This window comes from Zootoca vivipara, chromosome 1, assembly GCF_963506605.1.
Source record: "Zootoca vivipara chromosome 1, rZooViv1.1, whole genome shotgun sequence".
Lineage (NCBI taxonomy): Eukaryota > Metazoa > Chordata > Lepidosauria > Squamata > Lacertidae > Zootoca > Zootoca vivipara.
Window position 1 is genome coordinate 23256886 of NC_083276.1, and position 105566 is coordinate 23362451.

The 105566-nt window shown below is 40.7% G+C and overlaps 1 protein-coding gene across 1 annotated transcript; it reads left to right on the plus strand.

Annotated features, from left to right (window-relative positions):
• The first annotated feature begins 7514 nt into the window (after nt 1-7514).
• On the plus strand, nt 7515-99996 carry EML5 (EMAP like 5). Its single transcript, XM_035107512.2, has 43 exons — nt 7515-8205; nt 26770-26929; nt 32611-32709; nt 34641-34709; nt 39721-39906; nt 43177-43312; nt 44781-44982; nt 45677-45814; nt 46312-46568; nt 47003-47215; nt 47931-48098; nt 48655-48761; nt 50491-50609; nt 51896-52082; nt 53300-53405; nt 54144-54237; nt 55610-55710; nt 56676-56878; nt 57833-57944; nt 58560-58687; nt 59845-59986; nt 60363-60515; nt 62576-62707; nt 62911-62999; nt 64730-64906; nt 69246-69447; nt 70333-70459; nt 71824-71838; nt 79280-79358; nt 79793-79922; nt 80050-80148; nt 82225-82245; nt 84348-84521; nt 84638-84846; nt 85848-86005; nt 86915-87029; nt 93240-93428; nt 93657-93829; nt 94670-94832; nt 95755-95858; nt 96119-96272; nt 97214-97314; nt 97936-99996. Exons 1-43 carry the CDS (start codon nt 8009-8011, stop codon nt 97970-97972), a joined length of 5925 nt encoding a protein of 1974 aa, XP_034963403.1. The 5' UTR covers nt 7515-8008; the 3' UTR covers nt 97973-99996.
• Nucleotides 99997-105566: the final 5570 nt, after the last annotated feature.

Genomic DNA, 105566 nt, shown 5'->3' on the forward strand with positions numbered 1-105566 from the left:
AAAAGCTCAAGAGCTCTGTCCGGGGAGCGAGAGGGCAATCCTGTATTTAGCCGTGATTGAAGAAGAAGGGACGTCCTTTTCACTTCTCAATTCTGGTGTGGTGGTTCGCCAGAGTCCAGCAGTGAGAAACTTGTGGCCCTCCAGATGTTCGCAGCATCGTGAAATTGTAGAGTTAGAAGCATAAGAGCCAACTCCTAGGGGCCAACCCCCTTCCCCCAAAGTCCTACTGGTTTCTCTGTCTTGTGATTCCTGATGACAGATTTATGTCTATTTGGTGTAGGGTTTGGCCTGTTTGTCCGATATAGAGAGCTGAAGGGCACTGTTGGCATTTGATGGCATACAAAATGTTTGAAGATGAGCAATTAAATAGTCCTGAGGCAGAGAAACCAGTAGGAGAACACTTCAATCAATCTCCCAGGACATTCATACAAGATCTCAAAGTAGCTGTCTTATTACAAAAGAATTTCATACCAATGACAAGCTCATACCAATGACAAACTTAGTTGGTCTCTAAGGTGCTACTGGAAGGGAATTTTTATATTTTATGTTTTGTTTCAACTACAGCAGACCAACACGGCTACCTATCTGTAACTTGAACTATGGAAGGTGTCATTCAAATGGTGTGTGCGCATCATATCATGTGATCAGTTGTGTGGGGTGGGGCTTACCTGGGCCCCCAATATTTTATTCAGGTTGGCACCCCAGGTCTGAAAAGACCCTGAGGCCCATCTAGTCCAACTCCTTGTAATGCAGGAATCTCAACTAAAGCATCCCTGACAGATGGCCATCCAACCTCTGCCTAAAAATGGCAAATGAAGTCTACCAGCGAGTCCACCAGCTTCTGAGGTAGTTTGTTCTACTGTCAAACAGCTCTTACCGTCAGAAAAGTTCTTCCTGATCTTTAGTTGGAATCTCCTTTCTTGTAACTTGAATCCATTGGTTCAGGTCCTGACCTCAGGAGCAGGAGAAAACACCCAAGAGGCAAGGTGAGGGAAACACCTTGGGCATGCAGTATCCACCAAGGCAGCAGATCCAGTGTCCAAGGAGTGCATTGCCTGCTGCTGCTTCCGCAGTGGCAGTAACAGCTGGATCTACCGCCACCTTGGCAGCCTCCTCCCAGTGCCACTACTACAGCAGCCTCTTGGCAAATAGGAGTTGCTGCTCGTCTGCTGCTCTTGTTCCCAATGTAGATCTTTATTCTCCCACTTGTTCCTGATGTAGATCTTCACTCACTCCTTTTTTCCCTGGTGGGCAGGGGTGCCAATTTGAATAAAATATTGAGGGGGAGGTAAGCACCACCCCATAATATCAATCACCAATGCTATTTTTCTATATAAATAGGTGCTGGAACTCACCATAAACGCTTCCCTTGTTCTCTTATAACAGCTATGCCATCCACCTGAGAGGTGCCGGAACTGAGTTCCAGTGAGTTACGGATGAAAAAAAGCACTGTTGATCACAATACATGGCGCGTGCACACTATTTGAATGACAATGCCTATCAACGAGGTGGGCTGCCCTCCTCAGATATTTTATTGGGGAGGGCTGAAGGGGCTTTGGCTTCTAGGAGTTGGTTCTTCTGGGACACAATTTTGTGGTTTGCCACAGGTTTCTTGGACCAGCCCTCTAACCAATCAATCAATCAATAAACTTTATTTGCATAGCTGACAGCCATTGCAACAGAATAGCGGCCCTCTAACCAACAATCAGCGGTAATGGGAGTTGTAGTCCCAGAAGTATCTGAATCATTTATTTGTTTACTTCCTGTCCTTCACCCTGAAGGCCCACAAGTTCCTCTTGCCTGGTATAAGTTGGACTAGGACTGAGGAGACCCAGGTTCAATTTCTCATTTGCTCATGAAGTTCACTGGATGATCTTGAGCCAGTTACTACCTTTCAGCCTAAGCTACCTCACAGTGCTGTTGTGATGATAAAAAGGGGCTCCAAGTACAGCGGGAGAAAACTCCTCTCTGAAACCCAAATGAACCATTGGCCTGATTCCATACAGAGCTCTCCATGGTCTTAGATATGCTGCCTTGAGCTCCTTTGATTAAAGGTGGGGTATAAATACAAGAAGCAAATAATAAGAAACTGTATGAGGTCTCATTATTACAGTATTATTATTATTTGCTACCACTGCTATTGCAAGGTTTAAATAGTAAAAGCAGGGTGGTGCTGTGTATAAAGTCCTTAGGAGTTAAAGAAAATCCATTTTGTGCTATAAAATACATTCATCATAATCCACTTCCTTTGCAAAGCCTTTCCTATAAAGTCAGTCTGACCTCTGCTTTGCTAACTACCAGTAAATCCCCATCTCTGCTACTCCATTAGCAAGCCCAGCCCCCCTCCCTCTCTCTTCTGTCTTATGTGGGACGTGATCCTGTGAATTAAATTCAGTGGGACTTACTCATACAGTAGCTGTCAAGTTTTCCCTTTTTTCACGAGGAAGCCTATTCAGCATAAGGGAATTTGCCTTAAAAAAAGGGAGAACTTGACAGCTATGGACTTACTCCTTGGTAATTGTATATACGATTGCAGCTTGTAGTCACAAGAGTAAGGTTACCAGATGTCCCTGTTTCCTGGGGACAGTCCCCAGATTTACAAATCAGTCCTCTGACAAAATTTATCTATTTAGTAGGAGGTTGAAAAGTGTCCCCGGATTCATTGAAAAAAACTGGTAACCTTACACAAGAGTCCTAATTATGCTATTTACAGGGCAATCAGAGAGTTGATAGCACATGAAATAAAAAATGACAGGAGGAAGCAACAGCTATTTATTATGTTAAACATGCTCATCTTCAGTATATACTATCTGTGATAAACTATGAAAAACATGTTCTGTCTCACATCTGTGCTGTGTCTTTCCCCCCAAAATGACCTATTTGTTCCATTGTATTATTCTTAAGGAAATCAGCCCTGAGTGCTCACTGGAAGGACAGATCGTGAAGCTGAGGCTCCAATACTTTGGCCACCTCATGAGAAGAATCCTTGGAAAAGACCCTGATGTTGGGAAAGATTGATGGCACTAGGAGAAGGGGACGACAGAGGAGGAAATGGTTGGACAGTGTTCTCGAAGCTACGAACATGAGTTTGACCAAACTGCGGGAGGCAGTGCAAGACAGGAGTGCCTGGCGTGCTATGGTCCATGGGGTCACGAAGAGTCGGACACGACTAAACGACTAAACAACAACAACAATTATTCTTAGTTCCATCTGTATGCTACTGTGCAACACTCCATCTACAGCTTAAAGATGTGGGAGAACAGGAGAGCAAATCTTAAAAAATGCTCAGCTGCTATATTCAGTCATCAGCCAGCCACAGCCAATACAGTGAAACAATCTGCATTTCCTGTTCACATTACTGTAACTCTCTTGAGAACATGCTGTAGCACTATGGAGGAAAGCTTTAATTTATTTATTTATTTATTTATTTATTGAAATACTATGCACAATTGGTTAGGTTATTTTTTATTATATACATGCACATTAATTTTTTTATTAGACTTGTTTTATATTCCTTTTGAAAATTGTTATTCAAAATGTTGCACTATACATATAGAACTGCAGGTGAACAAACCCTGTTTTGGGTTTTTTTTTTACTTCTTGTTGCAATGATTTTTGCCCAGGACATAGACCCAGAAGATTGTGCCCTCTGTCTATAATCCTTTAGTATTACACATTGCGTTCGCTCCATAGTATTTCTTGATAGATTTGCATCTCAAGTTGGTTGTCCAGTAAAGCTGTTTTACAGTCATGTTCTATAAAGTATAAGATACTGGTATAGCACATATACTGTATATGCATCAATCAAACATTTAAAAATGAAAATATTAGCCTGCACTAATTATACAAAAATATATTAAAAACATACTGGAAAACATCGCAAATGGTGTTTAAATGCATATAAAGTATTGCTTTATGTCATCTTAGATCACATCATAAGATAACCAGTTCTGCAATTGCAGTTGCAGAACTAGAATTTTAAAGAGTTCTATATTTAGTTCTGTTGTCAGTTCAAAATCAAATCAAGCTGAGAGATGGAAATCAGATTTTCAGTGTAAGAACATTTGTAGGAAAATGAAGCAATTTAATCAGCCTATTTTTTGTGTTTCATTTATGCTGTTGAGGCTTTCATATACACTGTGTTCAGTATACATTAGTGGTGCTCAATACAGCATATATATTTCAGCTACATGGATTATATCCATTTTTAAAAAAGCATACTGTGCAATATGAAAAGGATGATACATGTATATGGCAAAATTCTTTTTGCATTTAGTGCACCTAGTGATTTGAAGTGTGCTAAATGGGTAGATGTGAAAAGTGCTGGGTGATTCTTGTCATTGCTAGATATTAGTAGCAGGTGTTATAAATATATATTTAGGCAAAGGATACTGTAATCATGTTTATAATTTAGAACTTAATTTTCAGTGAACTGTGAAGATACAAAGTTTATATATCTTTCATAACAACTGTATTAATAGGTTGCCTTTAGGGGTATGACCCACACAAGATGGCTTGCTTTATAAAAATATATATATTATTATATGCATTACAACTTTTCTGTATTAATTGGTAATATTAATAGCTATTAATGGTACTCCATTCCAGTGGCACCATAGAGAAGTGGATATGCGACTTCACAAATTAATCCCTCAGCTAATAGAGCAGTGCCTCGACACAACACAATACAATCGGAGCCTCTGTTTCTATGTAAGCATAGAACATTAGATCAAATATATGCTTCATCACATATGTTGTCTCAATGCACTTCTTTACTCTGGTTTTTGACATTTGAGGTGCATATTTTTAGGATCCACTTTATTTTTGTGATTGTAAGTTGTTTTAAACTCTTTATAATATTGTATTTTAATGTAGTAACCTATGCTGAGATCTTAGGGAGAAGGTCAGGTAATAATCATTATCACCATCATATTCTGATTACTATCATAGATACCAAAATTCTAAACCCTGTTGTAAATCTTCAAATTTAAGAGTTCAGAACTGATTTTATCGACCAATGTAAATTATAACATTCCTATTGACTTTGTCAGGGACCCAGGTGGCGCTGTGGGTTAAACCACAGAGTCTAGGGCTTGCTGATCAAAGTGCACATCAAGTGCAAGTAGATAAATAGGGACCGCTCCGGCAGGAAGGTAAACGGTGTTTCCGTGCGCTGCTCTGGTTCGCCAGAAGCAGCTTTGTCATGCTGGCCACATGACCCGGAAGCTGTCTGCGGACTAACGCCCGCTCCCTCGGCCTATAGAGCGAGATGAGCACCGCAACCCCAGAGTCGGACACGACTGGACCTGATGGTCAGGGCCCCATTTACCTTTACCTTTATTGACTTTGTCAGGATCTTAAGTTCAGTTTCAATTCATTCAATTTTAGCCTATTTTTCTCAGTTTAAAGGAATCCAGCAATGTTCTTGAAACAAATATAGTTTTTTATAATGATTTTGGAAAATGTATATGCAAATTGCCAACATAACTCAATTAGGGAAGAGTTTTAAAAGGCAAAATCTTCACCAGCTGCTGCTTGAGAAAGTGTGCTCTGCAACATACAACAAGCAAAACTAGTAGCGTACACAGTAGCTGTTAGAAGTAAATATACAGTGAATCACTAAATAAGAATCACGCCAAGATAATTTGTGCCAATGTTTTTGATGGAGGTAAAACATAGGCAAGTATTCTGTCATGTCACTTCTAAGGAGCAAGCTGACCAATGAGGTTTGCTCTTGGAGTGCTCCTGAATCTATTGTTAAGGTTGGAGTTTTGATGGCATCCTGCAAAGTAGTACCGTAAATTGCAAAGTTTTTTGGACTTGGACTTTGCAACAGTTGCATCTCTATAACCATGAGGTGAGACACAAGGTGCTTCTTTGTGGCTATTTGGTAGCTAAGCTGGTGCAGAATGTGGTAGTCTGCTTTCTGAGAGTGGACCACTGAGAGCAGGTAATACTAGCATCCCAGTTTGCTCACTAACTCAGCATTGGCTTTCCAATCAGCACAGGCTGATTTCTGGCCTATAAAGCTCTTCATGTTCAGACCCTAGACTGCTGCTTCTCCCATCTCCATACTCAAACCAATTGTAATAATATCAACACCAAGTTTTCCAGTGATCCTGCTTATGCTGCCAAAACATGCACAAGACAGAAGTATTAGCAGACTGAGTAGCACCATGTTATGCATAATAATGAAAGACCAGGGAAGGCAGGGGCCTGGTAATTGGGTGAGGAGTAGCTGTGGCGGGAGGACAGAGGCAAATTGATAAAGGGTAGAAGTAACTAATCCTTGCCTGGAAATGTCATTTCCTAGTTTATACTGAGAATCTACTTTTAAACGTCCCCAGAGACAGAATTGAAGGTCACCCATATCAATCAATGGAGAAAACCAACATTTTAATGTTGCTTGGAATGTGCTCCAGTACCTCATGCCTCCCCCAAATTGCCAAAAGGGCACCTGAACAGAATCTAAGGCTCTGAGTAGGTACTTTACTTACTTATTTATTTAACTGCAACACACCATCATTCTGGCCCTTTTAAAACGTTACAAAACGAAGCCAATGGCTACTTGTCAGGCTAACAACGGTTTGTGGATAAATTCAGCACCATGGAGAGTTATACAGAATCGCGCCGCGTTCATGTGAATTGCACAGCAACGAATGCTGTGAAGAGAAATAGTTGAACGGAATTAATGCTGTTCGCTCCAGATCTCTCTCTGTGTGTTTGACATGTTTGAGTTTCGATGTGTCGATTTTAAAAAAAACCCACAACCCATGCTTTGAAAAGGTATACTAATGAACGTCCACATGCACTCGGTTTATTACAGTACAGCAGGCGAAATGAAGTTTGGGGCATGTTTTCATCTGAATCTGGCTCTGAGGTGAAACGGAGCAGATGGTTTTCGAACCACACCAGCCGGCAACTGAATTAAACGACAAGAGACGGTTTTATAAGGTCTCGAGTAAGATAACTAAGCAAGGAAGACTATTCGGTCAGGGAAGGAGGGACAGCTGCATTCCTCATGCGGTGAAGGTCGTGTTTGAAGTCTTGAAGCGAAGCTTTTAAACGTCCGATGTTTTATTGTGTTTTTCTATTTTTTTGTGGCAGCAGCCCAGAGTGGCTGTGGCAGCCCAGTCAGATGGGGGTATTTCACTAATAATAATAATAATAATAATAATAATAATAATAATAAAGCATCGTTTCGTCTCTCTGACTTAATATTTTGACCCTTTCCCCTCAGGTAGCCTCCTCCTGGCTGCTTCCCCTCCCCCACGCCGCCTCCCCGCCCTTTTCTCCTCAGGTGGCGCGAGGAAGCCGCGCGGACAAGGACGGCCATTACGCCTTGAAAGTCCACTTTCAAGGGCGGGGGAAGCTGCGGGGGGGGGGGTTAAAGGGAAAGGGACAGCTCATGTAAAGGGCGCCATGAGGAGAGGACGACGACGGCAAGAAGAAGGGTGACAGACTGCGCAGCCGCAGAGTACAGGGAAAGTGTGTGTGGCGGCGGAGGAGGAGGATTGACGTCGCGCGAGGCGGATCTCGAACCGGCGGAGGCAGAAGTCGGAGCGCCGAGCGCCCGGGCAGCTGAGGCGCGGAAGGGGCTAGGGGTCCGTCGCGGGGCTCGGTCTGGAGTTTTCAGCTGCTGCAAGGGGGTGACCTCCAGGCCCAGCAGGTGGATGGTAGTCGAGGAGCCGCGGCCGAGCCGCCGCGCAGCCATGTCTAGCAGGAACGGCGGCGGTGGCGGCGGCAGCAGCAGCAGCAGCGCTGCCAGGCTGAGGCGAGCCCAGCGCGTCCCGCGACGCCTTCTGTGAGGAGGACGGGCGGACTGGCGGCTGTTCGGGAAGGCTCCATGCCGGCGGCCAGGGACTGAGCGAGGGGAAGACACCGATCCCTGGGATTGAGGGGACCCTTTCTTTCCCCCTCCACCCTCACCCCCACCTACCCACCCACCCCGCTCCGGGGCTCCGGCAGGAAGGACCCCGACCTCCAGGCGGGAAGGGGAAGGCAGGCCATGGCTGACCGGAGCCCCCCGAACTGCCACCTGAGGCTGGAGTGGGTTTACGGCTACCGGGGCCACCAGTGCCGCAACAACCTTTACTACACGGCCGCCAAGGAGATCGTCTATTTCGTGGCGGGGGTCGGGGTGGTCTACAGCCCCCGGGAGCACCGGCAGAAATTTTACCTGGGGCATCAGGACGACATCATCAGGTAGGGGGGGGGGACACCATCCAACCCCGCCGGGAAGCCCTTTCCTTCTTTCCTTCTCTCTCTCCCTCTCCCTCCCTCGTTTCCATTCCCAGGTCTCCTTTAAGCGCCGTCTCTGCAGGAAGACTTGTCAGAGGAGGAGAACGCGCTCGATCGACACAGACAAGCGCTGCCTTTCCTCCCGCCTTGCGAAAAACAGCAGCGACAGGCAGGCGCCCTCCTTAGGGCATCAGGGTCCTCGTTTGATCCCAGTCTACAGAAGCGCCGTATTAATCTGGGATTTCCCCACCCCCCACTCCCCTCCCCGTGCAATATTATCTCTCCCCCCTCTTCCCTATTCGAGGAGGGGTGTGTGTGTCTGTTTATTATTATTATTATTTATTTACTATCCTAGGGGCCGTCCAGCTCTTCTTCCGCGTTCACTGCAGTTTCACTCTCTTTCGTGATCTGGCGAACAGTACATACCCGGGAAACAATCTTCTCTCTAGTTGTCAAGGGCAGTTGTTAATAGGCGGTTATCTCCTTCTGCTCTCGGGAGTAACGAAAAGTTTGTTAGGCTGATGCCTGAGGATCGCTCTTCCTTCTTTCCTTCTCTTTCTTGCTTCGAGAAAACCCCAGAAATCAACATTTTTACCTTATAAATACAGATTGGATTTCCTGTATTCATATCCCAGCCCCCACTCTGTCTTTCTCATAAACACATCTGTTATCGGAAATCTGTACTGTTGCGATTGCTGAGATCAGCTAAGGGTGCCCTCTTAACAACACTAACCTCCTGCCTGTTTCATTCAGCCAAAGGCACATAGGGAGGTGTTCTCAGGCTGCTGCTTGCAGCTTTCATTATGAAACTACTTCTCCTTGGGAGTTTACAATAGTCCAAGCTTAAAATCTTTCTGGAGCATTGTAATGTCTTCAAGTATCTTTTCTGACCGGCTTATGTGGGTGAGGAGTAGTGTGTACTCTGTCCCTAAAACACAGGCTTGAATTCTGACACGTATACATTTTTCTCCAGTTCCATAAAGTACACTGTGTAAATTCAGTTTATATTTGTCCAGTTTTCCAAAAGCAAAAATAAAACCTAGTACTGCAATACAATATACCCACATCTCACCTCAGGTAGCTGATTTTCTTGAATTTCTCTTATTTATTAAAGTCAATAAATTCATAAATATTCACTGTTGGTAAATTATATAACTGTGACCCATTTCTGCAGCTTTAAATATTTCTTTGTTTGTGTTCGGCTGTTAGCAATCACAGTTTTACACATTTGGTATTGGTGCTTATAGTTGGTAGAATTGCCAAACAATTATTAGAAGCATCAATTTTGGAATCTGTTTAGTCTTATGGGTGGCAATTGATGAGACTGAATCTATATGTTGAAGCAGTTTTGCTTTGGTTTGCTTATGCATTTTATTTATTTTAGACTGGTGACAATGGATTTTCCCACAGTAATTTGTTATTTTTCTCTTGAAATTGTATATTATAAACACAACAAATGGTAGTTGTGGATTCCTACTACAAAAAGGCATTGCTTCCTGTTTAATTCTGAACTTCTGGTGGTCTCATATTTTTTCATTGAATGTTAAATTTCTGAACAGTTCTTAAACAGTTCTTAAACTAAAATACCAACTGGGTTGGTATTTTAATCATGGAAGAGTGTGCTGACTTGGCATTCATTACTGAGACCTTGTTGGGGGAGATGGGTGTGCCAGATTTTTCATGGCTGTGCCCCACTGAGTACTCAATGCAGCACCAAGCTTCATTAGAGAGCCAGGAAGGTGGAGTTACCAGAGTTCATTCTCCCTTACCAGGAAACCTCTCTACCTTGGCGTGGTTCTAGAGCAGGCATAGGCAAACTCTGCCCTCTAGATGTTTTGGGACTACAACTCCCATCTTCCTTAGCTAACAGGACCAGTGGTCAGGGATGATGGGAACTGTAGTCTCAAAACATCTGGAGGGCTGAGTTTGCCTGTGCCTGGTCTAGAGGGTCTGTATCACACACTGAGTCTTAGATTAGGGATGCTATTGTTGTATTGTGTTGCCCAATAGCCTCCCTGACAGAGCTGGCTGAGGTAGTCTCAAGCATGGTGTTAGAGGAATCTCAAACCATAATGTTGTTGTTTAGTCATTTAGTCGTGTCCAACTCTTCGTGACCCCATGGACCGGAGCACACCAGGCTTCCACTGCCTCCCGCAGTTTGTTCACACTCATGTTGGTGGCTTCGAGAACACTGTCCAACCATTTCATCCTCTGTCGTCCCCTTCTCCTTGTGCCCTCAATCTTTCCCAACATCAGGATCTTTTCCAGGGAGTCTTCTCTTCTCATGAGGTGGCCAAAGTATTGGAGCCTCAACTTCAGGATCTGTCCTTCCAGTGAGCACTCACTCAGGGCTGATTTCCTTCAGAATGGATAGGTTTGATCTTCTTGCAGTCCATGGGACTCTCAAGAGTCTCCTCCAGCGCCATAATTCAAAAGCATCAATTCTTCGGCGATCAGCCTTCTTTATGGTCCAGCTCTCACTTACATACATCACTACGGGGGACTCTCAAGAGTCTCCTCCAGCGCCATAATTCAAAAGCATCAATTCTTCGGCGATCAGCCTTCTTTATGGTCCAGCTCTCACTTACATACATCACTACGGGGAAAACCATAATACTGGGTGACTAATAATAATATATTATTTGTACCCCGCCCATCTGGCTGGGTTTCCGCAGCCACTTTGGGCGGCTTCCAACAAAGATTAAAAATACATTAAAATGTCACACATGGGTCTGTCTTAGGTTGTTATAGGACCCATGTACAAAGCAGGTCATTACTCCAGGTGGTGACAGGTGTGACGAGTCAGGAATTGGGGGTAGCATTTCTGTGACTCCTTTATCATGGATAGACATCTATCCCATGATGAAGTTTGGACTCAAGGCAGCTATCCCACTCTGCAGTGATGGGACCAGTTATGATGGCCTGCCTCCAGAGACTTGTGGATCCTGATGGATTCCTGAATACTTGTGGGGACTTGGGGAGAGGCTCTTGTTTCATTGTTGAATGGTGAGATGCAGAGGGCTATTGACACAATTGCTCCTGAGCATTCTGTACTGATATTCTAGGACACTGGGTGATGAAATAGGCTGGATGATGGCTAGAGTTCCAGTGGTTTAGATCTCACTCTGAAGCTGACTGAGCACTGATTAGAGAGCATAATTGCACCTACTTTGTAATTTAGATACTACAGTTATGGTTCCAGTTCCAGAGGTGTCAAATGCTTTGTCTTTTCCAATTTATGGGATCAATTTCAGTTTATGATGACATCAACGGAGTGCTAGCAAGAATGTGCCAAACTTTGTGCCCTCCTGACCCCTAGTAAAATCAAGCTGGGGGAATGATTAGGTGGATCCAGAGCGTGGTGAACACATCTTCACATAGGTAGGAGGGCTGCAACTTTAAAGGAGGCAGTGGTGCAGTAACTACTGAAAAAGCCAGCCCTGAACCTGGTTGCCTCCTTTCTGGTGATTGAGAAGGTTGTGCAGGATCAAGTTTAAATTAATTTTTAACTTATAAAGAGTTTTTTTATGTTTGTGAAGAGCTCTTTGCACTGTAAGAAAATGGTAGCTATGCTGGTGGAGTGAAAAAATTTTTTTACACAATGAGACATTATTAGTACGGTATTTGTTTCGGATATGAAGTACCACCCCATATCATGCCTACTGTGAAAGTCTAGAAGGCATTGTGGGCTCTTTTCTTTCTTTGTCTTTCTGCTTATAGCACTGCATGGGCTTGAAAAGTTGTAGCTTTTTGGATGTTTGAAATGTCATGCTCTAGAAACAATACATGTTGGAAATGAGACTTAGTAAAAGTATTGGCTTATGGCTGAGTCTTCATATACAACAATAGGCTACAATATCTGTAATATGTGTGATTCTATGCACAGTTATGTAGAAATCACCAGAGCTTACTCCTGAGAGAAGATGGATAGAATTACATTGTAATAACACTGATAGTCACAGTGCTGAAGGGCACAAACCTGTAGATACTTTTTGTGTAACTGACTTGTTTGAAACTCTGAACCTACATTTAAAATCTCAAATTTGCTGCAATATTGCGTACAATTTTTTAAAAATTTTTTAAAGGATGATATCTATTGTCAGGTGCAATGTTTTGTAGTTGAGAGAATATATTTTAGCTACCATTCCTTTGATGGTGAGAGCTACAAAAAAGGCACTGGTAAGCATTTAGGTGGGAAGGGTCAAGGAAGAGTTTATTTGTCATGACTTTCAACCTGAGGAACTTGCAGTGTGCAGCAGAGGACTCAGATAAGGACAAGGTTCAGGCTGTTCCCCTGACAGAAGAACCATCAGAACCACCACAACTCATATGATGAGTCTCCTGCAGTACTTCTATCATCCCAAGCCTCACAAAATCAAAGTCTACAAAATAGGACAAATGTCATTTAACCACCTTGCCAACCAATTGCACTTCAGATCTTATAAGCCTATAGAAGACTTCAGGTGGCTAGCTCCAGCAAAAACAACATCATCCTATATATGCCTTAGTAGCAGGACACTTCAACCAGCAGGGCCCCTGTGGAGCTCTCTAAGTTCTTGTTTGTGACTGCTTTGGCCTGACTTGATTTGCCTCCAGCAGCCACTGTGTGCTTCCCTTGCTAGCCTTGCTACTTCTCTTTCAACTTTCCATACCCACTTTAAGAGGACCAACTCACACTTTGAGGATGATTTAGAGCAGGGATGGCTAATCTGTGGCCCTCCCATTAGCCTCAGCCAATAGTCTAATAGATGACCAATAGTCAGGGATTATGGGAGTTACTGTCCAGCAATGTCTGGAGGGCCATTAATTAACCACCCTCTGATCTAGATTCAGATGTAAAGTGCAGGTTTAACCACCCCCCAATAGAAGCAAGTGTATAATCCTTTATTTTCTTCCATAAAAGTGTGTGACTACCAATGCATAAGGAAAAAAGTGAGGCACTGAAATTGAAGGAAGTAGAAATCTTGATTTGTTGGACCATTATACAGTATCATGCTGCTATGCTAAAGGTTTTGTGTTTAAGTTATAAGGAACTGGAGGAGTACACTGTTATTTATTTCTCTTTCCCTCCAAAGAGCAGCATAAGAAGCTGGTAGATGGAGGTAGGTACTATCCACCTTAATTTCATCCTCTTGTTGACACATCATGCATGCCCTAGTACATGTTTTTATGTTGGCCAGTGAAGTGCAGTTGACAATTACTGTTATTGGCCATGTTTACAAATAAGACATGGATTGTTTAGCTCAAATGTAGTTTGTTTGCCTGGCAAGTTAATGATAATTAACCCAACAAATCTCTGTATGAAGCCATGATTTGAAGTTGGAATATGAATGGTAACCATGGTTTATTGTTACATCTGAACCAGCAGTGTTGGGTTAATCATGGTTAGTTTAGTGTTCAAAACTGCTCATCCAACTACAGATTCATGAGGCAAGAGTGGCTGGAAACAAAACCGTGCCCAATGCTAAGTGACTCTTGCTGATGCTTTTCCAGTCCTTGTACTCTTTTCTCACTCATCCTGGTAACAGGCTCCTTTCATGGCTCACCTCCTCCCTGGCAAATCCTTGGTCTCCAGTTTGTATGCTTACCTTTACCAAGAGAAAATTTAGAGAGGCACTGACTATTTTGTTAGCATTGGTTTAGGTCTAGTTGTTGAAAGCACAGCCCTACACTTTGCTGGTTACCCTAATTGTTACACACACGAGGAGGAATTCAGTGCAGTATAGCACTAAGGAGATTGCTCTGTTGCAGTAGCTGAAGAAGTCCTTGTGTGGGCTTCAGCTAGTGGGAGCAGTTTAATAAATCTGACTCAAGGGAATTAAAATAAAAACATCACATGGGGGAAACAGCAAAATAAGGGGTTTCAATTTAGGATTCTAGTCCTATAGCCACACATGGTATTAAGTCAATGGGGATTACTTCTGAGCAGACATGCATAAATCTGCACAAGATGACAGGTCCCTGCCCTGAGGAACTTTTCATCTAAAATTCAACACAGAGAAAACAGCAAAGGAAGGGTATTCAGTTCAGAAGTCTAGATCTAAACCCATTTATGTGGGAGCAACTCTCACTTTCTGTTATAAACTATTATTGCATTGTGTCCTATTATTTATTTTAAAAAATGAGACCTTTTTTGTAAGCTCAGAGTAGTAAAATGTAACATCAGCAGCAACACAGTGGTTGTCTTCCACTCTTGCTTGCCCCTTGGGCTGTTTAACTAAATTCTTTTAGTATTTGTTGAAATCTTGGGGTTCCTACTGATGCCTCCCACTTGTGCATGGATGGTGCCATTTTGGCTACACAAGCAATGACACTCACACCCTTAAATAGATGTTGAAATCATAAGACAAGTCCCTGTCATGAGGAGCTTACAATCTAAAATTCAAAACAGAGGAAACAAGAAAAGGAGAATCAAATATTGCATCCTGTTCATAAGTGTAAGTACCAGGCAGGCCCATGCAGAGCCTGTCTGAGGCCTGTGGCAGGAGTCTTGTTAGAATAAAGTTATAAACTAAAACAAAAAAGCAGCCAGTCCCTGGAGATCCTTCTTGCCAGGTTAGCCCTCTGAGGCTTGGGGCTGCCCATCCCGTTTGCACGGGACTGGTATCACTGATGTCAGTGAGGATTACTTCTGAATAGACATGTATTGAGTTGCGCAGGAAGACAGCTCTCTTCTTTGAGAAGTTCACAATCTAATATTCACACAGAGGAAACAAAGCGGAAAGTTGAAGGAAGGTTTTGTCAAACCAATCAGTTAACCATCAACCATTCTAAATCCAAAATAATGATTTTCTCCAGAAGCCGAAAACAATACAAGTGGAAGCTCAATGGAGCAACAGTGGAACAAGTTTCCAAATTCCAATATTTAGGCACATTTTTTCAACAAAACTTGAGATGGAAAGCACAAATTCAATATCTCCTCAATAAGGCTAAAACTGTGTCCCACGCACTTCTCCAGTTTTATTTCACAGATGGGGCTCTGCATGTGCCTTCGGGGTTGAAGGTGTTTAATGGGAGAATAGCTGCCATACTCACTTATGCTGCACCACTTTGGGTTGCCTTGGCAAATTTTCCCCCTCTTGAGACCCTCCAAAATCAATTTTTACGCCGCCTATTGAAACTTCCCTCATGTGTGAGCAATGCGGCTATATGTCTGGAACTGAAGATCCCCTTGCTAGAGACACTTCTGTGGAAACGGGTTTTCAACTACTGGCTAACACTCTGGCACAGATTACCTGATTATTATCTAGCCCAATGTTTATGGCATAACGAATTCACCAGTCCCTGGGCCAGCAAGATCCATGTCAAGCTTTTGCTTTTTGGAATCTCCCCCCTAGAAGCTTTAAATTTTGATCTTACCACAGCTAAAAAATTTATCAATCAGAGATTGGATGATACAGAGTTGCAACGTAATCTTATGTTGGGCGGGGGGGGGCATGTTCGCCTCGGGCGTTACTCCCGCACATCATGTTCCAGCTTATTTATCATCCCTTTCTATTGCCAGCCATCGCTTTGCGTTTATTAAAGCACGGTTCAATGTTTCCCCCTCCAACGTCCTTCTTCACAGATTCTCTAAGGGCCGAATCTCGGTTTTATGTTCGTGTGATAACCAGTCGACGGAATTCCTTCAGCACATAGTGTTTACATGCCCTCTGTATAGTGCTGTCCGGAAAAACCTAGAGTCCGTTAGTCCAAAAATTATCTGGGCTTCCAGTAGAGACTCATCTCGCCCTATTATTGCAAGATACTGATTCGTTCGTAACCTTGCAAGTGGCAAGATTTTTAACTTCTGTTCTGTCCTATAAAAGGCGGAATGGATTGTTACATGAATCCTGAAAGCTTTTACCATATCATTTTTCCTAATTTTATATTATCTGTAATTATTATATTTTTAGTTCTATATTTATTTTATTAATTGTAAAGCAAGTATGTCTCACTTTGTCTATTTTTATGTGTATATGAACTTAAAGCTGAAATAAATCATTCATTCATTCAAGGTTGAAGGAAGGCAGAGACAAATAGAAGCAATACAGTTAACAAGATGGAGGGGTTGGTTTGGCTAGTACGCTTGCCTTCTCTCTCATGGAGCAGGCTACAACCTGTGCCATCAAGCTGGACTTCATGGTCATTGTATCTTTCACAATATGTCTGCCAGTGGCTTCATGTACAAATTTAACAGGATACAATGACAAGATTGCACTTTGTGCGACTCTTTGGGGAAGCAAATTGTGAGGAATTACAGAGGGGTGCTGTCCAGGATCTCTTTACCATAGGGTTGTCACATTTGGAATACAGTACTGTGTATAGTTATATTTGTTCAGTTGCATCTCTAAGAAATACCGGTACCATAGAACTTGAAAATGTGCAAGTAATAAGAAACACCAAGTATATAAAGCTATATCTTCTGATGGCTGTGCAAGAATGTTGAGACAACTTGCTACTTAAAACCCATCAATGAAGAAGACAGACAAATCCAACTTGGGAGTTCTGTAATCTCTTCATTCCTGCTGAAAACCCCCAGTTCTGTATAAATTGTCCACTATACCTCAGATAATGAAAGGAAAAGAAGCAGGGCCTCTGAATATTCTCTGAGTTGAATGAGTAGGTTCATCACTAGTTCATTCTGCATAGTAACTAAGGCTGTAGTCCTCCATGGCTAGTCATATTGAATTAAATTGGACTTTTTTCTGAGTAGTATACATAGAGTAGTAGTATAGGATTGCACTATAAACTTTGGTACTCATGCTCATTTTAGACATCAGAAAAAATGTGACCAAGTTTATAATTTATAAAAAAAAGTAGCTACCACTCAGAGTGCCCATCTTTAATATTTAAAGATTATAGTAATAGACCAGAACAAGAACCATATGATAAAAGAAACAAGTATTTTTAAATCTGAGCCACACTAATTAAAATTTGCCCTTCTTGATTAAAATTGAGTTACACTTATTAATCTACTAATCAAGCTGATTAACAATTGAATCCTATACACTTTTCCCTGAAGTAAGCACCATTTAACTCAGTGGGACTTACTTCTGAGTATACTCTACTTAGGGCTGCAGTGTCAGTCCTATTGGACGCACTGCAACTTCTGTGTAAATGCAGGCTAGAACTACACAGCTCGGAGCACTAGTTTTTCTGGGGGGAACACCTAAATTAATTTAAAAATAAATTATATTTTTGTGTGCATTTTGTTTCTGTTAAAAATGCTATGAACCTTCATCAGTATTAATTAATTGGAAATGTGTTACCTTCTGCATGAAATGGGCAATGATATGGTAGATATAAATGAATGGCTAAGAAAAACCTGAGTATAATGTACTGAAATTCATTAATTTGTTTTAGGTGTTTTATGAAACAGTGGCATAGACAACCTGTGAAAAAATCGGGGAATCTTCCTCATATATTTTTACTATGTGAAAGGGCATACACTGGAACCTGACAATTGAGTTTTAACAAGAAATTCAAATATATGAGAGAGATTGTAATTTCTTACTTATATTAGAGTGGTATCTCGGGTTAAGAACTTAATTAGTTCTGGAGGTCCGTTCTTAACCTGAAACTGTTCTTAACGTGAGGTACCACTTTAGCTAATGGGGCCTCCCACTGGGGCCTCCCACTGCTGCCATGCCGCCGCCGTGCGATTTCTGTTGTCATCCTGAAGCAAAGTTCTTAACCCGAGGTACTATTTCTGGGTTAGCGGAGTCTGTAACCTGAAGCATCTGTAACCTGAAGCGTCTGTAACCCCAGGTACCACTGTATATAAAAAAAGTTAAAGAAAACCTTGTAGTGAATTTCATTATTAGACTTTAATTTGGATATATTCCTTTTATCACAACAGTATTCACACAGGATGAATGGATTAATTTTACAGTGCAGTTATCTGACAACAAAATAAATGTCCTCCTGACTTTTAGAACTATGTCAATCCTTGTTCTCAGTTTATAATCCCTCAGCAAGAACAAGCAAGGTGAATTATGCTTTATCTTTCATCAGCACAAGATTTCAGACAGTATCTGGATGATTTATGAAGATTTACTAAGATTAGTCTGTGAGTTTTTAAACTTGATTTCTTTTTAGGACTCCAGAATAGGAGAATTTGAAAACCAAAGTTTGAAATTTTGCACTTTTATATGAAACTGCAGCCATATTATTTGATCATTTATCTGGCGTTAAAATGGTCCTGAAAATAAGATTTATTGTGGCAATCTAACCTCCAGAATATCACCTTGCCTGCCTGGGTGTTCCTAAAGGCCTGTTCATGTACTACTTTGTTCCTGGGGAATCTGCCTGGCATGCTAAAACATATCACCTTGGTAAATGGACATCAGAAGGACAATATACAGTGCATTTTCAAGCCAAAACCATGCTATGCTTTCCTGCATGGTTTCACAGTATACCAACATATTCATGGCTCTTCTAGAACAATGCTTCCTCTGCTCCTATCCACAAAGGTATCTCATCTACCAGTATCTAAGATTGATGACACCATCTAGGCCACAGGTAGAAGAAGAAGAAGAAGAAGAAGAAGAAGAAGAAGAAGAAGAAGAAGAAGAAGAAGAAGAAGAAGAAGAAGAAGAAGAAGAAGAAGAAGAAGAGTAGTAGTTTGGATTTGATATCCCGCTTTATCACTACCCAAAGGAGTCTCAAAGCGGCTAACAATCTCCTTTCCCCTCCTCCCCCACAACAAACACCCTGTGAGGTGGGTGGGGCTGAGAGACTTTAGAGAAGTGTGACTAGCTCAAGGTCACCCAGCAGCTGCATGTGGAGGAGTGGAGACACGAACCCGGTTCCCCAGATTACGAGTCTACCGCTCTTAACCACTACACCACACTGGCTCTCAGTGTGGTAGGACTTTCTTGAGAAAGTCTCCCAGGACTTCCAGCAATATTCAGCCCAGCATCACTCTGAGCTTGGACCAGTCCATGCAGCAGATTCACATTCTGCATACTACTGTGCAACCACACAATTGTTATTGGTAACTAGGGATAGAGGAGAAACTGATTCAGTTTGCATTTAAAAGTGAGCCTACCTAATTTGTACTTTCTGAAACAACACAAGAACCGAAACATCAATCAAAATTCACGCTGAATTTTGCAATGTTGTTCTCCAGCCAGGTAATGTGCTCATATATGAGTGAAAACAACGCAACAAAAAAGCATTATATTACAGGAATTTGTTTTCGGGGGGAAAAGTATATTAGGAAGAGGCAAGGTAAGGGTAAAAGACCCCTGGATGGTTGAGTCCAGTCAAACTTGACTATGGGATGCAGCGTTCATCTTGCTTCAGGCTGAGAGAGCTGGCATTTGTCTGCAGAATTTCATACAAACATATTGTGTTTGGAGAAATTTGCACTAAATTGCTTGTTGTTGTTATTATTATAATATTTATTTATATCCCACCTTTCCCCTTCAAGTTAAGATTTAAAAAAATTGAAATTGAGCGGAACCAAAATTAACCGATTCACCCATCCCTACTGCGTTCAACACATTAAAAAATAACTATCTTGCAACAAGGCAAGCAGCTCACACAGCCTTTCCTTGATTCTTACATGTCCACAAGCAAAGCTAGAAGAAATTGGAGCCACAACAAGTGGGATTAGACCACACCCAGAGCCATCTCATCAATAACTTTGGGTGAGACAGCTGCCTTAAGTGGTGCCTGAGAGAACTTGAACTGAGGAGGAAGAGGAAGCTCCTGCTGCTGCTGTGCTACTGCTTTACATGGCAGGGTTGCCATAATTGTAAAACTGTAAAACATAAACTGTAAAACTGGGAAACACTGGCCTGTGAGCACCCCAGTTGGAGAACAGCCTTTACCAAAGGTGTCATGGGCTTTGAAGAAACTCTATCTCAGGACGCAAGGGAGAAGAAGAAGAAGAGTTTGGATTTGATATCCCACTTTATCACTACCCAAAGGAGTCTCAAAGTGGCTAACAATCTCCTTTCCCCTCCTCCCCCACAACAGACACCCTGCATGTGGAGGAGCGGAGACGCGAACCTGGTTCCCCAGATTGCAAGTCTACCGCTCTTAGCCACTACACCACACTGCTAAGTCCTAAGAGGAAGGCACGCTTGGCAAATCCACACCGTGATAAACTTCCGCCTGGAAACCAATGTCCCCACTGTGGAAGGACGTGTGGATCCAGAATTGGCCTCCACAGTCACTTATGGACCCATTGTTAAAATTGTGTTTATGGAAGACAATCTTACTCGGCTATGAGTGATCGCCAAAGAAGAAGAAGCCATAACTGTGTAAAGTGATGGCAGCAAAGCAATGACTTCTCTTCCTCTTCCTTCTCCTCCAGATGCCACACCTCTATGGGTGGCCTCACAGCCTATTATGAGAGCCTATTTACTGAGTGTCTAAAAAGCAGCAAGCCTATAGGGAAGCAGAAAACTACTGCCCCCTGCTGCTGCCACTTTACACAGTGACTACAGCGACTATGCCATGTGAAGCAGCAGAAATGGGGCAGCATCTTCCTCTTCCACCTTGTCATCACCTTCTCCTCCCTTGGCCATGCATTCCCTCAAGGTGGTGTACATGGATCCCCGCCCATTTAATCCCCACAACATTCCTGTGAAGTAGGCTTAGGCAGAGAGAGAAAGCTTCATGGCTGAGTGGGAATATGAATTCTGGCTTCCCAGGCCCAAATCTGTCATGTTAACTACTACACCATACTGGCTCTTCAGTGGCCTGTCATCCTTGACCATTGGTCATGCTGGCTGGGGGGGGGAGTGAGTGCTTGGTGCTGTACGACCATGTAAATGTTTTTTTGTTCTGTATTATAATTGCTACCAAGTGCTCAGTGCTGTAGAAATTCAAAAATATTATTATCATCATCATTATTGCTGGTGAGTGTTTGGTGTGGTATGAACATGCAAAATGTGCTAGTAGCGTAGCATAGCAGGGAGGGCGCATTCTGTGGTTTGCCTCAGGTGCCAAAATATATTGGGCTTGCCTTAATCATACCAGACAAGTATCAGAGGAAAATGGACCCCTTAAAGGCACATTTGATATACCACAAGTATCCACCAAATAAACTGAACACGTTGATCGACAGGCCCAGACTGGTACCCAGGAACTATCTACTGCAACAGGGGTTCTTAACCTGTGGTCATGGACCTCTAGGGTCATAAAATTTATACACCATTTGATTGTAGAAAACCTCAAAGTGGTTTACAAAAAAGGTAAATCTATAAAATAAGGAAATTTTTACTATACAAGAAGTTAAAATACCAAAGCAGTTTAGGCTTGACTAAACAAATTACAGGACCTAATAACATCATACACTGGCTTATCTTCCAATGTAACATATGCCCTCATCTGAAAACAGTACCATTCTGCTTTCTACATAGAACAAAGTGGTCAATCTTTATGCTAAAAATACCAGTTCAAAGCAAAGTTCAAAGAGGATAGAAGTGAAAAGAGCTGTGAAGAAGAAACCCCAGGAAATTAGTATATAAAAAAAATCGTTTGAGAGGCACAGGGGAAGAGGAAAGTATCCATTATATAGCCACTGGATTTCTGATGGGCAGTTTCCAAAGGCATGGGGGAGCCTGTAGAAGAAAAGGGGGAAAGGAGATTTAGAGGGATTGTGTGTATTTTATCTGCTGAATTGCCTCTTTTTCTGTTGCAGCCTTTAAAGCTAGGCTTGCCCATTGACCTGAACTCCCACAGGCACTCCTCTATGCCTGGTCTCAATTCTATATAATTTTAGACAATTGGTTAAAATGCACCTGTTTTGGCAGGTTTCGGGAGAAGAGACATGATTAGATAAATTGATTGTCACTGTTGTTATTGATAAATTGTTATGTGTTGCTATATTTGGTGGTGGTGTTTTCATGGGGTTTACTTTTTGTTTTTAACTTGTCTGATTTTGTTGTAAGCCACCCTGTAAAGGGAGGGGTGCTGGTGCTGGTGCTGGTGCTGGAGGAGACTCTTGAGAGTCCCATGGACTGCAAGAAGATCAAACCTATTCATTCTGAAGGAAATCAGCCCTGAGTGCTCACTGGAAGGACAGATCGTGAAGCTGAGGCTCCAATACTTTGGCCACCTCATGAGAAGAGAAGAATCCTTGGAAAAGACCCTGATGTTGGGAAAGATTGAGGAGAAGGGGACGACAGAAGACGAGATGGTTGGACAGTGGTAGAAATGTTTTTTGTCCTCTGTTGACAATGGAAAATATAATTTTGGACTGCACTGCTCTACAAGATTCACCTAGTAATACACAGTACCTTTAGGTTTTTGAGAGATCAGCGGGATGTAATGTCATGTGCCTAATTTAGGACTGCTGCCATAAACATTAAAGCAATTATGTCAAGAAATTAGGATGTATAAACTGTGTTCTGCTGCTGTTATCTGAAGGTGAGAAATTCCAACACTCATTCCTATAAAAATATAAACGTAAACAGTTGTTCATCTACAGTCATACCTCGGTTTAAGTATGCTTCAGTTTGAGTACTTTCAGTTTAAGTACTCTGCGGACCCGTCTGGAATGGATTAATCTACTTTCCATTACTTTCAATGGGAAAGTTCGCTTCAGGTTAAGTACGCTTCAGGTTAAGTACAGACTTCTGGAACCAATTGTGTACTTAAACTGAGGTACCACTGTATTTAATTTGGCTTAGGTAACTTCAATATATAGTTTGTTGTGGATGTAAGATCCTGCAGATGTAATAAAATGACTGAGAGTTGCTGTTCTTTCTACTTAATGACACTATTAACTTTCCTTGTTAATCAGTTTTAGCACAACAAATGGATAGCCATTTCTCATTTGTAGTGTGCAGTTCCAAATTTCTTCCCTTGAGTATGATTTTTGTTGTGGGAATATTTTTTTGTACCAGAGAATAGCCTGTTACTGGATGTTATTGTTTTTATCTGCTGTAAGCTTCCCTAAGTGAAGCAAATTGATTGGAAGGGTAGGAGTGTAATAATAATAAAGGTGCTTCTGTCACTTCGTGTGTTTCCCTCTCCTGTTTTCCTAATAATAATGTGTAGTTTAATACAACATGCTATGGGTGGGATTCTACTTGCACAACGAGGCTTAGCCACCCCTCTGCACCCCTGAAATTGGCTCTAGGGAGGTCAGGAGAGCCCACAGAACAAGTGGGGGGATCGGGGATGGTTCCAACCTGCAAGCTGAAGACTATGATGTTGAATTACACCCTATATGCTTCTGTACCTTGAATATCAACAGCTGGTGATATGATGTGGGCATGGTGAAAAACACAGCAAGATGTACGTGGTGCTACAGTAGACGAGATGTTAGACAGGAAAGAGAAATATAGTAGCGGCAGTTCCATGGCTCTCTAAATGTAATTTTGAGTTCCACCCTGTGTTATATATTCTCTAGTGTCCCATGGTCTGGGTTTCTATAGAGAATATCAGCCCTTACCAGCAGTGTCTTCCACAAAGTGACAATGGGATCAGAAATTAAAATGTTTTCCTTACTGCACTGATTCTTATGACAGTGCTCCCCCGCCCCATTCAGACTTATTTTCTAAAAAAAAAAAAAAGATTCTTATTGATTGTAGAAATAGAGCAAGAAAATGAATGTGTGTTTATGAGTCAAAGACAATGACTGTGTGCAATGACATGTTCCCTATTACCATCATTGTGTACCAAGAAATAGTTAATAAGCTGGAAGATCACCAGGCTGTCACCAGGCAGCTAAACTAGATGAATCTTGCCCTTTAATGAAGACTCTAAAAGTGTTTCTTTCTTGAGGATATTTCAGATAGGGGTGCAAGATTACAACCTGCAGAATGATGCAGTAGAAAATTGTGCAGCTCATATACCTCTCATCTGATTTTTCACCTGACTCCTCTTCCCTTGCCTGCCATTGAACAATATTAAAGTTCCATTTTCTATGTAGGTGAAGGACAGGGGGAGGTATGTAAGAGGACTGGAGAAGGAAAGGCAAGAAGGGATGGTGGCTGCACAATCTCCCACAGCCTTGTTTGTTTGCTTGCTTGCTTTAATCATCTTGCTTTAATTTGCATTTTATTAGATTCTTTGTCCTTCCTCACTTTTGGGGCATCAGGGGCTGTCACAGCTGCAGTAAAGAAATTGAGATGGGAGAATATCTTTTCCAATAAAACATGGCAAACATGAGTTTACAAGCTTGTGTTTTCTGCGGTATTGTGAATGTGATAGCAGATGAGGTTTTTATAGGGAAGAATTAGCTGTTGGGCTGGCATCAGGGGTTGGTATAACAGAGTACTGTATGTACAAAAGCTCACACCCCAGTAGAGAGCCCACTACCAATCCGTGGTGTCTGGTGGTCATGCTGTTTCTCCTTGATGCTTTCCTGTCCTCAGCAAATAAGCCGTCTGTGAGAATAATGAGAAGAAGAAGCACACTGTATCTGCTTTATTCCCTCTTCCTTCTGGAAGTGGTGCTGATTTGAGTCCAGAGGGAGAGGCAGTAGCAACAGCAGGGAGGAGGTAGACCAATTGAGACCATTGTGCCCAAATGGGGAACCAGCCCTGGCAGAAGGAAGTAGTGTTGTTAAAGGAAGACTGAGTGGGTGGGTATTACTTTACACCCAAGGTCTAATGGGGATTTGAGTAGTCACAGAACAATTCCTCTCATGTCACTTTGGTTAGTGACCCTGGGTATTTTTTTATTCAGAAATGTGCAATGGTTGACTTGCTTGACTCATTCTATCTTATTTTTTCTTCAAACACCACTAGTATATTGCATCTTGTTCACTGAACTTCTCTCCTGCTATTTGCTTGTGGCAAATTGTGGTTTATCATGCATTTAATCTGTAGGGAATTATGTCCAGGGGATCTTGCCTTAGAGGAACTGGACAAGAGGACTTTTCTTTGCCGCTATGATTCTAATCACTTACCCTATTGCCTTTTGTAGCTACAGTCAAATATTTAACTAAAATGTAAGAAAGCTGCAATGTTAAAAATAACATTTTAAACTGAGGGAGAGAGAAATGGGCCCTTTTTGTGTAATAGTATATAAGCCATCTCCTTGATAATATATTACCAGTGCTTATTTCTTTGCCACCTTTCTCTGACTGCTTGACCTTTTTTGTCTTATGTATAATATACAGCTTTTCTTCAAATAATTAATCTTGCCCAAAGGCTATAAACAGACCATCTGCCTAAGTACTTAAAACTAGGTCATATATTCTGATTATATTTTAATTATAGGGGTTAGTTCATTTCTGTTGGTCTTTTTTGTTTTATTCTTAGCTGAGCCACACAGATTGTTATTCACCTGAGCTGAGGTTTAACTGCTCACAATTTTTCTCTCATTAGTCAGTCATCTTAGCCAGTTGCAATTAGTTTTCCATTCTATATTTAGATACTATTAGCACTGCAGGCAGGGAAAAAGAGAGAAAAGAAAATGAAAAATAAAGCTGTCGGAGCCTAATGACCTGGTTCCCTCTTCCTTCTTTTTTCCATTCTTCAAATATGTCAAATTTGCCGGGAAAATCTGAAGCCTCCCATATTAAATACCTTCTGGAGGATAGGTCAAATGATATTACACTGACTGTGGCAAAGTTTCTTTCGGAGGTCGCAAGAAACAAAGACCATCATGCTCTAGACATGACAAAATGACTACCTCGGTCTCTTTCGCCTGTTGTTTGGTTGTTTTAACTGTATCTTGTTTTGAAACTGTTTTGTGAGTCTGTGGACCGCAATAAAGATATTATATACATGTGTGTGTGTGTGTGTGTGTGTGTGTGTGTGTGTGTGTGTAATATGTCTAATTACCTGCTCTGTATGTGTGTGAGTGCATGTGTACATGCATGTGGACCATATCCACCCAAGGAGATGAACAAAACTCAACAATAAAAGCACAATAACAAAATATTAAAATTAAAACAAGTACAAACATTCAGCAATATATTAAAACATTATTCAGCAAGTTATATTCAGCTAAAATAAAAAATAACTTTTATAGCTACAGTAATGATACATAATTAAAACAACAGCATGACCAATAAAACACATCAGTTAAAATATATTTGAAAGGTGGTTTTAAAAAGTCTGTTTTAATACAGGAACTGCGGGGACTGACTAGCCACTTATCCCTTAAGAGGAAGTTGCATAAGGTAGGAGCCATTACTGAGAAGATCCTGCCCCCAGTGCTACCAAACTAACTAAATGGAAAGACAGTCAAATAATCAATACTAATCTTAAAAACAGGGCCAGCTCAAGACATTTTGGCACCTGTGGCGGACCCCAAAATGGCACCCCCTCCCCTGCCAGGGTGAGAGACAATCTACATCAGGGACAAGGGGGAAATAAAGATTGACATCAGGATTTGCTGCCCTGTGGATCATGCCGCCTCAGGTGGTTGCCTCACCTGGCCTCATGGGTGGGCCAGCCCTGTTTAAACCACAGGTATAGAAAAAGATGGTTAGACATATTAGCTGTAACACTTTTGAATGAAAAATCAGAACTGTATTTATTTTTTATAGAAAGCTTTGTTGTATTCAGAACGCTGAGCAGCTGTTTTAAATTCTAATAACAACTTTCCTCTATGTTTCTTTTTTTCAAGTCTTGCTTTGCATCCTGAACGAGTATTGGTGGCAACAGGTCAAGTTGGGAAAGAACCGTATATCTGTGTTTGGGACTCGTACACTGTGCAGACAATATCAGTAATGAAAGATGTTCATACACATGGTATAGCTTGCTTGGCATTTGACGTAGAAGGTCAGGTATGTGTATGTGTTTAGTTTTTTGGTTTAATGAGTGCATGGTATGTATCATTTTGCTATAAATCCTGCTGTACATACTGAGTTTGGGAGACAAATTAACAGAAATTTTATGGATGTTTAAAAATATGGACATGAGACAAATTAAGGCACATTTACACAGCTAAAATGGGTACTGCGCCATTCTAAAAAAACAGGCAGCAAAGTTATTGCATGTGAGTGGCCTGGTAAGCCAACCTATGGCTTACTGCAGTAGTGGTTAGTGGGGTGGTACAGGTGGTACAGCATTGCTCACCTGCTTTCTGCTGTGCTGTAGTTTGTTTTTGTTTTCAGAATGAACTTTGTAAGTATACTGATCACCCAGGGCCATGCAAATGCACCCTGAAGCTTCTGAAAGAATACACATTATGGTATGTTTTCTGCAGTCAACAAAATCTAGCTGGGAAAAAGAGAGGTTTCAATCCTCTTTTACATAAGGCTGTTTAAGTAAACAGGATTTATATATGTATAACTGATGACAGAATGGTCGCTAGGATGTCCTTGCAAACAGATTGGAATAAATGTGTGAATTCTAGTTGTTATTTTTTTCAGTCTGTTTGCCCACACAAATTCATGTTAGTCATTTGTGGCATATTGAAAGCTTGAAAGGAAACCTGTGGCAGTTTACGAAAACTTTCCTGACTGGCCACATGGAATAAATTCTTAGTCGACTTAGGCAAGCACACAAATGACTTTCTACAAACCTAATTTAAATAAATATAAATAAAAAATATAAAAAATATATTTATACCCCGCCCTCCCCAGTCAGGGCGGCTGACACCAATAAAATTACAATAAGACGTAAAAGAAAGAAAAACAATTAATTAAAATACGGGTTAAAATACAGTTTAAATTTAAATTTTTAAGGTTCACAGTATTTGGGAGCTTATGACAGTGTTATTAATTGATAGGTTTTTACTGAGGCTCTTGCTTTTATATGAAAGAAACAATAATCTTATGATGGTTAGTCGCCTATCACTGACATTCATTGGTCACTGGGAAGCACATATTCAAAGTCAATGTGCACTTGAAACCCTGCCAGGGTAGGATAGGGAGTGAAATGAATGGAATATGGTTTTGAATAAAAAATGGCAAGCAGAAGAAGGGTCAAGCACACACCCACACATTTCGCACACCATTTTTTGATTACCTCACCCCAAAGTGGCTTTTCATATTCTTTTCTTTGTGGCGCTGTTAGACATTTGTTACTGGTACAGTGCAATATTTTTCATTTGAGACACATCTCTAACCATCAAGAGCATTTTGTACAGCTTGCTTAATGTGTTTCTGGTAGGGGTGGCTGAACTTTGTTCCCCCAGATGTTGCTAGACTAAAGCTCCTAACATCTCTAACTATTGCCCTTGCTTATTGGAGCTAAGGGAGTTTGGATCTAACAAAATCTGGAGGACCACAGGTTAGCCATCCCTTAATAATAATAATAATAAGCAGATTCCAAACTTTGTTTTGAAAGGCAGTCCTTAAAGCAATCATTGAAATGTTTGTAAACAGTATTTTCCCTTTATGAACTGAGAATCTGATGCAGAAAACACAACTGCTATTTCTGTTACTCCCTTTGGGCAATAAATGGAAACAGTTTCACCAGGTACCTCCTATCTTGGAGTTTGTGACATGTAGTGTCATTTCCTGGGGCAGGAGTGTGAGATGGAGCTCTGATCAGAGGATAGAATCAGTGCATGGAGGTTGGAACAGGACCAGTATGTGCAGTCTTGTCCCTCCCCTGCCCATAGGCATGATTCTGCATAGCATCTCATCTGTTGATCTGTGTGGTGCAGGTAATGCTGCTATTTACCGTAATTGCTATAGAGAAAAAAATGCCAAGAAGAAATAAAAATCATACTGGATTAAGGGACAAAACCAAAAACTTAAGTGGGAAGGAGGAGATTCAGGAAAGGGAATGCATTTTCTCAATAGATCATTTTGAAGATATCAGTAAAGTACAGTTAAATTATACACAGGAAGTCTTGTGTATTTTCAATGTTTGTAAACCTCTGATTGAGGTGAGTGAGTACAATTCTAATTTTTATAATTTCACTTGTCCCACTAAGATCTTGCTGTTTAAGGACTCTGGTATGGATTTTCAAAGGCAAAATTTCCCTAAATTTGAGCATCAGTGAGAGGTATATAAAATTATCAACTATATAATGATAAGTTTTGCTGAAGGAGAAATAAAATGCCTTTTGCAAAGCTAAGTTGTTGAAACTCTCACAGCATGTTGAGTGCAATCCAATAGACATTGCATATTTGGACTTCTACAAACATCTCATCAAAGACTCCTGAAAAAACTTCGCAGATATGGGATAAGAGGATGGGTCCTAACAGTAACTGGCTAAAGAATAGGAAACAGAGAATAGGAATAGATAGTTCTCAGAATGAAAGGAAGTCAGATGTGATCTGTTATATATGTAGGCATTGTAGGCTGAAGCCAGGCTATATGCATGACATTGCAGGCCTAGGCCACAATGCCTCCTGGAGTTCAGGAGCTTCATCTGCATAACAAAAGACAGAGAGGATTCTAAAACCCTCCAATGACATTTGCTAGGAGCTGGCAGGCAGCTGAGATAGGGCCAGTATTATGAATCACCAGTCACAGCATAAGGTGACCTTTCACAAGAGGGGAGTGCCCCTGTTTGCCATTCTTGTTCTTGTTCCTGATGTTACAATAAATCCTTTTGAGCTGAAATCTGGTCTTGGGTCATGCCTGAACCCACCAACACTTCATGATCTGTATTGAGACAGACACTTTAAAATTTGTTCATAAATAATGAGTTAGGAATGAGCAGCAAGGTGACCAATGGCATCAAATTATTCAGGGTGGTAAAAACAAAAAGGATTGCAAAGAGTCCCAGAAGGATCTCTCCAAAATGGGTTGAGTGAAAAACCCATCTCATATGCACTGGCAGAATTGAAACTGGTGGCAACTCCCCAGAAAAAAATAAATCATGAGGTAATGGTGGCTATTGCAATAAAAAATCAATCTAGCAGCATGTGGCAGGGTGAAAAAACAAGTTCCATTGTAAGAATTCGTAGTAAAGGAATCACAAAATAAAACTCCCTTGATTTTAGTGCCAGGTGTGGGCACAGTTGGAATACTATACATAATTATGGCTTCCACATTTCTAAATGGATATAGTAGAGCAGAAAATGTGCAGAAAGGGGTACCAAAATGACCTGGCTGCTTGAGCACCTTTCCTTTCATGTGGTTGATGTTTTTGCATGGTGTGCAGAGTTAGAGAAACTTTTCCTTCCTCATAATACTAGACCTGAAGGCTATCTAGTTAAACTCATTGGCAGGAGAAGCAGGAATAACAGTGGGAAAGGACTTTTGCCTTAATGTCCACTTTGTGTGCTTTCCAGGTGCAACAAGCTGACCACTGTGGGATACAGGGAGCAGGAATCAATGTTTCATGCAAAAGGGTTCTTAAATTTCTAGATGCTTGTGTGTCATTCTCTGAGATCCTCTATGCCAGTCCAGATATTTGGCTATGGGTTAACCTAAACTGCAGAATGGATAGTACAAAATATTTTAAAGTGATGTCTGATGTCATGTACTGTACATAAAGGGCTTGCTTGCATAGTAAGCTCAGATGTTGTCATCTGTATAATAATATAGAGAAATGAAAGGGAGATGCTTGGAAATATATTAAAAGAAATAAGAATTATTGGCACAATTTTGAGTTTGAGTGCCAACATCACTGCTGATAATTTGCATATATGAATGATTGGTTGTCATTGCTTCATGTGTTTCCTAACTACTAGGAACATAAATCTTTGATAGAATTTAGGAACAGCACACTGCACAGTACTGGAAGATGCTAATCCCAGTTTAGTGGTATGGAAAGATGCTTTGGAAGGTTGCCAGTTTCTGGACTGGCCTAGAGGAACAATAAGGAAATGGGATTATTTTTTCTTTCCCTTAATTTTTATTCTTTTAGATTCTCTATGCCAGCCTCTATATAGAATCAACATAACCATTATAGAATTAATTTAAATTAATTACATATAAAATATGTGGAGATAATTCAATAATAAGATGTCATGTTTCACAAGAAATATGGGCTGTTTTCAAAATGCTGTGGGAGCTTACAGAATTGGCAAGCCCTTTGTATACTGTACAGGCAATGATATTACCAAAAAGGATTTGTGTACTGTTTCCATCTGCTTGGCAGGGAGGATCTATATACAAACATTTGGACTGGCATAGAAGCTCATGAAGAAATGAAACAATGAGGTAAGGAATTATTTTCATACCCTGAAAAGGTTTCTTCTACAAACTACCGTTGGTTCAAACTGATTTAATCACATAATTTAGGCACGAGATTAGGACAAATGAAATGCTAAGAAGCAAGGGAATGTAAAACTGAACCATCCTGTTCTCAGTTGCCAGCCAGCATGGCATCATCTAACTCTGCACTGTAATGAGAAGGTAATAAAATAAATCAAAACTATCAGCAAAAAATTACATTATGTTTATCTTTGGAGAAAACTCACCTGGTGGTGCCACAGCCTACATTAGCCCATTTTATGGCAATCCTAAAACGGACCTTTTCTGTAATGACACTGGCATTGAGGAACATACTTTCCTCTAGAACTGGGCAGACATCTCAGTGGTCTATTTTCACCACCGATTAAAAACATGCCTACATGTCAAAGCATCATATTTATTATTATTATTATTATTATTATTATTATTATTATTATTATTACTACTACTACTATTACGACTACTACTGCTGCTACTGCATTTTATACTGCCCTTCATCTGAAGATCACAGGGCAGTTTATAACATAAAACACAAAATAAAAACAAAATACATAACATAGTAAGTGGAAAAAAACCCACACAAACATTTAAAATGCCATAGATTGCTTAATTAGCCGAGGGCTTGGGAAAAGAGGAACATTTTTGACGCCTAAAAATATGTAATGAAGGTGCCAGGTGAGCCTCCCTGGGGAGAGCATTGCACAAGCAGAGAGCCGCTGCAGAAATTCATTTTCTCTCTTTTTTACTGAAAATGTTCTTTCTATGCCTTAAAATATGCACTTTCTTTCTGTCAGATAATACATTTGGGTAGGATCCAAAGACACAAGTACTTCCATTTAGATTGCCAGCTTCCTGAAAACCATGGTTTGCATCCCAGAAGCCAACCTCAGGAACTTGCAATCACCTCCTCCTTCCTTTCTTCCTCTCTAGAGCAAATTCACTATCCTGACCCTCATCTGCTTAAACTGTGGTATTGTGTTATATCTGGATCAATGCTAACACTGGTTAATGCTCATTCCATATTTTGGCTTTCAAACATTTTTCTAATCCTGTTGAACCTGGTTACTGGTTCTTTTCTTCTCAACTTCTTGTTTTCCATCAGAGGCTATTAATGAACTCTTTGTTGAGAAGAATGGCAGATGTGGAGAGGAAGCTCTGTAGCCCAGATACAACAACCCTATGGCCCTTTGGATCCTGGCCTCTGTCTTTAGGAAGTTTGTAGTTTCTGGCTGACTTTTTCAAATATGTGTGTCATTAGATTATCATTTGGTTGAGCTCTCCCACTCACAAAGTACAGAACACATTGTTATTTTAAATGTTAATATCTTCTTTTATTCTCTTCTAACATTTTGGAAACGTTCAGCGTTTACTTTCTGTTGGTTTGGATTCAAAAAATACAATCTGTGTGTGGGACTGGAGAAAAGGAAAGATGTTGTCTATGGCTCCTGGTCATACAGACAGGGTAAGTTTAATTTTAAAAATAAGAGTGTATATCAAATTTTGGGTTGTCAAAAATTTGCATGTATTTTAGGAATCTGTTTTCTGGGTGTTTCTTTATGTTGGTTAGAACATATTTTGATGACTATACAGTACTAGAACACAGAGGGTGCGTTTTTTAAAAAAAGTGAAATGGCAAATTGAGTTTGCCCCTCAAAACATATTGGTATTCTTGGAATAAAGTAAATAAGTAGCACCTTAATATTTCCTCATAGCATTTTTGTACTGTTATATACTTGTATCCCTTTGCTTCTTAACTTTTGTGTGTACACACACACACACACGCACACACACCTGCCTGGTTTGGGATGTCCCAACCTAGTGATCCCATGCGCCGACACAAATCTTATAGGCCTGGTTTGGAAGTACAACCACCAGCAGGGCCGGCTCTAGGTAGACCCCCGGTGGCGCGGTGTGTTAGGGCGCTGGGCCAGTAGGCGAGGGCGGGGACGCCGGAGCGATCTCCGCCCCTCAGCACCAGGGCGCGCAACCTGCTCGAGACTGCCCTGACCACTAGTTTGCTAAAACATAGATTAGCAACCTGCGATTGGGCACCAGGCCTGCGCAGGCACCCCATGCTCCTTTATACACGAGTGTGACAATCCTGGTTAGCTTAAACTACAGTTCCCTGTTACGTACATCCAAACCAAGGAACTTGGATTTCATGTCGGTTTTCTAACTAGGATATTAAATGACATTCAGTCTGTGATTATTTATCTCTAGCTTTGCAGATTTAAGAGCATTAGAGATTCATTTGTCAATCAGATGAAGGTCTACTCAATCCAGTGTTCTGTTTCCAATAGTAGTCAGCCAGATGCTTCTCAGCACTCGCAATTAAGTTTTGAAGGTGGTTCTAACATCAATTTGTATTAAGAAGTATACAATCCTCAGTACCTGAAATGTCATTTAGTTATAGCTAATACCTGAATTAACCGTCATAGATATACATTTTATTTTTATTGTGGCATTTAAAGTACTGGTGGCATGAAGCAAGTTTGCCTATTTACATGACAATTACAGGTATATCTCACAGATATGTTAGTCTGTGATGTTAGTTACACTGAAAGACAGTGACTTGCCCAAGATAACATAATGAATTTCATGGCAGAGTCCAAATTTAAGCCAAGACCATGCCATGTCTTACTGGGCACAGAAACCATGGGAGACAATTATTAAATATTCACATTAGTATACTTCATATTAATATATTATTAATTACCTTAAGATGATCAGTTACCACTTAAAATAATGTCAAAGCTTTAACATTGTACAGGTCATTGGAAACCTATGGTGAAATTAGATATATTCTTAAAATAATTCCATTTTGTTTCAGTGCTTAGAATAGAGAACTGTCAAAATCAAACTTCTTTGAATTAAAAGCTGAAGTGTTAAACATTATATTTATTGTACTACTTTGAGTAGTCACCATGCCTTTGCAAAGTCTACAAATATACCTGTTGAGTGGTATCCAAGAAAGTAGTTCTGTTCATGCAAGGGTTTCTGTTTGTGCAATGGAACTCCCCCTCCCTTTTGTCTCCCTCCATGCCCTCCCCAGATCTGTTCCAGGGGGTTGGGGGAACCACCAGAACAGATTTACAGGGTGCCTATGGGGAAGAGGAAAGGAGAGGGAAGCCAGAACTCCTTGCATAATAGAACAGCCTTGATAGATACTGCCTGGTTTATTTATTTATTTGATCAGTCTAGAAACATTTAACCGGGTAAAAAATATTTCAAGTTGGTAGTTATTACCATTATTTCAGTTTGGTAGTTTCTGGATTTTTCTCATTTTCATGCAAATGATCACCTTTCTCTGTTCATTGATATTTTCAGATTAAATGAAATACACTTTCAAAACCTTTGATTTTTATTTTCTTGTTCTCTCACTCCCTCCTGTAGATATTTGATATTTCTTGGGACTTGTACCAACCAAACAAACTTGTCAGCTGTGGTGTAAAACACATTAAGGTAAGACAATATGTTTTGTCTGAATGGTATTCAACTGTTTTATTCAGAGTACACCTATTAAAAATATTGGACCAAACTTAGTCATATTCCTTAATTTCAGTAGGTCTACTCTGAGTGAAACCTAGTTGACTATTGCCCTATATGTTTTATTAATTTTTTTAACAACTTTGTAAATTGAATCGCAATTTCAGTGAACAATTAGTGAACAGTTTTTAGCTCATTAACATGTCAGTCTATGATTATGTGGGTTTTCCATAAAATTTTGAACTGGAAATTTCTCATCATTGATGAATCAGGCAGTCTTGTCTTTAGGCGTCTTTAGGACTCATTGCAGTGATGAATTTCATTCTCCTAGTGGAATGATCTACGTGTATGCCAAGTTTTCAATGCAGAAAAAGTCTCAGTTGATGTAACAAGGCATAATTGGGGTGGGCGGAATACTCAAGGCCACTGCTGTCACCTGGCAGGTCCAGGAGAACTCTCAAACAGTTCTCCTGCTGTCCAGGAGAACTCTCAAACAGTAAATCTGTGGCAACTTCAGCCAGAAGAGGCTGAAACCTAATCCAAGATCATCGGAACCCCCAGGCAATATTACCCTCATCTCGTCTGGAATAAGGTTCAAATTTGGTTCATCCTGTCTAAAACTTCTACCAAGCACTGACTCTGATCTTCCACTGCCTCCCCGGGATTGGTAGACAGAAATGAGAGAGAGGGCTGGGTGCCATCTGTGCCCTGACCCTATTACAAATCTCTGGATGGGAATGGAATATATCCATTTTCTGGCATGGTTTGAATTGACAGCATGGCTCAATGTTTGCAGCAGCCAGCTGATCAATGCTGATAGCAAGCTCCTTTGATTGACAGATGGGTCGCCCCTGTCAAAATGGCCCATGGGTTTGTGGAACGTAGGGATTCAGGCTCTTGGTTGGAAAAGGTTCCCTACACCTGTCATAAAACAAATCCACAGGGCAGAGCTGCAGTCTCCCAAAATCACTTTCTGGATCTTCTCCACCCCCAGGTACGACTGGAGCCACCTCAGAACTTTTCCTCCAGTCCCATCCTGGCAAAGCAGTCCAGAAAGTTACTTCAGCTGATGTATCAAAATCTTCAGAGAGATCCAGGAGAATGAATAGGGCTGTACTTCCCCTGCCTATCCCTTGGCAAAAGTGATTAGGGGTGTTTTATTTCCCAAACCAGATTGAAAACCAAACTGAAAAGGATATTGTGGAGATGTAGTTTAAGTTTTCCAGGTGAAAAGGCTTTTATTGGGCTATGGATAATTTGCAGAAATACCAAACTTATGAGAGTCAGTAAAATGCTATGATTTTAGGAAGTTTGTCTAGGGGCCGAAACAGTAGAATATTTCAACTATTTGAGAGAATACTGTTTTGAAATAGTAATATAACTAGAAATGCTAAGGAGAATTAATCTGATAAGCACTGGAAAGTTTTTAAAAGTGTAAAATTTTCACCAAAAACCACTTTTATAGTGTATGTTCTTCTGGTACTTACAAATTAGTCAAAAATTGGTATGCTAACTAAGTTACGAAGAAACCGGAAATATGCATGGAGCTAGAAACAACAATTAGATAACATATATCCTGTCTGGAGATAACATTCTTGAAAATTGAGTACTGAAGACTAATTGAGGTCAGAAAGGATCACTGACTAACTCTGGACTGTAGTCAGCAACAAATGCATCCCCACTTAGCCTAGTTACTTCTGACCATTAACCCTCTTGTGGCTTGTCCTGATAGTAGCAGTCAAGACACAAAATGGTAATGAATGGTTAATGCTGCAGATCTAGAGTTAATAAGGATGTATTCCTGCTAAATTCTGCAGCTCAAGCTAGTCTGTTTTATAACAAAGATAAACTGTGGTAACAGTGATAAAGATTTGTCATGGCAAATAGAGTAGCAATGACAGGACATGATACTTCATAGGATCTCATATTCCACCCTGATGTCTTTGAAGAAAATAAAGTGATTATCTTGTCAGGTCCTAGGCAGTCTTGTCTTTAGGACTCATTGCAGTGATGGATTTCATTCTCCTAGTTGGGGTAATCTGCTAGTCATATGTATCCCATGCCGATTGTCATAAAATGGCCATGTTGCTGGGATAGTACAATAAGTCTTGTTCTGTCCTTTGTATCCAAGTTGCCTCCTTCATGCAATTCAGACAGGCCAAAGCAATGACAGGAGAAGCAATTACATAAATTTCGTGCACCCACTGCTGACTTTCCAAACAGGTTTTAATATGGAATTTTGGGCGGTAAGTTCAGCTTCAAATATCTATCTGTTCCATGAAATCTAATAACAATTGGGCTTTTTGGTAGTGGTAACACAGAGATGGATTTCCTTTGGATAGGACTGAATTTAAATCAGGCTATTTCTGGTTTTGCATATTTACTTTTTTTCCTTGAGGCATGCCTGAATAGCTTAGGGGAGTCTTTAATAGGTTTTTTTCCGGGTGTGTGTGTGTGTGTGTGTGTGTTAATGACAGCATAACACAGTAGCAAGGGTTTGAATTAATCCTGGAGAAATCAATCTACAGTTATCTCAATAACAAATTGTATTATTACATGCCACCCCAATCTCTGCCAGGTGGTAGCAAAATTCCAGAGTTTCCAGTCGTTCACCCAGAGTAATGCTTCCATGGGAATTCAGGTCACAGTGGAGGCTGTAGCGCTTTAAGATATATGGCTTATTTTACACTTATACGCAGTTAAAGTCTTCCATGGGGTGTGTGCAGAACATTATGCCCCAAAATGCCTCTCATTACCCTTCTCATAGCTTCAGCAAGCTTGGGGCCTAAGCAGCAGTCAGTCATAGCTCCTGGTCTCTCGGTGCACCTTCCTACAGCAAGTGCCAAGGTGGTTCTACCCTTTATTTCCCCCCACAAACTCTGATTCAAGCAACTCCTCCTCACCCCAAGTCCTCACCCCAAGTCTAGTTTTTAAGAAGCACATTTTCCTTTTGAGCGCAGCCTGCCCCCTTCCCTGTTACCTTGGCAACATCTGTCCGCCCAGGTTCAAGGATTCCCATTTGATATGGGCCATCAACACTTTTCGTTAACACCTCTATACCAGGTGATGTCCTGGCATTAGAAAGGAAGTTTAATTTGTATTTTTCCACTCGCCTGGAATCTTCCCTCCAATACTCCAAATAATGACATTCATCAATTTATTGGGTGTAGGGGGTGTCTTTTCCCACCCAAACCTTTAACAGTATTTAGCAAGACTGCCCTTTATATACTGGTCAGAGGTAACTATTCTCCATTTCTAATATAATAAAATGAAGTGTATGCATTTGCCCTATGAAGCTTGCATTTTTTTATCCCAGTCAAGTATGAAGTTCACTGGATGACCTTGGGCAAGTCAAAGTGAGAAAAAAGGGAGGTTTAAATCAACATTTTCATTGATACTGCTGCACACATTTCCTAAACAGGGGTGTAAATCTGACCAGCAAATCATGTTAAGTTTACAACTAGAGTTTGTTATTTTCAGGAAATGTGCTTCGTTAGGATTGCATCTGGAGTTATATGGTCCCTGATTTGACTGTAAATCACATTGAACTCATCCTCTAAGGCAAAATGCATCAGATCACACCATAGTAGCCAGTGGTGTGGGGACATTTACCTAAGCTCCCATCACTGCTGTTTCTGCAGCTTCCTGGAAGGGAGCGAAGGAGGGGCAAGGCACTGCAGTGTTAACATGGTGCAAATGCACCAGTAAAACCAGTCCACTCCTGCATCATACCAGCCTCACCCCTACATCACCCCTCTTCTTCCCAGTAAGCTGTAGCAATGCAGATGATGAACGGTCAGGTAAATGCCCCTGTTCTGCCAATCACTACTGGAATAAAGTTGTAAATCTCGTTTTTGTGCTCCTTATAAAACAAGGGGGGAAATGCTGCATATCAGGCACACATTGATGCTACTGTTGTTGGAAGGTACAGGGGAGTCCTATATGCCCAGAGATCTTGTCATTGTGCCGTGGAGTGGTTGAGTCAACTGAACATATTCTTCTGATCTGCCCATTCTATGCAGATCTTAGACAAAAACTTATAGCTCCACTCCTATGCCAACTGAGACCTCTAGCCAGAGAAAGACAGGTGTTGTTTCTGCTGAAAAAGTCTACTGGAACAACAGCCTCCTTGGTGGCCAAATTTCTTTTTCTGGCCCTTAAGTGTAGTAAGGTTAAAATTGACAGCATTTACATGGGTCTAAATGTATAGCCTATTTCTTATTGTCGGTTTAAGTTTTAAGTTCCCTTAGAGGTTTGATGTTTTAATTTTTGTATGGATAAATGTTTATTTCTGACTGATGGTCGAATAAAGTCTGATTGATTGATTGATGCTACTAGACCCACATAACTACTACGGTATCAATAACAGCAGCTCTGCAACTACTTTTTTCAACTTTCCTCATAATGTCTACTATATTGTGATATTATCATGCTTCAATTTGCCTTACCTCCACAAACAGCTGTCCATAAAGCGGAGTTGGAGAACAGAAGCATGAAGTGCAATGTCTGTTGGAGTAACTAGACATGTGAATGGGTTAATTTCCTTCATGAGTGTAAATCACCCCATGAACGAGCTAATCACAGATGCAAGGTCAGCCAAGCCAGCCGTTATGGTAACAGCCCAGTGCCCTGACTTTATCTGTGATTAATGAATGTCAGCTCAGTAGTTAGTCTGTGAGCAACAGAGATACTTTGTATGTATCTATAATGTCTGTATCTACATCCAGAACTGTTTTACTGAGCCTTATCTTGTGCAACAGTAAACTATTCGTACTTTAAGCTGCTTCTGTGTGGTGACTGGTACTGAGACCAACTTCCACTGCGTAGGTATCTCACCTCAAATTCCCGATAATTAGGTTGTCCATCAAGAACCTCAGCAATTTTTAAGTGGTCTGTGGTGTGGAAAATTTAGGAAAATCACAAAACTTTTAGTTGTAATAGTTTAAAATGACCTGTGTGGTTTACATTAAATCACTTTATCTTGCAGTTCTGGAGTTTATGTGGTAATTCATTGACACCAAAGCGTGGTGTTTTTGGTAAGACTGGTGATCTCCAAACTATATTGTGCCTCGCCTGTGCAAGAGATGAAGTAACGTATTCTGGTGCACTTAATGGAGATATATATGTATGGAAAGGAATCAACCTTATCCGAACCATACAAGGAGCTCATGCTGTAAGTATCATTTTCATATGAGAATTGATTGACCAGTGAAATAAATTAATATTTTGTGTGACGTACACAGATTTCTAAATGGATTGCATTGTGATTAACAAATGCAGGGGACTTTATCAGATGTTGAATGTCACAGTTTAACTTCTGGCAGACCCTTTCATAAGTTTCAGGCTGAATATACCAGAAAATGCAAAAATTATGACAAGTTTGCAGTCTCTCCTCATCTTGCAGATTAATGTTTATGAATTATTTATCTGGGATGGCTGAAGGCTAAGTGCATTGGTGTTCAGGAAGGAATCTTAAGCTGTGCCTGTATGACTTGTGTGCTACTCCCATGATGTTATTGCTTCACTCTCGGTAGGGGAAAGGCAAGACTGATGGATTTGTGTGCAAATTGAGGAGCACAGCTCCTATTCACAACTCCCAATGAGAGAGTGATTCCATATAATTTTCATCTGAACACCTGTGTGCAATTTATGGAAGCATAGTGTGGTGGCATTTAATTATGGGTTGTATTTTATATTCTGGTTTTCCTTCCAAATGGCAGAGTAGCTTGCATATGGCTGTTATGTAGTATTTCATACAAACACTGCACAGGGCCCTCTTCAGTATTTGAACTTTAGCATATGTCTTTTCTGCAAAAAGGAAAGAAGAAGATGTTCCTTTTCATCATTCTTCATTCCACCTAACCTGTAAATAGGTTCAGAACAATGGGAAGAGGGACACCACTTCATGAAACCCATTTAAAATTTTACGAGGTGCCAAAAAGTCTTAAAAACATGGGGCAACATTCAATGTTGCACAAGCAAACTTCTCACAACTGCAGCCAATGTAAAAGTAATGCCATTGCATCATCCTAAAACTACCAATAAAATGAAAGCTGAAATAAGTGGGCTTTAAAAACACACACACGGAAGGTCCAAAATCCAAGCAGTTGTGGGAAAGATAACATTGTAAGCATTCACTGCCAGACCTACTCTATACTGCTCTACGCCACGGTCTTCAAGGGCAGCTCTATTTTAGAGCAGTAATGTAACCTGAAATAAATGTAAAAATCTTGAGTGACCTTCCCAAGCTATAGAATAGTGTATTGTATATCAACATATGAAATCTTCTTTTGGATTTAGAATTTAAAAAATGGATCCATTTCAGGAATTTGATATAAAACAGGAAACAAGTAAACAATAATGATCTTGGTCTTGCATGGTTACACTGGTAGGACTTTTATATGAGGAATGTATATACTACACCTCCTTAGTGGGTGAATAATTTATTTCAGTATTCTTTCACAGAGGTGAATACTCAAGTTGTGTGGATTGAAGCCAAAGCTGAGGTCAGATAACAGGCACCCTGTATAAAACATCACCATGTTGCTTGGGCAAGTTTTAATTAAATATAAGTGGAAACAATATAGCAAACTTAAATGAGTGCTTTAACCCTCTTGTGAGCCAACACATAACATCCACTGTTTTGCTGTCTCTCTTTACAAGTGTAAACCAGAATGGAACTCATGGACTTCCAATGAAACTGAATGTTGGGAGATTCAGGACAAATAAATAAAAGTACTTCTTCATGTAGCACATAGTATAGAACTATCTCCCACAGGAGGCAGTGATGGCTAGCAACCTTGTTGTTGTTGTTTAGTTGTTTAGTCATGTCCGACTCTTCGTGCCCCCGTGGACCAGAGCACACCAGGCACTCCTGTCTTCCACTGCCTCCCGCAGTTTGGTCAGACTCATGTTGGTAACTTCGAGAACACTGTCCAACCATCTCGTCCTCTGTTGTCCCCTTCTCCTTGTGCCCTCAATCTTTCCCAACATCAGAGTCTTTTCCAGGGAGTCTTCTCTTCTCATGAGGTGGCCAAAGTATTGGAGCCTCAGCTTCAGGATCTGTCCTTCCAGTGAGCACTCAGGGCTGATTTCCTTCAGAATGGATAGGTTTGATCTTCTTGCAATCCATGGGACTCTCAAGAGTCTCCTCCAGCACCATAATTCAAAAGCATCAATTCTTTTGTGATCATACTTCTTTATGGTCCAGCTCTCACTTCCATACATCCATACATCACTACTGGGAAAACCATAGCTTTAACTATATGGACCTTTGTCGGCAAGGTGAAGTCTCTGCTTTTTAAGATGCTGTCTAGGTTTGTCATAGCTTTTCTCCCAAGAAGCAGGCGTCTTTTAATTTCGTGACTGCTGTCACCATCTGCAGTGATCATGGAACCCAAGAAAGTAAAATCTCTCACTGCCTCCTAGAAGGCTTTAAAAGAGGATTAAATAAATTCATCAAGGAGAGGGCTATCATGAACTACTAGCCATGATTGCTATCATCTGCCTCCACAGTTGGAGGCAGCAATGCTTCTTAATACCATTTGCTGAAAAACAAAGGAGGGGAAAGGGTTGGTTTCTCACAGGCATTTGGTTGGCCACTGTGAGAACAGGATGTTGGACTACATGGGCCCATTGGCTTGATCCAGTAGGGTCTTCTTATACTTATTATGTTCCTAAAGGACAGGGTTCTCTTCTCAATCCAGATAGGAAGACAAGGGGAAGAGAACAGACTGCCTGATCTCCCTGTGATGGTGATTATGTTTCTGGACTTGGTTTCAGACTCTGTAAAAGGGACTCTACAGAGGGCCTTTTTTGGCAGCACCTCTTAAGGGCAGCATTTTCATAGAGCTAAAGTGGTGAGAAAGGCTCAGGCTTGTGTACTCACAGAAGTGTGGACTCATATGCATAACATTTTAACTTCTATTGTTATATTTTTTCACTGAGTTTGCATGTAGTTCTGTTAGTGGATCTGTGATTAGCTTCTTTATCCAGTCATGGTGATTAAAGGGAATAAAATCATTTGAGGTGCATTGCCTCTATATGTATTTAATTTAATTTAAGAAGAAAATAACCTGATCATGAAGGTCATGTGTCACAATATTGGATCAGTCAGAGACCAGCATTTGGAAGGTGCAGACAATAATTTGTTCAGCTGCATGGTTACATAGCAATTAAGTGAAACTGTCAGAGATATTTCTCAGTTGTGTGGTCTAGTTGCATTCACAAGCAGGCTTTCTTAGAAAGGCAGAGTTTTGTGTAGTTGTTCTTTTCAAATTCTGATTATTGTTTTTTAAAGAAAAGAGTCTGTTATTTCTATAAACAAATAGTATATTCTAAAGGAAAATGCAGGAAAAATATTTTGTCCCATGTGATTTTTTTTAAATATCATCATTAATGCAAGTTGTGTACATACTTAAATATGCTCTTTACTCCTCTTTAGGCAGGAATTTTCAGCATGAATGCCTGTGAAGAAGGCTTTGCTACTGGTGGCAGGGATGGCTGTGTTCGCCTTTGGGATTTAAATTTTAAACCAATTACTGTGATTGATCTCAGGGAAACAGACCAGGGATATAAAGGTAAAACAAAACAAAACATATTTTAATTACATTATCAAAGGAATACATTTTTCATTGCCCATTGTTCTTCATAGCCCTATTCATAATTGAGGAGCCATAGCCCCATTCCAGAACAGCAACGCTGGTGTGGATTTTCTGAGTATTATGGATGTTGTATGACATGTGAGCAGGGGCCTATAATAATGGATGTCGGTGTATGGAGTGCAGTGTTAAAACTTCTCTTTGCACAGTAGTGGCACTGTGTGGTGGGAAGACCCATGCATTTAGTGGTCTTGCAGGGTAGGTTTTGGTTAATGTGCTCCCATAGGAATGCTTGCCTAACAAATGATTTCCAGAGAACTCATTGTGTTCAGTAAGCAGGACCTGCATGTACTGATTTTTTGGCTGCTATAAATAGCACATGTGTCAGAAAGAGGAAGAGACAGCAAGAAACAGGCAAAGAAAGAGAGAGAGAGAGAGAGAGATTCTTAATTACTGTGCATATTTACTTGAAATAAGTTCTACTGAATTCAACTGAGCTTACTCCCATATGACTGCCCATAGGATCATTACCTTCTCCCATCATACATGATCTCCATAAAAGAAAAAGGAGCAGAAGCTTCCACACCACACTCCCATAAGTCAATATAGTCCTAAATGGTTGTGGTAGAATCATAAAGAAACTTGCTTACTCCAGCATGAGCTTCCAGCATGAAGCTTCTTCTGAAATAAACAACAAATGGTTTATTTGTAAGGATTGTGACAACAGCTGAGGATAGGATAGACTGATGAAGAAGGGTTGATGCAGTTATAGTTTCTCCTCCATTCCCTTTCAACAAAGTGCAAGGTGCAGATAAAGTTAAAGTCAGTTGGACTTAACTTATGAGCAAAGTAAAAGGTAAAGGGACCCCTGACCATTAGGTCCAGTTGCGGATGACTCTGGGGTTGCGGCACTCATCTCGCATTACTGGCCGAGGGAGCCGGCGTACAGCTTCCGGGTCATGTGTCCAGCATGACTAAGCCGCTTCTCGTGAACCAGAACAGCGCACAGAAACACCGTTTACCTTCCCACCGGAGCGGTACCTATTTATCTACTTCCACTTTGACATGCTTTCGAACTACTAGGTGGGCAGGAGCAGGGACTGAGTAACAGGAGCTCACCCTGTTGCGGGAATTTGAACCGTCGACCTTCTGATTGGCAAGCCCTAGGCTCAGTGGTTTAGACCACAGCGCTACCTGCATCCCACTATGAGCAAAGTAGTGCTAGCCAAAACATTACAGCAGGCCTCTAATTTTTATTTATTGTAATGTAAAAATAAATTTTGTCATTTGGGGTAAAAGTGGGGCTTGCCTCAATGTGTACTATGTGATTTAATTAATTTTCTTCCATTTTTTCAGGAACATTATTCAGGAATATTTTATGATTTCACAGTAAATTTTTCTTTGCTAAACATATGGATAATAAAAGTTGCATATTTACTTTTCACAGGTCTGTCTGTGAGAAGTGTTTGTTGGCGAGGAGATCATATACTAGTTGGAACACAAGACAGTGAAATCTTTGAGATTGTGGTGCATGAACGCAATAAGCCTTTTCTTATTATGCAAGGGCACTGTGAAGGGGAGCTTTGGGCCCTGGCAGTTCATCCTACGAAACCTTTGGCTATGACAGGAAGTGATGATCGATCAGTCAGGTTTGTTCCCATGGATTTTCAAAAGACACATGAGCATCTACAGTAAAACATACTTTGAATTTTAAAATACAAAACCATTTTTGGTGATAAGTTATAATCTACTGCTTTGGTATAAAATATGCACCTTAAATTTTAGATATCACATTTAAGTAAATGATTATTACATGTATTTTATTCATCAAAGTATTTACATACGACCCTCACAAAACATCAGGACTGTGTGCAGAAAGATAAAAAGCTTTTAAAATCAGTACAGAAAAATAAGTAAAATGACTGGCCACTTAAGAAAATTTTAGACAACTGTCATTAAATTATGGAAACAATTGTGCTAAAGCCCCAGGAGTACCAGTGTGACTTCAGTAATGTTACTGTAGTGAGACTGACCTTGGCAATATAATAAAACAGTTGACGGTGTGCTAGATGAAAATGGTTCTGCAGCCTGACAAAATAGTTAGATTGGACCTTGCCATCCAACCAACCATATTAGGTTCTGAATGATCTGTGACACTCAGAAATGTTTTGGGTGTGTGTGAATTGGATCTGGGCCTCAATCCAGTCTTGGAGTACAAGGAGCTAATGAATATAAGCCATATGCTTTTTGGAGGGTATTTTTTTAAAGGATGAGACAACCCACTACATTTTTTTCTGCATGTATGATAATTGTATTTTGTTTACCCTGAATACTTTCTTGCAGAATATGGAGCCTTATAGATCATGCATTGATTGCACGATGCAATATGGAAGAGCCAATTCGTTGTGCAGCTGTTAGCACTGATGGAATTCATCTTGCACTTGGAATGAAAGATGGTTCCTTCACAGTACTTCGAGTTAGGTAGGTTATGCATTGGAGACATTTAAACAAAGATAAACTTTGCCATTAAGTTGCTTTTACAATGAATTGTAAATTTCTGCCACCTGCTAGCATGGCATCAGTGCCAGATAATTTTTTCCATTTGGACTTATTTGTAATGCATTTGTTTGTGAATGCACATGTGTGCCCCTGTGGATTATAAGGCTGGCACTTTTGAAGACATCTGATTTTTATGGTGTGGTTCAATAACTTGAAGAAATGTGTGCAAACAATATTTTAATGCAAGCCCATAGGGGCCTTCTGCTGTAATCTGAGTCCTCAGATGGGTAAATGTGTATTCACATGTAAATAGAGGCTTCCTTATTAATGTGTAGATGCCTCAGTAATATTATATATTGCACTGCTAAGTAGATATTCCATATGCAAGGCTTTTCTTCACTTGACAGGAGTAAAGCTGGATTTCTTTGTATAGGGATAATGTCTAAACTACATGATATTTTTCTTTTTCTGTGTTACAGAGATATGACAGAGGTTGTTCATATTAAAGATAGGAAAGAAGCTATTCATGAATTAAAATATTCACCAGATGGAAATTTCCTTGCAGTTGGTTCTAATGACAGTTCTGTTGATATTTATGGTGTTGTTCAGCGGTACAAAAAGGTTGGAGAGTGTGTTGGGTCAACAAGTTTCATCACTCATATGGATTGGTCATTGGACAGCAAACTCTTGCAGACCAATGATGGCAGTGGAAAAAGGCTTTTTTACAGGATGCCTGGTGAGAAATCTACTACTATTACAATTATTCAAGAAAATAGATAGTGAGTTCTGTGGTTAGGTTGCCTGGTGCTATTATAACATAGCACATTCCTGGTAAAGTAGTTGTAGTGACTGTAGCTAGTCATTTCTCTCCAAACAATTTTAATCAGTGGGCAGAAGGGTTGCCCAAAATTGGGCAGAGGAATCTTAGACTGCTTGCAGAAGATTACTGATTTTGACCATTTCCTTCTTCCTACTGCACTTGCATAAGACATATCCCTCCAGAGAGACTTTTATGGAGGCAGGGGTATGATGGGCTGCAATGAAGGGAGGGGGAAGAATTGGTTGCACAAGCAGCCTTCTCCTTGTGCAATATTAAATACAATCCAGTTAATATGATAATTGCCTGTATAAATCGAGTAAATGATTAAACAAGTATCTTTCTATATCTAGGTGGAAAAGAAGTGATGAATAAAGATGAGTTAAAAGGTGTCCAGTGGGCTTCATGGACTTCAGTTGCAGGCCTTGAAGTTAATGGAATATGGCCTAAATATTCAGAGATCAATGATATCAATTCTGTAGATGCAAATTTTATGGGCCAAGTTCTAGTTACAGCTGATGACTATGGAATAGTAAAATTGTTTCGGTATCCTTGTTTAAGAAAAGGTAATTATTTAGCGTGTGCTTGGAATGTAAATAACAGAATACCCAGGAAATCTCTTTTTTGGATGGAAAGTTCTCAAAAGTTGGAATTTTATTCTTAACCAAATGACTGTTAGCATTTGTGACCCTTGTTTATGTTTCAGATAAGAGATTTTGGGGTCAAATTCTGGGGTCAATGAGATGCTGCACTCAGATAAGCCCCAAAAGTCCAGATGTCACATTCTGTTTTCTACATAGCAAAAGGGTATGGGGGAAGGGTGCGGGAGGGGAATGTTACAGTCAAATATCCTTGACTGGCTGAGAAGAGTTTCATATACAAAACAGCATTGGTTGATATAGGTAGCTTGTTGCTCTTGTTTAACAAAGTAGCACAGTTGTGACTGACTGGGCTGGTATGTCAGATATTCTGCAATATACTCAGTTGGATACTCCAAACCTTGAGCAGACTTTTACTTGTGCAATGAGGCTTTCCTACCTCTTCCACCCCAGCGTATTTGCCTGGGAAACCTGAAAATTAAGGTCCCCCTCAGGGACAGTATTTGATGGAATGAAACTGCAGAGGAACCGTTAGCAGAAATTGGGACTCACCTCTTGCATAACCAAAAGCATATATCTCCTTGGACAAGGCACAACTGGTTATAAGCCATGGTGTAAAGCAACCATTTAAATTGATACATAATTTGACACATGATAAAACTGTTTGTTTGTTTTTTAATAGGGGCAAAATTTAAGAAATACCTTGGTCATTCAGCACACGTGACAAATGTCAGATGGTCACATGATTATCAGTGGGTTATTTCTATTGGTGGAGCAGACCATTCTGTTTTCCAGTGGAAATTTGTTCCTGAAAGGAAGCTGAAGGATGCTCTTCACATAGCACCACAAGGTGAGTGATGCATCATTTGATAATTTAAAATAATGTTAGTGATATGCGTTTTGCAGTGATGGTTGGGACTTCTGCTTCTTGATCTGGATGACTGTAAATACTCCAATGTTTTCTCAGTTTTGAATGGACTTTCTGCTGTTTTGGTCCTGGACCATTGAGTACAATTACTATATTTTTAAGGCATATAAATATTATTATTTATTATTATTATTTATACCCCGCCCATCTGACTGGGTTTCCCCAGCCACTCTGGGCGGCTTCCAACAGAAATATTAAAATACCATAATTTATTAAACATTAAAAGCTTCGCTAAACAGGGCTGCCTTCAGATGTCCTCTAAAAGTCTGGTAGTTGTTTTTCTCTTTGACATCTGGTGGGAGGGCGTTCCACAGGGCAGGTGCCACTACCGAGAAGGCCCTCTGCCTATATATCACAGTTGTTGTCAGTAACCATGCTTAGGACTGTGCAGTTAACTGATTCATTTTATTACCTTTACATTGTATCTGCTGTTTCAATATCTACTCTTTTTTATTTTTTATTTTTTTATCAATCAAAGAAAGCCTCGTTGACTCTAATAGTGAAGAATCTGATTCTGATCAATCTGATGTTCCAGAGCTGGACTCTGAAATTGAACAAGAGACACAAATCACATACCGTCGACAGGTATTGTCTTATGTTATAAGCATAAATATGTTAATACACCCTGCTGCAACAAACCTTGTGTATTTCTAGATTATAGAATATTGACACCACAAAACTCACAAACTGTATTAGAACTGATCAGAACTGTTATCATTGCTGATGGCCTGGAACCATAAGCTCCCAAAAGCAGATGAGGGCTGACTGCCGAACTAAACTAAAAGTAACCAAAAAGCTCCCCCACCCCTGGTGTATAGGGAGGAGAGTCTTGGCAAACGGTGCAGTGAGAAGGGTTGGCAAGGGTTTAGAAAGGGCCTGGTGGGTTGGTAAGTTAAGCAAGCAGAGGAGCCAGCTTCTGGTATGTTAAAACTTTGTACTTCATCTTATAATTTAAACTTTGTAAGGTGCTGTCAGAGGTTGTTGCGGCTACTCTAGAGTAACGACTCTGCACCTGCTTGTCTTTAAACAATCTTTATTGGTGTGCTCTATGTACAGTATAACGTGGTGTCAGGAAACATGTCTTCTCAGTCCGATGCAGAATCCGAGACTGCCCCCCCTGCGCCCCCTTTTCCAACATAAAAGGCGCGGAATGGACAGTCTCTTCCCTTTCCGTCTTTTCCTTAATTCCGGAACCGGGGGTAAAGGTCTGCGCTCCATGTTTTCCCTTTCCCCCCTGCTCATCTCTCTCCGTTCCTGGCTGTGGTGCTCAGGCTCTCCCAGGCTGTCAGAGCCCCGGTCCCCTCTTCCTATTTCCTGCTTTGCCTCTGCCGAGTCTGCGCTCTCATGACTACTAGTCTATGAGCTGCTCCTGAATGGGGGGGGGGGCTCCCTGTACTCCTTTCCTCTTACATCCGTTTTACAGAGACAACAACAACAACAACAACAACATTTATTATTTATACCCCTTCCATCTGGCTGGGTTTCCCCAGCCACTCTGGGCGGCTTCCAACAAAATATTAAAATACAATAGTCTATAAAACATTAAAAGCTTCCCTAAACAGCAATAAACAAATAATGATATTAGAAAACAACAGCGGCACCCTATGGCTTCCTGTTTCACCAGGTGTGATTATACCGTGTTTCTCCGAAAATAAGACACCGTCTTAAATTTATTTTTTCCTAAAAAACAACAACCCACAGTGGCTTATGTTCAGGGGATGTCTTATTTTTTAATTATGCGTCCAGCCTCACCTCTTCCTTGGGGTCCTCCAGAACTGCACCTATCACTATGTCTTATTTTTTGGGTATGGCTTATATTGCGCAAATGCTTAGAAATCCTGCTATGGCTTATTTTATGGGTATGTCTTATTTTAGGAGAAACAGGGTAATTGCTCTAATCAGTTGTAACCATCATTGGCAGTTGTTGTTCCACTCATATTTCATGCAGTTTGCTGGTTCCCTGTTATGTTTAGGTTTGCTGAGACATGGCTGTGTGTCCGGTCTCTGGAGTGGAATCGCTTCAGCAGAGCTGTGGGTCATCTTAATGCTGTCCAATATTACCAATGGGTTTTATGAACTGTCTCATATAAACCTCTGGAGCTAGTAGAAAGATTGTCCAAATACTCTGATTTGGTCAGAGTACCTTTACTATTATAGTAACAGAAAAAGCAAAGTTTCAGTTCTAATATTGCAACCATGTGGTGTATGGAGTTCATGTAGGAAGCTAAGAAAAGTATCTATCAACCTCTATTCCTCAGAGAGATTTGCTTTTCAGATATGCACAATTACAGAGAACTTTATATTCTCTGCTAAGGTTTACAAAGAAGATCTACCTCAGCTTAAAGAGCAATGCAAAGAAAAACGAAAAACTGCAGCTTCAAAAAGAAGAGAACGGGCTCCAATCAATAGTATAAGATTACACTTTGTTCATGGGTATGTAAATTTATCTTTTTGCCTAAAAGCAAGCAAATCAGATTATTTTGTTTTACATGGATTTAGACATTTAAGGACCAAACTAGATGTGATCTATGATTGGATATTCCACTTTTTATTTTTAGAAAAACACAAAAGCATTCATGGGGGCATTTGGATTGGGACCACAGTGCTGAAGGGAAAGTATGACTCCTTCCCTCAAACTCCATTTTTTTCTGATTTAAATCTCCTCCTTCCCAAAAAAAGTACTATTTGCTTACAGGTGAAAACACAGAAAGACCATACTAGGAAAATGCATTATACCTGATATCCCCTGAGTGCAAATAACAGTTTTTGGGAGAGGGGATTTAACTAGGGGAAATGATGCAGAGTAGAATACTTTAAACCTTTCTCTTCCAGCACCATGGGGCCATTTCAAACCATCCCCATCTGCAGTAATATATATCCTTAAAAAACACAAACCTATGCACAAGACAAAGAAATTCAATTACAGCTTTCTGAATATCATAACTAAAGAATTTGCTAGATTTGTGAGAGTTTTGTTTGTCTAATGCTTGGTTGTATTCAATGAATCACTAGGACGAATTAAGGATTTTTCTAGTAAATGGTTAATTTCTATGGGTTAAGGAAGGGTTAACTGGGCATTCTTCTAGTAAATGGTTAATCTGGAGTAAATAGTTCTATGAGAAATGGGAAAAAAGCAGAACACACCCTTGAAGTTCAATTGGCCTTCATTAGGCACTGATTCTTTAGTGGCAGCCTGGCCCTATGGTACCCCCTACCAGTATAGATTTGGCAGGAATTGCCCCTGCCTCCTTTCAGATATCTTATGAAAACTGTATTGCTCATAGAGGCCTTCACAACATCAGTTTCTTTTTACAACCAACCTGTATCTACTGGTGTTTTTTTTAATTATATTTTATTGATATTTATGAACAGCTTTTATTACATTTTGTATGTTTTAAGCTGTTTTAATATAATTTATGAAAGTGCATATTATAACAATTAAATATTTATTTAATTAAATAAATAAATAAATAAACATTTTAAAGGACCAGCTACATAATGCTTTTAGTTTATTTATGCCTCCTACAATCATCACTTGAAGAGGGAAATTGTTGATGTAACCTTGCCTGATTTACTGTACTCCCATACTAGAGATATTTTCATTCTTTTGGAGTACTTTTGATGGAACTATTAAAATCATTTTGCAGGATGTAACTATAAAAACTAAAACATTTAGTTGATTGTACTATGTAATGATGCCTAAATGTCTGTTTTATTAGTTACAGAGGCTATGACTGTCGCAGTAATTTATTTTACACTCAGACTGGAGAAATTGTATACCATGTTGCAGCAGTGGGTGTAGTATACAATCGGCAGCAAAACACACAACGTTTTTATTTGGGTCATGATGATGATATTTTGTGTCTTGCTATTCATCCCTTAAAGGACTATGTGGCAACAGGCCAGGTAGGATTCATGTTTAGGAGAACTAGAAATCCTGTGTTGTTTTAGTGAGCTTATAAATTTATATTTCATAATTCTGTGGAATATGCCTCTGTGAAAAACATCTGAAAGTTGTAGAAGACAGGTTTTAGCTTGGTTACTTGAGTAAAAACAAGTAGGCATAGATTTATTCAACTATGAAAGAGCTTATGCTGGAAGTGTGAAACAAAGTTTATTGGCACTTTAAAGACTAACAAAAATACCTTTTGTTTTTGCTGCAAGAGACTAACATGGCTACTACCACTCTGGAAAATCTTCATACCTGCATCATGCTCTACTCACTGCATACTTCTCCCTGCAGGAGTTTTCCTTCTAAAAAGAGAAATGCTCTATGCTTCTGTGGGAGCTTCCTCCTTACATGACTTACATGAAAGTATGCTGTAGCAGCTACATGTACATTAGTGCCCTCGTGTGGACACTGGAACTACTTAAGTATAGAATAGCTAGCGTTTATAGAATATCTGAAATAGGAGCATTCATATTTGTAGCTATAGAATGTGCTTGATGAAGATACTGATAAAATGTGACATTTTGCAAAAGATTAAATTCAATTGAATTAACCTCTCTATTTTTCAATTTGCATTGTATTGTTTTATGCACTGTGGCTTGCTGTTGTTTTATTGATTATTATTTTGTAATTATTGTAAATGTTAAGAGTGGGTTTCTGTTTAATTTTCATATGCTGATATTATTCTATACTATTGTAATGATTGTTGAACGTTACATTATTTGATTGCTTATTTTAAAGCTATGTTTTATTATCATATTTATGTATTGCATTAGATTGTTATAAGCTTGTTTTGTATTTCATAAGATTCTGTTTCTTCAGCTTGTAAACCGCTTTGAGTATTGTATGATAGAAAGGCGGTATACAAATTAAAAGTGATGATGATGATGATGAATTAACCTCAATTTGATTAATCAAAGGTGAAAGGGGTGCTCTTTTAGTAGCCCTGCATATTTCTGTTTCTTTATACACATAGCTAACATTCAGAATAAGAACATAGTCTGAGACCTTTGAACCATATTTTATTTCTTGTATCTAAATCTAAATCTAAATTATAACCGTGTGAAAGAAACATGAAATGGATGTTATGGACAAATAAGCATTATACCTCTTGGAGTTTTTTTAGTTGGTTAGTTTTCTTTCTGCATAATGTGTCAAATCTCTTTTGTTTAAGGTTGGTCGTGATTGCTCAATCCATATTTGGGATACAGAGACAATAAAACCACTGTCTGTGTTAAAGGGCTATCATCAATATGGTGTTTGTGCTGTTGACTTTTCAGGTATTTATGATTGATTATCTTTTGACTTGGAAACTATAGTTGTTGGAAATGTGACACAGCTTTTTAAATCCTAAGAATAGATCACTATTACATTGCTATAAGAACAACTGCAATATTTTGCTCTTAGCTTTGAGGAGATTAGCCTCATTTTCAGGCTTTCCTCTCATTATGCTGTAGAAAATCTGATTTCGGCTTGAAGAAAAATGATTGTGGTAAAAGTCACTAATAAAGGTGCCCTGTATCCTTCGAGGTTGGGGTGGGAGTCATATTACATAAATTTGTGGCCAGCACTGGATTGTCCCTGTCTTTGGTACTCATTTGCCTAACTCTAGGGGAGTACAGTCCATTCAGAACCAGTTGACTCCATTCAGATCAAAGGCCTATATATACCGGTATGTTTTAATATATATGTTAATAGTGTCCAGTGATTGCTAGTCAGTGTGTTGAAAGCCTAGAAAGGAGGAAATGGAGAATCAAATGTCCAATTATGGAGGCACTCTGGGAAAGTGGTAAGGAGTGATACTCCTAACAAACATGAAAAAGACATGTAAAGAATAAATATGGATATACAGAGTATACCCTAATCAACATAGCTGCTGCTTAGATACAAAAATGAGTGAGAATGAATATTTGAACATGCAGGAGATTTCCACAGACATTAACACTAATTCAGAAACACCTTGCTGATTACAGAATTATGATTATGCCCACCATTCTTATTATAATTTTCTTTTGTAGCGGATGGCAAACGGTTAGCTTCAGTTGGAATAGATGACAATCACACTATTGTTCTTTGGGACTGGAGAAAAGGAGAGAAGCTTTCATCAGTCAGGTAAGAGTTTAGCTTAATTATGGAAACTAATCAAGGCATAAGTGGCCTAGGATGAAAAGTACAAGTACTCTTGAGGAGGTTTGAATGACCTTCTCCTATGCACAGTGGGAAAGTGAGGTTGTGTCTTCTTGAGCCACTGGACAGCAAAGTATGGATATAGCATGCCTAGGGCATAGGTCTGAATTGCATCAATGATACCCTACATTTAATCCAGGAATTGACAGCACATTTTGACTTTATATGTACATTATACAGTCCAACCTCAATTCCTGAATGCCTCCATTATCGTACATTTCGGCTCCTGAACACCGAAAACCTGGAAGTAACTGCTCTGGTTTTTGAATGATTTTTGGAAGCCAAATGGCTTCCGGGGAGTTCCCCCCCCTTTTTCTCCATTGACTTTGCCAACCGCCCTTTGATCTTCGGTTGTCTAATGTTTTGGAAGTCAAAAGGTCTTCCGGAATGGATTATGTTCGACAACCGAGGTTTGACTGTATGTGCATTGGGCCCACTCACACAAGTCCTGCATACTCAGATGTGGGATAAGAGTACCCAGTGGGAGGGCATACTTTTGCGCCCCCTACTCCATTAAATGCAAGAAGATAACCAGATCTGCACTCTGATACATGGTGTTTCATTTAATAGCCATCTTGTGGATCTGTGCCCTGACCAAAAGTTGAAGTACACAAAGTGAGTAAATAAAGTGAATAAAAGGGCTGATACTAGAAGCCACAACGAGTCATCACTATTGTGATAGTCCGAAGTCTTATAGCCTTTATTATTAACAAAATAATATGTTATATGCATCAATTAATGCAGACATAGATAACCGTTTCTTAGCAGGCTGAGGACTGCTTCATACTGCTATTTCTCAACATGATTGTGTATTCTGATTCTTGAGTGTGTGAACCAGGCTTTTTAAAGTAAAAATATAGTGTTAATAGAGCAGAGGTATTCTTAATACTGAATATAGGCTAGTGAAAGTAGTGTTTCAGAGTATACCATACCAGAGTATACCATAACTGTATTGTAAAAATGATCCAAACCTCTTGAAAAAGTTATTGAAATATAACTCAATATAATCGTTGTGAACCACTTAATTCACATGCATACAATAAAATACAAAAATACAATACTGCATTGTGTTGGATCAATCTGCATGTTTTTAAAAGTAAAAGAATAGACAGTTCTTCCATTTTCCCCAACACAATGATTCACTATTGAGTGTGAACAATTCATAGAATGGTAGGGTTGGAAGGGACCTCGAAGCTCATCTGGTCCAACCCAAGATTTTTGTTTTCCTTAACTTTATTGCCATGGAGAAAGCTTTCCCCACAAATCAAAAGTCAAAATATTTTGTATATTGTTCTAGGGGGAGCAAAGACAAGATATTTGTTGTCAAGATTAACCCCTACATGCCTGATAAACTTCTTACAGCTGGAATGAAACACATAAAATTCTGGCGAAGAGCAGGTAAGACAAGTCAAATTAATTGCTTGCGTCTCTCTTGTAGTAGTGACCACCAACTTGGATGACTTTAAAAGAGGATTAGGGAAATTCATGGTGGAGAAGGCTATCAGTATGCTTCAATATCAGTTGCTGGGGAGCACAAGTAGAGAGAGTGCTCCTGTGCTCGTGTCCTGCTTGCAGGCTTTCCATGGGCATCTGTTTGGCCATTGTGAAAACAAGTTGCTTTGGTCTGACCCAGCAGATCTCTTATGTTCTTATCTTATCCTTAAGTGTGCATAAGACTGCAGTCATAGAATTGTAGAGTTGGGAGAGACCATGAGGGTCATCTAGTCCAACCCCTGCAATGCAGGAATCTTTTTGCCCAACATTGGGCTTGAACCCAAAACCCTGAGGCTGGATCTAGACCAGGCATAGGCAACCTTGGCTCTCCAGATTTCCAGATGTTTTGGAACTACAACTCCCATGATCCCTAGCTAACAGGTCCAGTGGTCAGGGATCATGGGAGTTGTAGTTCCAAAACATCTGGAGAGCCAAGGTTGCCTGTGCCTGATCTAGACACATCAAAGAAGTGTTTCAGTTAAACGCGTTGTAAATTTAAACAGGGAAGACAGGTAGAGAAAAACGTGGCTCCACAGTGCCATCTGTTGGCACAATGTTAGATCGCATATACAATGCATATAAATCGCCTTTTCTTTACTAAACTAGCTGAGTCCTAAGAGTCTCGTGCTTTACCAACTGAGCTGTCTAAGTCCATTTGCTGATGTACACATTTTCTCTCAATTTTGGAACAAAAGAAATTGCATGTTTAATAAATGAAAGTGACAAAAAGGAAATTAAACTTCATTAAAAATGTTCCTGTATCGTCTTTTCAAAAATTGCATCCGTACAAATACATACAGTAGTTACGTTCATAGAAATTCTGAATAATTATTTTTATTGTTAATATTTCATTTCAATTTTAATTTAAGGTGGTGGACTGATTGGGAAAAAGGGCTATGTAGGTCCAATGGGGAAGATTGATACAATGATGTGTGCAGTTTATGGCTGGACAGAAGAGATGTCATTTTCTGGAACTTCAACGGGGGATGTATGCATATGGAGAGATCTCTTCCTCATAAAAACTGTGAAAGCACATGATGGCCCTGTGTTCAGTATGCATGCACTAGAAAAAGTGAGTGACATATTGAAAATGGATCAATAATAATTTATTGTTTTTTAAAAAATGTATAGCCAATATCTAAAGAGCTACTTTAGGCATGCCTTGCCTTGGTGTTTTGTCAGGCCCCAAAAGATTTCTTCTTCTTTTAACAAGAGAACCCTCTGCCAGGGCCGGCTCATCATAGACCCCCGGTGGCGCAGGGCACCATGGCGCCGGCCCGCCAGGAAGGCGCCGCGAGCTGCGCCCGCCCGCTGGCCCGCCGGTCCGCTGCGCAGCTGCGCGCGGTGCCCACCTGCCCACCGCGCTGGGAAACGGGGCGGGAGCGCGCCAGAGAGATCGCGCTGTGTCTGCCCGCCCACCCGCCGTGCAGCAGCGCCGCGCCCACCCGCCCACCGCGTTGGGAAACGGGGCGGAAGGGCGCCGGAGAGATCCGGCGCACCATGGCAACAGGGGCGCTTAAGACGGCGCTGCCCTCTGCCATATAATGAAGTGCTTTTGAAAGCTTTCTAGTGCCCCCTAATGCTGCACAGTCTAATATGGATGATGTTTTTTACAATGAAGAAATTTAACTACTGGTAGCTTGTTTCAAAGTAATATTTAAGTGCAAATAAATTGAAAGCACACAGGTAGTCCCACTGTTCTCAGGACAATTAAAGTTAAATCTCTTTTTTGGTGATTTGAATAGAATTTCTAACACATTTTAGAATGAAGCTGGAATCATCATTGAAATATCACTCCTGCTAATCTGAGTTTAAATAATATATTAATCTTGGCTATATTCATTTTTATTTACTGTTCTAAATGACTTCAGAAGTATGGATAAAGAGGATTGCTGTAGATATGCTATCCAAGATTGTAGTACTGGGATGATTGATGAGCAGGATTAATATTTAAATACCATACTAAAGTTTACTGTACCACAGAACTTTTCTGCTGTTCACTTTCTAATATTTCTAATGTTTTCAGGGATTTGTAACTGGAGGCAAGGATGGAGTTGTGGCTCTTTGGGATGACACCTTTGAACGGTGTCTCAAAACGTATGCCATCAAAAGGGCTGCCTTGGCCCCTGGCTCCAAAGGTAACACTTATTTATTTACTTCGTTCATCATGCCTCTCTTTGAACTTTCGTTAATGCTTAGATTGCTGTTCTATATATTTATTTCTGCATATTTTCATGTGGGTCAAGGCAAAATTGGAAACAGGTTTCAGCTAAGATACCGTTTATTTTTATTTATTTTTTGTTGTATTCTACATCATGCTAAGGAGATGGTTCTATCAATGCAAGCATCTCTGCTTGACTGACAAAACAATCTTCCCTTTCCTTCCCCCATGTGCTGTTCTGGGGGTTCTACTGGACCTCCAGAGCAGATGGGGGGGCTTGGGGGGAGGAGAATATGGTCCTTTGTGCATAATTGTCAAAAGGAAGATGTTTAAAAGTAGATTGAAAAGAGAAAACCCATACATGTCCACTCCCAAATAAGTCTTACTGAATTCCACTGGACTTATTTCCAGGTAAGTGTGCACTGGATTGCCTAACAGAAGCCAAAGATAAAAGAGAGAGACTGGGAAGTCTGAACCTTCTGTTCAAGCCAGGATTATGTTAGAAATTAAACAAGCAAATAATAAGCTTTCCAATTAAAATATTGATTTCATCCAAAATTGAGCTCTTATATATATATGTATTTTTATTTAGGTCTCCTTTTAGAAGATAACCCTTCTATACGTGCCATATCATTAGGACATGGTCATATTTTAGTGGGCACAAAGAATGGTGAAATACTGGAAGTTGATAAAAGTGGGCCAATAACATTGCTTGTCCAGGTACAGTAAATATTAACCATATATTTCTCTTTTAAAAAATATTTTTGGTTTTGAAATGTTAAAGTACAGCTGCTGTAATAATGTTTCATAATTGGTGGTGTAAAATGCCAATTTAGGATCAATGTGGTAAGGCTGTGGCTGTGTACAAACAAACATTTCCAGCTTTCTCCTGCCTTCAGCATTTGGCAAACTTACTGATTGGCAACTTGGATACTGGTTCAGTCATCTCTCTTGTTTTCCCCCATGTTCATCATATTCAGAAGAAGAAAATCCATTTTAAAAGGTTGGCAAAACTGTGCAGGGAATGGGGATGAGGTGGGTTTGTTTGCTTGTCTATTTGAGGCATTTATACCCTGCTGTTTAGCCTAAAAGGCTTTCAGGGCAGCTTACAAAAATCACTACTAAAACGGTCTCTTCCCTCAAACTTACAGTTGAAAAAGACATAATGTATGAGGAAAAAGAAATGGGAGTGAGGAGAGAAAAGCAAGCTCAAGTACAAGTTCTTAAAATATAGAACACTTACATAGTAATGTCTGTGCCAGGAGTGGAGAACCTTTAGGTCTCCCAAGCTAGTGCTGTATCTACGGGGTGGGGGGTAGCCAGGGTTTTTACCCCAGGTGAAGCCTCCAGAGGGATGCCATTGAGGCTCCCAGCCTCTGTGTGTGTGTGTGTGTGTGTGTGTGTGTGTGTGTGTGTGTGTGTGTGTGTACACACGTAAATGTGTGTGTGTGAGGTGTGTGTGCCAGACTGGGTCTTTGACCTGGGTGAAATACAGTAAAGCCTAGTTTTGCCCCTGCACCAAGCCCATGAGGCTGTTTTAGTCTAGCCATGCCTAGGTGTGGGGCAGGTAAAGCTGGAACTTGCAGAAAGGGGCTTTGCAGGCTATTGGTAGTGCCTTCAAAGCACCTTGAACAGCACTTCCCATGTGCCACCAATTGGCTTGGAAAGCACTGTGAAAAAAAGTTCAGATTATTATTATTATTATTATTATTATTTTACAATCAATAAAACATAGTAATTTACAGCCCTCAAACTCATAATAATTTCTATTGTGGTTTAATAAGTTGGCTGCATCCTCTGCTGTTGTTTTTAAATAAATTCTTAATTCTTGTTTGTAATATAGCAAATTAAATTAAATTGCTTTTGTTTTGTTATAGGGTCACATGGAAGGAGAAGTTTGGGGTTTAGCTACCCATCCTCATTTACCTATTTGTGCCACTGTAAGTGATGATAAAACCTTAAGAATATGGGATCTGTCCCCCAGCCATTGCATGCTTGCTGTTCGAAAACTGAAGAAGGGTAAGATGATGGTGCTTTTCATAAAAAATTGCAAACATTTTGCTGTTCACTCATATTAGAATCTATGTGAAATTGAGTTAAATAATATTAGTATTAGAACAATAAAATGTAAAAAAGATTTAAACTTTTGAAAATGTAATGTGGAAATAGGTTATCCAAACTTTGATGCAAGTTGTTTGAGGAGGTTGTTGTTGTTGTTGTTGTTGTTACTACCACCTTTTCATACTGACTTACCTTGTAGAGATGTAAGGATTAATGAAAGTATATGTAACAGTTTGAACACTTGAAAGTGCAACATAATACATCAAAATTTCCAGCAAAATAATGCCTGCAGGCCTCCAGTAAGAACTAAAATATGCCTCTTTGTTTTTGGCAGGGGGAAGATCTTGTTGTTTTTCTCCAGACGGGAAGGCATTAGCAGTAGGTCTCAATGATGGAAGTTTCTTAATAGTAAATTCAGACACTCTGGAGGATCTTGTTTCTTTTCATCATAGGAAGGACGTTATTTCAGATATACGATTTTCTCCTGGTAAGTACAGGCAACCCCCCATTTACATAGGGGTTACATTCTGGGTCATCATGCGCATCAGCAGAGCATGTGTAAGCCCATCCTACCCCACCCTGCCCTCTTCCAGTCTCCAACACAGCGGCTGTGGTCATACATGCATCAAACACACACAAATTGAGAATTGCCTGCAATTGGCTTCAGATAAGTCACTCAGAATTGTAGAATGGCATTATGACAAGATTTTTCCCACTCAATTGCTGTCAATTTAAGGCCTTTTCTGAATTAAGATTACTATGCTGTGAGGGTGCTGGCTGGGAAAGTGTTGCAGACTGAACACATGTGCACTTATTTGAATGCTCATGTACCAGTAGCTGTATGCTTGGAGGATTTCCTGGACACAATTGGAAATCTTGAATCACATCACTTTTGGGAGAAACTGTCTTGGTTGAGTCCTCCATATGGGTTCACATATCAAAAAGAAGCTCTTTACTGAGTCAGACTATCTAGCTCAGTATAGTTTATACTAACTGACAGTGGCTGCCCAAGATTGCTGACAGGGGAGTTCCCCAGCCCTAAGTGAAGATGCCAGGAATTGAGCTTCAGACTTCTTGCATGCAAAATATGCATTCTGCCACTCACCTGTATCCTTTCCCCAACAATTGCACAGTTAAAGACATTTAAAAAACAAAAACAAAAGATTGTTAATAAAATGAACCTAAGAAAAGAATACAAAGTACTGCGGGATGCGAGGGAGACAAGGTAATTATTGTTGTTTAGTCGTTGTGACCCCATGTACCACCAGAGCACGCCAGGCACTCCTGTCTTCCACTGCTTCCCACAGTTTGGTCAAACTCATGTTGGTAGCTTCGAGAACACTGTCCATTGTCCAACCATCTCGTCCTCTGTCGTCCCATTCTCCTTGTGCCCTCAATCTTTCCCAGCATCAGGGTCTTTTCCAGGGAATCTTCTCTTCTCCTGAGGTGGCCAAAGTATTGGAACCTCAGCATCAGGATCTGTCCTTCCAGTGAGCACTCAGGCTACTTAAAATTTGAGGGGGGAAATATTGGACAATTTGAAAGCTCCTTACATTTACATTGTAATGCTGAGGGAGAGAAGAGATCATTAAGAAAGTGGATGTTGGAAAATGTTGGATCTTTTGGAAAGATCTATTGGAATATATTGGAATTAAAGGAAGCCCACATTTTACGTGCATTAGATTGTAACCCTTGCTGGATTCTGGATCCCAGTAATTACAAGGGCATCATGTAGGCATAATAATAATAATAATAATAATTATTATTATTATTATTATTATTATTATTATTTTATTTATACCCCGCCCTCCCCAGTGAGAGCTGGGCTCAGGGCGGCTGAACACCATGAAGGCTGAACATCCCCCCAAAAAAACCCCATAACATTATTTCATTAAACACTTTTCAAAGTGTATGAATTTGCCTTTTAAGATTAGCAGTAGAATGCTTTTGGCCCCATGAACCCTATTTTCCCTAAGTCTGAACTCATCATAAATTACATCTAGGTTGGGTAGTAACTGAAGATTAACTAAGGTTGTATCTGCATCTGCAGTTCATGTCACATTTTGTTCTTCATAAGATTCTTCCAGATGGATATTTATTGTGTGGTGGGTGCTCCTCTTGCATGCAATAACATTGCTGGTATCAAAATGCCAGCCTGTATTCCCTCTTCCCCATTAATCAAGATCTGCTCTTCCTGGGGAAAATCAAATACATTTAAAAATAAAATATTTCCCAATGACATATTTACAATATCTGAACAACCCATTTACAGTAATAAGGCTTATCTAGAGATACCCATTGCCTCAGTATTTATCCTCACATATTTTCCATATATAATTGCTTTTTTTGACTTGAGGGCTGCTCCCTCCTCCCCTTGGCGTAGGTTTGCAATAATTTGCAATCAAATGCTAACAAGATAGCATGAAACATAAACCATACCTCAAAACTACAAATAAGACATTTCCAAAGATTATGTGATTAACATTTATTTTTGTAGAAAATCAGGTTACTTGGAAAAGTATTCGTCTCCTTATGATTGCATTTTAGGTGCTGGAAAATACTTATCTGTAGCATCGTATGATACGTTTGTAGATATCTACAATGTAATGAGCAGTAAGCGGGTTGGAATCTGCAAGGGCTCTTCCAGTTATGTGACACACATTGATTGGGATGTTAGAGGTAAGAAATACAATTGCTGCAAAATGACTATATTTCTGTAGCATGGAAAGTGTAAACTGTGCATGATTTTTGTGCAGCATTTCCAAATGGTAGTGATGAATTTCTCACGAATTTTAATAGGAAGTGAATTAATAAATATTGTGTAAATAAACTACAAACAAAAAGTCTTCAATAAGATTTTGTATTTGGTGAACATTTTTTAGGCAAGCTTTTACAAGTGAACACTGGTGCTAAGGAACAGTTGTTTTTTGAAGCTCCTCGGGGGAAAAAACAGATAATTCCCAGTACAGAGGTAAGAAGATTTACAATTCAGTTCAAATACAATTTTGTAAATAATATCTATATTTTCTTTTTGTCATTTACATAATTTTGAAGGCACAACAGGCAGCCCCACATTTACATGGGGTTACATTCTGAGACACCACACGCATTGGTGAAATCGTGTATAATTGACACTTATTGAAAAAGCCTGCAGACACCCCATTCCGCCCCCACCCTGCCCCCATCTTTTAGTAACGTTTCAGTGATGTATTTAATAACGTTTCTGGGTCACTTCCAGGTTCGGTATGATGCGCATATACACGGTTGCACACATACTGAATGTGTGTAAAGGGGGTGCTGGTGTCTGCCTGTATGTTATTTGCTTGTGCATGTAAGATGACATCAGGTGGGACTTGAGGTCCACCTAGTGGCAGAATGCAAAAGTTGCTGTTCTAAAACTCCAAAGCTTCTGGAACGCTAATCCCTTCAATGAGCGAGATCTAAATTCTGCCTTATCAATTGTGATAGTGTTTTGAGACCTTGGCAGACTATGTGGTTCAGGTTTGTTGTTTTGTCAATATGTAAAAAAGAAATTGTGAAACTTCCTTCCTATATATATTTCTTTAGTGAAGGACAAAGACTTAGCCACGAAAGTAAATGCTGCAGTTTCTCTTTTCAAGATATCCAAAATTTAAATTGAAAATTAAATACCAGTAAATTTTTACTAGATCCCAATACCCTTCTAGGCATTTTACAAAAGTCCTATCAGATGCCATTAAGGATAGAGTCTTCAACTGCAATACCAGCTTTCCCCCCTACAAAACCTGAAAACGCTTTTTATCACCAAATAATTTTATTTCCTTGCTTAATGAAATTGTTGTCAATATCACTCCCCCATCAAAAAAGCTAGTATCTCTGCTTAATGCTGTGGTTTGTTGCATTGTTATGGGACACTGGTCAGTATTCCTCAAATGAAATGTTTTCCTAGTGGTACAGCTAGTCTTGGAATCAGACTATTAAAAACTAAGAACAAGCAATGAAATAGTTTTACAAGACCAGAATAGATTAGAATAGTGAGTATTACTGTGTTGCACTTTCAGGGAAATTAAGAAACTCACCTATATGAATTAAATTCAAATGCTACAAGTATGGTTTATACTAATCACCCGCAAGACACAGGAAGTCAAGGTACGTCAGGGAATCTTTCAGATTTCCTTAAAAAAAGAAAACCTTCCCAAATTATGTCCTACAAATAGAAGTAAAGAACACAAACACATTAAGGCTTCAGTCCTTTGCACACTTACCTGAGGGAGAAAAAAACCTCTGAACATACCGTAATTGCGCTTACTTCCTAGAAACCTTGCATAGGCTTGTGCTGTAAGTAGTGAATTCTTCTCCCCGTAGTTTTTCCTCAGGACATTAAAGCAAACCATGCAAGCAACCGTTCTTGCTGTTGAATATGGAAACAATAAACTTTCTGCATAGCTAACAATAGCAAATTGTCAGACATGTGAAGGTAAGAAGAGTAGAATGTAATTGGAATAAATTTTCTCAAATACTGGGTGATAACACATCCTCATAAAACACCCATATGATCCTCCTTCAAACTGAAAGCATTTTGACTGCAGTTGTCATAGGTAATATCTAATTATTTCAGTGGGAGATGCAAATAGTGTATACCTCTAGGATTATGGTGTTTGCTCTGAGATCAGATGTATAACTATGGATAAGTATCCTTTCTCAAACAGGCTATCTTTATAGGCAGAAAAGATTTCCTGGACATCTTGGACAAGTGTTCTAGGCTCCTGCTGTGAAGGAATTTGGCCAATAATTGGAGAAGTTACAGATGTAACTGCTTCATGCCTCACCAGTGATAGTACAGTTTTGGCAACAGGAGATGATTTTGGATTTGTAAAGCTTTTCCGATACCCTGCCAAAGTAAGTAAATATGCAGTGTTTGCATAATGAGACTTAAACGAAGTCCTACTGTTTTCATATCTACAATAATTGAAAATACACTTGTATTCTTATCTCTCATTGGTATATGTGAATCAGCTTTAATACAAATCAAGCATTCATATTGTACCACATTTTCTCAGACACAATGCATTTCAATGGAGACAATTCACATGCTCATCTATAGGGCAACATAGAGCATATTTTCTGTTAAATAATTTTTTATTGTTTTTCACAATTTAATTCCACATTAACATCAATAAAAAAGAACATTTTTACCCCCAATCCCTATGTATAGCAATATCTTTTCAAAACATTTTCTTCAAGATTCCAGGAATCTCCAGACTTCCCTCTATCTCCTCTTCTGGTTCTTTATTCTCTTACATTTCCATATCCATTTACCCAATTTTCTAATAATTACACATAGTTAATCAAAACTTACTAACACTTCAAATCATTTACCATTATTTAACACAGATGTCATTTAAGCATCTAGAATATCATTTAAAACAACTTTCTGCATTCCAAATCTGTGCTTAACTATTATTTTTTCTTCTAATTTTAGAAGAAAATCTCTACTAATTTAGAAGCCATCTCTACTAATTGCAAGCATTTAATCAAAGCCTGCTAATGTACTAATATCTACAATATTTTTTCCACATAAACAATAACCATTTCCAAGACTATTTCCCATTCTTTTTCCTAACTTAGGCGTACTTAAATTTCATCAGAAGACATCTGTCCGTTGAGGCAAATTCCAAATCCAAACTTTCCTTTCCTCCAAACTTATCTCAGTCTCAGAGGTTGTACTTTCTGCCTCATTTTCTCCACCATGACCTCCTCAAGTGTTTTCTGCCTAAACCACAAAACTTCCCAATCTACCCTGTTCTTTTGGATTTTCTTCATATCAGTCATCTTTTCCCAGTTTTTAGGCTTCCTCTCCAATTTTTGCCTAAGAACATCCCCTTCCTCAGTTCTCCTTGTCCAAGACTCTATTATTTCAATCGGTTCTGTCACCCTTTTAATGCTTTGATCCATTTGAGTTGTAAACTCATTTGTTATTTTAGCCATAATTTTCATCATCTCTTTCATAAATTCTTTTTTCAATTCAGAAAAAAGATTCATCGATTCAAATTGAGATTTATCCCCCAGGTCCTGTACTTGGGCCCTTCTGTCCAGACTCAACTCTGACCGTTTAAGCATTATCATATTTTTGTCTTTCCGTTGTTCTCAAAATATCTAGTTTTCACCACCACCTTATCAGTTTCAAGGCTATTCCATGTAAGTTCACAGTAAACAGTAACTGTTTCTGTGCTTTCCTACTATCCCTCCTCTTTCAACCCGTTTACTTTATACACATATGCAATTTAACATAAAATCCAAATTTTAAGTTGATATTCATATATAACAAATATCTACCCTAAAAAGAGGCCGAAACAATATATCCATAAGAATTACCACTTAATTGTCCAGAAGAGAGTGTACTAAATTCAGTATCCAATTTTCTGAAATGTCTCAGGGTGGAATGAGGAGTTGCAGCACTTGAAGATCCTTATAAATAGGTATATCAACCTCTCTTGCAGGCTTTTTTTCCCATCCTTAAAATTCCGATTTATATACAGGAAACCGAGTTCAGTGCTCTGTAGATCCCTCCAGCCGAGATAAGTCTTTCTTATATTTCCCTAACAGAGTACTTTAACTATCTTAATCCAAATCTCCTCTGCTGAGTTCAGTTTTAATGATGGCTGCTGTTCAAAATCCAGTTTCCACTTTTATACTCCAGTATCGATAACAAGCCAAGAAGAGTAGAATTCAATTGCCTTAAGCTTTCCTCCCCGCAACCGGGGAAAAGCTTTGGAAGGGCAGTGCAGTGTAAGGGCTCTCAGATGTTGTCAGAATCCTGGCACCACGTTCCCTTTTCCATACACAAATACTGTACCAAGTCATGGCCAGCTTTAAAATCCTGTAGCAATGTCAAGCAATAAAAAATGGGTTTCAATTACTTTCAATTCTCCCATCAGCAGGCCCACACCGTAAATATCAAATAAGATAATAGTTTTTCACTTGCACTTTTTTCCATGTACAGTTAATTACCCAGAAGCCGAAGAACAGACTTCCTTTTTAATCCTTCGTCTGGTGCTGAATTAAGCTTATTTAATTTCAATGGTAAATCTTTTTACAATCCCATCGGCTTGAATGTTGGTTACGGAAAATCTCTGCTGGTGGCTGGAGCGTTAAGGCTTCGCTCCCAGGGAGGCACTTTGCTGCCAAGACTGCACTCAAACCTGCTTCTTTTCCCCACTCTCCCGAGCCTTTTGGAGCAGGGGTCTGGGAATTGCGGGAGAGCTCTTTGCAATCTGCTGGAGCCCTTGACATCTTGAGAACCCTCTCAAGACTTTTTTTTTGGGGGGGGGTATGCCTTGCCTTGGTGTTTCCCCTGACTCTCTGTGGGGTTCAGATCTGTCGGAGCAAACAGATCTGTGCTCCGTTCACCATCTTGCAGAGATTGAAAGTCCAGCATAGGGTATATTTTCAAGTGATGTGTATGCATATGTGTAGCAGGTCTTAGTTGTCACCATTTTATTGATTTTGCTTTTGTTTAACTTCTGGCCCACAGGCCTAACTACTGGTAGGTCTAACAGATCTTTCCACTTGGTCTGCCAGGCTGTTACAGTCAAGTTGTGCCATTCCCACCTGTCCTACAGCTGATGTCATATATGATGACAGGGCTTGAATAAAAAGGGCTTTGCAGGCACTGCCAGTCAGCAAATGGTACTTGGAAAGTACTATGCACAGGTGTGTTTTTTTGCCCAGTTGGTTTGATTTCAAACTGCATGGGCAAAAATGGTTTGTTGACATCATTGTGACTCTAGGTCACAATGTCACCCCTGTTAAACTTGGTCCATGGGGTTTTATAGAGCTAAGGTTCCAGCCCACTGGTTGAATCTAGTACCCCACTCCTAGTGGCTATTTCAGGCTGAAGATATTCATTTTAGAACATGTATGTATTTATCAAATCAGAGGCTAGTGTGCTGGACTTGGACTAGAGACACCTGGGTTTAAAATCCCGGGTCTGCTGGTACCCAAAGGACTCTTTTTGAGTCTTACATACCTCACAGAGTTTTTGTGAAAATAAAATGGGAGATCCCTCATGTAAGAACTCCTTAGCTCCTGGACAAAGACGCAAATGTAAGAAGAATGTGATTGACATCCCTTCATACTACACAATCCCTCATTCACATACCAACAACTCAAATCACACAACTAACACCACATTTCCACTGCACAGCTTTTCCCACCGATAATGCTCTAGGATTTTTGTTCTAACAGGTTTTTTTTTTGGTTTTTTTGGGGGGGAGAGAATGAAAGTATGAGGTGTTCCAGTAAAATCTTTAGTCATCTTCCTCAGGCCATGCAAGCTCATAACCCAAGTAATGATATTCCTCTAGCATCACATCTCGGCTGGCATTGCAACACATAGTTGTGGAAGCAAGGCTATAGGGGAAAAAAGAGGATGACTATTTCTTCCCTTGGGTTCGCCTCCAGCATTCTTAAGGAGTCAGGGCTAGACAAAGGGAAGCAGTGTCAGACTTCAAATGTTTTCTAAAAGTTGTGTAATTCTTTATCTCCCTGACATCTGATGGGAGGGCGTTCTATAAGGGGCGACACTGTCGAGAAGGCCCTCTGCCTGGTTAATTTGTGCGGCAGACGTCCATGTATATGTTGGAATGTTCCTAAACATTCCATAACACCTCTGCAGCTGAGACAGTGGTTAAGGGTCATTCATTGGAGTTCGGAGTAACTCTGGTACTGAAAAAAGGGTATTAATGTTTCAAATACTGTAGCCTGTAACTACCTTGTGGTTGTTTCCTTTTGTTGAGTTTATCTGATTTGGAGATAATTTGGCAAACCATTCCTTTTCTGAGAAATTGTCTGTTCTATACTTTAATTTAAACACTCCCTTTGTCTTTGTATGGCCATAATAGTAGCTATGTAGATATGTAGGATCACAGTAGTGGATAGTGAGGAAGGGCTGTGCTCTCAGCTGACCTCCCTTCAGCTGCACTGCTGTTGCATAGCAGGATTGTTTTCAAACAGTGCCAACAGGAATGCTGGACTGTCTTTTTCCCATTCTGATATGCAGCAGCATTGCAGCCAATAGGAGATCAAGTAAATGACACAGACGCACCAGGCCCTCCACTACTGCCCAGCATATTGTTCAGTGTTAATTTGACTCATATATAATGTAGATGTTTTGTAGCCTTGCTTAAAAATGCTAATGAATGAAATGTTCTACATTTTTTGTATATTTCATATTCAGGGAAAATATGGGAAGTTTAAGAGGTATGTGGCTCATAGTACACATGTAACAAATGTTCGTTGGACTCATGATGACAGTTTATTAGTCAGTGTTGGAGGTGGAGACACCTCTTTAATGCTGTGGACCCATGAGATGGAGGGCCATCGAGAAACCAGGCAGTGTGACAGTGAAGAATCTGATCTAGATTCTGAGGAAGATGGGGGTAAGTAACCATTTTAAGATAACTTCAATCTTATAAAGCAGTTTTAATTCTTCCCACTAAATGCATTTTCCATAATCTGAATGTCAGTTTGAAAGGTCCAGGGTTTTTTCTTTTGTGTGTGTGTATGTGTGCAAATTAATTATTTAGCAAAACCATTTTACTGTTTTAAATGCCTTTAAAAATCCTAAGTAAATTATATTTATTGTAATTTTGTTTTATGTTGGCTGGGATCCAAAGATCCATTAACAGAGCTGTGCGCATGGAAGTGGGGGAGGTGATTTTCTGATTTCTTGTGCCCACTAGAAATCTACACTCCTACACCCCAATACTGTGGGAGATTGTACAGGTGCTGCATGCAGTAAAGGAACTGGCAAAAAATATCACTTCCACCAGCAGGAACTTTCACAGTATTGCAGCTACTTCTGCAAACACTCAGTGCCTGGTGGCATCCTGTTTTGCCACCTGAGGTGAAATGGGAATGTACCATTCCCTTCCACTGTTGCCAGATGGCCCCCCTTGCCAAACTTGGCAAGAACCAGAGCACTCCTCAAGGTGTTGCTGCTTGTCTTCTGTACCCTGGGTGGGTGGAGCAGATGAGTGGCAATGTTGTGCACTGGAATGCCTACCTCCAGTGACGGGGGACATTCTGCTGGCGGAGGAAGTAGTGGCAGGTGGGTGCTTCACCCTGCCTCATCAATGGGCAGGCTCTGCAAAGTGTTCTCCCATGAACTGAAGAACTCCTTCAACATACAGAAGGGCTGGTCTTGATCCTATCTATTGTTGTTTGTTGTCTCTGGTGCACTTATATGCAAATAGAATAAATTAATAAACAATTAACCTAATTCTTAGTTCCAATAGTTCTTGTGGTTATAAATATTTTACTAGGATATGACAGTGATGTCACAAGAGAAAATGAAATTAATTACACCATCAAAGCCTTATCAACCAACATCAGACCTATGTTTGGAATCAAGCCTCATCTGCAGCTAAAAGAGCCTTCAGTTGATGAAAGGTAACTTGGGGTGTGTGTGTAATTTTATGACATACTGTAATAGAATTTTAAGGGGCATGTGTGCATAAAAGGGGCTGAGATTTTTTTTCCTATTTGGTTTTGAACCATTGTGCTCAAATATTGGATAATATTTCCATTTAACTTTTCATGGACTAAGAATGTTTGCCAAGAGTAAAATATTTTCACATGTAGTAGTGAATAGCACACATACACTGCCGATGAACACCAGTAGTAGCAAACAAATAGTCAGTGATAGCTTTGATTCTCTGTTGTTGGGACAAGGGTGCATGGAATAATACTTCCTCACTGCCACTACCACCAGGTGATCAGTGCTATTAAAGCTGGCCACTAACACTCATGCAGTGCTAGATGTACTCCCTCCTCCCCGCTGTACTGTGATCTTGTGCATATGCAGGCAACTTACAACTTACGCACATTTAACGTGCAATTTCAATGTTCAATGTTTAAATAATGCAAATTAAAAGCACGGAAGGAGGATAACTTAAAAACTCTTTTGTGCAGGGTTTTCCCTATGCGGGAAGAGCTTTAAAGCTCTCGAATTTGCTTACTGAGGTCTAGGAGGCTCTTGCAAGATCTTGGACAACCCTGCAATTTTTTTTTAAGTGTCTCCCCAAGCCCAGTAAGTTCCCTGTCTTGGCAGGGCAGGGAGCGCTAAGCCCCATTTGGGTGCACTGGCTCTGGGAGGTAATATTGCTCATGCAGGAGCAGTTCAAAGAAGCTGGTTGAAATATATCCAGTTTTGTGTATATGTGCCACCCCTGGAATGTAATCCTTGATACGAGTTACAGAACTGCAGGCATCCAGCCAAGCGCTGAGACATTTGAAGATTTGAAAGGATGGAATTTTTGAGAAGCAGGTAGGGTTAAACAAGAATTTAAGTAATTGTCAAATAATTTTAGAAGTGTACGCAAGAGGCATCTTCAGTCCTTGCATCTAAGTGGGCATGTTTAATTCTGCAACTTTAAATATTTGTGGGCAAATTTTCCCTTTACATTTTGAACTGTGGTTTGGAAAACTAATTCCAAAATACATTGTCTGAAGCAAACATGCATGCCAGATCCATCTTTTGGAAAACAGTCAGAAGTGACATCCAGGAAAATAATACACCTCTGCTTACAAATATTTTACAGAGGCACACACTGAATTTTACACACAAATGACCTTTAGACTTGATGCATTTATTTCGTTCTTGGGTCTTAATGCCTGTGTACAAAATGTGAGTTTAGAATTGGCTAACAAATATTTGTTCCGTTCAATTAATTTCAGTTTTCTTTATCCTAGATTTATGATATATATTGTTCATAATTTAATATTCCTGCTTAATTTTTATGCTTCCTGTGAAGGCAAGGGGTTGTAAGGTAAGAACTTACTTACATATATAAAACATTCACTATAAAGTATATTTTATCTGATTTGGAAAATTATAACGTCAAGTAATATAACATCAAGTAATACATATACAGTGGAACCTCGGTTTATGAACACCTCGGTTTATGAATTTTCGGTTTATGAACGCCGCGGACCCATCTGGAATGGATTAATTCACTTTCCATTACTTTTAATGGGAATGTTCGCTTCAGTTTATGAACGCTTCAGTTTATGAACAGACTTCCGGAACCAATTACACCCATGTTTCAGTTTATGAACGCTTCAGTTTAAGTACTTCACGGACCTGTCTGGAACGGATTAATCCACTTTCCATTACTTTCAATGGAATAGTTCGCTTCAGTTTATGAACGGTTACTCCGCGGACCGTCTGGAACGGATTAATCCACTTTCCATTACTTTCAATGGGAAAGTTCGCTTCAGTTTATGAACGCTTCAGTTTATGAACAGACTTCCGGAACCAATTGTGTTCATAAACCGAGGTACCACTGTATAGACAAAATCCTAGGGAATACAATGATGCAATGGCGGAGACCCCAGGTATCCAGCCTGGAGAGGTGGTGGCCAGATCCGAACTACCATGTAGCCGCTCTGCAGTCCAGGGGGCTGCGCACGACCACGCAAAATCACCCCCCGTTTAATGTGGGGAGCAGTCATTCAGACTATAAGACTCTCCCATGTATAAGATGCCCCCTATTTTAGGGGGCTCAGATTTAAGAAAAGGGGGGGAGATGTATCCGTGTATATGATGCCCCCTAATTTTTGACATTATTTTTAGGGAGAAGATCTAGTCTTATACATGGAAAAATACAGTACTTCCTTTTCGCTATTGGAAAGTTTCTAGAGCAATCAAATGAGGCTGATAAAAAACAAAAAAGATGCATTCTTCTGATGGCAGTTTTGTGTCCATGAATATACATACCTTATACATCTTCTGTGTGCCATATAGGTTATAGCTTCTAGCCAGGGCCGGCCCTATGGCCAGGCTGGGTGGCGCAGGGCACCACGGCGCCGGCCCGCCCGGAGGGTGTCGCGAGCTGCACCCGCCCGCTGGCCGGCCGGTCCGCCGCGCAGCTGCGCCCATGGCAACCGCGCTGCGCTCACCCGCCCAGGGGCGCTTAAGACGGCCCTGCTTCTAGCTCAGCACCAGACAGGAAACTTGTCATAAGCAATGTCTACAAGCAATGTCTATTAGTTTCAGTGTTCTGGAGTTGACTCTTCTTTCCTTCATTCTTTTCCAATTGCTACGTAGCTTCAGTGTCTAAGGAGCTGATTCTAGAGCCAAACTAGATGTTAAATGTATGATATATCTTTAACTTTTTTTTAAAAAAAAAGAAATAAGTGTGCATGTGCAATCTGCATTAGGATATTGGCACAGGAGGAAGGTGGTTAATTACTCCCACCTGCCTGTTTCTGGAAAATCACATCACTCTCTCCAACTGATAGTGACTTTAATCAAGAATCTGCTGTAGGTGCCTATTGCAGTTTCTGTGTAGAGCAAATAGATATTTGTAGAGTATTGTGATTTTCATCACAAAAGCAGCAAAGGAACAATGACAATTCATTGATAAAAGCTGGTATCTTTAAAAAAAAACCTTGAGGAATTAAATGTTCAGATTTCACCGATAGCCTATATGAGTTTGCACTTACTTGATTTTTTTCCATCTCCAAATACTGTACAGTGTTGTGATTTATACATAAGCATAAACAAAGCAGAACAACTCCTTTCAAATTACGGTATATATCTGTTCTGTGCATTTTGGAATTTGTATGAGTTGTTTGAAAAGCATTTATAAAATAGTAATATAATACAGAGGGGAAAATAGACTCAGGACCAGGTCATCAAAATTACTCATACAAGAGTTACATTATTATGAGTTGTATTCAAAGTAGTGATAAGGAGGCCGTTCCATCAATGCAAGCATTTCTGCTTGCCTGATGGGACTATGTCTCTTCTCCTCCCCGTATGTGCTGTTCTGCTGATCCTCCAGAATTGGTTCTGGGGAAATGGGGTGTGGGGTGGAGAAGAGCATCATTGCAGTGTTTTCCACTACTGCTGTGATTTAGTTGAATATGGCCCAATGTGTACAAGCCCTTCCTGCTAACGGTTGTGATAAAAATGGCAATAGTATGCTAAGGCTGCTGTCTTTGTTGTAAAACTTTGATTTATTTCCCTATCATGTCTTGGTAAATAAATACTTACTTAGAGGATTATCACACACCTCCTGCCCCACTCACTTTCATGGCCACTACTTCTTCAGTTCCCCATTGCCAGTGTCAGTATCTATTAGGACCTGAATGCAATTCTGCTTTTCCCACTTTCAACCTAAGAGCCTTGAACTCGACATGTGGCTCTGTACTGCCCTTCGTTGGATAGTGCTAAGTCTGGTACAAGTGCAGCTCTGCTTTCCCTTCTTCTAGCCTCCAAAACCTAGGGGGAGGAGTGATGGTAACCTGTGAGTCTTGGGTACAGTTTTCTGCTTGGGTTTTTGCCTGGGGTACTTGCAATTAGCTATATATGAGTGAAAAATTACAAAGCTGCCTCATTGTTAACAGGTGAAGAATTATGAAAAAGTAATGAGAAATTGATATGAGAATTAGTGACTAGTGTAAAGATTAGAGGAGCACCCCAGGCATACCCACAATAATTTGATCCGGAAACTTGGTAAGCAGGCAGAAGCATGAAAAATGGAGTTTTCCAAACCATCCTTTTCTGTACTAAAAAGCTATATGAGCAAATATTTTCTGTCTTATTTGCAATTATATTGCCTTTGTTTAATGAAACCTGTGGAATATCAAGTTAGACATCATTTTCCTGAAAGCTTGTAAAAGTTCTTCTCCTGCATCACTGTTCTATTGTGTGGTGTTGGAGCATGCTTGATGAGCCTTCTTTGCCAAATAGAGGAACCTGAGTAAATAGTTAGCAAGCTTACTCTTTTGTACCCCAAAAGAGGTAATATATTCCTTCTCATTTTCCCTACACTACGGGCTCTTCCTCTCCCAGCACTCCTTCACTTTCCTATTCCTTTTCTTTATGCTGCCAAACTACTCCTCTCTTGCAAATCATGTCTCAACTTTTTTTTAAAATCCCTCTCCATCTTATACCTGTAAATATTACCCTTGTAAACAAAAAAAACAGCAACCACAAAATAAAGTCTCTTACACTTGGATATTGCCAGAAGATCAGATCAACACAATTCTACGTAATATCTTTTCTGCTATAAAATAATTTTAGATGCTTGGTTTTCTTATCTTAAAACACACTTTTCACCAATTCATCATTAAACCAAACTGGAATAAGTAATCATTCTCTCTTCCTTCTGCTGCTGAAAAGAGGTTCCAGGTAATGCTTTTACTTTGCTAATGTCTTTTTCATATTTCAGCACCATCTTCCATTTCCACGCAAAGCTGTCTTGTCATTTTGGTGTCCCTGATACACATATACATGTTTCTACCAGCCTTCAACTGTCATGCTGTCATGCTACTTTCTGTACATATATAGAACTCTGCAAATGTAAACACTTCTCTTCACCCTGACCTCATTAAATTTGCTAAATTTAACATTTTTTTTAAATACTGAAAATAAATAAAATAAAGTAGAATTACAAGTTCAATAAAATCTTAAGGGCATTTTCATATGCTTCCATAGAGATTTCTCCTATGAATCTAGTTAATTTATTATTTTGTTTATTATCACATTCATATCTCAGCTCAAGATGGAGTGCATGGTTATTCCCACCTATTTTACTTTCACTGCGTAACATATTTAGAGAGAGGCCTTATTTAATAGCTGGCTAAACAAACCTCTTTGCCTATAGGTTTGTTACCTATCTAGCACTATGCTCTTCCAAGAGATATTAGTACTATTTCCTTCATGTACTGAGGTATCTATTAGGACCTGTTTACTACATCATCTGCTGCTTTTCAGAATCTCACTCACTGCTTTGGTGAATCTTCTGCTTTTCTGTTCTTTTTCTTACATTGTCTTTCTGTGCCCACCTCACTGACATAGGCGCTTATTTCTGTCCCGAAGCTGTAATTTGTCTTCTCACAGAGCACAGTTTTCGGAAGCAGTTTTGACTTCTTCATAAACCATGTGCAGCTGCTAACTTAAAATGACATCAGAATGATAGATGTCACTATTATTTTCAGTTTCAGTGGCAAATCTTGATTCTGCTGTAAGGAATAATTGGTAACTTGTTTCATTGTCATCTATGCTTCCCAAACTAATAGAGTATGTTTAAAGGTGTAGGATGAGAACTGCACTACCTCAATATGGAAGTGGGAGGATTGCATGCTTGGGATTATACCACATGCCCTCACCAATGCTTGAATCAGCTCTTAGCAAATGAAGTGTACCTGTATGTATAAATCCAATATATTAAGTGGAAGTAGAACCACCTTAAAAACCGTGGGGAAGTAAATAATGGTAAGTTTGGGACCCCTATCATTTACTTGGCTGAAACTTAGGACTCAGCTACATGGGTCAATTATAACGTTATATGTGCATTATAAAAATGTGGCACCAGATGGTGCTGTAGAGCTGAAATCCAAAGTGAATGGTAAATTGCATTGGGAGCTTTTACTGTATAGCGGTCTTTTTTCATAGTTCTTTAAAATATCTGTGTAGATCCAGCCTTATATCTATCCACGTGGGTTATTGGCATAGGGGTGTCATGTTTGTGTCATTGCCCCAACAAAGCTTTGGGCCTAATGCAACTCTATGCCAGAATGACAGTTGCTGTTAACTACGGTTGCCATACATCTGGATTTCTCCAGAGATGCCCAGGATTCCAAAGGTGAAATCACCACCGAGGCGGATTTTTTAAATTTTGAAAAATGTCCATTGGGGGTGGTGCGCACTGAGGGAGCAGGTGAGCAGTCCGTGTATCAGTCTGATGGGCAGCTGGCTGGCTGAATGGACCCCGCTTCTCCCCCTTGCCAAGTTAAGAACCGCATTGGGCCTTCCTTCTTCTTCCTCTCCTCCCATCAGTGGCCTCTGAGCCCAGGCCTGGCTGGAGGTCTACAGGCCCCACCACTGCAGAGCCACTCGTTGGAGGAGGAGGCCGTGGGATGAGGAGCTTCCCGCACAGGCCCCCCTCCTCCTCCTCCTCCTCCTCCTCCTCTTCCTCCTCCTCCTCCTCCTGCCGTTCCGGGAGCGCAAGGTAGAAGCAGCCTCTTTACTTGCTCCCCTTCCCCATGGTGATCGCAGCTCTTCCTTTTCCCCCTCTGAAGCAGACAAGCAGTCCTAGCAGATGCCCCGTCAACCCGATGCAAGTCCAATGCACCCCTGCCCCACAACCTTCTTTCTGGAAAAAGCATAGTTTTAAAAAGCCTTCTCAAAGCAAGAGCTATGAATCTTGAGTGTAAAAAATATACTCTTTTCAGATGAAAACTTATTTAAGGTTGCATAGTTACTGGAAGTGTGCCTCACTGAACACAGTAGGGCATACACATTCACTTTTTATAGTTTGTGAGGGGTTACTGATTTTCCTGTTCAATAAGGTTTCCTTGATATCAATTCTGCAATATCCAAATAAAACATGTATTTGTACCTGCAGCCTCATTTGTGTAACTTTGGATTTAGTATCATTTTTAAAATGTTTTAATTACGTGAATTGGTTCATCTAGTTTCTTATAATTCTAGTACACTTTAGAGATCTACAGCTAGCCATAACAGGAGGGGCTGCCAAATGGTTATGCAGTTTGGGAGGCTTAACTCTTATTTACTTCCACTACCATTCCTAAGTATTAAAGGAAGAAGGGGGAAAACAAATTAAGTATAGGAATTACTAACTTGTACTTTATACCATCCGCCAGCACAGGAAGGTACTTCTTTTGGAAATTGATTTCCGGCTTTCACAAACTTAGCAGACATCCCTTTCTTATTCTGCTGTGGCTTCTACAACATTGTGCTTTTTAGCCCTCTGCTATATACAGTATGTTCACTGCCTATGCCATGTCATCATAGCATTTATGTTTAGCAGGGATCAGAGGGGTCTCCAAGATCTCTGCTCCATTATCAGAAGCCTAGTAATAGCATACAAAACCCCATCCTTTCACTCAAAGCCCATGCCTTGTCCTCTAAGTCAAGCCCCCTCCATATTGCTCTACCCCATACACTGTGATCAGTCTCAGAAGTCAGTAAGTAGTGCAGTAAGACTGGAGATCTTTATCAGTGGTCTGTGTTACATCACCAACCTGTGCTTGTCAAATTGTCTTCATTCTTTGCTTTTGTCATTAAAGTAATGGAAAGTGCATGTCGTGCAATGTTTTAAAATTTGATGGTACTGAACATTAAAGTGTGTATTATAAAATACAATCATGATTTTCTGGTTGAACCCTTGATGTCTTTGGATGACTGGGGCAACCCAGTCAAATGAACAGGGTAAAATAATAATAATAATAATAATAATAATAATAATAATAATAATAATAATTTTCATTCATGTTGCTTATATAACATACATTTAAAGCACGTTTAAAACAAAGAATATTGGGAACTAGGTTTTTTTTTAATAGCTGCTGGAAACTATATCTCTGTGAGGGATAAATTACAGTTCCTAGGATTCTTTGTGGTTTGCCATGTGCTTTAAATGTGTTTTAAATGTATGGTGTGCATGCATACAATAAAAACTGTACTGACCAGATAGTAGAACAACAATGAGGGAATTAGGAAAAGAGGAACTATGAGTACTACAGGCAACAGAAAGCTAATAACTGCTAACAAGTGTAGGGAAGCTAATAACTGTGAACAAGTGTAGGAAACAAATCAGTGTTGGCTTAGCATTTCATATGAATCAGCTCTCATGGTTTGTGTTCTTGCACAATACAAGGAGATGGATGGGTGTGTTTATTAAGAACCATGACTTGTAAGATCATGTCTTCCATCATGTGTGTACTGCGCCATTGGATTACTTTACACATGGTGGAAATATACAGCATTGATCAAAAGAAGTAATAAAATATACATAATAAAATAACTGTTTATAAAATGGTCCCTTTGGTACAAGCACAGCCTTGTTTTTAAGCACGTGTCTGTCTGGTGGCCATTGGTGACCAGGAATTGCACACACAAGAGTGAATGGAATCCCATGCAGGTGAGTAACTGAGCGGGTCCAAAAGAGATGGAGCACTCTGTTGACTTCACTGTACCCAACTGGTACTGCTGGAGGAGGGTAGCCTCTTCCTCCTCAATCAATATAGAAATGAACCTCTCTGTCCCTTCTTTGCCAGCCCCCGGCAGACTGGTATCATTTCTTTGTAGGGTAATAACTTTAAGGGTTTATTTATAAGGCTGTCCTAGCTAAGTATCTTACAGCTTTCTCTACCCAGGCGACAGTTCAGAAGATGCTGTTTTAGTACTGAATGGGTGACGGACAACCTTTTCTTATTCACAGTTCTTTGTTTCAGACCACCAGTTAGTAGGGCATTGCCTCAGCCTGAAAAACTTCAGACAAATAATGTTGGCAAAAAAAAGAGACCTATAGAGGTAAGAAAACTTGCTATTCCTATTAACATTCTCATTTAAACTTCATTATAGCCAACTATATGGGGTATAATATAAATTTAATTAATCAGCTTCTGTAAACAAATGCCTTGTGGACAAACAGGCAGAATAAGTGATAATTTATTCTGCATCTATTTAAAGGGATTTTTCAATAGTCCAGACAGACTGGCAGAATAAAATCAGAATTGGGGGGTAAACTTGTGGGCTGGTCAATACTGCAAGCAGAATATTCCCTGTTTGCTCCCAATATATAAGTGGTGAAGTTAGTTATAGGATTCTTCTTGATGCTTTGGAACACTATTAAAAGAAAACATTAAATTCATTAAACAGCTTGTACAGTGCTGTTCAAAGATGAAATCATGAAATAGCTTTTATTCACAAAGAAACTTGTGGTGATCATAAATCTGTTTTCTTAGGATCTAGTGCTGGAGCTGGTGTTTGGCTATCGTGGTAGAGATGGCAGAAACAATGTGCACTATTTGAATGATGGTGCTGATATAATTTATCACACTGCATCTGTTGGAATTCTGTACAATGTGGCAACAGGTAGGAAACATACACAGTAGATTCCATCTGGCATTGATACAGTGTTTTTCTTTTCTTTCTTTTTTTCTTTCCCCCTCATAGATGTGATATTTGTACTTTAAATAATATACTGTATTTGTCTCTGTAGGCTCTCAATCTTTTTACCAGGAACATAATGATGATATTTTGTGCCTCACTATAAATCAGCACCCCAAGTTTACCAACCTTGTGGCAACTGGCCAAGTAGGTATGTTTGTATTTTTTAAAAAAGAAATTAATACATATGCATGAACAGTTAGTTATGTGAATTCATAGATAGAAGAAAGCATTTGCTTATGCTGCTTCTGTTTGTATGAATGTTACTCAGTTACCTGTGCCAATTATATATTTTCTTGTAGCACTGAAAATTATTTTTAAAACACATTGATGCTTAAGGATGCTAATGCTATATTTTATTGCAGATTTATCAAAATGATTTTTAAAACTACTGAGCCCCATTTAATCACAAAACATTTTCTTTTTTGTTTTCACACCTGCCACAATGTACACTATCATGTCCAGCATACACAACACAGCAAAATGCCCATTGCTATGAGAGGGAGGAAGGAATGCAGGGACCCCTAGGGGTGCAAAGCAGGTCTGTGAGCTTTGCAGATAGATGCATTGTGTACAAACTCCACAATATCTTCTGTGAAGACTGAGAAACTATAGAAGTGTACCTTCACATTAATCCTGAGCCCATGGACTAGTAAACAATCCTGCAAACTCTGCCACCCTAGGATAACGTGGTCCTCTGTAACATCCTGCCAAGTGCTAAGGGCTGGATTTTTTCTTCTTCTTCTACCATGCACCCAGTGCAGCTATGTGATAAAGTATTGTCTGTTACAGCATTATACTGTTTTCAATAGACATTAATGATCATTCACTTATTTAGGAGAAACGAAGAGGAAAATATACAGTACACTTTTGAAGATAATATAAAAAGATTGAGCTTTCAAAATATGTAACAAAATTAAAATCAAAAGTGCACTAATTGAAAAGCAGTGATCATAAACAATCCAGCGCACAGTAATCAGAACAAATTGTCAAATGGGTTGATTAAAGTTGTGCAGGGATGAAAGTGCTCCCTTTTGTACAAAACGATTGCCAAAAGCTAATCATATAATTTGGGGTAGGAAAGTATTTCTGCAATTTGATTTAAAATGATGCTAAATATGTACCAGAATACAAGGTATTTAGTTAGAACAGATGGAATTTTGAACTGCAGTCTGGAAGATTCTCAAATCCAAACATGATATGGTTTAAATGACAAGTTTAAGGTAGATGTCATGATCCAGCAATTGATTCTGAGAGTAGGTGCACCAGTGTATGCACAGAATTCCCTATACCGTACTTCTCATTCAAGAGAGGGAGGCTTCTTTAAAAGAATGTACAAGTAGATCTGCTCATTTCATTTAAATGAGTGTTGAACCTGCATCCTTGAGATCTCCTTCTGCATTCACATATAGAATCTGGATCTGAACTATGAACTTAATATCACAGAAAATATGTTAAGAGTGGTAATTATGACAGTGGTCATTGCTGGATCTACGTTTTTGGATGTTGATACTTTTTACAAACACACTGAGTTGGTTAAGATCTAACAAAACACGGATTAGGAGGATCAGGAATGTGCTGTGGACATGTGTTCTTCCTCCCCATGTCTCCAGCCCTCGCAGGCTCAGGTTTGATTACCTACTTCCTGTTTAGCACAAATAATAATTTGCCATCATGTCTGAACAGAAAACTGTGTTTAGCCTACCAATTCTGGATTAGAGCACAAATGTAAACCACCATTCAGCAAACTGTGACCTATTTTAAATAAGAAATTACTAACTGGATCTTAATGCAGAAGGGGAGAGAGGGATAAGGAAAAGAAAGTAGATGAGTCCAAGGCTCACTCATGTAATGTGAAACCATGGCATTACACATAGTCCTCTGCTGGTTTTTCACAACTGTTGAAAGAAAGATTATTTTAAACCATCTCTAACCAAACAATTTTGCTCTCCATACAACTGAGAATTCAACATCACTCAAGTTTGTGTAATTTCTAACTAAACATTGTTCAAGAAAAGGGATCTCCGTGCCACTCTGTATATTCTGTTATTGGAAGCAATAACAACTAACTACATATGGATAGTAAGTTCCCATTTAATATACCTGCCACAGAGTTCATATTGTTAGACAACAATTCTGAAACCAAAACTTGTTCTTATACCACATATATTTTAGTTATCATTTTCATTCTGGTTGTAATTATTTTTCTGCTGCTTTTCCATTACAGGAGACTCAGCAGATATGTCAGGTAAGGGAAACTAAATTTTAACACCTTCAGGTATAACTAGGTTTTTTGACATTACGCACAGTACTGTAGGTAGGTTAATTGAATATATTTCCATGATATCAAATGCTACAACATTAGCACTAAACACAAAATTCAACAAGATATAAATATGCAAGATTTTAGATGAAGTCAAAGAATAATTTTAACAAATTTTAAAGTTTATTGTATTATACCCACCACAACCACCCCAGTGTTTTGATAAGTGATAGAACATTTTATAACCTATTTTCTTATTTATATAACTTTAAATTAATTCAGTTTCTGGAAAATCATTGGGGCTGACAGCAAATGTTTCTGTTATAAATATTATTTTGTTTAGCTTTTCACTCAAGAGGCCTTGGTGACTGAGTTAATAAATAAATCATCTTTCACATTTACTGTATTGTCATGCAGTTTTTACCAGCCATCCAGAATGCTTATCAGTGCTATCAATCCATTTTGTGAAATATCATTATGTTCCTTTGAAAGTCATAGTCTCAGCTGTGATCTTGTATAGTTGTTTTCATCTTGCATGAATAGGTAGTCATATTACATAGTTGTGTATCAAACAGCTGACAGAAAAGGATAATGCACATGCTTGCCTATGTAGAGCAGTTGTTGTTGTTTCTGAACTCTTATCTATGCGGCTCCCTTGATTATAATGTCTTGTGCCACTTGTGTTAGATACTATGTCTCAGCATAGTATGTTCCTTCTAGGACAAGGGATGAGGATAGAAGCCCAGCCTTTTAGATTTCCACTGTGGTCCTTGTTGACCATTGTCACATTCCAAAACAGCATCAAGTACATTTCAGAACTGGCAGAGTGTGGCCTGGGATTGTGTAGTGCTGAAAAATGCACTGGAAAACATTTTCCCTCATATATTTCAGTCTTCTACAGACTCTTACCACCCATGAATGCCCCTGTACCATATATAGATATCTATACTTTATTGCACAGATGACGTGTTGCATTCCTATCTGGCATTCATACAATGTATTACCTCAAAACAAAAATAAAAAAATCCTTCCAGTAGCACCTTAGAGACCAACTAAGTTTGTCATAGGTACAGTGGTGCCTCGCTTAACGAATGCCCTGCTTAACGAAATTTCCACTTAACGAAAGGTTTTTTCTAGCGGAGGTTGCCTCGCTAGACGAATTCGTTTTACGAAAAATCCGTCTAGCGAATCACGGTTTCCCATAGGAATGCATTGAAATTCAATTAATGCGTTCCTATGGGCAAAAAAAAAATCAAAACAAATTCAATGCATTCCTATGGGATTCGCTAGATGAATTTTTCATTATAAGAAAAGACCTGTGGAACGAATTAAATTCGTCTAGCAAGGCACCACTGTATGAGCTTTCGTGTACATGCACACGAAAACTCATACCTATGACCAACGTAGTTGGTCTAAGGTGCTACTGGAAGGATTTTTATTTATTTTTTATTTTACTACGTCAGACCAACACGGCTACCTATCTGTAATGTAAAGCAAATTCAATGTGTACGGAGGTCCTGCCAGCAGAGCATATTCAGGACCAGAATCTTAGACCAAGATTCCTATTTCATAAATAGTTTAATAAGTTCAGGATGGCCCATATCTAAAGACCAGAGATAAGTTCATTTTAAAAATTAGATTAACAGTACAGGCCTCACTCTGTCTTCTTGGAAGTAAGTCCTATTGAATTCTGTGGGGCTTACTCTCTGGTAAGTGCAGTTAGGATTGCAGTCTAAATTGTAAAGTTGTGAATTGCAGTCTGTATTCATGCTTTGTTCCCTTGTCATTAAACAAATATAAGGTTGTATATAATTTTATATAGATAACCTAAAATTCAGTTTTTTGTTCTTGTGTTAAGGAGTAACTGAATGAGACTTAAGAAGAAGGTTCTGCTGTTAGATGTTTCTTTTCTAGATTTGGGTAGTATCTTCCCAAATGGGCACTTTTTGCAGTGTTGGCTTCAGAAAGCAAGATTATAATTTCAGGTTTTGTTCTTTTAACTAAAGTTAGTTGAATTATTTAAGTGTTACAAATCCTATAAGCTTTAACCAACAAAATAATTTACTGGTGTTCTTATGTTTGTACAGCTACAGCACCTTGTATTCACGTATGGGATGCAATGAATAAGCAGACATTGTCTGTTTTGCGATGCTACCATTCAAAAGGCGTTTGTTCAGTCAGTTTTAGTGCCACTGGCAAGCTTCTTCTGTCTGTAGGGCTGGATCCTGAACATACCATTACCATTTGGAAGTGGCAGGAAGGTAGGAAGGTGTTTTGTTTGTCTAAAACACATTTATCTTGTTCATTAATCACTACTTACTGGTACAATACAATTGTGCATATGTGAATTTAAATTACAATTAATTCTTCCTATTAGGTGCCAAAATCGCTAGTAGAGCTGGTCATAATCAGCGTATTTTTGTAGCAGAATTCAGGCCTGACTCCGACACACAATTTGTTTCAGTAGGAGTAAAACATGTGAGATTCTGGACACTTGCTGGAAGAGCACTTCTAAGTAAAAAAGGACAGACAAGTTCAATAGAAGATGCAAGAATGCAGACTATGCTGTCTGTAGCATTTGGAGCTGTAAGTAAATAAACATACTCTTTACTACAGTTACTCTTTTTACATGTTTTCATTAAACTATGACTGCCTTTACTGCTTTAAAGACTAAGCAGCTCAAACGTAAGTTGCATTATGGATTTTGGAAGCTGTTGAATAGTCTTTAAACACTTCGCCTTCCAATGCAGATATTTTGTATATTTAGAAAAACTGATTTATTTAGAAAAAATATTTTTAAAAACATTTGAGGGTGCTGAGGTACTAGTAGTGATTCAGACTTCTCTGATAAAGACTAGATCTGGAGTGAATATTTTATGAGCAGTTACCAATCTTGTGCTGCATCCATAATTACTAGAATCTGATTGAAACCTTAGTTGAGTTCCAGATCTGAACCTTTCTTTTCACTATATTATAAACACAGAACATTGTTTGTTTGTTTGTTTGTTTGTTTATTAAATGATGTTCGAATGTTGCCAGAATGGTCTAAGGCAGTTTTAAATACAGATACAATAAAATCTAATCAGAACCAGCATAAAACTCACATAAAAACAGAATAAACGGTAATTAAGAGAAAATCTGCAGTACCATTAGAAAGCTACTGAAGTGCAACAAAACAGGACAGACTTCTCCTGACACCTAAAAAAAACTGTTAAGAAGGTGCAAGGCAAACCTTTCTGGGGAGGGAGATCCATATTGATACTACCAGAGAAAATGACATTTCACCTGGCTTTGAGAATGGGAAAACCTGCACAAGGGCCATCGAGGACAATCTTAATTGGCAGACAAGTTCTTATGGGAGAAGGTAGTTTTTTGATTCCAGGCCAACTGTAAGACCAATATTTTGAACTGAGAACATAAATCATTTTGCTGAAGATATTTTGAACTGGTACAAAATGCTTGTAGCAGTTAACCCCAGTTAGTATTCTGTCCACTGTGCTCTGCACCATCTGTAGTTTCATTATAAATATATGCATTTTCCCCCTTTTAAAATCATATGATGAACACATTCCCTCCCTCCTTTTCAGAATAATTTGACATTTACAGGTACAATCAGTGGAGATGTGTGTGTTTGGAAAGAACATATACTGAATCGAATTGTAGGCAAAGCTCACAATGGGCCTATATTTGCAATGTACACAACACTAAGAGATGGCTTAATTGTAACAGGAGGCAAGGAGAGGCCGTGAGTCCAGTTTTCTTACAGATACATTTTACAAATATATTAATGAATGCATAAATGTGTTGAAGTAAATTACACTGTGGTAGTTTTACTTTTAAGTATATACAATTCACTATTTGTACATAAGTAAATTGACAGCCTAAACCTATTTATCTATATTAGCTGTAGCAGAGCAAGTAGTGGCTTTTACTGACACAGCAGCCATGGCAACTCTTGTTAAATGTTAGAAAAATTCCCTACCTAATTACAGTATTTACAATGAGTAAAACAGGAAACTGAATTCAATGATTTTACCTATTTCCCACTAGTATTGCATGGTTTACTCAATCTTCTCTAGGCCTTTCAGAAAAGTAATCATTTCAAAGTGAGTGACTGACTTTCAGAAATAATCTTGTATTTTTTATGTTTTCCTATATTCTTACTGCAACAAAATGTATTATAAAGTAAGGAATATCCTCGGTCATTTTCTCTCACATAGAAAAGAGTTAAGCATGTACAGTACTACCGTAGATTATGTCTAAGATTAGGGGAATGAATACCCAAGTCAAGGAAGTGAAAACTTGAGCAGCCATGCTCTCACTGACTAGCATATTAGCCTTAACTACAATGTGACATGAAATAGTTAAAATAACAGAAGCTTCTACAAAATAGTAAACATGTGCTTAACAACTATGACAAATGTGGAAATCTAAAAAATACATACTGTTAAGTAAGCTAAAACCATTGCAAAATAGTTTGTGGATAGCAAAACTGACATAATATTGTATATTTTAAAATACCGGTTTTAATTATTCATTTGTGAACCTCAACTGTGATATCCATTTAATGAAAAGAATATGGGATTTGAACACATGCATTTTACATTGAGCGATTTTATCTATTCTTTCTATAATGTTTCTTTATTTTCACTAGATCAAAAGAAGGTGGAGCAGTTAAACTATGGGATCAGGAGCTAAGGCGGTGTCGTGCCTTCAGATTAGAGACAGGACAGATAATTGACTGTGTTCGCTCTGTCTGCAGAGGCAAAGTAAGTGCTGGTCTCCTTAAAGAGATGACAACATCTATCATGCTGATTCATATTGGTTTTATATCATATTTGCTTATTTGTCAGCAACCTATCATTTCTGTTTGTTTCTAAGCATCATAGCATGTTTACTCTCAATTTTAGCTGTTAAAATTCTATTCAAATATTAGATAAGAAGAGCCTGTTAGATAAAAGGCTTATGTAGTCCAGTGTTCTGACTGTGGAGGTAGCATATAGCCATTAGGATTAGTAGCTACTCCATGAATTTTGTCAAATCCCCATTTAAAGCAATTCAGACTGGTGAGCTTCACAGCATGTTGAGGAAGCATATACGCATGTTGAAAATTTTTGGTATTTAGTTTCGTTGTTGTACCTTTCGCTGCTGTTTCTTGACTTGGGCAGTACTCTAGCAATATTGAGATCCTCTCTGCTGCATGAAAGTATTGAGGACGGGAGAGAAGGAAAGGAGGAACAATGAGAGCAGAAAAGTGGCAGTTTTCACAACAGGAGAGGTTTGAGCAAAGAAGAGATGGAGGAACACTGAAAGAGAGAAAGTGGTGGTTTAAAGCAATGCAAGAGGTCTAATTAGATTGGAAAGGGAGGATGAAATGTACTCGGAGTCGAGAGTGAATTTCATGCTCTTTATTCAGCTCATAGTCATCAAGGAGAAGAGGAGAAGAAGAATGGCTCTTTTCCCAAAACCATCTGCTTATATACATTATTTACACAATGGGCCTTGCGTGATTGGCTACTTCAGGACTACACCTGTGGGCCAATTATATTGTGGATTGACTTCTGCCTGCAGCCTGATTGGCTGCTCCTACAGGCCAATCAGGTAGCAGATTCGCTTCTGCCAGCCGCCTGATTGGCTGCTCCAGCAGGCCAATCAGGTTGCGGATTCACTTCCACCTGGAGTTGGATTGGGTAGCTCCCGCTGATTCTGAATCCTATTGTTCTAGGATTCAGCTCAGTACATAACACCCCTCCCCTCTAAGTTCCAGTCCTGCCCGGGAAGTTGCATTCGTAGTCCCCAAGGTCTGCTGGCCGCCTCCGTGTGCGTTGTGGCCTGGGGTGTTCCTTGGTCAGGGGTTCTGGTTCTGGCTCGTGTTCCGAGGCTGCTGGCTGTGCCGGGGCTGTCTGGTCTGGCGCCACTGAACCACTAGGTTGTGGCTCTGGTTCCGGTGTCCTTCCAGCCTCGGGGCGCCCCTCTGTGCCTACTGCTTCTGCTTCCCCTGCCCACCCCTCTCGCTCTACAGGCCTCACTGCCCTGCTGTCCCCTTGGGACCCCTCTGTCCCGCTCTCCTCCCGGGTTCCTCCTGGGAATCGTCGCCGTAGCTGGTCGCAGTGGCGGCGCCAACATTGCCCCCCTTCCGTTAGTACCTCGTACGACACGGGACCGGTCACCTTGGTGACTGTGGCGGGTACCCATGCTGGGCCTGCCCCAAAATTCTTTGCGTACACTGCGTCCTGGGCCACAAATGTCCGGGGGTTCCTGCCTTTCCCCACCACTACCTCATCCTGAGCTCTGTCGGGGTGAAGTCGGTCCAGTCTAGTTGCAAGGCGCCGGCCCATTAGTAGTTCAGCTGGGCTCCGGCCCGTCGTTGTGCTTGGGGTGCTGTGCTGTGCTAGAAGAAATGCGGCAAGGCGGTATTCCCAGTCCCCTTGTGTCATGCGGCGGAGGCTGTCCTTGGTGGTCCGCACCATGCGCTCCGCTTGGCCATTGGTGGCAGGGTGGAATGGTGCTGAGCGGATGTGGCGGATGGCGTTCTGCGCTGTGAAGGTCTGGAACTCCTCTGACGTGAATGCGGTTCCATTGTCCGAGACGAGGGTGTCAGGGAGCCCGTGGGTTGCAAAAAGCTTACGTAGTACCCGGATGGCTGCCGCCGTAGAAGTGGACGGTACCAGTGCGACCTCCAGCCATTTGGTGTAGGAATCCACCACTATGAAGAATGTTTTTCCCTGGAAGGGGCCAGCGAAGTCCACGTGCAAGCGTGACCATGGATGTCGGGCGGACTCCCAGGGCTGGACTGGGGCCCTTGGGGGATCCGGGCGGGATTCTTGGCAGGTCTGGCAGTGTTGGACCCAGGCCTCTATCTCTCTGTCAATCCCCGGCCACCACACATAACTCCTGGCAAGGGCCTTCATCCTCACTACCCCTGGGTGTGTCTCGTGTAGGGCTGTAAGGACCCTTTTGCGGAGGGGCTGGGGAACAACAACCCTGCTTCCCCATAACAGGCACCCCTTGTGGGCCGACAGTTCATGTTTGCGGTTTGTGTAGCCGGCGAATTCTGGCCCGGGGCTGCTGCTGGGCCATCCTCGCCACACCCAGTCCAGGACCCGGGAGATGACCCTATCTTTTGTGGAATGGTGCGCAACTTCTTGTGCCTGAATGGGTCGGTCGGGAAGCAGCTCCAGGGTCATAACCTCTTGCGCAGGCGCTGGGTCGGGGCCTGTTTCTGGTAGTGGTAGCCTGCTGAGGGCGTCTGCGTGGCCCATCGCCTTCCCAGGGCGGTGGATTAGTGCATACTGGTAGCCGGCAAGGAAAATTGACCACCTGAGGACACGTGGAGACAACACTTGGGGGGTCTGCTTCTCGGGGGCAAACAGGCCAAGCAACGGCTTGTGGTCAGTCACTATGGTAAAGGGCCGCCCGTACAAGAAATCATGGAATTTTTTTACGCCCTTCACGATTGCCAGACCCTCCTTGTCAATCTGTGAGTAGTTTCGTTCGGCTGCAGCAAGCGTCTGGGAGAAGTATGCCACCGGCACCTCTCTTCCATCCGGGAGTTGGTGTCCCAGGACAGCGCCGATGCCATAGGGAGAGGCGTCGCATGCCAGCACCACTGGCAGCCTCTCGTCGAAGTGTGCCAAGACCGAGTTCGAGACGAGCAAGTCCTTGACTGCCTGGAATGCGGCCCTTTGTCGCTGGCCCCACACCCAAGGGGCCCTTTTATCTAGGAGTCTGTGTAGGGGCTCCGCTACCGCTGCCTTATGGGGAAGGAAGGCATGGTAAAAGTTCAATAGTCCCAAGAATGACTGAAGTTCGGGCTTGCTCTTGGGCGCTGGGGCCTCACAAATGGCCCGTACCTTGTCACCGGTTGGATGGACCCCTTCTGCGTCCACCTTAAATCCCAGAAAGTCCACCTGCGGCACTCCCAGTAAACACTTTTCCCGCTTCACCTTGAGGCCCGCCGTCTGGAAACGGTGCAGGACGGAGCGGAGGCGGTCCTCAAATTCCTCTGGTGTGGGCCCGGCGATCAGTACATCATCGAAGAAAGGGGTGACGCCAGGAATCCCTTTAAGGAGAGAGTCCATTAAATTCTGGAATATGCCTGGTGCCACGCTAACGCCAAATTGCAGCCGCTTTACTCTGAATGCCCCTCTGTGCGTCACAATCGTCTGAGCCTCTGCTGTGGCTTCGTCCACAGGCAACTGTTGATACGCTTGGGCCAAGTCCAGTTTGCCAAAGATTTTTGACCCAGCCAGGGTGGCGAGGACATGGCTGACCACTGGCACTGGGTATGCATGGGCCGTGAGAGCCTTGTTTATGGTGCATTTGTAGTCTGCACAGATGCGGACCGAACCGTTAGGCTTGACGGGTGTGACAATTGGAGTTTCCCAGGGGGCGTTGGGCACCGGCTCCAGCACTCCTTGCTCCACGAGCCGGTCCAATTCCTCGTCTATGCGGGGTTTCAGGGCGAACGGGACCCGGCGGGCCTTGTGCCTGATGGGTCGTACAGCGGGGTCTAGCTGTAGGGCAATGGGGGGTCCTGTATATCGTCCCAATGCCCCATCGAAAACCCCTGGAAACTCTTTGCATATGGCGTCCACGTCCACTTGTAAGCTAGTGCGGTTCACCCCGGTAACGGCTAGCCCCAGAGGTCCAAACCATGCCAGTCCCAGTAAGCTAACGTAGGGGCCCTTAACTACCAGCAAGTCCAATTGTTGCTTTCGCCCTCGATATTGCACCCTGAAGGTCCCCACCCCCATTGTAGGGACCTTACGTTTCTGGAAGTCCCGGAGGGTGAATGGGGCCGGCCTTAGTTTGGGACCCCCATTAGGGCACAGTTCCCTTAATGTTCGGGCCGAGATTATGGATAGAGTTGAACCCGTGTCCAGCTCCATGCGGCATGGGGCTCCCTCTATCTGTACCTCTATATAAATTTTCTCTGTGCTGGGATGGGGCAACTGGAATACCTGGTAGTCCGTGATCTCCGTCGAGTTGCCTTGGTGCATGGTGCCGTGTGACCTGGGGCTCCTGGGTCGGTCATCTGATGCTTGTCGACGGGTGAGTCGAGCCCGACACACCCGGGCGATGTGTCCCAATTTTCTGCACTGCCTGCACTCTGCGTTGCGGAAACGACAGGTCCTCCTCTCGTGGTTCTCCCCGCAGCTTGCACAGTTCCCTCCTTCTCGTCGAGGCTGCTGTGGTGTGTGTGCTGCTTGAGTGCGCCGCTGTACTCGGTGTACTTCCTCCCTGTCAGATTCGGATTCGTCGGTGAGGTCTTCGTGGTAGACCCTCGGTTGGGATGGCGGGGCCGGTCGTGCCTCTTGCGTTGACCTCTCGGCGGCTTCGGTTGCCAGGGCTTCCTCCAGAGCAATCTGGAACGTGAGGTCTTTTTTGGCGTAGAGGCGTCGTTGCAACATCTCGTCCCTCAGGCCACCGACGAGGCGGTCACGAAGCATGTTCTCCAACTCTGAGAAGTTGCATAGCCGGGCGGCTTGGCGGAGGGAGGTCACAAACCCAGTTATGGTTTCCCCCGGGGCTTGCCGCTTTGCGTAGAAGGCATTTCGGCAAGCTACCACCGAGGGCTGTGGTGAGAAGTGCTCCTTCAGCCGTTCCATTATTGTTTTGTAAGAGACGGTAGCGACATCTCTCGGTGCAAGGAGAGCCCGGGCGATTTCAAACGTCTCCTCTCCACAGACGCTGAAGAATGTCGCCCTCTTCATGGCATCGTTGGTGACTTCTTTCGCTTGCAGGAGGAAGTTGAAACGGGCGGCGTACCCTTCCCAGTCTCCTGATGCTGGTTTGAATGGCGAGAAGCTGCTGTCGGTTGCCATTCTGGGTTCCTTGGGTCCTGGAGCTGAAGCCTGGATGCACAGTGCGATGCAGCGGTGCAGCAGGTGGCGGTGCTGCGGTGCAGTGCGTGGTGGCGGTCAGCTCAGCAGGATCCCACCTTCGTCGCCAGTGAAATGTACTCGGAGTCGAGAGTGAATTTCATGCTCTTTATTCAGCTCATAGTCATCAAGGAGAAGAGGAGAAGAAGAATGGCTCTTTTCCCAAAACCATCTGCTTATATACATTATTTACACAATGGGCCTTGCGTGATTGGCTACTTCAGGGCTACACCTGTGGGCCAATTATATTGTGGATTGACTTCTGCCTGCAGCCTGATTGGCTGCTCCTACAGGCCAATCAGGTAGCAGATTCGCTTCTGCCAGCCGCCTGATTGGCTGCTCCAGCAGGCCAATCAGGTTGCGGATTCACTTCCACCTGGAGTTGGATTGGGTAGCTCCCGCTGATTCTGAATCCTATTGTTCTAGGATTCAGCTCAGTACATAACAGAGGAACAATGAGGGTTATCTTTTTGTTCTTTAAGTTTTAACAAGCAGAAAGAACGGATATGTCTACAACACAGAAGCACAAGCTAGCACCAAAAAGCTAACATGGGTACAGCACAGTCTTTCCCAATGCCCTTCTTGATCTACTCAAATCTTTCCCAATGTTTAAAATGAGAATGTGTTTGCAAATGGGGGTGGGCTGCAAAATAGAAGAGAGGAGGAAGAGGCATGGAAATGGGGATGGTCTGTGTGCAAGGGACACTTGAAAAAAGGTGGGAGAAGGAGGTAGAGGTGAAAATCAGGCAGTGCAAAGGGGTGTGAAAAACAAGGAGGGAGGAAGAAGCATGGAAATGAGTATGAAGGTGAAAATAGGAGTACAAAGGGGCTTCAGAAATAGGGCTGAAAAGGTGAAACGGGAGCTTAGTAGTTGCAAGGGAAGCTCAGGGGTTAACATGGGGGAAATAGTAGGAGAATGGCAATCAGAGTGAGCAAGGATCCTGCCCCCCTAGTATTTAATACTTTCATGATTTCAACAATTTCTTTAGTGAAAATATCTTCATGATTTCTAAGTTATTATGCATAGATTCATGTTACCCCTCATCAACAGATGCTATTTTTAAAAATAGTTTTCATTAACTGAAATTGTTCCAGGGGAAAATTCTTGTTGGGACAAAGAATGCTGAAATAATAGAAGTTGGAGAGAAAAATGCAGCATGTAACATTCTAATTAATGGTCACATGGATGGGCCTATCTGGGGACTAGCAACACACCCTTCTCGTGATGTTTTCCTTTCTGCTGCAGAAGATGGGACAGTCAGACTCTGGGATATTGCTGATAAAGTAGGTATAAAAATTACAGTAAGACTATATAATTGTTTAGAAAAATTATACATTAAAAATAAATCCACTGAGAAAACTTGTACATATTTTTTTTTAAATGTATTTCCAGGAATTAAGTAAACGTAAGAGCTAAAAAAAATAATCATGACATAATCTTGCTGTGCTATATTCATTGTACATAAATGGAAACATTTAATTGTGCTTCCTTTTAAAAACCAATTCTCACAGAAGATGGTGAACAAAGTAAATTTGGGCCACGCAGCACGCACTGTGTCTTATAGTCCAGAGGGCGACATGGTGGCTATTGGCATGAAAAATGGAGAATTTATCATCTTGTTAGTGAACTCTCTGAAAATATGGGGGAAGAAAAGGGACAGAAGATCAGCCATTCAGGACATCAGGTGAGAGATCATGTTCCCTTACCTGCTGTGGTTCTGGATTCTCTAAAAATTATATCCACATCTTGTTGGACATGGTGGATGTGCATGCATGAGGATGCAGCATTAAGAACCTAAGAGTATCCCTGCTAGATTAGACCAAAGTCCCATTTATTCCAGCATTCAGTCCTCACAGTGGCCAACCAGATGCCTATGGGAAGTCCACAAGGACATGAATGGGACTGCACTCTGTCCAGTCATGTCCCCAGCAAATCACTATTAATCTCAGGGTCATGGGTCATTCCTGCATTGCAGGGGGTTGAACTAGATGACTTTTATTTGTCCAATTCTATGATTCTATGATACTGGAAGTTCACAGCCTTATCCTCCATGAATTTGTGTAAACTCCTTTTTAAGGCCATCCAAATTGGTGGAAATCACAACATCTTGTGGTAGTGAATTCCATAGCTTAACTATGTACTGTGTGCACATTGCTGCCTGTCACCATTTTTGAAGGGAACAGAGTGATTTAGGCCCGTTTAAGACACACAACCAGTAGCAGCCAATGGGGTGGGGTGGGTCTGCGTTGCTGATCTGGCTTCCCAATGCTGCACATCTCTGCCAGTCAATATGAGGGGGAAGGGCAAAGCAGAGAAAATATTTAAAGCATATGCTATATAGATATGAAATAAAATGTCTTTTATTTCATATTTATATAGCATATGCTTTAAATCTTTGCTCCACTTTATACCACAATCATTTTACAAAACATATGGCATAAAAAGTAAATAAAAAAAAACATTCTGAGATTTCTTTAATGCAATGTCACCAGCAAGATCTCATTTAACCTGTTTATCTACATAGGTTCAGTCCAGATTCTCATTATTTAGCAGTGGGTTCCAGTGAAAATGCAGTGGATTTTTATGACCTGACATTGGGGCCTACTCTTAACCGAGCTAGCTACTGCAAAGACATTCCTAGTTTTGTAATTCAAATGGATTTTTCAGCAGATAGCTGTTATCTTCAGGTAAATATAACTGGGAGTTTTTATTTTTTTATTAATTTAAACTTGTTTCATAAACATGCCCTTTTAAACCGGGGGTGGGGGGTGGGGTATTGCTTTTGTTTATTACTATGGTATGTATTCTTGTGTTTTTATATTTTAAACTTCCCTGTGATCTTTGGATGAAGGGCAGTATAAATATTAAATTACTAATTATTATTATTATTTCCAATATCTTATTCTGTTTATCACCTCTCACATGTAAGTGGAACTGATGGTTAGATTATGTCCAGGAAATAAAAACTCCTATTTGTTTCATGTGTTACACAGTTTTGGCTCAGACATAACAAAGAGCACATTGGGAAGGCGAAATGCTGCAAATGGACTTGCAACATAGAAGCACAGTTAAGCGAAGCTTCTGTTTGTAAGCACCAGTGCTTCCATGTGTCTACCAGGCCACCAGGATCTGTGTAATTTGTGAACCCTTTTCCAAGCCATTGTTATCATGCCAATAGCCAGCACCCACATTTGCAACCTCCATGCAAGGGTGCTGGTTCTCATGAATGGTGCCACTGTAAACTTGATATTGGCTCCAAGTTATTCACTTAGAAGCTGCCATTATGTTTGAACCAGTTTAAAGACATTTCAGCTTTTGTGTTGTGTTGTAGAAGTGCACTACGTACTTTTTATATTCCTAGAATATTCTGTTAAGTATTGTTACCGTGACAAGGCTCAAGCAAAAACCAAAGCCAATAAGAATAGGATGATTGGCAGCATAGCATAGGACCAGGTACATACACCAACAGTTTTACTGTTGATTTTGACAATTATATTGATTAGTATCTCTTGATATGTTGACCTATTTGCTCCTTAGCAGAAACGTATTTCAAGACAAAAATATCATCAGAATATCTGCAATTGTATCACTCTATACTAATTCTTATAGGTCTCTACTGGGTCTTACAAAAGGCAAGTTTATGAAGTGCCTTCAGGAAAACAGCTCCTGGATCAAACTGTGATTGATAGAATAACATGGGCCAGTTGGACCAGGTAAATCCAGATATACTGTAGCTTACTTAAAATATGTCATATCATTTCCTGCCCAAATTTATGCGATTCCTGTTTTATGGAAGTATAAGTAGTTTTTCTGACACTATTTGTGCTGTGACATAATTGCTGTGCACCATCCTGTACTCTTAATAGAATAAATGATCTATGTAAACACTTTAAATAAGTAAATAAAATTACATCAATCCTCTAGATCAAATTATATTTCTTTAAATGGCTCCACTTCCTACCCTTTGCTTCAGCATTTTAGGAGATGAAGTCGTTGGAATCTGGTCCAGGCATGCTGAGAAAGCCGATGTAAATTGTGCCTGTGTTTCTCACTCGGGAATCAGCCTTGTAACAGGCGATGACTTTGGCATGGTCAAGCTGTTCGACTTCCCTTGCCCAGAAAAATTTGTAAGAACCTTTTGATTGAAGATTATGAGAGCTCCTTTACTAAAGTGAACCACTGTAAAAATGGAGAAGGAAAATTGCAGGATAATTTTCTTTGCCACCTAGTTTTCTTCAACAGGACCTCTGGAGTCCTTTGAAGATTGAAGATGAAAGATACAAGTATCATTGCTTGCTTGATGGTTTGAGTCAATGGGACAGTCCTGACTCCATTCATACTGTACAACTTGCCATTAACCTGTAGCAAGTAGCTGTTGCGTGCCCAGGTGCTGCCACCCTGCCAACCTGACCCAGTAAAGAAACCAGTCAAGATTCAAGACCACAACTTTATTGATTCCAGATGTAAGAGGTCTGACATGGCCATTGGCCAATTTGGCAGGTAGCCTAGAATTCTAACTTCCTGGCCACCAGAGAGCCATTTTGCTTCTCCGCCATCTGATATTCCCCCAGCAGAGGCCCCTCATTGGGAAACATTGGGCAAGGCAGCGCCAGCCTGCAAAGCTGTCCCACCTTCTAAGATGTAAGCGGATTTGCATGCCCAGGTGCTGCCTGCAACAAGTAGCAGTTGCAGCCCTTTGTGGACAGTTGAGTAGCAGACTGGATTCAACCTAGCCCCAGAGTGCCGTTTCCCAGTGGAGGAGCACAACACTGAGAGATCAAATGAAAGAATGCATGTGCAACTGCTGTATCACTGTGCTGCAGTTCTCTACATAGAAACAGAAGTGTGGTTCAGCAGCTGGATCACTGCAAACTTTAAATCGATCCAGCTGCTGAACCACACTTCTGTTTCTAAAGGGTCAGGAGAGATTGGGATAGTGTGGCAGTAATGTGGATGGTAGCAGCAGGTTGTGGGGGAGGTAGATTAAAAATATGCATACTGTGGGACTCATTAGGGGCTCATTCTAAAAATAATGAAAATGACATGTAGATTTTGTTTTATTTCAAAGGCAAAACATAAACGATTTTTAGGTCACTCAGCCCATGTGACTAATATTCGTTTTACAAGTGGGGACAGATATGTTGTTAGTGCTGGCGGAGATGACAGCAGGTATGTAAATCTTTATCTAAATGCTAGAAAGAAAACAGATTAAAGTAAATTATTTTCTGCTATTTCTGAAAATGGACTCAGTGTTGGTATTCCATTCCCTCGCTGTGCATACGTGTGGGAATGTTTTAATCACATGTCTGTGTTTTACATTCCAGCACTGATTGTTGGAGTCTTGTGAGTGGAAGTTCCGTTCTGTAATGCTTTTGTGTTCTCTCTTCTCTCCAAGAGCAAGGAGAGGAGCCATGTTTTCCTTTGTCCTGATTTTGTATATAAAGTAGCTTAGTACTCACACCCCAGAGCCTAGCTTCTGCTGATGTTGTTTCTCTGCTAATGTGTGCTCAGTGTCTCTGGACATAAGTCACAGAATCTCGTCGGGGAAGAAGAATGAGGAGTGGCATGCAGATGAGAGGAACAGGCTGGCATGTATAATGTCGTTGCCTGGTTGGCCGCCCTGCCTGCCGGCAATTACCCTAACACTCAGATGCTTGGAAGACAAGCAGTCATGTTGAACTAGCAAAAAACCAAGCATAAGAACTTTAAATATACATTGAAATTACTTTTAAAATCTATCAACTTGCTCTAACTTTTATTTCTTCTCTTACTTTCTGTTTGAAAATACAGCATATTTGTCTGGAAATGTGTACATATGCCACATTGAGAGACATGGAGACCTTCCAAAGAGGACACTACTGAAGAGGCGTTAGTGCCCCACAATTGCAAAGAGACATTCTCCAGTGTCCAGCATGCTTCGAGAAATGGTGCTGATAAAAACAGACAACAGTCCACCTGACTGACTAGAGTCTATCAGAAGGATGGAGCACTGCAAATGTATTGAGTCTAGTCACATTACTGCAGTATCAGATATCCTACATCTGTTTCCCACTCACTGCCAGATGCTGAAACACATGGAAAGGAAGAAGTGAGTTTTGGCTCAGTGTACAGTTTCCCAATAAGATCCTGAATTTGTAATCAAGAGGTGTTATTTCTGACCTAGTGCTGTACATTGCTGTGTTTACTTTCAGCATGAATGTTTAAGTACTGGGGATTGACTCTCACTCAAATAGAAGACTCCTTATTTTATTACTGAAATGAAAGCCACCTTTCAGCTCTTAAACTATAATATTTTTTTAAATGGGTGAAAATAAAATAGAAAATAAAAGAGGTAAACCAGCAAAAGGTTTATCTAGTTCACAAAAAAAGTCCCAAGAATTAAGTTTGTTCCTAGGACCTGCAGAATTCTATTGGTTTTAAGGCTTGGGTTGTAATCATGTCTGGTGAATGCTAGTAGACATGCGTGAACCCATTCTTCAAGGCTAATTTAGTGTTTTTGTATCACAAGCATTAAATTAGTTCTGTGAGCAGAATAACATTTGCTCACATTGTGAGTGCCTTGCCCACAACCTAAAAGTCTAACTCTGGTTTTTGCCTTGTGAATAAAAGTGTTCTCAATGAAAGATAAATCGCTGTGTTTGCTTGCAGAGCTGTGCTGGAAATGAGGACCAGGCTGCTCATGTTAATGTTTATACATTTATGAAGCTGTGGGGTGCCATTAGATGCAATAGGAATTATTAATTGCATTTTCACAGCATCGCTTAGTGGTTTCAAAGTGAATAGATAATTCAGATATATTCTACCAATTATTATTATTATTTTGCACAGAATAAGACTCATTGAACCTCTTGCTCTCCGGCTAATCTTACAGCTAGTCCATCCATTCATTCATTCATGCATACAGGCACCCACAGGTTCCACCTCAGAAGGCACATGAGGGATCATTTGTTCTGAAAGCAACCCTGTGTCAAAATCGTATCTACACAGGGAAAAATTACACACAAGATGGCGAGTTAGATTTTTGAAATGTAAGTGCCTGTATGTTTGAAATGGTTCCAACAACCAAATGTAAGCATCAAAATAAGCATACATTCTGAATACACTGGTTTGTGCTTCTTAGTACAAGTATATACCTGAGAATTGCAGGTGACAAATGAATCACTTCTGTGACATTTGTGTCCCTGGCACATTCCACTGCATGCACAGTCTTGGCACCCCTCTTTTACTTCCCTCACTGATTAGTACTGAGAGGCATCCTGAGTCCCGTGTGAAACATTTTAGATCTAATTTGAGGCCAGGCATACCCATTCCCTACCTGTTTCTCTGAACGATGAGAATTCAGCATCCCAGCAATCATGCGGCCTTCTGCTGCATTCAGGTTATCTAAATCAGGGCAATGTGTATATCCCGTGCATTGTGGGACATTAATATAATGAGATGCGAAAATAGAATTAACTCTGCCCAATGCAACATTCACAAAATTATGTTCTAGTGTTCCGTGAACCCTAATGTGAACGTCAGATTTACCCCAAAGCATGCTTGAAAGCATGCTTGAAAGTGGACGGGGAGGGGAAAATCCATCTTTTGACATAACTATGCTGATTTACCATTCAGCAGAGTGTTTAACTTATTTGGGGGTAACTAAACAACATAAAATTGTCTTGAGTATTGTCTAAAATTATTTTTCCATGTACAGTAATTATACACGGCAATCCAGGAAATGTAAAATCTTTTTTTTAAGCCAGTTTGATTACATATAATGTCAGAACTCTCTTCTCATAATCAAATACACGATAACATCCATAACCCATGTTTTGAAGTTGGCTTATTTAAATCATGGGGTTTTTTTTGGGGGGGGGGGTTGGACAAAATGATGAGCTGCAGTTAATTAAAAAACAAAGAGAAGTGAAAGCTTTCAAATTCCACCTCCCAGCTATGCAGGAAGAGGAAGAAGGAGGGGGAAGTGTACAAGCCAGAGGCTCACTGCAGCTCATTTGCATCATGAAAAGCCTTTGGCTTTTTGCCTCCCAGCATCCACATTCATACAATGCGGATAAACATGTGAGCATGCTAAACCTACTATGCACTCGCCAATCACTGTGATACAAGCAAACCAAATTCTTCTCCTGGTTATGTTACTTTAGCTTATAGAACAAGCCCCCAAATTCCATTATCCTTGGCCATTGGCTATTTTGGCTGGGGTTGATGGAGTTGAGGTCTAACAACCTTTGGAGGCCTACAAGTCTACCAACCACCCTCTACCAGATGCCTTGGCTTTGCACTTTTAATACACCATAAATTAGAAGGGATTTAACTACAGACCACATTTGGATGGACTAATTAGGGTTTATCTGCATGCTTACTCAACCAATATTATTTTCCATGGTGGAGGGAAGAACACATGCCATCTTTCCACTATTTGCATACAATGTTATAACACAGGTGCTTAAACAGGAGTTTATTTCTTCCCCATCAAGGGAAGAGAAGATCATATGAGTTGGGCCTGCACTACATTTTGTTTTATGAGCAAGGTGGAGGGATATGTAAATAACTGTTGTATCAAAGGCGTTCAGAAAGCTGAAAGCTCAGATTGAAATAACTGCAAATGTGTCAGTTTATTTTGAAAACACTAACTGTTGATACCACTCTCCAAGTATAAGCATTTGCATAATATAGAGACTATGGTGAGGTGTTCTGGAAGCCAAGCTAATTGACCAGTTACAAAAATGAGTCCCCCTTTCCAAGCAGGCATTTCAAAAACCACAAAATATTTCTGTGAATGATGGTTCTATATCATGTAAGAACAAATATTCGGTACCCAAGCAACAACTTCTTATTTAAATTTCTGTCCCACACTTCCTTAATAAGGAGCCCAGGGCAGCAAACACCAGCATCTTAATATGATAAAAAAATAAAATTAAAACATATTCAAACATTAAAAACAATAACAACATCCAACAACATTTTGAAATGTCTAAAAGCATTTTAAAACAATCACATTCACAGCTTGTAGTTATAAGGCTGCCAGGAACAGTACCTTTCAGCTATCAAATGCCTGGGTGAACAGGAATGTTTTTAAGTTCCTCCTGAACGTTAATAATGGGAGAGACAGATGCATCTCACCAGGGAAGGCATTCCACAAACAAGAAACCACCAAGGTTATTTCATAGGTTAAGGCTAACTGGGCAGCAGCTAGCAGCAGCAGCAGCAGCAGTACCCCTCCTGCTAATCATAGGGCCCTGTATGGTTGATACTTGAGGAGGTGCTCTTTTGGGTACTGTTCAGAGTTTTGTGCTAGTGCTAGCACCTTGAATTGAGCCTAGGCTCTGACAGCCTGAGCACTGCTTTCAGGACTGGTGACACACGGTCCCATCCAACCTAGCAGCCATTCTGCACTAGCTGCAGCCTCAGATGATCTTCAAGGGCAGCCCCATGTATAGTGCATTACTGTAGTTCAGGCGGGAGGTCACCGGAGCATGGACAACTGAGGTCAGGCTATCCAGTGCTGGAACAGCTAAGCAGAGCATAAGCATTCATAGCCATGGAAACCTCTTGAGAGGTTAGCAATGGCAGACTAGGGAAACCATACTCCAGGTGCATGGATGACAGCTCCAAACCATTGTCATAAAGATGTTAAATAGTGCAGGAGACAGCATAGACCCTTTCAGCACCCCACAGATTAAAAGCCATGAGGCTGAGAAATAGTCTCTTAATACTACTTTATGATAATGACTCTGCCAATAGGGGTGAAACCACCATAATATGGTGCCTCCAGCTCATGCTTCTGAGGCATTCCAGGAGGACACCATGGTCAATCAAGCAAAATGAACAGGGCCGCAGTCCCTATAGGACAATCAAGACTGTTTCAGTGCAATAACTGGGCCTGAAACAAGACTGAAATGGGCATATATAACCTGCTTCCTCCGGGCATAGCTGCAGCTGGTCAACTACTAACCCCCTCTTCACCTTACCCAGGAAGGAAATGGTTCCATCTTTATTACAGCAGTAAATAAAGGTAAAGGTAAAGGGGCCCCTGACCATCAGGTCCAGTCATGTCCGACTCTGGGGTTGCGGCTCTCATCTCGCTCTATAGGCCGAGGGAGCCAGCGTTTGTCCGCAGACAGCTTCTGGGTCATGTGGCCAGCATGACAAAGCTGCTTCTGGTGAACCAGAGCAGCGCACAGAAACGCCGTTTCCCTTCCCGCCGGAGCGGTCCCTATTTATCTACTTGCACTTTGATGTGCTTTCGAACTGCTAGGTTGGCAGAAGCTGGGACCGAGCAACGGGAGCTCACCCCGTTGCAAGGATTCGAACCGCCGACCTTCTGATCAGCAAGCCCTAGACTGTGGTTTAACTCACAGCGCCACCTGGGTCCCACAGCAGTAAATAGTAATGCTGTGTGCCCCTTACCAGAAGACCGGCTGAAATGGATGTATTCACACAGAGTATGCAATTTATACAGCAGTAAATAGTAATGTATAAATTGCATACCATGTGTGAATACATCCATTTCAGCCGGTCTTCTGGTAAGGGGCACACAGTACAGGCAGTTAGTGACTGTGCCATGTGCCAGCCCTCCTTCAAGGCTGGGAAATTGTGGTTATCCTATCAGCCAGCCTTTGGGTCTGCAGCTGCTATTGTTGAATGCCAAGCCAGCTTTGAATAACACCTCTCTCAACCATGATTTGATTGTGGGTGAGGAGGCTTGTCTGGTCTGTGTTACAGATCTGGATGGGTAAGCAGGATGGGGTTGGTCTACCAGATCCAGGAGCTCTTGGAGGGAACTGATTTTCTAGATCTATTATTTCAATCAGTGTTTAGGCCTGGTTTTGGCACAGAAACTGCTTTGGCCAGCCTGTATGATGGAAGCGAGGAACCACTGTTGGAAGAGAGACAGGGGAAATGTGTCCTTGTCCATTCTCAACCTCTCAGAGGCTTTCGATACAATTGGCCATTATATCCTTCTGGGGCAACTGTCCAAGTTAGGAGTGGGTGGCACTGTTTTGTGGTGGTTCTGGTCCTACTTGGATGGTCGTTTCCAGAGGGTGATGCTTGGGGAGTGCTCATTGGCCCTGTGGAGCCTTCAATGTGTGGTTCCACAATTTTATACCCTATGCTGTTTAACATCTACACGGAACTTTTGAGTGGGGTTATCCAGTGTTTTGCAGTGTTTTTTAGTGCATTATCAGCAATATGCTGATGACACATAGCTCTACCTCTCCACACCTATACATGCAGGTGTGGCAGTGGATGTACTGGACCATTGTTTTGCCTCGGTAATGGACTGGATGAGAACCAGTAAACTGAAGTTCAATCCAGGGAAGACTGAAACACTCTTAGTGGGTGGCTTGCTAAACCAGAAGGCTGTGAGGTTGCTTGCTCTTCATGGGGTTACACGCCCTCTGAAGGAGCAGGTATGTAGCTTGGGGATACTTCTGGATCCTTTGCTGTCACTTGAGGCTAAGGTGGCCTCAGTGGCACAGAATGCCTTTGGCTGGTGGCCTAGCTGCACTCCTGGACAGGGATGGCCTAACCTATGTCATCTATCCTGTGGTAACCTCTAGGTTAGATTACTGCAATGTGTTATGTGTGGGGCTGCCTCTGAAGACAGTTCGGAAACTTCAGCTGGTACAGAATTCAAGGCCAGGTTGCTCATCAGCGAAAGGCGGCTTGAGCTTATTACACCGTTCCTGGCCCAACTGCACTAGCTGCCAATTAGTTTCTGGGCCCATTTCAAAGTGCTGATTTTGACCTATAAAGCCTTAAACAGCTCAGGACCGCTATAGCTTAAGGACCACCTCTCTCCATATGAACATACCCAAGATCCTCATCTGAGACTCTTCATCGTGTGCCTCCTCCTCGAGAGGTCCAGAGGGTGGCAACACGGGAACAGGCCTTTTCTGCAGTGGCTCCCCATTTGTGGAATGCTCTCCCCAGGGAGGCTCACCTGGCACCTGCATTACATTATCTTTAGGCGCCAAGTGAAAATATTTCTCTATAACCAGGCCTTTCACTGATTAACATTCTATGGCCTTTTAAAGGTCTTTGTGGGAGAAGGGGGTTGTTGTTTTGTTTTTATTATGCATTTTGTGTTCTCATTTTGTATTTTTATGTTGTGGTCCATCCTGTGATCGTCGGGGAAAGGGTGGTATGCAAATTTAATAAATAATAATGAAAAATATTGAGTTTAACTAATTTTGAATACCACCCAAATGCTTTTCACAGCATGACCACCTTTGCACATGGTGAAATCTCTGGGCCTCTGGGAAGGAGGGCCCTAATGCCAAATGCAGTTCACAGACAACGCACTTAAAGAGCTCCAAAAATCCAGCCTGTGGAGTGTGTGGGGAGCTTCAGCACCTGTAACTGGCTGCTACTCCTTTATACAAAATAGGCAGAAGTTGTCCTTGGACTATATTCCCCACCACCACCACCACACACAAGCAATTTCTATCTATTATGGTTGCAAAATGAGAGAGAAATTCTAGCATAGTACCAAACCCAGAAGCCCATAATGACTTGTTCTTGCATAGGTATGCAACTCATAACAAAATTGGCAGTAGAAAAACCATAGATGAATGGGAGTGAGTAGGGAGCTGCAGCACAATTTAAGGGGCTCCAGGAGTGAAAGAAAAACTTATGAGAAAGACATTGGTAATCTTTTGTAATACGGTGAGGCCTGTGCAAGGCCAACATTTGGTGCCTCCAAATGGATCTTCTCAATTATGGATCTTCTTAGATTTATGCCCTCTTGGCTTGGCACTCTGTGCGGGGGAACCATCCGCACCGCCTTAAAGCTGGCGCAGCTCCAGCCCTGCAAAGTCTACAGGCTGTGGCACACAACAGCTTTCTGTACTGCAGATTCCTAGCCTGTTCCTCCTCAGGTTCCTCCTATCCAGCACTTGGAAACTCTCTGGCTAATGTTTTTGCCCCCTAGAGGCACAAACCTCAAACATGCAAGAACCATGAGATTTGGATAACCAACGGATTCAAACTACAAGAAAGAAAATTCCACCTAAACATTAGGTAGAACTTCCTGACAGTAAGAGCTGTTCGGCAGTGGAATTTGCTGCCAAGGAGTGTGGGGGAGTCTCCTTCTTTGGAGGTCTTTAAGCAGAGGCTTGACAGCCATCTGTCAGGAATGCTTTGATGGTGTTTCCTGCTTGGCAGGGGGTTGGACTGGATGGCCCTTGTGGTCTCTTCCAACTCTATGATTCTATGATTTAGTTTGAGAGGACATTGATTTCATTCAATTGCAAGATATGGGCCCCTAACTAAGACTGTATTTTGCTTCGCATCTAGTGAAAAGTAGCCATTTTATAAATTCAATTTTCATGGATTCTCCTAAATAGGAATTACCACAGACCATCCTTTAATAACTCCCTGCCCCTTGAAGAAAATATAATTTAGAATAAGAAAAC

What these genes read in the sequence shown, in the direction of transcription:
- EML5 (XM_035107512.2), top strand. Translation starts at nt 8,009, where the DNA reads ATGGCTGACCGGAGCCCCCCGAACTGCCACCTGAGGCTGGAGTGGGTT. An exon ending in CATCAGGACGACATCATCAG is followed by an intron (nt 8,206 to 26,769) that starts GTAGGGGGGGGG and finishes CTTTTTTTCAAG; the next exon opens with TCTTGCTTTGCATCCTGAAC. An exon ending in ACATGGGCCAGTTGGACCAG is followed by an intron (nt 95,859 to 96,118) that starts GTAAATCCAGAT and finishes CCTTTGCTTCAG; the next exon opens with CATTTTAGGAGATGAAGTCG.